At 38.7% G+C, this 129,008-nt stretch overlaps 2 protein-coding genes across 8 annotated transcripts; one reads left to right on the top strand and one right to left on the bottom strand.

Annotated features, from left to right (window-relative positions):
* Positions 1 to 1,964: 1,964 nt before the first annotated feature.
* Positions 1,965 to 14,550, top strand: SPATA4 (spermatogenesis associated 4). 5 transcript variants are annotated; one of them, XR_007151580.1, is made up of 8 exons: positions 1,965 to 2,188; positions 3,261 to 3,390; positions 3,743 to 3,861; positions 3,967 to 4,187; positions 11,329 to 11,445; positions 12,744 to 12,821; positions 13,140 to 13,653; positions 14,324 to 14,407. XR_007151580.1 is itself a non-coding variant. In XM_047856169.1 (7 exons), the coding sequence occupies exons 1-7, from the start codon at positions 1,971 to 1,973 to the stop codon at positions 14,428 to 14,430; spliced, it is 990 nt and encodes a 329-aa protein (XP_047712125.1). In that variant the 5' UTR covers positions 1,965 to 1,970; the 3' UTR covers positions 14,431 to 14,550. The 5 variants fall into 5 exon arrangements, 2 of the variants coding, with proteins under 2 accessions (XP_047712125.1, XP_047712123.1); XR_007151581.1 differs by having other exon boundaries at positions 12,732 to 12,821; positions 13,431 to 13,653; XR_007151579.1 differs by having other exon boundaries at positions 12,732 to 12,821.
* Positions 14,551 to 18,120: 3,570 nt separating this feature from the next.
* WDR17 (WD repeat domain 17) lies at positions 18,121 to 126,453 on the bottom strand. 3 transcript variants are annotated; one of them, XM_047857659.1, is made up of 30 exons: positions 126,390 to 126,453; positions 102,071 to 102,156; positions 87,511 to 87,639; positions 79,436 to 79,619; positions 75,303 to 75,533; positions 69,943 to 70,194; positions 67,832 to 67,954; positions 65,022 to 65,206; positions 62,570 to 62,738; positions 59,890 to 59,981; positions 57,389 to 57,471; positions 55,671 to 55,757; positions 50,220 to 50,384; positions 48,085 to 48,287; positions 46,974 to 47,123; positions 46,756 to 46,886; positions 46,328 to 46,453; positions 45,153 to 45,308; positions 42,262 to 42,326; positions 39,393 to 39,525; positions 38,524 to 38,615; positions 37,370 to 37,469; positions 36,412 to 36,551; positions 30,975 to 31,086; positions 27,672 to 27,813; positions 27,292 to 27,394; positions 26,121 to 26,222; positions 22,095 to 22,193; positions 21,592 to 21,775; positions 18,121 to 19,492 (listed from the first exon to the last, which is right to left on the bottom strand). In XM_047857659.1, the coding sequence occupies exons 3-30, from the start codon at positions 87,631 to 87,633 to the stop codon at positions 19,373 to 19,375; spliced, it is 3,852 nt and encodes a 1,283-aa protein (XP_047713615.1). In that variant the 5' UTR covers positions 87,634 to 87,639; positions 102,071 to 102,156; positions 126,390 to 126,453; the 3' UTR covers positions 18,121 to 19,372. The 3 variants fall into 3 exon arrangements, with proteins under 3 accessions (XP_047713615.1, XP_047713613.1, XP_047713614.1); XM_047857657.1 differs by lacking the exon at positions 102,071 to 102,156 and adding an exon at positions 99,649 to 99,771 and having other exon boundaries at positions 126,390 to 126,411; XM_047857658.1 differs by lacking the exon at positions 102,071 to 102,156 and adding an exon at positions 99,649 to 99,771 and having other exon boundaries at positions 69,943 to 70,149; positions 126,390 to 126,411.
* Positions 126,454 to 129,008: the final 2,555 nt, after the last annotated feature.

The raw sequence follows: 129,008 nt of genomic DNA, 5'->3' as shown, positions 1-129,008 counted from the left end.
TAAACAATTTAAAATATCGCCTCATAAAATCCAAATCAAATGTCACCTTCTCTGAAAAGACTCCTAGAGTCCCTCAATCCAAACTACATGCTTCCTCCCTGATATATTTTTACCATGGCGGAGCTTTTCAGTGTACATGATCTTTTCACTGGTATTTATATCTGTGCACCTTCTATAAATAATCTAGTGCCCAGCTGCCTAATAGAACCCCCTGCGGTGACAGCATTGTATCTGTGCTGTCCAACATGGGCAGCCAGCAGCCACACGTGGGTATTTAACAGATGAAATGCAGCAAGTGTCACTCATGTTATTCTATTTTATTTAAATTTATATATAAATAGCCACAGGTGGCTAGGGGCCACCATATTGGATTGTGAAGATGCAGTGAGTAACACAGTACAGAACAGTTAGTCATTCGTGAAAAACTTCACTGGGCAAAAAGAAAATACTTCCATAGCTTCGTTCTTCTCTTTCAAACCATATACAGACTCACACTGACTTTATTATTAATTTTCTTTTTTTTTTCTTTTTTTTTTTAATTTTTTTTTCAACGTTTATTTATTTTTGGGACAGAGAGAGACAGAGCATGAATGGGGGAGGGGCAGAGAGAGAGGGAGACACAGAATCGGAAACAGGTTCCAGGCTCCGAGCCATCAGCCCAGAGCCTGATGCGGGGCTCGAACTCACGGACCGCGAGATCGTGACCTGGCTGAAGTCGGACGCTTAACCGACTGCACCACCCAGGCGCCCCTTAATTTTCTAATGTTTATTTATTTATTTATTAATGCTTTTTGTGTTTGCAGGAGAGAGAGAGAGACAGAGCATTAGCGGGGGAGGCGCAGAGAGAGAGGGAGATAAAGAATCCGAACCAGGCTCCAGGCTCTGAGCTGTCAGCACAGAGCCTGATGCAGGGCTTAAACTCATGAACTGTGAGATCATGACCTGAGCTGAAGTCGGATGCTTAACCGGCTGTGCCACCCAGGTGCCCCTAATGTTTATTTATTTTTAAGAGAGAGGGAGAGAGAGACAGAGCAGGGAGAGGCAGAGAGAAGGAGACACAGAATCCAAAGAGGCTCCAGGCTGGGAGCTGTCAGCACAGAGCCCAACTTGGGACTCGTACCCACGAACCTCGAGATCATGACCTGAGCCAAAGTCCCAGGCTTAACTGAGCCACCCAGGCGTCCCATGGTTTGCTTTATTAATAAATCTCTATAGGAATAAACATGCCACAAAACATTATATAGCTTCACTATCAAACTCTATCCCATATTTTATCTTGCATATGTATCTACATGCTACACTGGTGTTTTTTTGCAAAACTTTTTGAAGGATTTTAACAAATCTGTTGCGTATTTAGTTTATAACTGTCGATGCTACACTTTTTTACCCTCTGCATTGTTCACTGATAAATCCCAAGTAACTAGGTCAGTGCCTGGCACATACTAGGGACTCAAATAATTGTTGAATGAATGAATACCAGGGCATCCTTGTGAAATGGGAAAACTTACAAATTTTTATAAACAATGTAATAATTAAGGAAAGAGGTTAAGTCTGTAGATATTAGACATTTATTCACTTTAATTTCGAAAATTTTTTCTTTGGCGTTTTGGAGCAAATACTCTACCATTTCCGATTTCTAAACAAAAACTGACCTTGTCTTCTGGAAGCTTCTCCCATCCTCAAAATGTTTGACCGACAATAGGCCTTTGGCTGGGCTGAATCCACAATATCTAAAAAGTAAATTTGGAAGGACAAAGGGTTGGGAGAAGAGAGGCTAACTACAACCAAGATTGGGGCCAGGAATCGCCCCAGACCAGAGCGTCAGCTCTGCAAACTGGGGAGCGCGCGAGGCCCAGCGCCCGCCCCCGCCCCGCCCACCCACCCACGGGCCCCGCCCAGCCGCGCTGAGACCCCGCCCCCACGAGGCCCCGCCCCGCCGCGGACGCTGCCATAGAAACCCAGAAAGCGACATGGCTGCCGCCGGCCTGGGAGGAAGGCTTTTGACACTGCCGGCGGCAGCTCTCCCCAAGTCACCGTCACTTTCGCTACAGGCAGCAGCTCCCATCCGCGGGAAGCCTAAGAAATATCTGGTCTATCCGCATCCACCGAAGAGCTCCCGCCTGTCCCCGTCGGTTCTGCGCTGGCTCCAGGGCCTGGATCTCACCTTCTTTCCTAGGAACGTCAACAGGTGCAGGAGCAAGCCGCCTAGACGGGGCCTGAGCACCCCGGGGACCCGCCGACCACTCGGCTGCCCCGCCTGCCCCGCCGCGGCACTGGGCGCAGATGGCCTACTCCCCTGGTTTAGGTTTCAGACCCCGACCCCCACCCGCTCAGCGCGCGGCGCGCGCGCACACACACCCCTTCTTTTAGGGAGCGGGCCTGGAAAATATATGATGAAGCACTCGCTTATTCATTTACCCATTCAATCATCACATTTTAGATTTAAGCTAATATAGAATGCCTTGGTGACTACAAAAAAATACTGATAGTCAAGGCTCTTTCTTTAGAGACACTGGACATTAATAATCGTGGGGATCAGTTTATCCTCTGGATGGCATCTAGTTTTTCCAATCAGGGACTGGAAAAAAGTTGCTGCTGAACTGCAGCCACCCTGAACGTAACGGGCGGTTAATATTTGCTCTGGGAATGCGAACTAATTTCCATAAATATGAAGACGATGACTTTTTTGCAGACTCTGGTTTACTAATTTCAATATTCCTTAATAGAGACATGCCTGAAATTTTCAATGTGCATCGGAATCACCTAGGGATCTTGTTAAAATGAAGATTCAAGGGGCGCCTGGGTGGCGCAGTCGGTTAAGCGTCCGACTTCAGCCAGGTCACGATCTCGCGGTCCGTGAGTTCGAGCCCCGCGTCGGGCTCTGGGCCGATGGCTCAGAACCTGGAGCCTGTTTCCGATTCTGTGTCTCCCTCTCTCTCTGCCCCTCCCCCGTTCATGCTCTGTCTCTCTCTGTCCCAAAAATAAATAAACGTTGAAAAAAAAATTAAAAAAAAAAAAATGAAGATTCAATACAAATTAATAGTTTGGGTTCATAAAAAGAACACGAAAGCCTTTAGTGTGTATCTAATCTTATTAAAATTCTATTCCATAGCAGGTCTTCCTTAGAGCAATGATCCAACAAAACTAATTTTATAAGTTATTTGCTGTCAGTGTGGAATATTAAATTGGTGTTAATTGAGTATAAAACAAACTGTAAAAGTAACCACATTTTATTTCATTTCTTTAATATTATGGATCAGGGATTTTTCAAATGGCTTCCTGATTGCAGAAATATTCACTATATATTACCCCAGGGACCTTAAATTGTCATCCTTTGAAAATGGAACTTCTTTGAAAGTCAAGTTGGATAACTGGGCACAGTTGGAGAAGGTAAATTAGCAGTCATCGACTTTAAGAAGTTTGTGTTTTAAATGGTGTACTCCTGATGTCGTGGATATCTACACACACGTGCGTGTGGCTGTGCCACGAAGCTGGCAGCTTGTTTCCGTGTATTAAAATGAATGTTATTAAAGTTTGTCAGGAGTCACTTATGAAACTCATTTCAAATTGGAGGATAGAATGGTTGCTTTTCTTGCTGAATGATATTTTTTAATAATTAACATGTTAAAATTAAAAACTATTAGTTGAGAGACAAAAAAAGGGGGGTTAAGGTGAATACAAAGTAAATGAAGATTTTTACGTAACTTCTTATAATGAAAATACCTTCTTTCTACTATTAAAGTTCCTGGCAAGAAAAAGACTTAAATTACCTAAAGAGCTAATCCATGGAACAATTCATTGCAAAGCTGGAGTACCTGAAATACTAATACAAGAGGTTTATACTTTGCTAACGCATCGAGAGTAAGTCATTTGGAATCTTCTAGCGATACAACTTAAAATGAAAATTTGATAATATAAATCTCATTACTAAAATATGGCTTGTCAACAATATTTTTTTCTTTCCAGAATTAAAAGTATCCAGGGTGACCTCGTGAATTTCACAGACTACAGTTACCAGATGCGTCTGCCCCTGGTTCCTAGCTCCACAGCTTCCAAGTCGATTAAAGATAACATTAGGTCATCAGAGATAAAAAGCAATCCCAACACGCTCAGCAATGAACTTAAAGTAGAATTCCTCTTCCTTTTACAAATGTTGCAAAGAAAATTAAGGAGAAAACTGAATCCCAGTAAGTTTTCCTTGGAAATAGTCAACTGAATTCTTCCCAACGTAGTGAGGCTATGCTTGAGTACAGATGAAAGAAAAGTTGACCACTGTCTGTCCCAACTCTGCTTTTTCTATCCCTGGTTTAAAGGGAAAGTGGTTCTCTTATGCTTAGCAGTGGAATGATTTATCATCACTGGAGTGGTTTATGGCATTTTTTTTTAAATGAAAGCATAGGTTAACTTAGTATATTAACACTTCTCTTTTTAGAAAAGAGTGACTATGTTCACATAAAATTCTGTGGGAAGTAAGTTCAAATATCAAGTTACTAACGAGGATGAGAATATTTCAGACTTCATCAGGATGTAAGTACTTTAGGAAAAGCCTGGATTACCATGATTTGCTCTAGATGACTTCCAGACCATGGTCATGGTTGTCCTGTAGTAGCCTCGGTATGTAGACTGGGTACGTAAGGTAAGGCAGATGGAGGCAACCCACGGCAATCTTCCAGAGAGATCACTGAAATAATTCTCAAAGCATCCAAAGCATTTGCCATCAGAGTCCCAACAAATGACAAACAAAATAAGTGAACTTTCTTTCTTTCATTGTTGTTGCTTTACTAACACTTAACTTAGGACACCATTGGTCTCAGAATTCTATAGTCCTTGATTCCAGACATTTAGTGACTTCATCATGACCGTGGCACTAAAACCATTCAAGAATGAGGCAGCTGTAGGTCGGTAGGATTTCTCCCTCATTTGAACCCCCACTTTCTGAAGAAAAGAGCCATTTTCTCTCTAGTCTCTGGAAGGAAAGGAGAGCAGTAACTGTAACTTCCCCTCACAATGTGAGTTGGATATTTTCATCCTGTTGCTCTGTTCATCTTCCACTGCCTATCATTTTTGGTTTCTCTTCCTTATTTGCTCTTACTCATGAATTTGTGAGTAGAAAAGAACTGAGGTCATTAATCCTGTTGTGGAATTATATAGTCAAATTCTTTTGTAGGTTTTTAAACAGTAATTCTGCTGATTCATGCATGCATATAATGTAGATGTACAACTTTAAAAAGACAATGAATAAATATTTGTGTATCACTGCATAATCTATGACGTGGAACATTACCCATAGCTTTATATTCTCCTGGTGTCCTGCTCTTACCGCCTTCTTCATACTTGCCTCTGAGAGTAACCATTGTCCTGAAGCCTTTGTCATTGCCTTGACTTAAAAAAGTTTGTTTATGCGCACGACTTACGTTCTTCTTAACTTCATTCACATGTATTTCTTAATTGAGAAGATCTTATCAAACTCTGTACTAGGTAGAATGTCTCCCATGTTGTTCATGCCCCAATCCCTGGAACCTGTGAATACGTTGTATTACATGGCAAAAGAGGCTTTGCAGAAGTCACAGACCTCAAAATAGGGAGTTTATGCTGGATTATTCAGGCGGATCCAGTCTAATCACATGAGCCCTTAAAAGCTGAGATGGTTCTCCAAGTGGACTCAGAGGAGTGCAGCAGAAGCAGGAACAATTTGAAGTGTGGGAGGGCCTCAACCTGCCACTGCCACAGAGGCCACCTGGAGAGCACAAGGTGAGGGCATGGCCTCAAACAACTCTCAGGGACGGCCAGCAACAAGACAGATTTTGGACCTAGAATTGCAAGGAGCCAAATTCTGCCAAAAACATGAATGAGCATGGGAGAGGATTCATCCCCAGAGCTTCCAGAAGGAATGTGGCCCTGCTAACATCTTGATTTCAGCCTGGTGAGCCTCTAAAAAGAAGCCCATAGACTTCTGTACTGTGAGAGTAAAGATGGCTATTGTTCATAAGCCACCAACTTTATGGTAATTTGTTATGGCAGAAATGAAAAACAAACACAAACTTCATAATTAATACTGTTGGCATCATGAGGTTATAAAAATATTCTCCTATCCTTACTTTGACTAAGATTTAGCCTTTCCATTTTTTAAAAATTTTGATTTCAGTTAACACAATGTTCTATTAGTTTCAGGTGTACGATTTAGTGATTGCTTCCATACAACGCCCAGTGCTCATCGCAAGTGCATCCTTCATCCCCATCACCTATTTCCCCATCCTCCACCCACCTCCCTTCTGGTGACCATCTGTTTGTAGTTAGGAGTCTCTTAGTTGTTTTGTCTTTTCTTCCCCTTTGCTCATTTTTTTTTGTTTTTTAAATTCCACATGAGTGAAATCATATAGTATTTATTTGCCTTTCTCTGGGTGACTTATTTTGCTTAACATTGTACTATCGAGCTCCATCCATGTTGCAAACGGTAGGATTTCGTTCTTTCTTATGGCTGAATGATAACTCATTGTATGTATGCATATATACATATATATACCTATATATATACATATATATACATATACACGCTATGTTTATATACATATAAACATACACACCATATCGTCTTTATCCATTCATCCATAGATGGATGCTTTGGCTGCTTCCATCATTTGGCTATTGTAAATAATGCTGCTATAAACATCGGGGTGATGTATCCCTTTGAATTAGTATTTTTGTAGGCCTTGGGTAAATATCTAGTAGTGCAATTACTGGATTGTAGGGCAGTTCTACTTCTCACCTTTTGAGGAACCTCCATATCATTTTCCAGAGTGACTGCACCAGTTTGCGTTTCCACCAACAGTGCAAAAGGGTTCCTTTTTCTCCACATCCTCACCACCACTTGTTGTTTCTTGTGTTTTTTATTTTAGCCATTCTGACTAAAGGTGTGAGGTGGCATCTCATTGTAGTTTTGATTTGCATTTCTCTGGTGACGAGTGCTATTGAGCATCTTTTCATGTGTCCGTTGGCCATCTGGATGTCTTCTTTGAAGAAACATCTGTTCATGTCTCTGCTCATTTTTTGATTGGATTGTTTTTTGGGTGTTGAGTTGTATCAGTTCTTTATATATTTTGAATACTAACCCTTTACTGGATATGTCATTTGCAAATATCCTCTCTCATTCAGCAGGCTGCCTTTTAGTTTTGTGGACTGTTTCCTTTGCTGTGCAGAAGCTTTTAATTTTGATGTAGTCCAAAGAGTTTTTGTTTTTATTTCCCTTGCCTCAGGAGACATACCTAGAAAAATGTTGCTATGTAAGCCTTTCATTTAAAATAATTTTTCAACTTTACTGAGGTATAAGTGACAAATAGAAATTACATATATTTAAGGTGTAAAACTTGGTGTTTTGATATACATATACATTGTTCAATGATCACTGCAATCAAACATATCCATGTTCAGAGCGCCTGGGTGGCTCAATCAGTTGAGCGTTTGACTTTGGCTCAGGCCACGATCTCACAGTTCCTGAGTTCAAGCTCTGAATTGGGCTGGCTGCTGTCAGCGCAGAGGCCGCTTTGGATCCTCTGTCTCCCCTTGCTCTGCCCGTCCCCTGCTCAGGCTCTCTCGCTCTCAAAAATAAACATTAAAATATCCATCTCCTCACAACGTTGCCATTTTCTTTCTTTCTTCCTTTTTCTTTTTTCTTTGTTTGCTTGCTCTGTGTAGTGAGTACACTTAAGGTCTACCCTCTTAGCAAATTTCAGGTACACAATACACAATTAGATGCAGTCACCATGCCACATGCCACACCATGCCACACATGAGACTTTGCACCTCTGATCTGCATCTCCTCACGTGCCCCTCCACCCCATCCTTAGAAATTACCATTTCACTCTCTGCTTCGAAGAGCCTGTTTTACATTCCACATAGAAGTGGAAACGCAGTATTTGTTTTTCCATGTCTGGCTTATTTCTCTTAGCATAACGTCCTCTAGTTTTATCTGTGTTGTTGCAAATGATACATTTTCCTTTTCATTTATTATTTATTCATTTTGAGAAAGAGACTGTGCCAGTGGGCAGGGGCAGAGAGAGGGGGAGAGAGAGAATCCCAATCAGGCTCCTCACTAACCATGAACCGTGAGATCATAACCTGAGCCCAAACCAAGAGTTGGAAGCTTAACAGACTGAGCCATCCAGGCACCCCCCAAATTTCCTTCTTTTTAAAGGCGGATTAATATTCCATTTTGAGGGTTTGCATGTGTGTATGTATATATGTACATATTCTCTATACAGTCATCCATTTTTGGACATTTAGGTTGTTTCTGTATCTTTGGCTAATGTGAATATTGCTGCAGTGAACATGGGGATGCAGATATTTCTCTGAGATACTGATTCTGTTTCCTTGGGACATATACCTAGAAGTGGGATTGCTGAATCATACGGTAGTTAATTTGGGAGAGAATCTCCATATTGCTTCCATGATGGCTGTGCCAATTTACATTCCAGCAACAGTGTAGAAGGGTTCTCTTTTCTCTCACATCCTCATGAACACTTTTTGTCTTTTGTCTTTTTTGATAGCAGCCATTTTGACAGATGTATGATGATATATTATTGTGGTTTTGGTTGCATGTCCCTGATCATTGGTCATCATTAGTGATGTTGGGCACCTTTCATACATCTGTTTGCCATTTGTGTTTATTTTGAGAAACATCTACTTAGGTCCTTTGCCCCATTTTTAATTGGGTTATTTGCTTTGTTCAGTACTGAGTTGTATGAATTCCTTATACGTTTTGGATATTACTTCCTTATAAAGTATTAAACACTGATGAAGGAAAGAAGACACAGATAAATGGAAAGACACCCCATGTTCATGGATTAGAAGAATTAATATTGTTAAAATGTCCATACTACCAAATTGATCCATGGAGTCAATGCAAGCTCGCAAAACTGAATGGCAGTCTTTACAGAAATAGAAAAAACAATCCTGACTTCCACATGGAATCACAAAAGAACCTGAAAACCCAAAGCAATTCTCTGAAAGAACAAAGCTGGAAGCATCACACTTCCTGATTTCAAACTATATTAAAACAATAAGGTACTGGCATAAAAAACAGCCATGTAAACCAATGAAACAGAACAGTGAGCCCAGAAATAAATCCATGCATTTACAGTCACCTGATCTTGAATAACGATGCCAAGAACACACAATAGGGAAAGGACAATCTATCTCCTCAATAATCATGCTGAGAAAATTGGATATCCACTTGAAGAATCTCACACCCCAAATCAAACCCAAATGGATTAAAAAACTTAAACATGAGACCTGAAACCATATAACTGCCAGAAGAAAACACAGGGAAAAAGCTTCTCGGTATTGGCAATGAATTTTTGGAAAAGACATCCAAAACACAGGCAACAGAAGCAAAAATAAATACATGGGGTTGTATCAAACTAAAGTGCTTCCTGCATAGCAAAGGAAACAAGAGTGAAAAGGGAACTATAAAATGGGGAAAAAGTGTTTGCAAAGCATGTATCTGATAAGGGGTTAGTCTAAGATCTTAATTTGAAAAAAAAAAATCTTAATTTGTCTGCAACTAAAATGGAGAACGAATGGTCTCAGAACCATTTTTTGAATAGTCTGTTCTTTCCCCACTGATTTGTAGTATCCTTATGTCTCAAACTTTCCAAGTTTCTGTGTATATCTGGGCCTGTTTCCTATATATATATATATATATATATATATATATATATATATATCCTAGCTGATTTTGTCTAAATGTGTGCAACTTCATCACCCGTACGATCTTAGTTACTATGGCTTTATAGCAAGTGTTGGCACTTGGTAAACAAGTCCTGCCATTTTTCCCCCTATGAAGTATCCTGTTGCACGGACCTATTTATTTCATTCACCGTGACTTTTACTGTTAGGAATTCAGTAGTACCGCCTACTGCTATATTTGCATTCACGTCTATCGTGGTATTTTGTGCTCTTTATTCTTTTTCCGTTTCTTGTTATCGTTTCACCTATCTTTTCTTCTTTTGCAATGATTGGATTGAATTTTTTGTAAAGACTGTCTCCCCCCACCCCCCCAAAACTGATTTGGAAAATTTTAAATTTCTACTCTTTGTAGTGCCATTCTAGAAATTTTACCATGCAGACTTATCCTCGTCTAAAATTAATGTCTTTACTCTTTCTCCAACTATAAGGACCCTAAAACACTGACGGCTCCTTGTCAGCCCCTTACCGCACTTCAGCATTTTAGTTTTGTCAAGTTACCTTATTTCTAACACCATAAATCAGATACGATTATTTTTCATACAGAATGTTTGCTTATACTTAGTCTATCTCACCATCACTGTCACTCACTGGTTCTCATTGGGATTTCTAGAGCCAAACACAAGTATTCTATTTAACCTTCTAATTAAAAGTCCATCTTTGCACAAAGTTAACCTGTATCTCTCTTGTCCTCCTGTGAGCACACTTTCTCTTTAGCCATGGATCACCTCAACCCTTCAGATTCTGCAACAGTATTCTGTTATCACCCATCTTGATCTTTGAGGCTGCTGATTTGAAGCTCAAAGTCATGAACTGTGATAATTATAGTTCTGAGGATGCTGCTGACCAGAGCTGTATTTAGCATGAACAGGGTCTGGCTGATAAGTAGAAATAACCTTAGACTCTTCTTCAAGCTGCAGAGGAGCAGTAAGTGATCTTTAGAAGCACAGGGAAGTTGATATCCAAGTGTGATAGATAGAATTATAGAATTAGTTAATGAGAAATAGGGGAAACAAAGAAATAATTTTAAGTCACTATTTTTAAAGCATAAATAGGTTTGCCAAACAGATACTGCATGTTGTTCATATGAAATATAAACAATATTTAAGAAATCATTTAACCTGTGATGACAGAAGTCAATACAGTATTTTCTTTTTAGGATACTGTGTAGGAGAGACAAGCAGGGGATTTGGGGGGTACTTACTAGTAATATATGATCTCTTGACCTGGGTGATGGCTACCCCAAGTGTATTCATTCCAAAAATTCATCAAGCTGTAAACACATAATTTGTTTACTTTTCTGTATACATATTATTACTGAATAAAAACTTATCAAAAGAACTAAGAACATAAAGATAGTCTTTAAAATAACGGGTTTTTTTGAAGTAACTTTTTTAAAGCCACTATCTTGTGCATCAAAGATGTGAAAAATGTGGGGAGAAGGTTAATAGTCTTCATATTCACACCACTCTTAAGAATATGATAAAACAGATGTCTAAAGAATTTGCCTAATTTTTAAATTACAGTGTCTTATTCTGGCCCTGGCCGTACTGATTTTCTAACAGTTTTTGTGTTCCTATTTCATAGAATGGTTTGAGGTCAAACCAACAGTGGGAGAACTTACTCTTGACCACCTTCCGACCCATGGCTCTCGGTGCAAATATAATTCCATGATTTCAAGGGAAAGAGTTACTCCTGTTTTACGTGAGTCTTTGTTACTGTGGTTTTATTCTTAACTTTTTACCTGTGAACTGAACCTTTTGCTGCTACTTGGTTCCTTAGAATTTTTTTAAACAGTGAAAATGTTGGTCTAGGCATTCAGTCTAAAACTGTGTATTAGGCTGGTGTCGGCATGCTCTGGGTAGGTGGAGGGGCCACACAGTCCGCTGAGTACCGGTCACACTGGGGAGGTTTCCAAGCCAGGTTCCCCCCACCCCACCCCAAATAAAGGACCCACTTCAGCTCTGATGTATCTTTAAAGAGGTGGGTCTGAAACAGGTGAAGGCCAGTGCAGAGCTCAAAGCTCAATTCTCTACCAGCAGGTAAGGAATCAGCCCTAAGGCAGATACGGATACTTGCATACTTGTATTACAACAAGCCCCTAGTTTAAATCCTGGGAGTTCAGAAAGTGTTCATAGCATAGCAATCTAGAGCCCATAAGCCAAAATCAGTCTCCCACCCTGTTTTTGTAGAGCCTGCAAGTTAAGAATGGCTTTCACATTTTTAAATGGTTCAAACAGTGTATCAGAAGAAAAATGGTATTTTCTGATGCACGAACATTGTAGGAAGTTCAAATTTCTATGTTCATAAATAAAGTTGTACTGGAACACAGCCAGGACCGTTCCGCATGCCATGTCTATGGGCTGCTTTTACGCGACAAAAGCAGGGCCGAGTCGCTGCCCACAAAGTAGGTTCTAGATTTAGTGAATAAAAACAGATATAACCAATAAAACCAATTACAGGGACATGTTGAGGACATACTTTCATTGAAAATTATTCATTGCTCATCTGAAATTCGAACTTAACTGAGTGTCCATGTTTTGTTTTTACTGTCAGGGCTCTGATGGAAAATATTAGGGGACCTGTCCTACAAGGCAGGATTCCTAAAATGTTAAGGGTTTCATGGGGGGTGGGGGACACAGGCCTTTGTTTATATAGGGTCTGGAAAAGCAATGTTAACAGATTCCTCCTTTTAAACTTGTGATTTCTCAGAGCCTTTAATATGCTAATACTCATTGTAAGCAGTGAAGAGGAGAGGTACCCAGGGAAGTGTTTTCCAAACTCTATTTGATCACACATCACTCTTATCTGGTTTTGTTTTGCTAATGGCCTGGTAGAACTACCATTTCTAAGAGCACACTTTGTAATATCTAGACATTAGAACAGTCCATTAAAAGGTCTAACTCATATGCTTGAGGCATGGTACTCAGCATGACTCAACAGAAGTGAATAATGACGTTTCTATGGAAAAAAAAAATAAGTATCCATAGTTTCACCTTCAGATTCTGGGAACACATCCTCTCCTTCAACCTGCCTCAACCTTCTTCCAGCACTGACGCCTGCAGGGAGAGCTCCAGCAGGTAGAAGCTGTGGCTCCAGGGCAGAGGCTGGGGGGCGGGGGGCGGGAGGGTGCTCTGCTGGTTCCCTTACTTGCCTCTTTCCCCTTATGACTACTTGGACCTGCCTGGGGGTGGGAAAGCACAGGACCACTTGCTTCGGGACCTGCAATGAGAAGGCGGGAAGAGGAATGAGATATTGCAAGGCCTCCTTCCTGCATAAGAAACAGATGCAAAGTGTCCACATATATGTGTGTGTGTGTATACACACACACACACACACACACACAATGATGGCTACTGATACTTGAATAGCTGAAGAACTTTCCTTTATCTTTCCAGAAACATTTCAAGGTCACAAATGAGTTTTTAGAAAAATAATGCTCTCATTTCGGATCACAACTCCAAGGAGAGTGGAGTCCTGCTTTTACGACTGTAATGACGTAGCAACTGCTGCACGTGACTTCTCCCCCATTTTATTCTCTCCATGCTCTTCTACGAGTCCCCCTCACTTCAGCGGGCTTTCTCCATCCTTTTCAAAGTGGGTGATGGGCTAAGCGAGACATCACCAGGACAGATCAGGATGGGAAGAAACATGCTTTTCTCTCTCTACTTCTCCCAATCCTATTCCAGAAACTTGGATCCTCTTAGTCTGGGCATAACGGAAATTAATGAATGGTGTGCGGCTGACTTTGGTGATTACATCGATGAGAGCTGTTTTGCTAGATTTTATTTTTTCCAAATTAATTCAAGGGATTCCATCTCAGTTGTTTCTACTGAAAGAGCAGAGTCTTTAGGTCAGGTCAGCTAACATAATCGGAGCGAGTGGAAGAAGGGGAGCAGAGCCAGGCCGCAGGTAAACCAGGATCCTATTTTACCATCTAAGACTGCGCGGCCAGCAACGGCACCAAATCCACAGGCTGCTCGCCTCAAAAGCTTCTAATTCTCAAATAGGGTGGCCAAAATTAATTGTAGGATAGGCTGTTGCCTTTGTTTTTTTCGTTGACACTGAAGTCCCTCCCTATGTTTACCTAAACCTAGCATCTAGTGAACTCGTGGGCCGAGGGAGAATACATTTCTTAGCTGCCACTGGTCCCTCACATGAGAACTGAGCGACCTGGAAGGTCAGCCAGTTTGGACGCTTCATTGCAATCAGAGTTCCAGAAACTAAACTGCGAATTATGTGTATTTGCCAAATCTCAGCACTGTTAGAATCGAGGCCTCAGCTGCTTTCTGAAACAACATCTAAAAATAGTTGAGTCATATTCAGTATCAGATACACCGAACTAAGCCCCGGGTATTTTAGGCACTGCTAATGGCTTTTGGAAGTGGGGGGCATTCCGATTTTTTATTTACGGCCACTACACTGCGTGCTTTAAATATTCTACTTACCAGGCATGTAGATGAACCTGTGTTCAGACTGTTGCTGATCCTTGCGCAAGTTCCGTATGTTAGAAGCACTGATCATCGCGCAAATGTTTAATAACCACAGACTGATTTTAATGTTGTTTATTTAAATATGCCAGGAAATACAGGTACTGTTGGCAATCCACTTAGAAGAATTCATGTCAAACAAGCTGGAAAATATTCTTTTGAATCTGCTATGAACCCTATCACAAACACGAAAAAGTAACCTTGAAAAGCACGTGTCCAATGGCTTTGAAGATGTAATGCAGCGTCTCCTGCCATCCTAGAGGGTCTAATCACCTGGTTGTGGGTATATAAGTAAATTAAAGCGATGTCTTATCCATAATTGGGCTCAAAACGTGTTGGTTTTTTTTTTCAATTCAACAACCACGTATTAAAACACCTGTGCCAGGTACTGTTGAAAACGCAAAATCAACAGAGAAGGAGCAAAAATCATTTTAAAAGGTACAGTTAAACATAATTCACCATGACAGGTAAAAGTTTTCTCTCATCAATTCTGTAGCAATGGTGGATCTGCTTTGTTATGTTTTCCTCATCAGAAGTGAAAAGAGCAACCACTTTGCCTGATATATATCTACACATCACATGCACTCAGAAAGAATGCATTCCAAACGGTGATTATCACACATTGGCCCGGAAAGAATACTGCCCACCCCCATAAATAGCTAGACTTAAAACATTTTTAAAAAACAGGCATCATCCTTCTTGTTGATAGGGAGTTGTGGGAGAGGAAAAATTGTGCCTCACTTGCAATTTGGTTCTGGTGTTTAGCAAACCATTTAGCTCAATTGAAAAATTTCTACTGGTTGCTGCCACTCCCCAGAATTTTAGTGGAGGGAAACCAGAGTTGGCCGATATCTTGAAAGATGGATTATCTTCCATGCATTCTTATAATTTTACATTCACATTTGGAAAATTGTCTTCAACTGTAATTAGTCATGTTGTTACGCTCTCTCATTAACAGTCTCATCTGACTTCCAAGATGAGCATTACTAATGCTGGATCCTGAGACACACACGCCAATCTCCAGCTAAACTCTGTTCGTTGTTTTGCATTGCTGAAGGCTTGGCTTTATTAGAATTTCTATCTCCAAAGACTTCTGTGTTTAATTTCACATTTGGGGCAGGTAATATTTAGTGAAAGAAATTAAAGAGGGCCCACATAAAATAGGATGGCTTCTTGGGAGTGAGTGTACAATCTAGTTTTATCTGAGGTAAAGGGTATATAGGTTAAATGCGTACCTTAAGCAGCTACACGTTACCCATCTGTTACCTTGCATTCTTTTAAAAACAATTTTTTTTTACGTTTATTTATTTTTGATAGAGACAGAGTGCGAGCAGGAGAAGGGCAGAGAGAGGGGGAGACAGAATCCGAAGCAGGCTCCAGGCTCTGAGGTGTTAATACAGAGCCTGACGCGGGGCTTGAACCCACAGACTGTGAGATCATGACCCGAGCTGAAGTCGGACACTCAACCGACTGAGCCACCCAGGCACCCCTGTTACCTTGCACTCTGCTGGCACAAATCTGAAGTAGAAAATTATGAGACTAATTTTTAACCCATAAAATATAGTTCCTTAGGAAGGGGCTATAGAAGCAAGTCTTTGGAACCTCAGCTGGGGAAAAGATCCAGAGAAAAGGATTTAAATTTGGGTAGAGAGTCATACAAAATGTTTCTTTATTCTTCTCCTGACTGTATGTTCAATCTTCTGAAAAAGCTGATCACTCACCACTGCCTATGGTAAGTTCTCATGACTCCCATGGGGCCTCTGGAGAGCAGTGGAAAATACGAAATACACTGTATGCTTCATAGTGAGCAAATAAATGGAGGTAGCAGGTATGGTCAAAGTAGGTAACTTCAAGAGCTTCAGGAAGATGAGTTGTATTAAGAGAGGCCAACACTACAGGTGTATCTTAAGAAGGCCATTTACTTCACAAAGGATCTTTGGCAGAAGGAAGCAAGGAGCTTTTCTAGGAGCAACAGCAGCTCCTCTGGGAGCACAACCTTTTCAATCAATTGGCACAACACTCATCAGGGACCGGACGCCTCTGTGATACGCTGTTTGCATTATTAGTAAGCTTTTCCCCTTTTATGCTAATTTTGGGGTTTACTACAGTCAGTATTTCTTACAAGTTGGGAGAATCATCTTCCTGAAAAGCCTAAAGAAGTGATTTTTCTAGGTTTCCAAGTAAAGTAATAACACAGATGAACAGTTCAGCCCTTCACACCTCTGATGATTCTGGCCCAGCATTTATGGAGAGACCGTGTTCTCTCAATGGCATATGTGGGGACAAGGGTGATGCTCATTTTAGCGGTTAACTCTGTCATATTTGGTTTTAACGGCAGGGTTTCCTGAAATTTAGGGGACCCGAAATACGTACATACAGACATACAAATCTCGACAACTACATGCCATATCATAGCACTGTCATATGGCTAATTAAATTTACCAGAAGAGTACTTTTTTCAATTATTTAGGAATAAATGTTTCAAAGATATAGTGCAATAAGCACTTATTAAGAGTTGACCATAAAGATATCTTCTGTATTACTGCTACACTAAATCTAAACCCAAAATTTTATAAACAATTAGGGAGGCTTTTACTATATTCAGAATGCCTTTTGACTTAAGACCAAAAAAGTGTCAATTTTCCTATTTTAAGGACAACAAAATACAAGTCATTGCTTTAATGCAACCATGTTCCTGAACACCTCTGGATGATTTCATGGAAAAATCTATGTGTGTGTGTATACATATACATATATGCATATATGTATACACAGACATATATGTATACACACATATATGTCAATTTTGATTGACATAAAAATCGTATTTCCCAAGACGGAACTCATTTTGATGTTGCAATTTTGTTAACCACCTGGTACTTTCTATAGACAAAATATTTTTCCAATGCTTTCAAAACCATTATCTAAGGAGACTTCTTTCCTAAAAGCATATGTAACCTTACAAAATAATTTGTCCATGTTATCAATAATATAGACATCTTCTTATAGTAAAATAAGCTAATATTATTTGTTTGGGTTTTCATGCATATGAAATGTAACAATGGAAAACCTTTTATAAATTTGAAAAATTGCTTTGTTTTTCATATTAAGGCACAATAGATGCAGACTGGCATGGTCAAATGACATAATTCTATGAAGACTTAATAGTTACAATTAATACTAAGGTACAGAACATTACAGAAGTCAAAGAGTAATAGAATTATATTTGAATCAATTCAATTTAGATTTTAGACACAAATTTGGTTCCTCCTCTATTATGTTCATGTGCTAAAGAGTTATATTTTTTCAGTCTGTACATATCATTTTCCCGCATTCATTTAAAATACAGAAGAAGGAAATAATTGTTTATCTGTGTAAAACTTAAACTCAATGGTATCTTTTCTTTCAAAGTAGTTAAAGCACAGAAGATAGGCTTCTTAATCTATTTTAAAACAAAAAGAATTATAGTAGGATTTCAACTGCCATTTTTAAGTCAATTTTACTACATATATGCTAATGAAAAATTCTCCCACCTAAAAAAATTTGAGTTACACATATAACCAAGGATTTAAAAAAATACTTCTATCAATGAGTCACATATATTCTTCTACAGTGTTAATTAAATCTTTTTAATAAAATAGAATTTAGGCCTTCTAATGTCTTTTTGAGGAGTTAGAAGCGGTTAATGCAATAGAGAGTACATAATATATACCTTATTTTCTGTTTTAGAAGTGGGCTTAAGAAAATTTTTAAAATACTTTCAATTCAACAGGTTTAAATATAATAAAAAACCACAATTATTTTATTTATATAAGCTCACTCTTTAGACAAAAACATCTATATTATGAATCCTATGAAACAGCTCGAGTACCAAGGTATTATTGTTCCTAGTCATACATTAATTTCATAGACCTCAAAATCAGAATTCTAATACAATTGAAATACTGGTAGTCATGCCTTAGACTTTTTTAAAAAATAGTTTTATTATTTTTTTTGTTTTTTTTTAAATATTTTGAGAGAGAAAGAGAGTGAGCAGGGGAAGGGAGAGGTAGGGGAGAGACAGGGGGAATATTATGCAGGTTCCACGTCCAGCGCTGAGTTGGACACGGAACCGAACATAGAGTCTGAAGTGGGGCCTGATCTCACAACGGTGAGATCATGACCTGAGTCAAAATCAAGAGTTGGACGCCTAACCGACGGAGCCACCCAGGTGCCCCAATAGTTTTACTCTTTTAATAAATATTTTAAAAACTTGAATTTATAATATACCCCAGATTTTAACTAATATCCTATTTACTCATAGAAATTTGAAACTAAATTTATCAAATAAATGTTATAGAAAGTTAATATAAATCAATTAGAGATTACTGTAAATATTAAATGCATAATCAAAACTAATATCCATATCAAATATCTTTTAAAATAGTCAATTATCATCAAATGTAAATTCTCAGACCAATTTAACCGCATTTGTGTTTTTCATGCGTCGATTTTTGTTATGCCTACATAACCTAGTCCTTTATACTTGCACATTTAATTTCAGTTAAAAAATTTGGTAATGCCTTCTTTTTTTAAAAAATAAAACTCGTAAGTATTTTGACTGTGTATCCATGTATTAACACGCAGTAAGCTCGTAACTGGAAAGCTTTTATTAAATATGAACTAAAACTAGTGGGTTACTATGTATTTTACAGAGGACAATATAGGTGTTTGTTAACTCAAAGATCAGTCATACATACCTTAGTTACATGTTGATATTCCAATATTCCTTAAGTACTTACTACATGTCAAGCACTATTCTATCTGTTGTGTTATTTTATATGTTTCAAAGTTTCAAAAATATATCTTTTGGTACCTTTTATGCTTTCTGAAACTTTAATATGCTCTTTTATATTTTTCGGTCTTTTATAACTTAAATATTATCTTTCTCCCAAATATGGCTACTCTATTTTATAAAGAATACACCTATTTTGCCTTGAAATTACATAACTATTTTATTTTTTGAAGTTGACGAATTAAGTCAACTGTTATTCCCACCTCCCCTTCTTCCCTCAACCTTTGGTTGTGCACAACAAAAGTTAAGGTAATATTAACCCACAAAAGGTCTTTTTTAAAAACAGTTAAACATGGAGAAAAACCTGTCAAAATGGGTTGAGTCGTATTCCAGTCCCTAAAGGTGAGAATGGGTTCACCTTTGCCCACATCAAAGCGTCATTCAATGAGATAGTAGATTTCCCGTCTTCAAGGAAAAATACAGGGCCCTGCAAACAGAATCGAGGAGACAGACGATGAGATTATAAATGTGTAACATGCTTTTCAACTTCCAGAAACAGAATCACTCTGATAAAAAACTACTGGCAATATTTAGGCATTGCTAATGGGAATTTTTAAAATATGAGAAAATCTGATTTTTTTGAACTGCTACAAATATCGCTAAACTTTAAAATATCTTAATATGCCTTTCACAAGAGAATTTAGTTTTATAACTTAAGTTCTTTGAATACAGTAGTGCTACCAATAACGACAGGTAGTGCTAATCTATTAATACAAAGTAAACATTTTATAAAGGCATACACGCCTAGCGTAGACTTAAATATACTTTATTTTAATCAGATGGCCTGCATCAATACAGCTGGGAAAATTATTCAGACCAGAAGCTCTGAACCTGCTCTCTAGAAGACAAAGAACATGTTGCTGTAGATGTGTCTACATAATTTAAAATCATGTCAATCATACGGTTTACTAGCATATTTATAATTTAGCTATGTCAGTTACTTTGCATGTCAAGGATAGTTCTGAAGCACCAAATGCAAAGAAATCTTTCAATCTGTTTCTCCTAGCTCTCAGAAGGAAAAGCATGATTTAAAAAAACACAAATTGGAATAAAAACTTATCTCCTTAATTATCTTCTAAAGTTATCAGATTTTTTATCACAATTTCAAATGGTACAGCTTGTTGTTAGTAAATTATTCGAGACACTGGAAAATCCATCACATGAAATAGAGAGCTTCCTAGTCTCAGGTACCCCTCAAGTACCTACCTACAGGCACTTGAAATTTCATAGTTCTAACCAGAATATTACTTTTCTGTTGAAACAGAAGTATCCTGGGAGAGGAGCACCCCATCTCCATTGGTCATCTGCACTTCAGTGTGTGTAAGATAATTAGTAGGTCTTTTCCTAATGCAGGTTTGGGTGCGGAGAGGTTAGGCAGCCTATGTGTTGGGCCACGTGGCTACTGCAGATGGAGAAAAAGATCTTGAAGGTACCAGGACAAATGGCACAGGGAGGGCCGCGACTAGTGCTGAAGATGAACTTTTTGCTCTTAATTATAAGTTACTGAATGTACTGCTTTGATTCTTGACCTCTGAATGGAAGTGGATAAAAACTATGCACGTCAGTGTCCTGTTTTTTTCAGAATATATTAGTTAAATATTACTTAAACTTAGCTTATAGTGTCAAGTCAAGCTATGGTTAGGGTTTACATTAGCAGCAAGCTATTTAATTTAAATGGTTATTCCAAAAAAGCAGCTGTCCCCATTGACCTGGCATATCAGTATGAGAAATGTAATTAGTCACATTCCATTAGAAATCTAAGAATCCACTGAGTAAAATGTGAACACTTTTGGGAGGTGGTGTTCTTTCAGTCCAGACTGTAGTTTCAATCCGCATTCTGTATGGATTCAGCTTTGTTGACTTCACGTGGACACCTACACCTGGCCCTGACTCTGAGATGATGAAGGCCTCTCCACTGTCTGGAGAAAACAGCACCCCTGGGTCACACTGGGAGGCTCTGGAATGGTTCACCATCATTACTTTTGACTGTATGTTAGGGACCTTCCTCAGGAATTAGTCATCCCTTGTGACGGGTCCCAGTAATTTGTAACTGTTGAAAAATTCAGGAAGTCACTCTAAGAACATATACAGTATATCGATAACACACACCTGCCAGTTTTTAATGTCTTTGTGTTTATAAAACACAAATGGAGAATATCAAGTTAATTTTAATCTATTTAGCTATAATTTATAACTATGTTGATTGTAGCTTTGTCTCCCTTATTTAATTTCCCAAAGGATATGATCTGTATGTATTTGTAAACATTTGTTACTAAGTATACCTATTACATGAATTGCTTTCATGGTAATACAAGGAGCATCTCTCTGAATTTATTTTAAGGAACAAACGACCATTCATACTAACTATACAGCATTAAGGGCAGTGTTTTCTCAGGGGTCACCAGTCTTATTTATAGGTACCGACTTTTATTCAGATTGTGCTTATTCTAAGACCATATTGTTTTGAGTAACTGAACAAATGAAAATAATGGAAATGAACAATTTATGCCTTACATTAGGCTGTACCTGGATTTTTAATCCCGTAAGACAAGAGATGTGAATATCTGAATGACTGGGCAGATTTGATCCAGTCACATAATCTGGCCCAACAATTCCTTTGAGTGGTTCTTCTTGTAGTCTCTTTAGTAAAGTTGCATAAACCATTCTTTGTGAATCAGAAGGGGGTGTATATGGAGATTCTTCTGGTGATCTATATTTTCAACAGATATTACATTTTCATTTTCATACAACCACAGAATTATTAAGGTTTAAGTTAGAAACAGTCCCTGATGATTATTTAGTCCCCATTAGAGATGATGGCAAATTAACTTTAGGCTTAATTTATAGTAAAACGAAGTACTTTAAAAAGGCAGAAAACAATAGGATTGTAAATGATGACGGAATATATGCTGACCAAACCAAGATTCATTTTTCGGCAAAGACTAATAGTGAGCCAATCCACATTTTCAATAAATTTGTGTATAATATTAACACCTCCGTATCCCAATTTTTACACTGTCCTCACTCACCGGCTCGTGGACCGTGTGCAAGCTCTCCACGCATCCAATTCCTCAGAGAGGTGCTCAATTTTTAAAGGCACTGATACCACCCGACGTTTTAACAGCTGACTGAAACGTGGAACAGAAATTAACAACTGACATCCAAGACTAAGATAAGAAAGAAAGCAAATGAACTTTAAATAATTGCTATTTTGGATTTAACAACTACTGTTCAAAAACACGTGTATACATGAATGCGTGTGTGTGTGTGTGTGTGTGTGTGTGTGTGCGCGCATGCGCTTACTTGTATATCTGGCCTTCAAGTTCCCTGGAAAGTTAAAGACGTTCAATACTGTTGGTTGGATGACAGTCTGAGCGAGCAGATGAAAAAGGGACTAGCGAGGGAGGGGGTCGGGGGGTGAGGGAAACAGGTGACAGTGATTCAGGATGTACTTGCTGTGATGAGCACCGGGTGATGTATGGAAGTGCTGAATCACTATATTGTACACCTGAAAACTAATATTACATTGTATGTTAACCAACTGGAATTTAAATAGAACTTTAAAAAAACTTAAAAAAATAAAATGTAAAACTAATAAATAAGGAAATAAACAAATGAAGGACCAAACTATGGAGACTGGATAGTCCAGCCAAGAATGCTGAATAACAGCCACACACAGCAGGGGTGGGAGGTGGCGCATGTCTGAATTACAAATGAGTATCAAGAGTAAGAAAACAAGTGGGAGAATGGCTAGAACAGAATGTCGACCAGCAGAAAGGAATGGAAATGCTCAATTCTTGAGAGACAGAGACTGGTGAGAAAAAGCAGGAAAACAGCCACAGTAGTGATCCATCACATCCGCATAAGGAAAACTGGAAACAGGTCTAAGTGGTATTAATTAGGAGGCTTTAGATAAAGAATTATTAGTCCTCGTTTCTATACTAAGTCACAGACTCCGTGTGCTTTTCAAGGAACTAGTTACGGGACATTTAAAAGCAAAAGCTGTTTGGGAGATAGAAAGAAACAGAACGTAAGACCTTACAGATGAACTTAAGGGTACAGGTAAGCCATTCTGTAATGTACATTTTACGGTTACTCCCTCTAATTGTCCTCATTCTGCTGGGACCTAATAAGATCTGGTAAGGAAAAAGGCACACACCTCCCCCTACACACGCCTAACACTGTAGTAATACTATCTCAAATCAGCAAGTTACCATTTTCTTCAACCCCAAATTACTGAACTTAAGATCATTTTTTGAGAGAGCGCAAGAAGGGGAGAGCAGAGGAAGAGGGAGAGACAGAATCTCGAGCAGGCTTCACACCCAGTGTTGAGCCCCACGGTGGTGCTCAGTCTCACGATGGTGAAACCATGACCTGAGCCAAAATCAAGAGTCGGATGCTTAACCGAGTCACCCAGGCGCCCCCCACAAAATTACAGAACTTAAAATTTGTATTGACAACGTGGCTAGCTCCAAAATGAATTCCCTCAACACTGTGCCTGCCGTGTCTACAATTTGGCACTTGACATGTCTTTCCCGCTGGTAGTGTTTGATGATCTACTATATGCAAAGCAGTGTTAAAGAGTGAGGAGAAAACAAGACACTGAGAAACTACCAGCGGGAAAGCTTCCATACATATGGGGTCACAAGTAATTCCGTTTGACCAAAGTGGAGAACGCAGAGAAGGCTAAGGTGGACGGCTTGGTCAGAACCCTGTTTCTGTAGACCTTTAACGTCAGACCAAGAATCTGGTAGTTCTGTGATGGACACTGGGGAGCCCCGGAGGGCGCTGAGGAAGGGCAGTGCTTCAGGAAGGCAGAAGCCACAGTGGGGTCAGGCAGGCAGCAGGAGGAGGACAGTGATCCACACAGCAGGTGACCAGATGCAGGGCTACAGTGGGAGGGAGTTACTGCAGACCCTTACTGCGGTCAGAGAAAACACCCGTGACCGTCACCATTAAATTCTGGGAGACAGAAATAGAACGCCATAGTCAAAAGAAGGGACACAGGAGAAGCAGCCGTTTGAGAAGGAAGAGGATGTTCATTTTGAGCACACAGAGTTGAAGCCAGGGTTCAGTGAGCCACAGAGCGATGTCACAATAACTGGCAAGGCAGAGCTACAGAAAGGGCCAGGTTTCTGAAGGACAGAGTACAGAGAGGGGAGGGGAGGGGAGGGGAGGGGAGGGGAGGAAGAAGACCGAGAGGGAGCTGGGAAGCAGAGGAAGGAACAAGCCTGGGGACTCAGCCTGAGGGCAAGGCAGCAGTGTGAGCACAGGAAATAGACACCATAATCAGGGAAGTTCTTTCCAATTAGGGCCTTAAGTTTCTCCTTCTCAACTGTTTCTCTCAGACACATTCTCCCAGGTCTCTTCTGCCTTACAAAAGCCTCCTTTCATTTCTGATATTATTTCAAGGGACCATTTCCTCTCTCTTTACTTTCATTAGCCAAGTCATATTTATTAAATGAATATATTTCATTAAATAGATTTTAATTCCATGTGGTACATACACCCTATTGCTCCCAGATTTTCAAATTATTGAAAGCTGCTTTCACATCTGGGCCTGCTGCCTGCACAGAAGTAGGTTTTTCCCTGAGTGCCTAGCAGTGTCCCCTCTGCCCCCCTGCCCGGTCTGCTCTAGGTGGGGGCCCTACATCTAAGCAGGACCTTCTCTGCGACCAGAAGGAAGAGGAGGGAAGAGAAAGCTTTGTTTCTCACCGAATCTCTGCCCGCATGAAGGCACTCAGAACAACTGCTTAGTCTCACACTCAGCACTGTTGGGGGTTAGCTACTCTACCGCTTAGCAAACTGGTCAACTTGGAAATGCTGTGTGGGGAAGGCACTGTGGGGCTTTCTTTTTGATTATAACAAGTTTTAAGCACAACGGCCAACATTCAGCAAGCTGTTAGAAGATACAGGAGTCTGGCAGGAAGGGTACACCCAACTACAAAATAGTGACTTACCCACTATTCACAAATCCCCTTTACTCTGCTTTTTCCTACTATAGAGAGTGGAAAGGTAAAATACCCAGTTTTTGCTCTGTTTTTTTTTTTAATTTTTAAATGTATTTTTTAAAGTTTATTTTATTTTTATTTTTTTTAATGTTTATTATTTTTGAGAGAGAGAGAGAGAGACAGAGGCAGAGAGCAAGAACAGGAGGGGCAGGGAGAGAGGAAGACACAGAATCGGAAGCAGGCTCCAGGCTCTGAGCGACCAGCACAGAGCCTGATGCAAGACTCGAACTCACAGACTGAGAGATCATGACCTGAGATGAAGTCAGCCGCTTAACTGACTAAGCCACCCAGGCGCCCCTTATTTTTATTTATTTTGAGAGAGAGAGAGAGAGAGAGAGAGAGAGAGAGAGAGAGAGAGAGAAAGCAGGGGAGGGACAGAGACAGAGGGAGAATCCCAAGCAGGCTCCACACTGTCAGCGTCACAGCCTGACACAGGGCTCGAACCCACAAACTGTGAGATCATGACCTGAGCTGAGATCAAGAATCTGCTTAACTGACTGAGCCATCCAGGGGCACCTTCCTCTTCTTTCAAAATTCGGGTTCCATAGATCCGGCCGGTAGGACACCAGCCTAAGGGGGCCTCTCCTTCCTGAGTCACATGGCCTCATCCTTTGGGGTCCCCATCCTGTCACCTTTCTCTCCTTCCCACTTAGACTGCAGACATAATACACATGACCCTGTCACCAGGTAGTTCAAGCAAGTGGAAGGAAACCAGGGAGGTCAGTGTCAAAAGAAGGGAAGAATTCAGGTCCTCAATGGACTCTGGCTGCAGCTCTAATGGCCCTGGAATGTGGAGACCCCAAGTGTCTCGACAGAAGACCAATAAACCCCACACATTTAAGCTACAATTAGGATTTTGATTATTTATAGCCTAATTTACTTCTAATTCATATAGTTTGATTGCTGCTTTATTATAAAGTACATACTGGATGAATAAACGGATACATCCAGTATATATCTGGTGCCTTCTGGACACACTCAGAGACTAAAACCTTAGGGAAAGGAATGTCTCTCATTTCATACCAGAAGAGAAATCATTTTTACCTTGTGTACTCATAAAGTGCTGGAACAATGCTTTGGTACTGTCTTCTGATGGCCAATAATGCACCAATATAACCACATAAGATGAGCAATTCATTTCGAGCTCTAAAAGAGAATATAGTTTTTAAAATTCTTTTAACTTGAGGTATAGAACATTACTCACATATATAGTTACCGTACTTATATCTCTGTATTTTGATGGGTGACATTTATAGCAAAATATGTTTAGAAAATTTTCTCAACTTGAAGATGTTTTATTCATGAGTTGAGTCCCTTTCAGACATTTATGCTACAGCACAAGTAATGTGTTAACTTTTGGCTCCTTGTTTTCCTCTATCCCTTGGCCGTTTCTTCATGCAAATTTCTAAGGAACTCATTAGGCCTGATTTAGGAGTTCGTGGCACATTATAGACTCTAAGCAAGGACAGGGCACACCCCCTCGATTTCCCGCTGGGGAAACGTCTAAGTTTCCCAGGCTGTGGCAACGTCTTTCCCGCACTGCCATTAAAACAGTAATAGCCCAAAGCCTCCATTGCAAACTATACACAATCTCCGGGGACTTTCGTTCTGTGGACGAGTGTCCTTCCATACCTGAATGCAGGGCTGGTAACTAGATGTCACTTCCTAGCACCTTCACTTTTCCCCCAGTAGTATGCTCTGTGCACAGTGGCTGTTTAATAGACATGACCACCAGCTTCTTGAGGACCTCGGATCTAAGACCACCCCAACGCTCTGAATTAGCCCTGTTTGAACCAGGTGTGCGTGTGTGTGTGTGTGTATCCATGTGTGTCTGTGTGTCTTGTCTTTGTGTCCATGTGTGTCTCTGTGTGTGTGTGTGTCCATGTGCATGTATGTTCATGAGTCCATGTGTGTCCGTGTGTGTGTCCGTGTGTGTGTCCATGTGTGTGTCCATGTGTGTCTATGTGTCTGTGTACACATAAATAAATATACACACTGTAGGTATTAGTAAAAAGGACCATGAGAATTTATTTTTTCCGTTTCCAATTGACCTCTGTATTTTTTCTTAAGAATGGCAAATATAAATGTAATTTTTCTCCAAGGGCACTTCCCTATCCAAGATGATCTTATTTCTTGATATGAACACCAAAAACAATATAACCATTTTCAAGCATTACATAGATTCCCTTATGTATTTTGGAGTAAAAGCACTTACTTAGTACATGTATGCAAGACTAATTTTTCAGTACGGATATAACTCAATAGGTCAAGAACGGGGTAAACGGTATCCAATGTCCATTCTGAGCTACTGATGCATTCTGGCAAAACAAAACCAAATAAGAGATGATCTAAATAATCATACTAATCATGTTCATCCAATTTTTAACTTACATAATTAATTCTCTCCTGGCCATCTCATCTGGACAAGTATTGCACATCTACCCTCTCTCACGTCCCCATAGCACACAATCAGCAATCTCTTCCTTTTTTAAATTTAGGATGGCTGGTGTCTGACTTTAAGGCTGCTTGTCAATACTAATGAAAGGCTACAATCAGTGAGTAGATTTGAGTTGATACCACCAACGGAAAACTTACCTTTGATGAAGTCAATACCAATAGGAAGGGCTTTTTCAGGCTCTTGACTTAACAAGAAATACTTCACAGTCTCAAATATATTACCATCCGCAAGGGCAGCCTCTGCTAACTGCATACATTCTTCTACTGTGGGTAGCTTGCACTGAAAAGTAATCGGTTTAATGACGTCACTAAAACTTAAGAGGGATACACGCAGCAGTATAGCAGTATAAGTACTAAACATCTCCAATATGCCTACTATGCTCTTCCTAGTAAAGTTGCTCAAAACAGATGCCAGTGAAATAATTTTTATTAAAAGCACACATTTATGAAAATATCTTTAGGATCTAATAACAGTAAATGAGGTATTAATTACCTACGTGCATCAGTAGTTTTTCATCACACAAATACTTAATGAAAAAGGTAGAAGTAAATTATCCTGTGATATTGGAATTAGTATCCACACATGTAACTTAGAAAAACACATGCTGAGATTTATCACTTCAGAATATACTGACCACTGTCAGAAACTACATTAAATACAGAAAACATAAAAAATACACTCTGACATCTCACACACACTGTGGAGTTTAATTTTGCTTGGCCTTTGAGACAGAGCAACTTAATTTCAAGTAGAAAGGCAAAACACGTTACAAGCTCTCAAAGTTTTTAGCTCTGACATTCTGAAATGCCACAAAATGCAGATTTTGAGCCCAGGAAATTTCATTACTGGAAAATGAAAAGCACTACTCCCCAGTTTTTCAAATGATTTTTTTTTTCCTGTTGAAACTCAGTCTGCTCCTCCCTTAGGTACGTTCTCCTGCTTCCAGGGTGCAGGCGGGGGTTTCCTGCATTGTCCCCCTTCCAGCACCTATAAATAGTTAATGCTTCTTCTCACTGGGGTTGGCAACCACTGATGTGGTGCTTCCACAAAGGTATTTTGTGTTACGACTCCAGAGGGCGCGGTTCGCGCACAGCAAGTTTGCCCATCTCCTCACCTCTGAGGTTTATCACTTTCTTCCCTCTCACTTTTATGTCCCCTTAAGTTACTAGGTTGGTTTATTCAATAGTTTCGTATTTTCTGTTTAAAGGGGGTTCGGAGATGGGGGACAGATGATGGGGATCAAGGAGTGCACCTGCTGTAATGAGTACCGAAGTGCTGAGTCACTATATTGCACACCTGAAACTGATATTACATTGTATGCTAACTACCTGGAATTTAAATTAAACTTAAAAATCAAATAAAAATTATGTAAATTGAACATTTTGGATTCCACAATCTCTCTTAAAAATTACAATGAACTAAATTAAATGAGCTCTCGTATATATAAAATTTCATATTGTTTCCCCAACTTCATTAACTAAATGCCAGTTATTTACTGAGCAACTATGTGCACTAGGCATTACAACTGGCTAAAGTTCTTCACTTTGACATATGCTCCAAGAGTAAAGGGAATAAAAAAAAATGGTTTCTATTGAAATTTTATCCTCAAATAAAATATAATAAGAGTAAGATGATCATTGCTGTAATTCCCATCCTATCTTAAAATTCTAAGTTATATAAATTAAGAGAATATTTAAAAATATAATTTGTAGCATTACTTGTGAAACTGTCCACAGGTAGTAGTAACACCTTTACACCTAACTGACTAGTCTTTGTAAACAGTTATCAGTGAAGTCTGAGCAGAAAGTCTAATTATATCCTTTCAGATTGTGTGACAAAAAGGCGATGCGAATGCCATCCTGCCTGTGTCATTACGAGCGTGTAAACACAGACAAGTATTTCTCCTCTCTAAGCCCCAACATTAGTGCTTGCTGCTATCGCCTCATACAGGGCATAGGGTGTATATTTAAAGCACCATGCAGCAAATGTAAGGTTCATACTTCCTTCCCTCTGCATTTTCATTTCAACACAGGAACAGCTTTTACTTGTCATGTTTGTAAAAGTGAAGCACAACTCACTTAGAAAATATTTCACAGAACACAAAGTGTGTAAAGAAGTCAGGCCACCCATAATCTCACAACCCAGTGGTCACTGTGCATGATTACCATCTCGTAAGTCTTGTCCCTCATCTCACACACACAGTTACTCACACACATACACACTTGCTCAAACACTCACATATACACTCACTCATGCACACACATGCTCACTCTATCTGTGTTATCATAATACTTAGTAAGTATCCACTGTTGGATGAAAAGGGCCACTAAACACTGCATCGGGCGCCTGAGTGGCTCAGTCAGTTAAGCGTCCGACTTCGGCTCAGGTCATGATCTCACGGTTCGTGAGTTCGAGCCCCGAGTCGGGCTCTGTGCTGACAGCTCAGAGCCTGGAGCCTGTTTCAGATTCTGTATCTCTCTCTGTCTGCCCCTCCACTGCTTGCACTCTCTCGCATTGTCTCAAAAATAAACATTAAAAAGTAATTTTTAAACACTGCAGACAAATCAAGGGTCATGAAGCAGGGTCATTTAAGTGAAACAAAACACTGCTATTTTCATATTAAAGACAAAAAAATGTTTTACTGTAAGTTATATTTTTCTTAAAAGACCTGTATATATATCCTTAAATATATAATAATTAACATAAATATGTGCAGTTATTTTCAAAATGAAAATCATATGGCATGTATTTCATATTCTGCTTTTTTACAGAACTGTTTTATAGCCTTGTACCAATATCAATAAAAAGAGAACTTCATGATCTTTTTAATGGGTGAAAAGCATTGAGATACATAAATGTACTGCAATTTATATACACAATCTCCCTATTGTTGAACATTTTGGTTATTTTTATGCATAATCTTGGTTCATAAATTCCTATATTCTACAAAGGAGTATTTTTTTAAAAGCACTTTAAAGCAATGCATGTGAATTTCATCATAATTAACTCTTTTAAAGATCCTAAACTGCCTATTTGTAAAAGTTGGCAAAAATGCACCTTAAGGTGCAGAGGGGCAGAGTGGGACGGATGTGGAGTCAGACGTGCTAAAGCTCAAGTCTACACTCTGCCTTTAGCTAACTAGAGGCAGTTGCTTAAGCTCCCCGAGCTCACTTTCGCTGTAAAATAGGAACAATGAGCCTTGCTTTTCGGGGTTTCCATGTGAATTCAGTAAAATACAAACATATGTGAAAATTCAGAACTGTCTCAAGCACACAGAAGCTCAACCAATGTCACTTACCGTTATCACTTCTGTTATATCTATAAAAGGGTTCGCGAGGGATCATATGTTTCTCTGCCTGAATCTTTATTTGCCCTAACCTAAAATTAGTTAAATCCTAGCACTGCATTCCAAATTAGAATATGTAATACCCTTAGAATACCTTCTCATGAAGATCATTTATCTCTTCGGTACACCCTGGGTAGAAAGCACAGAGTTTAACTAACTGTAGTTCATTGTCAGGAGTCATCAGGAGAAGATCAGCTGCCAAATTCCTATGCACATAACAAAGGGGGAAACTGATTCAACAAGGAAAACATCTATAAATAACATTTAGAACTATTTCAAAGGAAGAAAACTCTGATACTGCCTTTGGTTTTCTACTAACATAAAAAATACTAATTTTCTACTTAATTATGAAAGACCTCCAAACGTGGATGACAGATAAACCAAAGGGCATGAAGGAAAAATGTATTAGGAAATTTCTATAATTTTGTAAAAATCTTAAATCTGTATATCTTTGCAATTAATTTTGCTATTACAGAATTATTCTCTAAGCAAACTAAGCACTATTAGATATGTTCTGTGGAGTGAATTATGAAGCAAGCTTTGTGAAGGCTACTTTTCATCAGCTTTTGTTATGGCCGCAACCACAGCTAGATTAAGCCACTCTTTAAAACCAGTAGAATACTGACTGGGGCGCCTGGTGGCTCAGTTGGATGCATCCGACTTTGGCTCAGGTCATAAATCTCATGGTTTGTGAGGTTGAGCCCCATTTCAGGCTCAGAGCCTGGAGCCTGCTTCAGATTCTGTGTCTCCCTCTCTCTCTGCTCCTCCCCCACTCGTGCTCTGTCTCTGTCTCTCAAAAATGAATGAACATAAAAAAACAAAAAAACAAAAGAATACTTAGATATTTTAAGTTTCGAATTTCAGGTGTTTTGCATCTCTCTTAAACTTTACGTGGAAATCAAAGATAGAAATGCAGTTTCCTGATTTACTTTTTTAAAGATTCAATGAAAGGAATAAATCACTTAAAAATAAGGTATTTTAGGGACGGTTGGGTGGCTCAGTTGGTTGAGCAACTGACTCTTGATTTCGGCTCAAGTCACGATTCCAGGGTCATGGGATAGAGCTGCATGTCAAGCCCCAAGGTGGGGTCCCATGGTTGGCTTGGAGCCTGCTTAAGATTCTCTCTCTCTCCCTCTGCCCCTCCCGAGCTCATGCCCACTCTCGCTCATGGTCTCTCTCTAAAATAAAAATAATTTCGGGGCACCTGGGTGGCGCAGTCGGTTAAGCGTCCGACTTCAGCCAGGTCGCAATCTCGCGGTCCGTGAGTTCGAGCCCCGCGTCAGGCTCTGGGCTGATGGCTCGGAGCCTGGAGCCTGTTTCCGATGCTGTGTCTCCCTCTCTCTCTGCCCCTCCCCCGTTCATGCTCTGTCTCTCTCTGTCCCAAAAATAAATAAAAAACGTTGAAAAAAAAATTTTTTTTAAATAAATAAAAATAATTTTAAAAAGAAAAAATAAAAAAAGAAGGTATATTAAAGCATCATGTGTCATATTTAACAGCTTTATGTTAAAAATGTTCTGTATAGGCGCGCCTGGGTGGCGCAGTCGGTTAAGCGTCCGACTTCAGCCAGGTCACGATCTCGCGGTCCGTGAGTTCGAGCCCCGCGTCGGGCTCTGGGCTTGATGGCTCAGAGCCTGGAGCCTGTTTCCGATTCTGTGTCTCCCTCTCTCTCTGCCCCTCCCCCGTTCATGCTCTGTCTCTCTCTGTCCCAAAAATAAATAAACGTTGAAAAAAAAAAATTAAAAAAAAAAAAATGTTCTGTATAATATCCTCTTTAAAAATCATTAGGTGGAGAGTTTTTCGTTGCATACTGTTGCACAACTGAGAAAACACTAATTTTTAATGATTCAAGATGTTATTATCCACTTTTCAAGAAACTGATATAAAACACATTCAGCATAACTTGAGAATAGGCAATATTTCAAATGTGAGTTTCTGAAAGGGTGGACTTCAGAGAGTAAAATCTTCCTTCACCTTCTTTGTGAAGCCTTCAGTAAAATGTACATTGATCATTTACGTGAATAAATTATTTTTAAAACATTAAGAGGTGTGTAATCAAGAATATAGTGAGCATGGAACAGGAAGAGAGACAATTTATGTGTATCAAATACTCTATCATCATTGAACAGGTAAGTCTTTGAGTGTTTTTCCAAGTCTCAAATTAGGGTAATTCATCTGCTCTTTCTAAGAAGTTTCAATGCTTATGTTTCCTGATACCGACATTCAATAGCAGTATTTGATAATGTCCATGAGAATACAGAAATTAACATTTGTTTTTACAGTACATACACTAGATGTGTAAATTCCTTTTTTTTTTTTTAACGTTTGTTTATTTTTGAGACAGAGAGAGACAGAGCATGAATGGGGGAGGGTCACAGAGAGAGGGAGACACAGAATCAGAAACAGGCTCCAGGCTCTGAGCCGTCAGCACAGAGCCTGACGCGGGGCTCGAACTCACGGACCGCGAGATCATGACCTGAGCTGAAGTCGGCCGCTTAACCGACTGAGCCACCCAGGCGCCCCTAGATGTGTAAATTCTATTCAAACTTCCATGAACTACAGACAAAAGTCTGACCTTCTTGCTGTAGAATTATATCCTGATACACTGAAGTTTGCAGCAATGCTAATTTTCTTCTCCTTTTAGTGTAACTTACCATTTACTGAAACTTCCACTTACCAATCGGGGAAAATGTATATACATGTAACGATACAGACCTACTAAATAATCTAAACTCTCACATTTCATTGTCAGAACAGGCATTTTCACTTGTTTAGCTGAGTTATTGACTACTATTTTGTATTGCAGAAAGTCACAATTCATTTATGACACAAATTTTAATATAAAACAGTGAGAGATTTTGTACCTACACTACAAGAAGTGTTGTCACTTTGTAGTTAGGTTTTATATGTTATAAATTCTATAAATGAATTGTTATTCTGCAAAACAATGAAGCAAGAACAGGTAATGATCATTTACTATAGAGTTAATATTCTAAAACTGAAATAAAATATGAATATTTTTATTAAATGTTTTTATAAAACTAGACAGTACCTGTATCCAACAGATGGAAAGCTAGAAAGAAAATTATTTTAAATATGAATACCATGTATATGCAGTGAGAACCAAGAAAAAGGAGACTTTTACCAGCAAATGTAAAAAGGGAGGGGCACTTGTCTTACACAATTGTGAACATTCCTTCCAAATTATCAACTATGTTTTTATTTAAACTTTTGGAGGCTTATTCATAGGGCTTACAGATTTCCCCTGGAAATAAACCTGATGAGCATTACATATTTCAAAATTTGAACTTTATCCAAGTTTCTGGTGCATGTATCTATGGATATATAAAGGAAACTTCTTAGGGGCATTACGAGGAAATAGAAGTTTGTCTTATATTAAAAGCAACTAAGACATGTAGTCAGTTGAAAGATTTTTTAAACCTCACCTAAATTTAATTTCTATTTGTTTTGCTACTTTTTACCTTTACCAAAAAAACCCAAAAAACAAAAACAACTTCATCACATTTTATTTAGATTACACGATGACCTCTAGCAGCAAGTCCGTCACCTTTGTGAATAAATAATCTACGTTAAACTCATGCTTTGGGATAAGGTCTAAGGCAAGTCACAGTATGCAACTGACCGTTACTGTTCCTGAACAGACATAGACCTGGGTACTAAGGATGGGGGGCATTACATACACAAAAGTCCTAAGTCTAAGGTCAATGGTGGGGTGCTGCCACATTTGGGTTGGGGGAAGGACCTCTTGTGGCTGTAAGATACGGGAATAAATGATAAAAACTCTGAGATTCCCGATTCCCTATGAAGCCCCCAGATCCAGAAAGAAAGGGAAAACGGGAAGTGTTGCTGTCTTTCTGAGCTAGCCACAGACGAAGGGGGCCACGTGGCTTGATAGCTGAAAAGACCGGAGACCTGTGTTGCTCCCCACGTTCACATATTGAAACTTAATCCCCAATGCAATGGTATTTGGAAGTGGGGCCACTGGGAGGTGATTAGGCCCTGAGGGCTGAGCCCTGAACGGTATTGGTGCCTTGTAAAAGAGGCCACAGAGAGCTAGCTCGACCCTTCCGCACACGAACAAAGGGAGAGGATGGCTGATGAGGACCCAGGAAGCCGGCTCTCATCAGACACCAAATCTGCCAGCGCCTTGATCTTCGACTTCTCAGCCTCCAGAACTGTGAGAAATACATTTCTGTCATTTGTAAGCCACCCAGTCTGTGACACTTTGTCACAGCAGCCTGAACCGACAAAGACAGTAGCTAAGTATAAACTTCGGAGCCAGTTCATAGAACGCTGAATCTGGGCTCCACCACTTATTGAGGCCAGAGGCAAAGCAGCATCTATCATGAGTGAATCATTACATGTAAAGTGCTTACCACAGAGCTTGGCACACAGTGCAGAAGGGTTAGTTAGCTGTCATTATTCTTAATGTTATTACTGTCTGTGGGATTCGACAGTAGAGTCTGTACAGCTCCATTTTACGAGTGGTGTGTGTGTGTGTGTGTGTGTGTGTGTGTGTGTGTGCACGCACACACGTGAACTGGGCGTGCGGTGGGAAGAGGTGAAAGGCCTGATTAACACGTTTATTTAGAAACTCCTTAAGGTTTTAAGTGCTTTAGGGAAGGAGAAGATGAATGTCTGAAATCATCTTTATTCAACAAACATCTCTTGAGTGTCAGCCTCTTATCTTTGCTAAAGATGCTCCATAATGAAGGACTATCTGCCCGAAGATCAGGGCTCTGCAGACGGGGGTGAGAACTGCTTGGACCTGGACTTCCAGGTCACCCCAGGGACTTTCCAGGGTCTATTTCTTAGAGGACTGTCCACGTCTGGGGAAAGGGCCTGTTCCAAGTCTCCAGCTAAACTATGTTATTATGCTCCATTAGAAAAGTGACCTTATTTTGCAAACCTTAAACTAAGACACAAGGTCTGACAAGAATGAGTGTAGGTATGCAGAATCTGAAATGTGGAAATGTGTGGTCCTGATTATCTCAAGCAGTGCACATTTATTCATGATGTTCTGTGTACTCGAAATAATATCGAGTTACGAGGGGACTGCTTCAGAATGGGCCACGGTAGATTTCACTCCAAACCAGGGCAGTTCCCACGATTACTTCATTATCATAGCCCTGTTTCCTCCCACAATCTTTCTCTTTCAATCAAAAAGGAGATGCTAGGCACTTGGGTAGCTCAGTCAGTTGAGTCTGACTCTTGGTTTCGGCTCAGGTCATGATCTCATGGTTCATGAGTCTGAGCCCCACTTTGGGCTCTGTGTTGACAGCTTATAACCTGCTTGGGATTCTCTCTCCTTCTCTCTCTCTCTCTCTCTGCCTTTCCCTGATCACATGCCCTCTCTCTCTCAAAAATAAATAAATATTAAGAAATTAAATTAAGTTAAAAAATTTGAAAAGGAGATGCTGTATTCTCTCAAAACACATCAAATGCAACTTAAAATATTTTAAAAATGTATTCCATTCCTATAAAATTATTCTTCAAATTTAGAAATTCTTACCATGGTGGAATCATCATGCATTTTCTCGCCAGCAATTCCAGGGCATAGTGGGTTGTGGGTGCAGCAGGCTCTCCGAGCACTGTGCCCACACTGACGGCCAACTCCAGTTCATTTCCACGAATCAGGTATGCCATAGCAAGCTTACCCAATAAGAAAATAATTCCTTCAGTTTCATAGATGCTGGATTGGATCATCTTTCCCCGCCAAGCTCATAAAGTAGATAAAGCAGTATTAACCTAAAATCAATTATTCTTAAAAATACTGAATGTAACATTCCTATAAAGTACTTATGTAAGTATAAATGCAATTTCCAGATGGAAAAGCTTATCTGATAAAGGGACATACAGGGAATTTTTACAAGGTCAGAATTTAAGTTTAGAACCCTTGATAATAGTTTTTTAATGAATTAATAACAGTTTGTCTGCTATATCCTCATGTCCTTCCATGTCTCTATCACAAAACAATGCCAATTCTTAGAAGATTCATCAACAGTGTGCAATGATGATCAATGATCCCTTAAATATACTGTATCTAAGGATACATGCAAAACAGAATCCATCTTTACTATACATTTTTCTTACTAGATTAGAGGGTCAAATAGAAAATACCTTAAAAACATGACTTTTGAAGATTATACTAACGTATACTTAAAAATAAGCGCTTCCAGAAGTCAAGTATTCTGAATCCCTGAGATTTTTCCCTTCACCACACTATTTCTTCTCATATCAGATGAAATACTTAAAGTCAGGTTGTTATAAATATGTACTTTGTGATAAAAATGAATTGGAAATAAGATTTCATAGTCTGTAGAGTTTATGTGTGCTTCTGAGGCACGGTAGCTCAGGCTTGGTAAGCACGCAAAATCAGATCTTGCACAGGAGTTGCCATATTTTTTCCACTCAAACACCATGACGCACCTTAAGAGCTTTCCATTTACATAAACCAATGTGAAATGTACCTCAGTATTATCTACGGCTAGCTGGCAACATGCGGCTAACACTGCGCGGCCATCCTGAAAATACCATTCCGCTAGTTCTTCACTGACTTTGTGCAGGAGTCTAGAAAAGAGAAAGAGTATGTAGTCTATATAAACAGAAGGATTCCGTCATAAAATGAACTAACGCCCTTTTAGAACAAGCTTATTAAGGGATCACATAGGATTTAATTTGGTATCTTTGATTCAGGTATAAAGTCTGATCTTTGGGAAAGAAAAATCAGAAAAGCTGTTTTTCTTAGCAAACAAATTAGTATGTATGGCATGCCCCCACACCAAATGTCAGAATAAAAGTCTCATTTTCAAAATTTGCCATCCTGCATTGAATAATTCACAACTCAGCTATAGGGACAGTTAACTGCAGAAGAATTACAGGCTGAACTGAAACTTTTCAAAATTTAGATGGTGACCACAATATGGGTAGGGTATGTTAGATCTTTAAAATGTCGAGTTTAGATATGGCAGAGAATAGCAGCAAAGAATCAGGAAGGAGTACGCTGGTCCTAACACATTATTTGCTTAACATTTTACGACCCTTTTTTATTTGAAAAGCATCCTAAAAGTTTAGATATCCGATTTTTTAAAGCAATAATAGGAGCCAATAATGAGGCATGGGAAAGTAGATTATTAGATTTTAAAAAGGGCAAAAGGCTGAAGAAGTCTAACTTCCATTTCTTTTAAAAAATGTGTATTTGGATTTCTTCTTTAAAAGGAGTCTAAATTTTATTCCCAACACTAATTCTGGTGTCTGGGGATGATGTCCTCTACAATGACTTTACACTGAAACATTAATAAACAGTCCTCCTTATTTTTACTGCCTCTCCTCCCTAAAGAAGGCTGATGTTTTGAACTATTTCGGTGCTTTATCTGCAATCTCTCTACTGAAATACATGCTGCCTCTCTGAAAGCCACACAGAAGGCATGCAGGCTGCACGTGCATGCCTGACACTGCCCCGTTCACCCAGAGGCCCTGGGACGGAGCAGGACTGAGGCGAGAATCAAAGTGAGACAGCCCCGCCCCTGTGCATGGAGAAGGGTGAAGCGCATGGGTCTTAAAACCCCCTAAGGGGAAGCCAACCCTGAAAATACTGATCCCACACAAAGGATAAAGCGCTCACTCATGACAGTCTTCCTTGTAGATATCATCAGGATATGAAGATCCTTTAGGTGTGGAAACATGTACGGTCTGCATGTTTCCCTCACAAGCAGCCTGGAATTTAATAAAATCTTTAATTAATTTTTAGCTAATTGTTGACAGCTGCCCAATTTCTAAATATTATTTTGATCAAAGTGCAGTTGACCCTCTAACAATATGGGTTTGAACTGCACAGGTCCACTTATATGCAGATCTTTTCCAATAAATACAGGACTGTAAATGTACTTCCTCTTCCTCATGATTTCCTTAATAACACTTTCTTTTCGCTAGCTCACTTTAATGTCCGAACATGATATATAATACATGTAATGTGCAAAATATGTGTTAATCAACTGCTCATGTTATTGGTAAAGTTTCTGGTCAACAGTAGACTATTAGTACTTAAGTTTTGGGGAGTCAAAAGTTATAGGAGGATCTCTGGGTGGGGGTTCAGTGTCCCTAACCCTGTGCTGTTCAAGGATCAACTGCTTATTTAAATCATGTTTAAAATTTATACAATCTGGAGGTACCCTCAGAATTCGAAAAAGAATGTGGACTCCATCTGTATCAACACGAAGCTTCAAGTGCATGGTTACTAGAAATAGTCGTTCACCCACATAGGACATTCAGCAGCATACAAAGTCCAGGGATGCCTGAATGTCTAAAATACGTGCAGTGTGACCAGGGCATAGAAAGTGTGACCGTACTGCGGACAGAGAAGGTTGGGAGGTGGGCAGGAGCCAGGCCATCTGACTGTCGATCACGGGGAGGCAGGTGTGATCAGTCAGCACAGTCTTCCTTCCACAGGCCCTCCCGCCAGGGTAGGTGGCCTGTGTGATCATGTACTGGTACCTGTGCAACAAGCAGAGCTTCTGTAAGCTGACCTCTTGACATAAAAAAATTCACTAATTTTTTCACATCTCCAATGGCGATGCAGTATGGAATGACATCATCCTTATCTTCCTGGATTAACTGATCAGCTCTCCTAATAAAATAAGAACAGCTTTCTTTATAATATACCAATGTCAAGGTTCTCAGTTGGACTCAGATTTTCTGAAATACCTAAAGCAGCCAAATATCCAAAATATGTGGTAGATTTCCTAAAACCCTTCTGCACATCACTTTTCTATAAGCTTCAGATTTTATAATCAAATCAGATATGGAAGACAAAAGTTTTCTGCAATAAATAAAATAGATAACCTATTTTCTCTTAAAACACTACATATTTTCATATTTTAAAAGCACTGAACATATTAGGTCTTAAAAATGAATACAGCTTATCTATTAAAGTGAGCAATATATTTTCTGAAAATAAGCTTTAAACTAGATGTGTGATGGGATATCTACTTTCAATTGGATTAATAAATACGTGCGTGTCTACTGCATTAAAGACAGAATTTTAAACGTTTTAGGGAGCACAACCATGAATGCAAACCCTTTAAATGCAAGTAACTTAAAATCATTAAAAAAGAGAAGAGTATAAATACTGACAATAAAATATAGAATACTATGAGCACCCCAAGCAAGGCAGTTTACAAAAACAAAAAGTTCCTGACATGTGAGGGGAAAACAGGATCCTGATCTTGGAGATTACCAAGAATCTACTTGTGTCTGCCTCTGTCTCTCTGTATCCTGTCTGTGTTTCTCTTCTCCTAAATAAGTCCCAAGTAGTTTCCCAGTGACCAACCAAATTAACTTAACTCTTATTATTTAGCCTCAGGTTTGTTGAAAACTAATCTGTGGGCACCTGGATGGCGCAGTTGGTTAAGTGTCTGACCTGATTTTGGCTCAGGTCATGATCTTGCAGTTTCGTGAGTTCCAGCCCTGCATCGGGCGCTAGGCTGACAGTGCAGAGCCTGCCTGGGATTCCCTCCCTCCCTCCCTCCCTCCCTCTCTCTCTCTCTCTCTCTCTCTCTCTCTGCCTCTCCCTGACTCATGCTCTCTGTCTCAAAATAAATGAATTAAAAAAAAAAAAGAACACTAATCTGGCATATTTAATATATGCTGGCATTTGCATTAAACTACATTTCAATCGCCAATCTCTGGGTTGGTGTAGCACAGTTTTTGTTTGCCCAGCTCACTGTTAACGATCTCCAATCTACAGGGTCGCTGGAATTCTCCACAACACCTGTGTTTTCAACCATTGTGACACTGATTTCTTTGTTATAGGAGTAATAATATCCCCTTCTAAGGAACTAGGACCGAGAAATGGACAATCTCTCTGAATGGCTGCATCTATACAACATAAATTTAGGAGCCGTGAGGAGACCATTTTCTGGCCACCATGTGAATTAAGGAGTAGAGAAAAGCAGGTGTTGGTTTCCAAAGATATCTGAAACAGTTTTCACTGAGGTTGAAACACAATTGTTTCGTGAAAGAAACATTGTCTGCTAACATGGCTTTATTAAAGATTTCGGTGGGGGCGGGGGGAGATAACATTCACAAGTGTGCAGTGAGGGTACAGGAACTTGGAATTATTTGGGATTTTTAGAACTTAAGACAGGGAGCCCACAGCCAGCCCGCTGATGCACTTATTGCTGGGAAAACAGGTGCCAGGGAACGGTCTACTTTCCAACGGCAAATGTGTTCATTAGTCCTTCTGCATTTCATGCGTAGCCTCAGGCAGATTTTTATTTATACATGTGAGTTGCAGTTGAATTTGCTTCTAAATCATGTCTCGTGGAAGAAAAATCAACCTTTTTCATTTTTAAGGCCAGAATCAAGGGAATTAGTCATGAAATAGTAGTCTACAGGCCTAGCACAGTGCTAGACACAAAGTGAGCACTAAAAAAATAAATATTCCCTGAATGACTAGAATAGGAAACAGTCTTACGCTGTGAGTTGAAATGTGTTTGCCCAAAACATGTTTACTGAAGGACCAACCACGGTCTCTACAAATGTAACCTTATTTGGAAAGAGGGTCTTTGCTAATGTAATCAGTACAGAGGGAGTTCAACTGGTTGAGGGTAGACCCTCAATCTGCTATGACTGGTGTCCTCCAAGAAAGAAGGGAATGTGCACACAGACACACAGGGACTAAGGCACCGTGAGAAGAAAGCAGGGGTTCGAGTGGTGCACCCATGACTCAGTGAAGGCCGACGACTGCCAGTAACCACCAGAAGCTGGGGAAAACACGTGGAACAGATTCTTTCTCAAAGACCTCAGTAGGAACCAGTCCTCCCCACTACTGGATATTGGCCTTCTAGCCTCCGGGCTGTGAGAATAAATTTCTGTGGGTCTAAAGCCAACCAGTTGATAATACTTTGTTACAGGGGCCATAGGAAACCAACACATCTCAGAAAGAGGCTTCACCAGTGCCTCCCTCGTATTCACGGACGGGAGACGGCAGGGATTGGTGGCCAAAGAGAACTGAGATTATTTACAGAAGAAGTACTCTGTGAACTTTAGGAAACCTTCAGAAAATCTTACCACCTATATTTCAGTAGCAATATATTATCCAGTAAGTATGTTTACTCATCCGTCAATCCCTCCATTGACATGGAGAATCTGCCTTCCACTGTCTTTCTCAGATGCCAGGTCAAACAGAAGAACACCAAGTGACTTGTAACCAATTCATTTAATTTACGGCACTAGCAGACATAAAACTCAGCTGTTTTTAAAGACAACCTAAGACTAGAAAATTTCAAAAGCTACTATTGATATATTGCTTCCATGTTAACATATTTTAAAACATCTATTTGGACACAGACTCTGTGCTTACCTCTGCATTAACTTCTTCCAGTATTTCACAGACACCCCCGGTGCGACTGACAAGGCCTTGTCCCACTAGAACAGAAAACAAGAAAGGCAAAGTGTATTTTGACTGTACTAACTCTTAACTTTTTTTTTTTTGTTGTTTAAACGAACTCACATTTTTAATAGGAGTTTTTCGTGTGTTTTTAGGGTGTTTAGATTTCCAGGAATATTTCTGAATTCTATCCCATTCCACAGAGTATAAATATTACATTTTAAAATAAAGTAAAATACGTAAATTGTATTATTCAGCAACGAAAATCCCAAGCCTAGACAGGGGGCAGTGGGAGGGGAGAGGAATAGTACTACCTAAGTGTGTAGTTTAAAAAACATAGTACCTCCCCTTCTGACACAACACCAGAGTAATCTGTTCTACGGTAATCTATGTCCTATGTTCAAAATAATACACACTGAAATTCTTCTGTTTAAAAAATATGACATTTATTTCTATTTTTATTCTTTGTTTTTTTATAAATTTTATTTATTGTCATATCTTTCTTTATAGTTGATAAACTGATCTTCGTATTTTATTTTAATTTTTTTAACGTTTATTTAACATTTATTCATTTTTGAGAGACGGAGACAGAGCACGAGTGGGTGAGAGGCAGAGAGAGAGGGAGACACAGACTCTGAAGTAGGCTCCAGGCTCTGAGCTGGCAGCACAGAGCCCATCACGGGGCTCTAGGTCACGAAGCTTGAGATTGTGACCTGAGCTGAAGTTGGACACTTAACCAACTGAGCCACCCAGGCATCCCTGATCTTCATATTTTAAAAATTAGACTGTTATTAAAGATCATAGTTCAATCAAGGCAAGTGAGACAATTATATGGAAAACATAGACTTCACTGAACTCATGTCTAGAAGGGAAGTGAGGGTGAAGAATTCTGAATATCACAACATGGATCTAAACTTCATTTTAATTAAGGCTCTCCCAAACAGTAGAATTCTACTACAATTATGGCTAGAAGATTGGTAATTAGCCTGAAAATAATAGGTTAAATTTTAAATAGGTAAATGTTTTTTGTTTTTATTTAAATTCCAGTTAGTTAACATAGAGTATAAAATTAGTTTTGGGTGTACAAAATAGCAACTTTTTAATACTACATTATTTGTAGTCATGTGTCCTTTTTATTTAAGTTTATTTTTATTTGAGAGAGAGAGAGCAAGCGGGGATGGACAGAGAGAGGAAGAGAGAGACAAAATACCAAGCAGGCTCCACACTATCAGTGCAGAGCCAGAATGGGGGCTCAAAACTCATGAACCATGAGATCACGACCTGAGCTAAGTCAAGAGTCAGACGCTTAACTGACTGAGTCACCCAGGAACCCCTGTCGTCATGTTACCTTTTTAGAAAAATGTAACCTAAATTATGCTTTTAGGGAAAATTTGTCTTTATTATAGTAGAGGCAAATGCAAGAAACAAGTTAAAATGTAGATTAAATGAACTTTGAAATCATCAAGCCTTTTCTATAAAAACATGTCCTGTAAGTGGAGAGATTAACTGTTTTCCTAATCTCACAGAATTAATCTCAAAGAATCAGAAACTACAGAAGGAGGATATCGTGAAGCGCTCCAAAGACGTCTGTATTTCTTAAGGATTGGAAGGACAGTGTTTTGGATCGTTAAGAACCCTGATGACCTTGCACAACAAAATTCTCAAGCTCCACAAGCGGACACTGTGAAAGTATCTGTAAATGTGAATTAAATATAGCTTTAAAAAATACATACCCAAATATAAAACTCAGGAAGATGAAGAATTTGTATTCTACCAAAATTTATTTATTCTTTTTCTTCTTGAATTTGATCAATACTCTAACAGTGTCTTGCTAGAAAGGTAACCTTTAAGCCAAACCTCTATTTCTTTAGAAGTAAAATTTTTATACTGCTCCTGAACACTTTATAGTTTGCAATGTGTTTTCAGTAACATTTTAAAATGACATTTTGTTTTAGGTCAAGCAGTAATTCATTATTTGTTTCTAGTGTATAGGGGAATAAAAAGGCGAGTTAAATTTAATTTTGATATATTTTAATGTAACTTTATTGTTCAGTTTTACTTTATATTATTTAATAGTACACGTAATAGTATTTTGTAATTATAAAATAACTAACTTAGAGCTTTTCATCAACTATGAAATGAATCCCTGCCGTTTTTTTGGTGGGAGGGGAGGGTTGGGAGAATTTTTGTTGAACAATGTAGACATTCAGAAAAACAAAAAGCTCCATAAATTTTCACAAACTGAAAACAATCAAGTAACCACATCCAGATCAAGAAACAGAAACCCCTTCTCCTCCTTGTCTTAGTTTGTTTGCCACCCACTTTCCAAAAATAACCACTACCCTAACTTTAATAGGATAGATTTATCTTAACCTTTTTCTTGAAAACTCTGTTTTGCTGAATCAGTCCTCTAACTCAGGATGTGCCCTAGGACCATAATTCACCAGAAAATCCTCAGCGACAACCCTTCTTGTGGCCAGTGTGGGGTTTAGTCACAACAAATCGTATTAGTGAGGGGAGCCCAATGTGAGCAAATTAGCCAACATGGGTATTTTTTTAGATATCAAAGGGAATCAAAGATCCTACCCCAGGGCAGTGGTTCTCAGGCTTCAGGCATGTGAAGAACCTGAAGGGCTTATAAAAGCACAGGTCGTGGGGCTACATCCCTGGAGTTTCTGATTCTGTAGGTGTGGGCTGGGAAATACACGTCTAACCCGTTCCCGAGTAATGCTGATGCTGCTGGCCTGGGAAATCTCACTCTGGTAAGTACTGTTCTCAGGCACACTACCTGAGATAAGCTTAATATTTAGTCTTCCACCAATACTTAGACTACTTTGTTAAACTCACTGATTTTAGCACATTACCTCTCCAAGTTCAACCATAAGTTCACAGTATCTCTGAATTTGTCCTAATCTCAAATGTATTTCTGCAGCCTCCTTCAGTCTTTCCTCTTTAGTAGGCACACCAATACCACCACCAAATTTAGACATCTTGACTGTTGTTAATTCTTGGGCTTCAGACTGGTTAAAAAGAAAACAAAATGTTCTAAATTTTGTTACACAAGAGCTGGTGATAAAAGATGATTATAAAAGCATTACATGGGCACATATTTTAAAAGCAGATAGCAATGGAAATTAGGTATTTTTAAAAATCAATACTTTTTCTCTATAAAACATGATACCTCTTTCACCTTAATATTTTGATGTGTGTGGGGAGTAAAGAGTAGATGTGTCTGGTATGGGGTAGAGAAAGGCTAAATCCCACTGTCCTTAAAACTTAGCAGCTGTTATGGTTAGATACAAGTCCAGGGGCCAAAAAGTAGTGAATGATAGAGTGATATGTAACTGGTGAAAACATATATGAAAAACCTCAAAAATTAAAAGTGACAGGCTCACTGTCTAGGCTCTCCTACTGTCAGGTGGTAAGAGTTGTAGTGGGTAGGTGTCGTTTGTGATCAAGGCGCTCCTTTAGGAAAATAACTGTTCCGTATGACCTTTCGATCCACATCTCTGGAATGGTTCTCCTCACCGACAGTTGAGTTAACCGCAGATATTTCATTGCAAATATAAAAGCTATTTCCTCTTTCAGGTCCCAGGAGTGGTCTGTCTGTATGGTATATCACTCCAGGGATAAGGTCACTGATAATTTCGAAATGAAATTCATTAAGAGCTATAATATGGCCAGTTTTGATAAAACATATCCGAGAATACAGCGTATTCAGCCTCTGAGACTAAAATCAGAGGGGTCCACACATCATGGTCACCTGGTAATAGGGTAAGGGTAACACCACTTCAGGTGGTGCCAAGTGACTTTGAAGAATTACACGAGATTCAACCTATAGAAACCGTGGCTGCCTTAATCCGGTCTCAAATAATTCATAGTCTCATGATCGGTTTTTACTATTTATGTTCTCAGTGGTTACTCATTTTACTTTACTAACTCTAATTATGTAAATTTTGAAAAACAATGTTTATATTTCAACAGTGAAAAGGCAAAAATAATTTGGGCTTGAGTACATGATCCTGACATACATACTTACCGTTCTAAATTTAACCAGATGTTTCAAATGCATTATTCCTTTACAGTAGTTCTGAGGGAGCAAGCTATCGTCCTGTCCTTTTACCACAGCAACTAAGTTCCATAAGTTGTCACTGCCACCTGGAGGCTAAAAGGTTGATACAGAAAAACCAAGGATACACGGATGAATTAAAAACCACACGGAACTTTGCATCTTCACAAACACAACGAAGGCATATTTAAATTGAAAGATTAACAAAATTATAACTATGCTTTATCTCATTTATTGTTTCTGGTTTCCATTTGTTTTCTTATTCTGTACGAGGTATGTTCAGAGGGACCCACTGAGTTGGGATGATATGAGCAAATACGTTGTAACTTGAGGACAACAGTTGTCATGACTCGTTTAGACTACAGGGAAAATGTTCACCTAATTCCTAAAATACTCACTGATAAACACTCTGAAAACCATCTTAGCTTCTTTGCTCGAGGATTACCAGTTAGCTTCTCTATTTCGTGCTTAATATCTCTTGTTACTTTACCACACAATAGAGGGGGAGTGCCTTGTTCCACAGCATGATCTAAAGAACAGACATAATTCAGTGAGAAAGGACTGCTTAGAAGATAGTATTGAAAAATAAAATCTAATGCATGCATATTGGCAATACCAATGTTCCCGATAATTTCTTCCCAAGATCTGTCTGCCAGAATATTTATTGGTAAAGGAGCGATTAAAGGTGTTAATGACCAGAGTCTCACTGTAGAGTCACGGGAACAAGATGCCATGGTGAAGGGGCGGCTGGGATGGCATGTTAACCCTGATGGAAAAAAAGAAACCTACTTTAACTAAAGTAAACATTGAAAAATACTTTTCATCTGTATGTATCTCATAAAACTTCTACAGAATTGAAGTTATAAAGGAGTGTTTTAAGACAGCATTTCTATTTTGGCTGAAAATGATACAAGAATATAAGAAATTATTTAGCATAGTCTATTAATATGGATACAAAACTGAATAATGATTAGCAAACGGTCCTGGATGAAAATGTTGAAATTACATTTCGGGTGGTTCAGCAGTAAGCATACTATCACGCCAATGGCCAATGGAATACATGGTAATGGTAATGGTAGATGGACAGAAGTTCCAACTGCAAGAAGGAACAGTTGGGACCTTCCAGTTAATAACATCCAGAAACAGTATCTCTCCCACACACTCAGCCCCACTGCTTCAACTAAAAGTCCACTGATATGACATATATGGACACAAGTGGCTAGAATTCGGTACCTTTCTCTAAGGAACCATTTTCTCATCAAAGTTTGGGTTTACAAATGAAAGTGACATGCAAAAGACAAGAAATCTGGTTTCCATACCCAGCTCAATTATATTTATTGACTTAGTATCACATTAAAAAAATAAAATATTGTCCTAAATATCCAAGAGTAAAGGCAGAAGAATGGTTTGGTAAGTTCTATCTACTTTATCAATGATTCCCTGTTTCACAACTTCTTTATGAAGAGATGGTAAAGGAAGGGAGAAAAATCCAAGCCATATGTGTGTGCGTGGGTCTGTGTGCACAGAAACACAAATAATTCCTCATAATGTTTTGGATTATCTTGTGTATTCTGACATTTCAGTAACAAACAAGTACAGTTTCTAATAAGAAAAACGTTCTTTTAAAATGAAGCACTGTAAGCCTTATTCAAAAAATATTGCTTTTCTCAGAAATTATAACCATCAGTAATACAACAAAATTTGAAAGTACATGAAAAACACATTACCATATACATCTGCACCGTGATCATAAACAGTATCCAAACAAGTTCCTTCTCGAGTGTCCCATACTTTTATAGTGTAGTCCCAGCTGCCAGACAGGAGAAGGTAAGGGATCTCAGTATTCCACATTAATCCCCTCACAGGTGCAGTGTGGCCACTAAGAACGTTTATGCAAGCATCCTGAGTATAATCCCAGATTCGAACAGAACTGAAAACAGAATATTATGTATATGATACCATTCAAGTTACAACTTATCTAAAGTACTGACACACTCTTAGTGGAGTACAATTATTTCTCCGTAAACTGGAAAAGCTTTTTAGTTTCAAGTTCTACTACAATTCTTTTCATCATGGAAATGAACAAATAGTTAGGCTAGAGCTAGCCTACTTCAACATATTTTTCCGTACTTTAACTGTTCCTTTACTACTGATACTAAATATACTACTCCAGTTTATATACTTAAAACATTTCTTTCTTCAAGAGAAATATCCGGCACAGATAAAGCTAAAAGAAAAATATGACTAATAATACATATAAAATAATCTAACAACCCTCACGTTATTTGTACATCATGAAAATATAGCATGCTTGATGATGGGTATTATTTGAACAATCAATTCATCTTTATGCTCTTATCAAAGAGTAAATCATTCCTTCATGTTTTGGTCAATAAAATAAGTGGCTTAGTCAGTGTGCAATCAGTCTAAAATCAAGTACAAAATTAAATATAACTGAATTCATGACATTACTTGAATCTACCCATTGTACAAAGTAAAGAAGACACATTATATAATTTTATTTAAGGCATATTTATTTTTGCTTTCTATAAAACCTTCCTTTTTCTTCCCCTTACCCTAGTACAGGACAATGTGTCCACGCATATCATAACCTAACTTTGTGCTAATCTCTTATGCTACCATTTAAGTTATTTTTGGTTGATATCACTCTTTCATAAATAAGATTATGCTAAAGTGAGTTGTATCAAAATAATTTATTCTAAGAGGCATTCCCTAGAACAGGTATTGCTTTATGACATAATTTAGATTAGGCAAACACTAGGCTAACATAATTATATTTGGTAGCCAAACACAAAAAGAGTCTGATATACCCCACTGCACACAAGCATTATTTACAGGTGCCAACAGCATGCTATCACCTATATGACTACTAACGGGATCAATAACCTGAATTTACAAGACTTTCAAGTTTCATTATCATAAATAAGTAAAATTCTTACTACTACCTTTCTGACAAATATTTCTTAGACAATGGTTGAAGATTATACTTTTTTCCATGTACCCATAGAATTTAGACACTGAAGTCTATGTTAACAGACTTACCATAAAGTCAACTCCTTCACTTTGACATTATAACCTTACTTTAAGTAACATTTCCAGTGAAAACCCACAGAAACTTCACATTGTTTTTCTTATGAAATTTGGATGGATGCCATAATTTCAAGATGAAAATAGCTAATTATTCAATATTAAACCTGTGGTGACTGTATACAGATTTCTATCTGCCTAAAGTAAGATTTTTTTTTTTACCCTAATTTATCTCGTATTAAAATAGGGACCAAGCTGTACTATGCAAATCTATCCTGTTTGAATATAAAACATAGAAAAGATTTCAGGAACTTTTTCACAAACCCCGAAAAAAAATGTTAAATCACTCTCATTTCTAAATACATTCTGTTCACGCTAAAATACAAGATCATCTTTTTTTTTTATTTTCCTAATGAAAACAGAGTACATCTGTTTTCCATATTAAATATTGAGTCATTATTTTTTAAAATTCTTGTGTTTTACAGAGATTTATTTGTTTTGGATCTTTTTTCTCTTTCCAAACTGATCCTTTAAAAATTTTGTTTCTGTTAACTTTGTCTCTAGTAAGATAGAAATAAGCATCCATAGTAAACAAAACAAGTTAAAGAAATAGAAATCATGAATATGATGACAACTTAAGTGTGGCAAAATTTAATTTACTTTTGGCTAAATGCAATTAGGTAAGTGTTAACTGCCCGTGTGTACTTGTTACATATTTTCACCCAAAAGTTGGATCACACGAATGTGTACATTTCTGGAAAATTATAAGCTTATGATTTTAAGGACAAAAAAATTAAAATCCAAAACTACATACCCGTCATCAGAGCCACTGCAAAGAATTCCCTCCCGCAGAGGAGACCATCTAACATGGAACACTTTGGCAGTGTGCCCACTGAAGACTTTCAGCGGTTGATCAGAGCTGGTGGCTACGTAATAGACACGAACATTTTTATCTTCACAGCCAGTGGCTATCATGTCTCTGGAATATCATCAGTGGCACATTAAAATATGAAAAAAGTTGATATTATTTGTTACTGATAATTTTAAAATGTATTACAGTTCTAATTTCTGAAACTAGAATTTTTTGCTTCCTTAACGTAGTTAGAAAACTCACAGAAGTAAAACCATGATTTCCAGAAACTGCCAGAGTGTGAAGGGTTTCCTTATATTCCCTTTTAATTGGATGAATTGCTATTGCTATTTTTAATCTTAGATCAGAGATCATGGAATCTGTATTTCTATAAGGTCTTTTTTTAAATGTCCAGGTTCATAACTTGGTGCATATTTCTCATACCTTTATATTTCATAGCTATTGGGTCTTAACGAGGGTCCGCAATGGTGAGTAACTGAGATTTGCCTCCTTGCTGGTAAGCAAATTATTAATCATAGAAACTTTTCTGTGGCATGAGTACAAATAGCAATGCTTCCCCTGAAGGATGCTGGGAAAGCTCCCTGCAGACAAGGCTGTCCCAGCCAATGAAAGTTACAGTCCTGGGTTCCCAATACTCTTTCGTGGCTACTCCAGTAGGAGATGCTTTAACTGTTCCCACTAAGGATCCTCTGGAAACATGATATGTGGATCTGATCTTTTCATGATAGTCATTTGTTATTCTCAAGAGACTGAGAGTAAACTAAGCAACCATTTATACCCTAGTGTCATACTTGGAATACTGTTCCAAATGGAGTTAGGGCACTAACTCCAGCACTAACAGGGTGGAACTGTGGAAATCACTAATGACCATTAATGATCATACAAACAGCCCCCACACTCTAAACGTAAAGAGAGGAAGTTACACATTTGGACCCAACTGTCATCACAAACTTCCTTCAAATTGTTGATTTTTGTCCTACGGGTCATAATACTTATATTTACTTAAGCCCACATGCAGAAATACACCAGTTTGCAACTGGCACGCCCATCTCTAAAAGTGCATTATCACATCTGCCTAAGTCCCACTGATAAATGGGCCAGGTTCTACACATGGGGAAATACACTTTGTGTAATACAAATATTTACATGTATACGTGAGTACGTCTTCGTGGCTATATGTATGTGGATACATAAATATAAAATCTTAAAAATTAAATAATAAACATTCAAGGAATGTACAGACATCCAAATTGTAAATTCAGAGATATCTTATGAATAAACTTTGTAAGTTCAAGGTATTTTTCACTTATCTCCTAAGGTGCTACCTAAAATATGGATACTCTATTAGAACATTTTTTAAAAAGTTTTTAAAAATAAAAATGAAATTTATTAGGTACACTTGGTAGTAAGCATGCAAGTATAAAGGACTTTTTTTTTTTAACCAAGAAAACATATTGCGTTAATATCTAATTTTTATTTCAACTACTCAAACGCTTACCAACCATATAAAGCAGAGAAATACGAATGTAGAACTAGTCTATCGGTCGGATACAAGGTAATCCTATCCATTTGTATACTGAAGAAATACTTTTTAAATAGTCACTTTGTTCAACGCACAGTGAGGGTCAGCAGCGCAGTGTTTTGCTGAGAATACGCTCCTAAAAATAGAGGACAGTTGCTGATCTCATGGAGCTTACATTTTTGAGGGTGAGACAGCCAATTTCCAACTAAAATTTAATTTTATTATGTTTTTTAAAAATTATATATGTATATATTTGTTACTCACATGGCTAATATTTGTGTGTCAAGTAGTTCCTGGTTGATTTTTTTTCATCACGAGTGTACTCTTTAACCTCCATCTCCTATTTCCCCCATCCCTTCATCCACCTTCCCTCTGATAACCATCAGTTTGCTTTCTATAGTTAAGAGTCTGTTTCTCGGTTTGCCTCTTTTCTTTCCCTTTGCTCATTTGTTTTCTTAGATTCCACATGAGTGAGATCCTATGGTATTTGTCTTTCCCTGACTGACTTCACTTAGCATAATACCCTGTAGATTCATCCGTGTCATTGCAAATGGCAAGATTTAATTCTTTTTTATGGCTGAACAATATTCCATTGTGTACATGCCACATCTTCTTTATCGTTCATTTTAACAGGACTTGTTCTTACAACCCATGAGCACAGAATGTCTTTCCATTCCTCCGTGTCATCTTCAATTTCTGTTAAAGTGTTTTACAGTTTTCAGAGTAGAGGTCTTTTCCCTTTGGTTAAATTTATTTCTAGAAATTTTTTTGGTTTTGGTGCAATTATAAGTTGAATTGTTTTCTTAATGTTACTTTTTTTTTCATTTGAGAGAGAGAGAGACAGAGAGAGAGAGAGAGAATATGAGCATGGGAGAGTGGGGGAGGGAGAGGGAGAGAGGGAGAGAATCCCAAGCAGGTTTCACACTAAGCATGGAGCCCACCATGGGTCTCAATCCCATGAACTGTGAGATCATGACCTGAGCCAAAATCAAGAGTCAGATGCTCAACTGACTGAGCCACCCAGGCGGCCCCTTAATTTCACTTTCTGCTGCTTCATTATTAGTGTACAGGAATGCAACAGATTTCGGTGTATTGATTTTTGTATCCTGCAATTTTACTGAATTCTTTTTTCAGTTCTAATAGTTTTTTGGTGGAGCCTTAAGTGTTTTCTTCATACAGTATCATGTCATCCGGAACTAGAGTTTTACTTCTTCCTTACCAATTAGGATGCCTTGTATTTCTTCATGTTGTCTAACTGCTGTGGCTAGGACTTCCAGTACTATGTTGAATGACAGTTGTGAGAGTGGACATTCTTGTCTTCTTCCTGACCTTAGCGGAGAAGCTCTCAGTTTTGACCACCGAGTATGATGTTAGCTGTGGGTTTTTCATATATGGCCTTTATTATGTGGAGATATGTTCCCTCTAGGCCTACTTTGCACAGGGTTATCATGAATGGATGTTGTGCTTTGTCAAATGGTTTTTCTGTATCTATTGAAATGATCGTATGGTTTTTATCCTTTCTCTTATTGATATAACAGATCGATAAATTTGCAAACACTGAAACACCCTTGCATTCCAGGAATAAATCCCACTTGATTGTGGTGTATGATTTTTCTTTTTTCTTTTTTTAGAGAGAGTGAGTACATGAGTGGGGGTGAGGGGTAGGGAGAGAGAGAGAAACTTAAGCAGGCTCCATGCCTAGCACAGAGCCTGACACAGGGCTCAATCATGCAACCCTGAGATCATGACCTAAGCCAAAATCAAGAGTTGCATGCTTAACAGACTGAGTCAGCCAGTTTCCCCTGATTTTCAAAAAATTTTTGGAAGTTTATTTATTCGGAGGGGGAAGAGAGAAAGAGAAAGAGAAAGAGAAAGAGAAAGAGAAAGAGAGAGAGAGCGAGAGCGAGAGCGCGCGCGCAGGGGATGGACAGAGAGAGAGGGAGAATCCCAAGCAGGCTCTGCACTGACAGCATGTAGCCCGATGCAGCATTTGAACTCACGAACCGTGAGATCATGACCTGAGCTGAGACTGAGTCGGATGCTTAACCAACTGAACCACCCAGGTGCCCCTGAATTTTTTTTAATGTTTATTTTTGAGAGATAGAGAGAGATAATATGTGAGTAGGGGAGGGGCAGAGAGGGGTGGGGGAGGACAAAGGATCCAAAGCAGGCTCTGCACTGACAGCAGAGAGCCCAATGTAGGGCTCAATTCACTAGCCATGAGATCATGACCTGAGCACTTAACCAACTGAGCCACCCATGTGCTCCCAATTTTTAAAAAAAATATTGTTGGATTTGGTTTGCTAATAATATTTTGTTAGATTTTTGCATCTATATTCATGAGAGATATTGACCTGCAGTTCTCTCTCCTGTGGTGTCTTTACCTGATTTTGGTATCAGGGTGATACTGACCTCATAGAATGGATGTGAAAGTTTTCCTTTCTCTTGTATTTTTTTTGGAATAGTTTGAAGAAACAGGTACTAACTCTTTAAATGTTTGATAGAATTTGCCTGTGAAGCCGTCTGGTCCTGGACTTCTGTTTTGGGGTTTTTTGATTATTGATTCAACTTCATTGCTGGTAATTGGTCTGTTCAAATTTCATTTCTTCCTGCTTTAGTTTTGGTAGGTTATATGTTTCTAGGAATTTATCCATTCCTTCTAAGTTGTCCAATTTGTTGGCACATAGGTTTTCATTATATTCTGTTGTAATTGTTGGTATTTCTGCGATGTTGGGTGTTATTTCTCCACTTTCGTTAATAATTTTATTTGGCATCTCTCTCTTTTTTTAATGAGTCTTGAATGAGGTTTACCAATTTTGTTCATCTTTTCAAAGAACCGGTTCCTGTTTTCACTGATCTGTTCTATGGGGTTGTTTTTTTAGTTTCTATATCATTCTTTTCTTTTTTAAAGATTTTATTTTTAAGTAATCCCTACACCCAGTGTGGGATTCGAACTCACAACCCCGAGATCAAGAGTCACATGCTCCACTGACTCAACCAGCTAGGCAACCCTGTATCACTGATTTCTGCTCTAATATTTACTTAACTTTATTTGTTATAATTAATTTCATTACGTTAAGTGTTCCCAGGATATCACAGGAGAAATTTACCTAATACGGGGGTCAAAGAACACTTTTCTGTAGAAGTGGTTTGGACCTGAGACCCAGAGCAGAGGTGGACATCACCCACATACAGTACAGATGAGCTGTATTGTATGGGTGTGGGGCTGGGAGCAAATCCTAGATAAAGGGAGACAGCCTGAGGGAAAGCTGTGGTATGAAAATGAGCTGACTCATTTTTACATTATTTCACAATATCTAAAGAAAGTCTGAATTTCTATGTATAATTTATATAGCCTAAGGAGAGGTTTGAAATGCAAGATTCTTGGAAGTGCGGTGACTTGAAGGATCGGTTTTACCAGGGGTTTGACTTAAAAATTGGATCAATTTTTAAATCTGAGCCGACGTTCATATGGTGAATACACTAGGGTCTTAAGCAAGGATGACCGTTCAGAACTCTGCATGCGGGTTCTACGTTTGAGGAAGTCCTCCAATGCCACAGCATGGGCATGAAGTGGGCAGCGATGGAAAGTCCTGGTGGGAGAAAACCACTGGAGAGATTGCTAAGTGGGTTTAGGGAAAGGGCTGCCTACACCTCTGTGGAGAAGCTACATGCAGATTAGACTTGCTCTGCACTTCTTATTAGTTAGCCCTCTGCTTCTTCCTAGAGCATCAGCTCGAACAATCACAAGACCAGGCAAAACGACCATTACCTAAAAAGAGTGAGGAGTACCACCTATGGGAGTAACATTAAATTTCATGGTTATTTAAAAGCTACGAGGCTTTTACTTATCTCGAGAGCAGAATTCTTACTTGTTGTTCTGGCTCCAGTCACAACCGAACACCGCAGCGGGGTGCTTGTATCTGTGCAACACTTTACCGTCAACCGTTCGGATAATACTGAAAGTAAGTGTGACATATTAATAGAAGAAAAAACACCCTAAATACGTTATTCACAAAAACAAAGCCAGAATGGTTTAGTTCAAAAGGATAGAGACCTTGTCTGCAAAGCACAGGGAACATTTAAAAGCACGGTGTAATTACCAATTATAAGTATGTTTACATCGGACACTATTAATTATGGCGATCCACTTAATTTGGAGGTGATAAATTTTGATTTAGAAACTATTAGTTGAGGAAACACCTAGTTTAATACATGTATTTGAAAACGAGGATCTAACTGACATAAGCATTTGACTTTTAGCTTCAAAATTCAGCAGTTCAAAATCCGTATTTATGGCAACCCATTTATAATGCTGGCTGCATGTACTATTACACCAAACCCGAGACACAGAACTTATAACATTTTTCTGGCAAATTCTAATGCCAGAAAGAAGTTCTAACACCCGACTGTATCACTGCCAAAATACAATGGCTATTGATTCCATTAAAAAAAAAAAAAAAAAAAAAGCTGTGTATAAATTAACGTATTACAGGTTTTTCTAAGTCTCTAGAAAAAACCGTCTCAAACATCATTAGGCCGATGAAAACTTCTGGAACTACCTGGGAGTGGTGGTGACCTATGCTTACAAACGTTTAGTCACTGCCTGTGGTATTGATCAAATAAGCGGGGTCCTGACAGTGCATGGGAAAGCTAAATGTGTATCAGCTAACCAAAAACCTCAGAGGCACATCTCTTGTATTTGGCTATTTACCGATTAGCAAATAGTTCTTTTCAGGGGGAAAAAGTCACTAATATTGTTATTTCTGAAAATTTTAACTTCCTGGTGAAAAGATCTTCGGTTTCCATAACAACTATCTTTTTCACTGAAATTTAAAAATGAGGAAGAGAAAATTGGGCTGGGATTGCAAAACCTAACAGGAGGCAATGCTCACTATATTCTCAACAGCCAGGTGTGTCTACACCACCTGTCAAAGATGACAATGCTTAGAGCTCCACGGTAGCATCATTTGCTAACAGACATTTGTTTAACTCAAAGGCAATTCTTCCCTTCCATACATTTCTTGGAAACCTACTTTTTCCTGGGACTTAACAGAATGAAGAAAGCACATACTTCTGAAACACAGGGTCAAAGATAGTAGTCACCTAAAAAAAAGGCATCTCCCACATGTATTACTTTATTCCTCCTTGCAAAGGCTTTTCATCCTTTTATAAATAACAGCAGCTACAAAAGGTGAACAAGTTTCTAGAGCACTTGTTATCTCTTGAACCACTTGTAAAACTAGAATAGCACTCCCTTAAAAATGTGGTGAGGATTATTTAGGCTCTTAGTGAGAAGTCCTTAAAGTTTCTTTGAGGCAATTCACAGTATTTTAGTTACATCTCAGGTGGTAGTTCCATTTAGAAAGGAATTATTGGTTTATGTGTTTTAAACATCACCACACTCCTATTACTAATACAGTAAAGCAACACAGCATGTGCCTAGATGGGTTTATATATATTTAGGATAGTTGCTAGCGCTGTACAAATGGGATCTCACCGACTGTTTTGATGTATGCGCTAACACGATACAATCGGTATCATCAAATGTATTTTTTATAAACAGGATAACTTCATACATAGTACTTACCAGAAACCATCACCACTGCAGGTGGCTATTCTTTTGGAATCTTTATGACTCCAGGCAACGCAGAATATTCCGTTTTTTCCATGCTTCAAAAAATGCAAAATACCTATCAATAAAAAATAATTCACCCCTTTTTTCTCATATTTATTTACTTCTTGTATTGCTTTTCTATTAGGAAGTTACTCTAGATGACGCTAACAGAGGCATTATTGTCAACAGCAGAAAGCTGGGTATATGCTTTTAAAATGAACAAAGCCATCACACTTAAGAAACAAAACCTCTGTCTTGATGTATAAATTGAGTGGCTCTACTCGTTTTTTGCAGACACTGGCATAGAGCCAGAATCTGCTTCCTCGCCGTCTGTAGAATAAAGCTCTGCTTAATGCCTTTCCCTGAAGTGCCACTCGAGACGAAGACAGTTATCTATCTGCTTCCTAACCCAGGGCTACAACTACAGTGTACGAAATACTGCAAGAAATTGTTATTAGTGACTGTTCTTCTAAATTTCGAAGTTTTATTTTTATAGAAACAGAGGAGAATGGATTTAAGGTTATTCCTATAACAAATCACTCTATGTTGACCTGTTCCTCTACATTCTTGGACTGGGGAAGGGGAAGGGACAGAGTCACAGGGAGTATGATAAAGATTTTTAAAACCACAAGGAATATATTATTCATGGGAACGTCATTCATCAACAGGGATATGGGTGGATAAAAGTTGCAATCAATCCATTTCCAACTTTTATTTAACTTTAAGTTCAATTGTGACTGCTGCTAGGGAGAGACTAAAGTAACTTCTTACCCTGAGTTTTAAGACTCCTTTCCTAAAATGGTCTCTAGCTGGCTCTTTTTTCCTCTTTGGGGGTTGAGGTAGGCAGCTGTGTAACAACGGGTACAAAAATGGAGGTGGTCTCTATACTCATGTAGTTGAAGGAGTGGAGGCCTTCCGTCAGCCTCGTTTGTCCCAAGGAAAGTGCACTTACGGCTTGAAGACCGTACCTAACTCGGTTAATTAAAGCTGGCGTTGTCCCATATTTATCATCCTAGAGGCAGGCGCTTTTTAGATCAGTCTCGACTATGCTACTGAATGCCGGGAGTCTTCCCGTATGGACATGAGAGACGGCCCCGATGCCAGGATGCAGGGCTGCTGGAGGCCGGACGGGCCGCGGTGGCACTGATGGACACATATTTGAGGTCACAGATGCCAAGATGCTCTAAGAAGAGATCAACAGGACTGACACCTAAGGATAACATTTTTCAATTAAGGCCAAAAGTTTCTTTCTCGAGTTCTTCTTTTCTTTTTACATGACCACTATGGGATAGGTAGTGTTCTTGGTGGGAGGGAAGAGGGCAGGTTGGGGGCACAGCTGAAAGGGAAGTATTGTTATGCAGAGAAAGGGAGGGATGTAACTACATGGTCCTTCCTCAAGGCTTCGTCTTTGCTTACAGGTCGTGGGTAACCTTTCCCTAATATGCTGCATTTGCCGCATTACTTTAGTGTCCCCTAGAACATCGAAGCTGCTTAACCCTTGTGGGAATATCAGATTTTGTATAAGTGGTTTGAAAGCCTGAAATATAAACCATTTTCAAATAAATTATATATTCAATAAACTTCAATAGCAATCATTTGAAATGACTGAAATTTTGAAATGGTGAGAGATGCTGTTCCTATTTCCCTTGATTCATACCTAACACATTCTAACAAGATCGTGTGGTTTCCAAATATCAGCGGTACTCTGTAGAATACGGGCTGGCAATTTAACTCCAGGCAGAAGTCAAGTACGATCTGAGACACTGCAAGCAGGAAGAGGGGAGGTTTTCGTGCTTGCCGTGGAACAACAGAATTTGAGAAGTGGAAGGAAATCCAAGAAACTGTATAATCCCAACTTCACCATCTCACAGTCGAAGAACCCAGTTCAAGACATTAAATGACTCTGTCGGTGTCAGAAGCTGGTTAGTAACAGAATTCAGGCCATAATTTTGGACTTGTTCTGAGTTGGGTCTTTTGACAACCAATTGAGTATCTGCCTAGACAATTCTGTGGAGGAGGATTCAGAATTCCTTTGAATCTCTAGGGGCGCCTGGTGGCTCAGTCGGTTGAGCAACCGACTTTGGCTCAGGTCATGATCTCACGGTTTTTGAGTTCGAGCCCCGCATCAGGCTCTGTGCCGACAGCTCAGAGGATGGAGCCTGCTTCTGACTCTGTGCCTCCCTGTCTCTCTGCCCCTCCCCCACTCATGCTCTGTCCCTCTCTCAGAAATAAACATTAAAAAAAAAAAAGAATTCCTTTGAATCTCTAATGCAATTTTAGGAGAATTTTTATATCTTAGACCCATCTACATTTTTCAGAGTTCATTTCAACATGTGTATGTTCTCTTGGATTATTTTCTAAGGGACAGAACATAATGTCACCTGGTGATTATTAAATTAAGAGAGAAAAGCATTTACAAAACATGAGGCAGTATAAGCCATCATACTAGTCAGCTAGCAAAAAATAAACCTTACCTCATTAAATCGCTGTACCATTTTGCCCCTTTTCACATCCCAAATAAAAGCACCATTTCGGGACGTTGCACCAGCAATGCAGTTTAAGTCACCTTAGGAAACAATTGGTTAGACATGATAGGAAATGTTTGACACACACGTAATTCTTTTCAAAATGTAATTTTTGAAAAAGTAAGACTTGTACTTTGTATTAACAGTTCTTTTTAAATGTTTTATAATGGAAATTACGAAGTATATGCCAACAGAGAAGAGTATAATGAATGTAACCATCCCAGAGTTTCAACAATTACCAAACCACAGTCAATCTTGTTTTGTCCATAGTCCCTCCTGGGTTGCATGGGAAGAAATCTCTGACATTGTATCATTTCATCAGTAAATACCTCAGTAGAGTCTAAGAGACTCTTTCGTTGCCATGAACAAACTATCACAATCACAAATACAAAAACTATCAGTAATTGCTGAATATTATCACATTTCCCATCAGTGCTTACAATTTTCTTTATCTTACACCTAGTTAATTTTGGGGGAGGGGTTACGAAAGCACTTCTGTAGGCAGAATCATAGAAAAAATAAAAAAACAAATTATGTTTTTAAGAAATAAAAAATCTGTGAAAATCAAACTGCTGCTAAGTTAGTAAATGGTCTAGGACTTAAGTATTTTTTGCAAGGCAGACAAAGAGAGACTTTGTCCATTAAAAGAAAGGAAGAGTTGCCATGTGCTACCTAGGAGTAAAACATGGAGTAAAAACATGGAGGAAATGATAAATTATTAGAAACTTAAAAAAATATGTAAGTCCTTACCATGTTTCTAGTATTTTCATTCTGCTCCCCCTTTGGGTTCTCAAATTACTGGGGAGAAGTTTCTACATAAATCTGCACTTTTTTTTTCTTTTCCTGCGGTAGCTACTCTAAAATTATGGCAAGTTACGCAATCCTCTCTACTCTACTTCCTATCGACCTGCATTAGTCTTTTAAATTTTCTCCATACTTAACTAAAGTAGCGATTCATCGGTAATCACATTTCAAAATATCAAAGAAAAAAAACTTAAGAATTTCCATTTTCCAACATGTTTACTTTCTTGAGGCAAATTCTCAATGTAGAGTGAAATAATGCTTTTCATTAAGATTAGGTTCTGGGTTACGATTTCAAACAATGGTTTTTATACTTAGAACTTCTATTTAAGTTTTAGGGTTGAGACTTCTATAACATTCTGTAGGAGGAAGACTATCCAGCTACTAGCTGCCATAGTGCTATGTCACTGCATCGGCTGGCCCAGTTCCTGCCTCCCTAGCCAGGGGCCCTGCTAAGCAGAAGCATATGGCACTGACCGAGAACACAGGCCTCAAAGTCAAACTGACAGCTGTTCACACCTTGATTCCACCACCACCCACTACGCACATAACCTTGGGTAAGTTACTCAACCTCGCTGACCTCAGACCCTCTTTAATAAATGTTGGTCATCACAAAAGATAAAATTGAAATGAATGTGAATAAGGCAGCAGGTAAGAGACCTAGTTAGCTCTTTTAATTAGTGAAGTAACTTTTTGTTTTCAATTAGCCTTGTACGCATAATGGCACTAAGTATGTTCTTAAAGGAACAACTACTGTCATTAAGAGTTTGAAGTAAAACCGGCTTCTGGATCTTCTCCTGATTGTTAGAGATAAGGGCTAAATAAAACAGCAGTAGGTTCCTAGCCTTTTTTGTATCACAGACCTCTATGAAAAATCTGATTCCTAAAATAATCTTTGACAGACATTGGCACATACACACATACGCTAAAACTTTTATGCATGAAATCCAAGAGACTCCCAGAATCTCTGAAGATGTCTAAAACCCTCGATAGCCCATAAATTCAAGGCTAATCATCCCTGTGCATGAAAAGATAATCTCAAAAAAAGCTATATCCTGGTTATATGTGGATTTTAAATTAATACATCACCGTTAGCACAAGTAAGGAAAATATCCTATATACTTTATAAAGTGAAAAATTCATTTAGGTGTGTAAAGTGATTTATTATAGGGCAATAATGTTTTGAAAAAAAAATGTCAGAAGTTTCAAGGACATCTTTTCTCTCCTTTATGTACGGGAAGGTATAAAGATAGCATCTTTCTGAGATCAAAACAAAAGACCCTATTCTGGCAATAACAGTTCTTCAATATTACAAAGGTGAACTTTACATAGAATTACATAGTCACAATGGAACTGTGATGATTATATAATGATTCATATTTGCAAACAGCTGTATCAGGGAAAGATATGGATTATAATTTATTATTATTATTATTATTTTTACTTTCATGTGTTTGGCTCATATGAAAATTTTAAGGAAAACTTTTATCATATAAAATGTGTTGTACCTTTCAAGGCACAGCTATACAAATGCAACTAAAACCAGAAGGGTCAAGATGACCCTTACTGACTGTAGTTTTCGTAAATGATTATGTCACATAGAAGGGCTCCGAAATCAACGGACCTGCAGGGGAAGTCTATTCCTAAACCCCACAAAAACAGAACCAACATACATACTAGAACTAATTTGCCTCTACAATCATCTGGAGCAAGATGGCATTGAGAGAAGAATATAACCCAAACGAAAACAGAAGTTAAGAAAGTCATTTAGCTGTATTTTTTTTTTTTCATTTAATTGTATTCTCTATTTTAATGAGCTGAGTCTTACCTGGAGCCCACGAGAGGGAGTAAACAACGCCTTCGTTCCCCGGGGATGTGTGCACGGCTGTCAACGTGTTTATGTCCCAGACTTTTATGGTGCCATCAAATGAAGCTGTCGCCAAAAGATTGGGGTCGTCGGGTTTGAATTTGCAGTCAAAGATTGTTTCCACATGCCCCTGAGAATGCAGCACAAAGAAGTCAGAACTACTGGGGACAATTCATGTGATTCATGAACAAATGACAATGTCTAATCAGGTGACACATGGACCACGGTTTCAAACATTCATGTTAAAATAGATAATATATACTAACATAGTAATACAAAAGGAGAATCGCTGCTGTGGTTGAATGTTCTCTGTGCTGTTATTACTATACTCTTTTATACAGATCTAGATTTTATTCAACCACAATACCTCAAATCAGCAACAAAATACAAAAAAAATTCCCAAGTGTCATTTGTCAACTTCAATTCAAAAACACAAAACATGTCTTTTCTAATTATTATATTCCAGAAATTTATAAAGTGGGCGCCTGGGAGGCTCAGTCAGTTAAGTGTCCGACTTTAGCTCAGGTCATGAGCTCACAGTCATGAGTTCAAGTGCTGTATCAGGCTCTCTGCTGTCAGCACAGACACTGGAGACTGCTTCAGATCCTCCGTACACCCTTTCTCTGTCCCTCCCCAGCTTGTGCGCTATGTGTCTCAAAAAAAAAAAAATAAAAATACTAAAAGAAAAGAAATGTATAAAGTAATTAACTATTAACAGTTACTGTGTCTTTCCGGTAGCATAATAAAAGACGAAGATAAAACTGAAACTACAGGTCCTTAAATGCAACTCTTCTCTTTTATACCATGACGTAAGCCAAAAGAACATCATGATTTTGGGAGAATTGAAAAGTATCCAGCATAGCTTTGGTTTTTAATTAGTCTTGTTCCAAATTTTCTAACAACTTTATTCTTTAAAAACTGTAAGGAGGGGCGCCTGGGTGGCGCAGTCGGTTAAGCGTCCGACTTCAGCCAGGTCACGATCTCGCGGTCCGTGAGTTCGAGCCCCGCGTCAGGCTCTGGGCTGATGGCTCAGAGCCTGGAGCCTGTTTCCGATTCTGTGTCTCCCTCTCTCTCTGCCCCTCCCCCGTTCATGCTCTGTCTCTCTCTGTCCCAAAAATAAATAAACGTTGAAAAAAAAAATAAAAAAATAAAAAAATAAAAACTGTAAGGAAAAAAAAAATCACTGTCTCTTCAGACTGGCAGGCATTATCAAAATGAAAGGAGCCACTGCAATAATTTATAATCGAGGACTATTTGTTTTTTTAGAACTATAAAACGTTTTCTAAATAAAACATTTCGAAATGAAGACACTTATTCAATAGAAACTCTACTGAACTTCGATGGCATGACTACTCCTTTGCTAACAGAAGTTGTTACAAATTTAAATGTAGTTTTATATTTTTCTCTCTTCCCTTTCATAAATTTTTTTTGTAAGCAAATGGTAATCTGAAGTATAAGAAGAGTCCACCACACTGGGAAATAATTTACATGGAAAGAAAATTAAATAGTCTAGAAAAAATCTACAAATGGAATATTTAAAAATAACTAAGCTACACATTGTTACAACATTTTTTTTGGTTACCTTTCCATTTTTTTGGAAGATGAAATTAACCATGTCCTAAAATGATACAGGATTAGCGATTGTTTCCCTCAATTTTTTTTTTTTTTTTAACCAGGGCAATTATAGCTCTAGATCCCTTTTCTAAGTTTTTCTACAGAAAAACAACCAACACTTCAAGGTTTCTTAAGTATCTGGATCAGTCTAATGCAACACGATATACATTATTATATGCCTTCATTCAACTAAACTTAATAAAGTCTGGCTGTGTGGCAGGCACGATTTCATGTCATGGGGATAAAAAATCAGACAAAAACATGAGTCCACAGCGAGTTTGTATTCTGTTTTACACGGGGGCTTAATGATCACAAGAACAGAAGTTCACAGAATCAACAGATTTATTGTACTGATTCGAAAACAACAATAAAACTTAGGAGAACACTGAACTCAACCTTATTCATTTCACAGATATGAACAATAAAGCTTGGACTTGTCCTTCCTTCTGAAAGAATACTGGTTTCTTATTTTGCTTCCAACATACAGCACAGAAATGTAATTTCCCAATACTACATGAAGGATCCACAGGGTGTACACAAAAATGGGAGCACTAACAACCATGTGCAGTAATCATGATAAAACTTAATACTAACGAAGTTTAATGTTTAGAATTTTAAGAAACATAATAGTTTTCTTATCATCCTATATAAAATTCTAAAATGTTGCAGCCAACCAAGATAAGGTCCTAACATACGATTCTTTGCAAAAATAATTTTAACAATATTAATATGCAAGTAAAAGTAATTATCATATGCTACCACAAAATAAGTGTTGTGTATAAAGGAAGGAATGACTTACCAAGTCCCTAAGAAAATCCCACTTCTTGGCTCCTAGGTCGTAAAGCCCAACCCCACCATCCAAGAAACAGCACACGACGTGACCGGGAGGAAGAGAAAATGCTTGATTCTGTGTCAAAGTTGGGGGAGGAACTGCTTCACTCGTTGAGGACGTATAATGATTTTTAGTTGGAGACTGGGTTGAAACTAAAAAAGAAAAGAATAAACAAGTAAGTATTTATACCAACGGCTTCCCATAGTTTATAAAGATGTCCCTTTGTTTCCTTTTATCCAGAATTTATATCAATAAACCCTTAGACGATAACCATATTTTCTGCCACAGGAGTAATTCAGCAGCACTGTCAAAAACCATACGTACATCTATGTAGAGGTGGAGATGATTTTGCAAGGATATGTATAAACGTGTAGGTGGAAAAAAACGGATGAAAATTAGTTGAGTGAGGAACCACAATATGTGGTGAATACTTGGTTTCTTATCTCCCCATAAATTAAAGCACAGCATGATTATTTTTTAATTAGAATCTTCTCTCCAAATGCTGACTAACAGCTTACTTCCCCTCTACAGACACAAACACGCATGAATGTTTTTATTTTAAGGCTAATAACGCTCTTCCACTAATTTCCAATCCAATGAAAATATTTTTGACATTATTTATAATTCAAATTTAGCACCCAAATTAAGAATCACAACTGTCTGACGTACATTTACATCGCAATTTTTCTTTCTTCTTCCTTAGGTTTATTTTTACTGTTCATATATTTCCATTTCTCAACTTTCGATTATATTCTTTGTCTCATATTTTGTCTTCTTTCAAGAAGTTTTGCCTTAGAATGTGAATATTTTCTTGCAAACACAAATCAAAGTAACGACACTGCTGTAAATGATCAGACCAATCTATATTAGTTAAATAGTGGAATATAAATAAATATTTTCCAGTAAGTTCTTTTTGATCCAAATAAAGCCTTCCTTACTACACTCAATTTGATAATATTCATTTCTCAGAATCTGAGAATTACAGGAAGCCCAAACTAGCATAAACCATGAATAACAAAAAAGGCATTTGGTTCAACAAAATTCTGCTGACAGTTTGGTTAAAATTAGTATGTTCCATGGCTGGTTATTCTAATATTTTAATTTGTTGACATTATGGGTGATTGTGACATTTAAAAAAATTGTTTTTAATGTTCATTTTTGAGGGAGAGAGAGACAAAGTGTGGGGGGGGTGGGCAGAGAGACAGGGAGACGCAGAATCTGAAGCAGGCTCCAGGCTCTGAGCAGTCAGCACAGAGCCGGATGCGGGGCTCGAACCCACAAAACGCGAGATCATGACCTGAGCCGAAGTCGGATGCTTAAACGACTGAGCCACCCAGGTGCCCACTGTGACATCTTTTATGTACCTATGTATCTATAACTTACCTTTTTGAAGAATTTGGTGACTATGTCTATCTTTGAAAGTTTTCATTTTCACATATTTTTTTTTATTCCACGTTTTGTTACATTAAAAAATTGAGGAGGGGAGAGGAATGAGATAGATATCTAACAACAGGTAGCCTGAAGTGATCTACTAAAAAATCACAAGATGGCTATGTGCTTCTTTTTATTTTTGGTATTATCTCTAATGGGCAGGGGCAACCCTTGTAATAATAAAAAAATATTAAAGAAGAGAAACTGTAATAGTTCAGTCATCCCATGGTAGCAACTAAACAAATAACCAAAAAAAATACAGGATCCATGGATATGCTGGCCTCGAGCACAGGACTTGTCTGGCCCTAATGTTTCTGTCCCCTCCAGTTTCCAGGATCCAGGAGTGTTAGGCCTGCACAGCAAAGCTTAAATGTATGGAAAGCCTGGAAATGTATGAAAGCTCTGCCAACACAGAGACCTCCCCCTACTTGCGTCACCCGCTAAATTCGATACCAAATTTGCAACCAAAACCGTACGACTTTGATTAGGTCTTGCTAATTTTTTACTGTATTCTAAAGAGGGACAGCAGTAAGGAGGCGTCAGGAACTCTTGAACGCTCGATCATTAAATTCCCTTCCCCATGTTTTTCTCCGATCCACACAAAAATGAAAGCACTACGAACCACATGGAGCAATCATGATGGACTTAACAGGAAGTCAATCTCTTTTCCCTCCCTTAATTTGAATTAAGAAAAATTCTAAACCTCCCCCACATGCCAGACGGTTTCCTTTAGAACTTAAGTGTATTTCATTATTTCTCTTCATTAAAAAAGCAACAAAAGATAATCAAGAAAAAAAGTGGACAAAAATAAATAATATCCTAAATAGCAGCTATGAGTCCAGTGACAACTGGTATTCACACATGTAATATATGTTCCAGAGCCTAGGTTTCAAGCATTTGGGTTCTTTCAACTTTCTTATAAACCCTACAGATTGTAAAAGAGCCACAGGTAAGACATAAAATGTCCTAGTTCAGACCAATTTTATTTGATCCCATTACTCTTGATATTTGCTATTTTTACAATGATCATTGCTTCATTTTCCCCATGTAGATAATTTGAGATTATCTTAACATTCTCATTTATTAGCATATTTTCCTCTTTTTAAATTCATTAGCATTTAAAAAAAGTAACTTGGCTCTAAATATTTTCAACTTAGTAATATTAGATATTATGTGGCCTTAACGGGTCCTTTAGTACATACATTGTCAAAGGCTATTTTTAAAAATCTGCTTTTCAGGAGCATATAGTATTTGGTATGTCTATATATCATTATATCAGTCACTTCATTTGATAGCAACAAATCTGACATTTTAAAATAGTACATTTTGATGATATTTTTACTTACATTTTTTTCTTGGAGGAGAATTAAGTACATGTAAGCAGTGAAACCCTGTTTTCTTTAGTTTAAAATTATCTATAGGTGTTGTTCGTGAAACATTCCAAATACGCAAAACACCCACTTGAGAATCTAGTCGGATGAAGAAAACAGCATTGTATTAACGAATATTATTTGAAATATAAAATGCCCAGACATAAAAGAAATAACAAAAACCTCAACTTGTAGATTCTTAGCACCACTTATCAACATTCTTCAAACAATACTGCACAATAACACAGAGAAACAGGTGAAACAGTATTCATCCTTTACATTTTTGGCTCGTTTTGCTTTCACTTTTCTGTTCCAAATCCTCTCCTAGGGTGAAAGACTGCCTACCTTGGCAGTATCCCCTGAAAAGGTTATTATCAGAGTCTGATCACAAAAAAGGCAGCCCACTGCCACAGCTGCTTCAGGAAAGCCATCTAAAGAAACTGTCCACCGCTAACACTAAGTAATATTTTGTCTTTTCAAATGCTGGTAAAATGCTCCCTCGCCCACTTGTCAGCAAACAAGGACTACCTAAGGACCAATTAGAAAGCTCCCTCCCTTCCAAAAAATCCCACCTATTATATACAAGCTACTTTGGAAAATATTCTGGCAGTGCCTCACATGATTAATGAAAGCCAGCATATGACTCGCCAGCTGCACTCCCACACATACACCCAACAGAACGATAAACACGTCCACACAAAAATCTGTAGGCAAACGTTCATCACAGCATTATTTACGATAGCAAAAAAAAAAAAAAAAGTGGAAAGAAGGTAAATGTCTATCAACTGATACATGGCTAAACCAAGTGTGGCATGGCCACACAATGGAGTAGTATCCTTGCACAAAAAGCAATGAAGTACAGACACGCACTGCAACAACACGGATGAACCTTGAGAACTTTACGGTTAAGTCAAAGAAGCCAGACACATGCACTGAATCATTCCAGTTCTCGGAAATGTCTGGAGTAGGTAAATCCAGAGAGAGAGAGAGAGAGAGAGAGAGAGAGAGAGAGAGCAGTTTAGCAGTTGACATGCACTCCTGTGTGCACTGGGGGCTGTGGACAGCGGCTGACGGAGAGTGCCTGCTAATGGTTACAGAGTCTACCGGGGCAACGACAAAATGTTGCGGCGGGAGGTGGTGGGAACGGATGTACAACTTTGCGCCTACAGAAGTCGCTGAAGTCTACACTTCAAAATGCTGTTTTATTGTATGTGAATTTTAACTCCGTAATAACGAAAGCATACTGAAAATGTTCATGTCTGTCATCAATTATATCCTAGGAAGTGAAAGGCCATTTCGATATTTAAGTAAGACTCCATGCACTTCCATGTGTGACATAAGTGCTTAGGATGTAAAGAATTTCTTTAAGACAGTGGGCAGCATGAAAACTCTCTTATCCCACATGAAGCAAATGTGGGAGGTAGTCACACAGTAGCTCAAAGTACTCAGCCTTTCAGAGACTTCTCTCTTGGACCCTAAGTAAACAACAGAAGTAGTTATTTAATCCTTAATTACCATTTTGAAAGCCCTCATTTTCCCTTCCCATCACTTCTTAGCTTTACTAATTCTCTCACAATTAGGCAACCACGAAGGGGCTTCTGTTCTAGCCATGGTAATAAATTCCACTTTCATTTCCAACCTACGTTGAAAATGCCTTGGTCTCTCTCGGTACCCGCGGTCCCTGACGACCAAAATCATCGGTGAGGAAACAAGCTCCCAGCCAGGTCAACCGTTTTTCTTGTCAGTACTTTTCCTGTCATCCTTCCATGCCTGAAACTGTATTGTCTGTGTCTTCTGTATGCATGTGAACACAAAAACATGAGCGCACGTGTGTGTACATGTGTGCTCATACAGACTATATTCCAGTTTATTATCAAAAACCTGGAAAACTGGGCCTTAATTTCATTTTTATCATTATGTTAATGACACACAATATAAAGGAAAGTAAACTAGGCATTTACTATAATAAATAATACTGGGATATTAATTCATTTTACACAAAATTAACCAATAAAAGGGTACCATTTCCCTGACTCCATTAAAGAATAAACATATATTTAAAACTCTGGGGACCAGGGTAAACTTACCTCCAGTGACAAACATCCCGGGAGCACTGGGAACCCAGGCCAAGCACTGGACAGAAGCCGCTGCACTGGGAAAATTAAATGTTGTGATGCAATAAAGGGATTCCGAATCTAGCAGGCGAATTCCAAAGTGCAAATTAGCCACAAGGAGATAATCGGTAGACAGCGGGTCCCATTCCAGGGCTGTCACTGGATCTTCTTCATCTGTCCCTTCAAGAGAGTCAGGTCTCAGAACATGTTTCTGACTTTTACTACCTATTAAAATATAAAGAAGAAAGATTTTAAACACAATGCTCAAAAGAAAATTATTGAGGGGCGCCTGGGTGGCTAAGGCTTAAGCACCCGACTTCAGCTCAGGTCGTGATCTTGTGGTCCGTGGGTTCGAGCCCCGCGTCAGGCTCTGTGCTGACAGCTCAGAGCCCAGAGCCTGCTCCGGCTTCTCTGTGTCCCTCTCTCTGCCCCTCCCCGGCGCGTGCATGCTGTCTTTCTCCCTCAAAAATAAATAAAAACATTTAAAAAGAAAAGAAAACCAGTAACTGCGATCCTATTAATTTTCTCTCTGCATAGTGCTGAAGTCTGGCATCTGTGTGCAGAAGTCACCATGGACACTTGAGCGCAGGAGGACGCGGAAGCCTCAGCTGCAATCCCTAGAGCCCAAATGCTTCTGTTTGTTCCCAAAACGCCGAAGGAAAAAGACGCAGATAAAGAATACCAATGCTCTTGTCATCAACTACAGTTTGCACGGAGTGACAACAGTGTAGGGGCGGGGACGTGCTTACCCAGAGGAGCACCCTGGAGTGATTAAAAGCACAGACTTGGCAGTGGAATGCCTGGGGGCAAAGCCTGGCTCCACCACGGACTAGCTGCGTTCTCGGACAGGACACCGAGTCTCTGTGTGCTGGGGTTCCTCATTTGTATGATGGAGAACAGAACAATCCTTAGCTTGCAGAGTTTTGTTAAAGATTAAGGAAGTTAGCTGCTTACAGGGCTAAGAACGGGAGGGCCTCTTAGAAGCGGCATATCGGTATTTACTGTCCCTCCTCGTGCATCAGAGCATCTGTCGTAACCATAACTCACTCCCAACATCAGGTACAAATAAGGCAGCCAGAAAAACAGGGACATAAAACGTGTGGAACTGAATGAAGCAAAGAATGATCCAACAATCCTCTTGTGCCTTCCCAACTGAGATACAACCGGCGACAGGGAAAAACATGCTTCCGCTGATGCACCACACAGGGCTCCAATTAGCCGGCCTCGGTTCCCAGAAGAATGGCAGTGAGACAACAGAATTCAGAGGCCATGATGTTAACACAAAGAACCCACTCCTCCTGAGTATTATAAACCCTGCAAAGCATGTTTGCTAAACCATAACCCACTGACAGACACCAGAGCCCTTTCTGTAATCTCGTCATTACACATTGTTTTTCAACGTACCAGATTATAAAAGCAGAAAAAATAAATTTCCTTGGGTATATCTGTAAAGTGAACTGAACACCTTACAGTTTCTGGCCTGGGAGTAAATTTGTCAGAATACACTGATCTTCATAATGCTCACCTTACAAGGGCAGAATTTTATTTAGAATTTTTACACATAAAATCATAGAAGGCACATGTGATGTTTCATCAAAATTTATCAAATTTTTGCAATCATCATCAAGAAAAGTTTGGTTCTTCTTGCCCCAAATAAGCACCTTGCTAAAGTGCTATTTGATATGACAAACAGTAATGAATATTAAAATAGCTATTCACTGTAAGCCAGAGAGAGGAAGAAAAATGATTCACCTAAGTTGTACTAGTTATTTCTTAAGTAATTTTTAGGTATTTGCACATGCCAGTTAATATCAATGGCTTATTAAAAATATTCCAGCATGCAAAAAAAAAAGTAAATGCTAAATATTGAAATTGGGTTGCTTCAAAGCCCCATACAGTCAAAATGATTATGAGTTATAGCCATTGTTTCCTATTCTGTCTAGTACCAACATTTTTATTATTAAGAAATAGAAAGCTAAAGCTGTAAAATTTTACAGCCAGGCATTAGAACAAGAGCTGATAATACTTTCATTATTTTATATGTATTTACGTTACTATTATTTATGTTCCATTTTATTACACAAATATCAGACAACTTGTGTTGCCAGATGAGGACAGGGGTGTATGACAAGACTCAGTAAGAAGATGCGGTTGACAATTTCTGTATGAAAAACAAAAACTGGGGCAAAGGAAAACTAGGGCCGAAAAATAAAATAATGAGGATAATGGATAATACACATATCTGTTCAAATTTTCATTTTGAGACCAGCAGCCCAAGCAAAGTGGAAAGAAATCAAGAAAGGTTACATAATTCAGGGTCCACAGGATAAAAATAAAACAAAAAGACACAAAAAAAAAATGTGCTCAGGAGAAGCACAACTTTTCCCAGAAATGAGACCAGAAATACATGTCTCCCGTGTGTTTTCAAAAAGGGAACACAGCATTACATAGGGACAATGTCATCAACGTTCCTAAAATAAAACCATGCAAATGTGATTAATGCACATCCTTGGAATAATACCAAAGTCAATTCAATGAAAACATTCCTATTATGAGGATAAAAAAAAAAATTCCAATGACCTGGCTTTGTCCAAAACTATTTAAAATAGCTAAGGCAGTTTTCTAATGTTTTTGGCCCTAGATTCCTCTGCTCATATGTGGATCTGTACATGATCCAATACATTATCAAACAGAATAAAGTGGTGCTTTTCAGACTGAAAGGGAGAAGGTGTAAAGGACAGATAAAGACAGGAAAGCAGAGAGCCTGAGGTCTTAGCCTCCTGTAAGAACCGGGGAGGACATTAATTTCATATTGTTGCACAGAGATAGAACCACCTGTTGTGCCAATAAGTCATTAAGAAAGTGACCCCTCCTTAGGAAAGGACAATACCAGTATGAATACTAACAGCCTCAAAGCTTCAAACTCACAGTGCAGAATGTAGTATTAGAACAAAAAGTAGTATTTCCTTCACAACCATCAGCCCATATATGTGCAAGAGGAAAATACATAGCAGGATTATACCTTTTCTGATGTTGTGTACATATTCATTGCTATACATCCTATGGAATAAATGAGTTCAACAAGTCTGTTCGGGGTGGTTACCCATACAGGGAATTGTGTTCCCCTAAAAGATGTTGAAGTCCCAGCCTCCAAGAATCTGTGAATGTGATTTTACTTGGAAATGGGGTATTTGCAGATGATAAATTAAAACGAGGCCATTAGGGCAAACAATAATCCAACATGACTGTGTCCTTATAAAAAAGAGAAATTTGGACACAGAGACCTGCATGCACACAGGGAGAACACCATGTGAACAGCGATGTTATGTTGTCACAAGCTAAGGAACCAGAAACGAAGAGACAGGCTAGAACAAAAAGCTTTCCCTGGTGCCTTCAGAGGGCCTGCCGACACCTTGATTTTGTGTCTCTGGTGTCTAGAATTAGGTCACAATAAATGTGTTGTTCTAAGCCATCCCGTGTGTAGAACTTGGTTAGGGCAGCCCTTGCAAGTAAACACATGGGTGGACCCAGAAAAATCATTTGATGACACGGGTAAAATGCACAATTTACTTTAATAACTTGAAGATGAGTCATGGGAAAATCTGGGCCCTTCTAGAAGTGACATGGGTTGGACTGCTGAAATATTATACATCCTAGCCTGACTGAAATCCACAAAAGGGAAATAAGGGAAAGGAAGTCTCGATCCATCCCTATCCTTTCTATGCCAGGATGAGCATACAACGTCTCAGTGTTGTAGGTCTTAGACACATAATACAATGTTTCAATGTCTTAGGAGTTAAAACCTCCAAAAATGCCTACTAGCAACAACAACAGACTAGTAACAACAATAAAGCAAGAAAAGAAAGCCACGGTCAAGGAAAAAGGAGATGGCCACAATGACAAATTATAAAACATGAATAATATCTAGAATGAAATTTGGACCAAAGTAAGCACACCCTCCTCAGGATCCTCTTTAGAGCTCAAAAAGATTCTCAAAAAGCAAGTATAACAATCCAGGGTGCCTGGGTGGCTCAGTTGGTTAAGCGTCTGACTTCAGCTCAGGTCATGATCTCACAGTTCGTGGGTTCAAGCCCCACGTCGAGCTGTGTGCTGACAGCTCAGAACCTGGAGCCTGCTTCGGATTTTGTGTCTTCCTCCCTCTCTGCTTCTCCCCTGCTCGTGGTCTGTCTCTCTCTCTCTCAAAAATAAACACTTAAAAAAATTTTTTAAGTGAATATCAGATCCTGTTTGAAATATATTTGAGATAAGATGACCCCAATATACCAATGTTTAATGTAACATTTTTTAACTTTAGAAAGATTGTTCCTTCAAGAAATATTTATTTGAATTTTCATGAGTTCTTTGGTTCAATTTCAATTTTTTTCTTCCATTAATTTCAGGTAAGTTGAATGTAATCTGTTTTGTGAAAGTAGCGATCCTAACCCTAAAAAGCGCTTTTACCCATCTATCTAATGAATCAGGAGTCACATTTATTAACAGAGGTACCAGATGGCTAAAAGGATGTTTCTCAAATGGTAGCCATCCTTATTTATGAGTGGAGAGCTATTTAGGCAATTTTTAAAATTTTTCATTGCACAACTTCTCATTGTTTAAATTAAAAAAATAAACATAATTACTCAGACCCTTTCATTGAGCCAGATTGGTTAACTAGTGGGGGGCTCCACAGAATTATTATTCCTTTTTATCTCAGGTTCAAAGTCTTTGCTAAGGGGTTGCAGCATCACAATGGTATTGTACAGGCAGGTAGGAAAGTGTTTTTGAGTCGTATTAGTAAGTCATCATATATATATTTTTTAAATTTTTTTTATTTTTTAAAACTTTTTTTTTTTTTTAATTTATTTTGAGAGAGAGCAGAGGAGGGGCAGAGAAAGAGGGAGTGAGAACCCAAGCAGGCTCCACCCTGTCAGTGCAGAGCCTGATGCGGGGCTTGAACTCACACACCATGAGATCATGACCTGAGCTGAAACCAGGAGTCAGACACCCAATCAACTGAGCCACCCAGGCGCCCAAGTCATCATATAGTTCTTCTGTGTGTCCTTATTCATTCAGGCCACTTTCTAGGTAAATGTGCAAAAATGAACAGACTTAGAACAATAAAATTATGGGGCAAGTGACAAGATTTAGGCTAATGCCAAGTCCAAACTGCACAGAGGAGTTACATCTATTACAACACTTCATGGTGCTGGATTATATTTGCACAACTATTATTTTACAATTAAAATATTGTTGACTTTGGCTGTATGTTGTGGAGAAAAGAAATTGTAAGTTAAGAAAAATAAACTTCAAGAGATCTTGACTAATTAAATTCTTACCTGGTTGAAAAATTGATAGACTTCCATCAATATGACCAAATACAACTTTCCCCCTTTTTTGGCTATGCCATCTGAATATACAGATATCAGACAAGAAGCTGTGAGCTTCCCTGTGAACAGTCACCCCACTCTCTGGTCCTGAGATGGTCCAAATGAACAGCGGGCCTCTGTGGGAAACAAATGCCACCGTATCACCTGCATTCCAGCACCAGCTGAGAGAGGCAGGCACCCCTAGAATAAACAAAATATAGACACGTAATAGACACATGTGGAGGAAGACCAGACCATGAAATACTATTTACGTTGCACACTGCTGAAACAACTTAAAATATAACATTAGTCTTGTTATTAAAATAATATTACCTTCTAAGTTGGGAATTGGACTTATAAAGTAACCCCAAAGACTATAGGCCACCTGTGTAGGGTGCTTCCAAAACGGAAAAATACCTAGTTAGGGTTAAAACTACTAATATGATAATACGCTTCATATATTCAGGCATTTATAGAGGTTTTTTTTTTTCTTTCAGAAACTATGTAATCAAGCATTAAATTCTTACTGAGTTTTTGTATAGAAGACCTGCTATAGGCATTCTAGGTATAAACGTATGGGATACGATTCCTGCTTTATAGGACCTTAAACACAAGACAAAAATATAGAGTCCTGGGAAGATAAGGATCCATTGTATGAAAAGTTGAATGCTGCTATAAGAGTTTAAAAACAATAAAATTAATGCTATAGGACTGCCTGGGTGGCTCAATAAGTTGAGACTCCAACTCTTGATTTTAGCTCAGGTCATGATCACAGGATCATGGGACTGAGCCCTGCATGGGCCTCCACGCTGAACATGGAGCCTACTTAAGATTCTCACACTCTCTCCCTCTGTCCCTCTCCCATGCTTGCACTCTCTCTCTCTAAAATAAAAAATAAATAAACAAAATTTAAAATTAATGCCACAGTCTATGTTTTATCAGGGCTTAGATTCAAATCTTAGCACTGCTTCAGATGAACAAATAACCACCTCTTAAACCTCTGCCTTCTCAACTATAAAACGGATGTAAGTAAAAACAGCTGAACACCTATTCCACATGAATGTTAAGAAAGGATATATAATAATGTATGTGAAAGTCCCTTTTAAACTATAAAAGACATACTAAAGTTCATTGTATTCTCTTCACCATTACAGTGATCAAATAAATCATACATAAAGTAAGTGTTATGGTAAATTTCTAACTCAAGACAGAAATTATAAACGTGCCAACACAGATACTTTAAGCAACTGCGTCAGAATCAGCAAACTGAATATGCGTATCAGATCATTTGGAATTAGGGCCCAGGAATCTATCTGTAACAAGGTTCTCCAAATGATTTTGATGTGTAGAAAGGTGTGTAAACCACTGGGCTACTGTCCTGAAAAGAAACTGCATTTGAATTATACCTTGAGAGACAGCAGCAGAGTTTAATATGTGGGATGAGTGGTATTTCCGAGGAAAAGGAAATGGTATGAATAAAGACACAGTCGGAAGCTGTTCATGGACAGTAAACTCAGTTTGTGTCACAGTCCTTACCACCCCACGGGCAGCAACTGCACGCCTACTGCCTACCTTGGGGCTTGCCATCAAATGGGAACTCCATAAATGCGTATAGAAGGAATGAAAGAGCACATGAATAAGGCCAATAAAACGCTGATGTGGTTTAGCATCCATTAACAGAAGGAGAACTTCCCAGTAAGGAGTAAGAGAATGGGTCAAACCACCACAGCACACGTGGAGAAAGCCAGAAAGCTGGTTCTCCGAATTGGGTTTCAGGAAATGCAGCGAGGAAGAGAAGGGACCAGCAACAGTGTCACATAGTTAAGACGGAAAACACTTCTGTAGTGGCTTACTATGTGTAAGCACTTCGAAGAGCTCTACAGAATATCAACTCATTTAATTCTCTCCCAAATACTCTGAGATGGGCAGGTAGTACTATTATCCACTGTTAATGTGTTTTAGGTTGTTTTTTTTTTTTCCTGGATGGATATTACCAAGTATGATTTTTTCCAAGTTGATAATTTTAACATTTTACATTTAAACAAACTAATACTTGTTTCCCTTTAAGTGTATTTTTTTATTATTGTGGAATACAGAATGATGAAATGAAAATACAGAGGCAACATCAAGTTCAACTGCTGTACGTGCAAGTTCTAATAGAATTTTTTTTTAAGTCAATTTAATGGAAACTTCTACTTTGCGTAAGCTGAATTCTGAAAAGAAGAAACAGAGTCTAATGAATTTCAAAGTGAAATATTTACAATGAAAATGACCAAAAATATTCATAATATTTTTTTGTAAATAAATCACAAACTTCCAACCTTCAAATTAAGAAGATATTTAGAAATAGCAAGAGGAATTTATTGTTAAGGCTCTGAAAATTTTCAAAAGAAGGAAAATGTGTAAGGAAAGGAAAAATATGTAGAAGTGATCAAAACTCTTACCACAACCATTTAATAACTGTACAATGTTAATGAAAAAGTCTTATTTAATTGTATGCTCACTGGCAAAAGAAGCCTGGTGCACACAGTAATGAATAAAAAAACTCTTCCATCGTGAATGGAGGTGATGCATATGGTGTTTCATGACAAATCGGCAGATAAACTAGGTGATAATACATCAACTAATATGTACCTATGCATAACATTTAGAAATGTTATTATGCAGGTATCGCCTGGTATAGATTTTGTGCGACAACCTCAGAAGAACAATGACATCATATAGCATTTTAGGAGTATTTATTGTGTTATTTAAAATTAATCTCATCTAAAGCTGAATTTAAAGTATTGAGAAAATGCACTACTGATCAATATAAACAATACTGGAAAAAACCGTAGGAGGTATGATGGGGAGACAAACAGGTATGAACAGGTATAACCAGAAAAATATAAAAAATCTTATTTGGAGGCTATCAATCGCTGTTTATACATCACAAAGCCTGTACCAAAAGTATTTTGGTTTTTCCTCATTGATGTATTGAAAACCTTATGGTAAACTGTTACAATAATGGAAGCTCACTGAATAGCTGACTTAAAAAAAAAAAAAAACTGCTCAGAGATTGGAGCAAAGTACACACTATCTAGTACCGAAGCTCAAGTGAAAATAATAAGCAGGTTATGTAAACTTGGGAATGAGATTTGCATTTTTCTAGTTGAAAAATTAACCGTTGGGCAAATATTTTCTTAAGATGAAAGTTATATAACAAAACTCGTTTATTTTACTGGTATTTTCAGTATTCCTAATGACCTAAATTTGAAAAGACAAGGAAAAAGCCACATACTAAATACGCTGAGCATAACTTTGGCATTATTATTACTCTTGGAAGCAAGATTTAAATATAACAGCCTATGAATTCTCTAATATTGATGCTACACACTGAAGACTGTTCTAAAGAAATCGAACTGTCATGTCCAGGCTTTCTACTTCAAAGTGATAACCGGTCATTGTTAGAGAAACAACTGAATATAAAGAACATACCCAGCAGTTCTCAAAACCATAATTAATAAGTGAACTTCCTTCAGTGTTCAAAAAGAGACTGAATTATTTTAACATCTAACAGAAAAATGGTTACTTCGCGCCATCATTATTATGGGGTAAGATGCTAGACAGAAAGAGTGTAATAATATTCAATTCACTAATACCTACTTGTGAACTAGGACTTTCCACCATGACCCAATTAAAAATAAGGGAAAGAAACCAGCTCATCAGGGCAGTGACTACATGGGTGACATGGTGTTTGTATGTTTCAGATTGGGATAGAATAATGACCCGGCTAGGATAACTGTCTCATTAAGAAAATCTTACCAATTACTACTTTTATATTTATCGGGGGAATTTTTGTCATATTTAAATATTAATGAAATCATTTGGTATTGACTATGGTTTAACTGGTGTACTAAGCAAAAATATTTCATGAGATTTTGCTTCAGTTTTATACACATGTACACACACGAGTCATGATGTGAAATGTAATTCTTACATAGACGAGCAGTAGAAAGTTCGAAAAACAGTACTTTAAAACCTAAGCTAATTTAAATAAAATATTTTTCTTACTGAAGTAAAAATAATTCACTCAATAAAATAAATCCCAGTTATAAATATACCTTTTGTATTGTCGAGCTTAGCAATGACTTTTTGTTCTGCAACATTCCAAATGATCACTAAGTTATCGGTACCGCCACTTGCAAACAGATCAGGGTTATGTGGACACCAAGAGAGAGCTGTGATTGTTTTTTTATGTTCAGACATAATTGCGTGAAGTTTGAATTCATTATAACGGTGATCCAACTAAAAAAAATATATAAATAAAACATTTCAGTGCTTCTTTTTAAGTTATACACTTTTCATTAATAATCACATTGTTTTTAAAAAGCTACATACGTGAAAATTAGTACACCTACTACCATGATATGAACACATTTCAAGCCTTGGTCTACTTTCAAATGTGAACAGTATTCAATCAGAAGTAAATCATTTTTTTAAAGTTTTTAATTCCAGTTAGCTGACATAGTTATATTAGTTTCAGGTGTACGATATAGTGATTCGACACTTCCATACACCCCCTGGTGCTCATCATGAAAGTGCACCCTGAATCCCCGTCACCTATTTATCCCATCCCCTCACCCTCCTCTCCTCCATTAGTTTATTCTCTATAATTAAGATTGTTTCTTGATTTGTCTCCCTCTCTCTTATGTTTTCCCTTTGCTTGTTTTGTTTCTTAAATTCCACATAAGAGTGGAATCCTATGTCATTTGTCTTTCTCTGAGTTATTTCACCTAGCATTATACTCTGTAGCTCCATCCATGTTGTTGCAAATGGCAAGATTTCATTTTTTTTTTTTTATGGCTGAGTAACATTCCATTGTATATATATATTCTACTTCTTTATCCATTCCTCAATCAATGGACACTCGGTCGGCTTCCATATCTTGCCTAATGTAAATAATGCTACTATAAACAAAGGGGTGCATGTATCCCTTGGAATTAGTGTTCTTATGATCTTTGGGTAAATACCCAACAGTGCAATTGCTGGCTGGATCACAGGATAGTCCTATTTTTAACTTTTTGAGGAACCTCCATACTGTTTTCCACAGTGGCTGCACCAGTTTGCATTCCCACAAACAAGGCACGACTGTTCCTTTTTCTCCATATCCTCACCAACGCTTATTGTTTCTTGAGTTTTTTTATTTTAGCCATCCTGACAGGTGTAACGTAATATCTCACTGTGGTTTTAATTTGCATCTTCCTGATAAGTTACGATGTCTAGAAAAAAATCAGTTTTTAAAAAATAAGAGCATTGACATTAAACATAATTTATAAAAGGTAAAAATAACTGTACACTTAAATATGCATAATAATTCAGAGCTTTATATTTTCTATAGCTATATGTATTTATGAGGGAAAAACACTTGGTTTAGAATATTTTTTCTGTAATTTTTCAATTAGATGTGAATGAAAAAATTTAGGTTAGAAAAATTAACTATTGGGACTACACCAAAACAAGCTTTTGCAGAGTGAAGAAAACCACCACAGCATGAAAAGGCAACCTACTGAATGGAAGAAGGTACTTGCAAATGATATATCCAATAAGGAGTTAATACACAAAACATATAAAGGCCTTCTACAACTCAACACCAAAAAACCAAATAATCTGATTTAAAATGGGCAGTGGACCTGAATAAACATCTTCCAACATACAGATGTCCAATAGACACAGGAAGAAAAAAATGCTGAACGTCACTCATCATCAGGGAAATGCAAATCAAAACCAGAATGAGTTATCGCCTCATACCTGTCAGAATGGCTAAAATCAAAGACACAAGAAATAGCAAGAGTTGAGAATGTAGAAAAAAAGGACCGCGGGTGGGAATGTAAATTGATACAGCCACCATGAAAACAGTATGGAAGTACCTCAAAAAATTAAAAAAGAAATACCACATGATGTAGTAATTCCACTACTGGGTATTTACTCAAAGAAAATGAAAACGGCCCTATTTTTATTGTAGCATTATTTACAATAGCCAAGATATGGAAGCAACACAAGCATCTGTCTATAGATGAATGAATGGACAGGGGGCGCCTGGATGTTCAGTCAGTTAAGCGTTGGGACTCCTGATCTGGGCTCAGGTCATGATCTCAGTTTGTGAGATGCACTGACAGTGTGCAGCCTGCTTGGGATTCTCTCTCTCCCACTCTCTCCGCGACCCTCTCCTACACACACACGCTCTCTCTCAAAAAAATAAGCAAACTTTGAAAAAACAGATGAATGGATAAAGGAGATGTGGAATATTACCCAGTCATAAAAAAGAATGAAATCTTGCCATTTGTAATGACACGGCTGCAGACAGAGGGTATGATGCCAAGTGAAATAAGTCAGAGAAAGACAAGTATCATGTGATTTCACTTATATGAGGAATCTAAAATCAAAACAAACAACAAACAGAAAAACAGGCTCCTAAATACAGAGAGCAAACTGGTGGCTGCCAGAGGGGAGGTGGGTGGGGTCATGGGTGAAATAGATAAAGGGGATTAAGAGGTACAAACTTCCCGTTACAAAATAACTCATGGAGATGAAAAGTACAGCAGAATAAATACAGTAATACTGTAATAACATTGTATGATGACAGATGTTGACTACACTTACAATCATGATCAGTGAGTAACGTGAAAAATTGTTGCATCAATATGTTGTACACCTGAAACTAATATAACATTGAATGTTAATTATACTTCAACAAAAAATCAGGTGAAACAAACCACCTGCTCATTATTACGTTAAAATGTCTGAAGTCTGCAGAACAATGGTATCACTGGACCTGTTTTATGTTATTGCTTTTTGGATGGGGCATTTTGTTGTGTTCTTATATGGAAGTGGACAAAAGAAATAGCCTAATTTTCCTATTTCCTTTGTAAATGCGCCATCAGCCAGTGCCTTTTCCTTTGTTACCTTTTGCAACGTGTTTGGGATTACACCATATAGCCATTTGGTTGTACCTGGCTTATTGTACACAATAATGAACCTTTCACACTGCTACTGGAAAGTGTTTCAAATCATTATTATATTAATTACTGATTACATCAATCTTTCTTCAACCTTATACTTGCAGTAAAATCCTGACGGCAATATGGCCTTCAATGCCCTACAACATCATGAACCTTGGCTATTTTGCAAGGCTTATTTGGTATCACATTCTTGCTTGTTCACTCTGACCTTCCTGTTTCTCTATTACAGCAAAATCACATCTGCTTTAACGCGTTTGCTGTTCCCTTGGCCTTCAATGCTCTCCCCGTCTGTCTGCTCCTGGTTATTCATTCTTCCCTGTTCAGGTCTCAGTTCAAAACTGCCTCTTCACAGAGGTATTTTCTGACCACACTATCTAAATAAATTTATACACCCCTTCCCATGCCAAAACCTGTCCCCTAGCTGTATCCTTTTTTTAGTTGAGATACAGTTGACATGTAATATTAGTTTCAGGTCTACAACATAGTGATTCAACATCTGTATATACTGCTAAATGATCACTTAAGTCTAGCTGACTATCACCACACATAGTTATAATTTCTTTTTGTGCGACGATAAATGTTAAGATCCACTCGCGGAGCAACTTTCAAATATACAACAGAGTGCCATCAACTACACTCAACATGCTGTACAATGGATCCTCATGCCTTATTTAGTTTCTAAAGTTTTGCCTTTTGACCACCCTCACCCATTTCTCCCTCACCGCACCCCCACCTCTGGCAACCACCAATCGATTCCCTGTATCTATGAGTTCAGTTTCATTTTGTTTTTTGTTTCAGACTCCACGTAGAAGTTAGATCACACAGTATTTGTCTTTCTCTGACATATTTCACTGAGCATAACGCCCTCAAGTTTCATCCATACAGTAGCAAAGAGGGTTTCCTTCTTTTTATGGCTAACTACACACACATTTTCTTTATTATCCGTCCATTCATCAATGGACACTTTGGTGCCTTCCAAGTCTCAGCTATTGTAAATAATGCTGCAGTGAAAATGGGAGTGCATACATCTTTTCATTTCCTTCACATAAATGCTCAGAAGCAGAATTGCTAGGTCACATGGTAGTTCAGTTTTCAATTTTTTGAGAAACCCCCATAGAGTTTTCCACAGTGGCTGCACCAATTTACATTCCCATCAACAGGGCATGAGGGTTCCCTTTTCTCCACAGCCTCACCAACACTTGTTACTTCTTGTCTTTTTGAAAACAGCCATCCTAACAGGTGTGAGGTCATATCTCAGTGTGGTTTTGATTTGCATTTCCCTGGTGGTGAGGGATACTGAGATTTCTTTTCATGTGTCGGCTGGCAATCTGGAATCCCTCTTTGGAAAAATGTCTATTCAGATCCTCTGCCCATTTTTTAATCAGATCGCTTGCTTAATTTGCTATGGAGTCATACAAGTTCTTTATATGTTTTGGATGTTAACCCCTTATCAGATATATGATCTGCAAATATTTTCTCCCACTCAGTGGGCTGCCTTTGTACGTTGTTGGTTTCCTTTGCTTTGCAGAAGGATTTTAGTTTGGTGTCGTTCCACTGGTTAACTTCTGGTTTTTTTGCCTTTGATTTTGGTGTCAATGACCCTAGCATATTACCTATTTTTACATCTTTTGTAGGACGCATTTCGTCCTGAAACATTTACTTATTTATTCATAAAATGACATACTTCACAGATTTCTCTCTGTCCCCTGTCCTTACTAAAAACATGAATTCAATGAGAAGAATGTGACTGGTTTGTTCAGAGCTGCATTTCTAGTGCCTAGTAATACTTGGCCAAAAGAAGTTCAGTTAATATTATTGAAAAAAGGATGCATTATGCTTTTGTTTATCATTTAAGCAACTTTTGCTATCACAAATAATGCTATAGTGAACACCTCTGTATCTAAAATTTTGACTAATGACCTAATTATCTCCAAAGGTTTTGTCTTCTATAATTTCTGTATCTCTTACTACCTGAACTTCAGCTTTTCCTGAACAACTTTGGATGAAAATATTATTAGAGATAACCAAGTACCAGTAGAGTTTTCATCTGATTAGTATTGCAGTTACAATAATCTTCAATTGTCCTGTTTAAATATTTAAGAATATTTCCTGTACATTAAAGAATGAACAGTTTTGTAAGTTTGATGTTATTCAGTGACTTATATTACCTGTGGTAAATACTGTGAAAGTTGTCTAATGTATCTAATAGAAAGACTGCTCTATAAGCTAGAAATCCTGTGGAGGAGTCTACAAATACAAACACATATGAAGAAGCTACAATGCACATCAATGATCTTTCCTGGATTTAGTACACAATTATCCAAGTAGTATCTTAAGCATGATATAGAATACTTACAGGGATTAATTTATTAATACATTCCTATTCTATTTACAATTGAGAGCCTCTACCATTACAATGAGCTAGGCCATAAATTATTTTTAGAGTAGTTAATACAATGTATTATTGCATCATAATCCAATGGTTAAAGAAAAAATTCTTATGGCATTTACAAGTATCATTTAATAGTTCTAAAAATCTGATAAAACCTCAGCATCATTATAGAGAGTGTAACAGACAATCAGACTTTGACTGTACATTGACCCTGGGTGTGATTTAGTAAATATTCATGTAGCATAATTTTCAAAGCATTTTGATTTAGATAATGACATTTAAAACAATACTGATTAATGGAAGTTGAATGTTAATGCCACCATTTAATATAAATGTAATTTTCTATTATACTTTGCAACAAGGTTTTACACCGAACTCTGTAATCAACTGTCACCTGAGTTTGTTTTAACTTCTAAATCAGAGTGATTTTTAGTTTGTTTCAGTCTTTAATGATACATAAACTTTCTTCATAGGGTTTTTATATTAATAATTTTAGCTTAATCTTCCTAAATATTCAAGTCATAAAATGTCATCACAAAACTTAAGACACTTGCAAACATGAAAAAAATTGAGTTCTGCCTTCATCCACTTTCTGACCTTCTTTATTCCTTAGAGGAATAGTTTGCCTTGTCTAATACATTCTTCTTCTCTAAAAGGAAGCAAGACGAGAAGATAGGGACTTAAGACTAAGGGAGACATTTTGTAGATCTTTGGTAAGGAGAAGCTTGGGAGAACATGGAAAGTGTGAAGGAGGCAGACGGGAGGAAAAGGGGGGGGGTCAGTCAGCAGGCTTCTGCTGTCTTCTGTATGGAAAGCGAAAAATTGTGAGTTATATGGAAATTGCAGTTTGGTGTGTATTTCTACAACCTTGAGTAATGGACTACATAAAATTGATATTGTGGAAAATGGGTTTATAGATTAATGCTGTTGTTTATTCAATTTTCAATAAACCTACAACACTGTTAGTAGTTAAAAGGATTTTTACTCCAGAATAATGCGATCATTTTTTTCACTCTTAACTGAAAATATGTTGGTGTTTCAAAATAACAAAAAAATGTATCACAAGGAAAACATTTAATGAGTCTTTATTAAATACCAGAGAGTGGGGCTCCTGGGTGGTTCGATCGGTTAAGCGTCCAACTTTGGCTCAGGTCATGATCTCACAGTTAGTGAGTTCATGCCCCGCATCGGGCTCTGTGCTGACAGCTCAGAGCCTGGAGCCTGCTTTGGATTCTGTGTCTCCCTCTCTCTCTGCCCCTCCCCTGCTCATGCTCTCTATCAAAAATAAATAAACAATAAAAAATACTTTTAAAAAATACCAGAGAGTATGCATAACTTGAGAGTTCAAAGGTAGGAAGTCTCATTCTGGTAAAGGGAAGCACTGAGATGGGCAGTCTGTTTTATAAGATCCTTTGCTAATAAGAAGAGGAAAAAGCAGAATATGGAGAAGAGTTTATAGTTCAACTGAGATCTGAAAGACGAGAAAATATTTTCTAAACAGGCAACACAGGCAAATGGAAAGAGATTAGTGTAAGCAAAGGCAAGATATACAAGAGTCTGAGATGTTTTAGAAAATACAATTACCATGGTATGCCTGGAACACAGGGTGAGAGGAGAGAGACAGAATGCTGGTAACACGATATCATACTATGAAGTTAGGATTTCATAAAAGGGAATGAGAAAGAGCTGAAGATTGAAAATTTCAGATTTGCATTAAAGATGATTAATTACAATGAAGAATAAACTAGAGAGAGTCAAAGTAGAGGCAAAGAGGATATTGAGAGACTATTCGAAAAGTGTAGGTGACACAGTATAAAGAAGACAGTAACGGGTACAAAACACTAGGATGGCCCCTGCTCACCTTCAGCGAAAGAGGTGAGCAGAAGAGGGAGCCAAAGACAGCTGGCTCTCCTGGCTGTGGTTCAGATGAAGGGCGCGGTGCTAACACCAAAATGTGGGCTCCGAGTCTGAGGAGGGAGACTGACTTGGACTGAAGAGGCATAAGGCACCTCTGCCTGGGGAAACTCAGAAGGCCACTAGCTCTGTAGATTGGGAACTGATAAGAGATGTCTGGATGGAGCTAGTTAACGGAAAAAAGGAGTTATAAAGGCTTGTATCCCAAGGATATCTCAAAATATATCTGCACTGTTTTTAATATAATGATCTCTAATGGATGATGCCTATTCTTCACCTGGTAAGATTTTATCATATGAAAGTTACTAAGCAAGGTCTGAAACTAATGAATAAATGAATTCCAATTATTTATATGGGAATATATTTTAAAAGAATTAAATTCTACTTGCTCACCATTCATAAATGGGGAGCTCTTGAGGCACCTGGATGGCTCAGTCAATTAACCATCCGACTTTGACTCAGGTCATGATCTCACAGTTCGTGAATTCAAGCCCCACGTCAGGCTCTGTGCTGTCAGCTGGGAGCCTGGAGCCTGGTTCGGATTCTGTGCCTCCCTCTCTCTCTGGCCCTCCCCCGCTTGCACTGTGTGTCCTTCTCTCAAAAATAAATAAACCGTAAAAAAATTAAAAAATGAATGGGGAGCTTTTAATTCTTGAAGAAATTCTTGCTGATGAAACCGCATGAATGATTGTGAAATCAATTAAGATTCTTATAATTTAAAACTAGGAGATGAGCATTTTCTAAAAGCTTGACTTGTAAAACCAAAAAGCACTCAGCTTTTCATACCACAGGGATTTAAAAATACGTACTACTTAAATATTAACTTTACCTAATACAATTCAGAAATCAGAAAGAATCCACAGAATCTGACCTGATAAATATAGATGGCCAGGGTAGCACAGTACGCAAACCTGTCTCCATGGGCAGCGCAAACATCTTTGTTCCAAGGCTGACATCCAGCAGCTAGGAGTCCCACTTGCCTTACCTGGGACATGTTTGCCTTGAAAAACAAATTTGGAGAAATATCAGTCATTTCCATTATGCAACCAACTTAATTATTTTCCATCCATCTTCCTCAATCTTCATCTTTTTAAAAGAAATTTCTACGAGAACGGTTCATCTCAGTGCATACTCTCAGAGAACAAGAGTTGAAATCCCCCGATGTCTAGAGACACTAAGGCAGGTCATTTCAGTTTGAAAAGCAAGAGATTATAAATGATAAATGACAAATGGCACCTGGCCAAGGAATGGGAACCCTACAGGACCCACGGGAACTACAGTGGAATACAGGTGCATGTTATATCTAAAGGGCTTGAGGGCCCCTGGAGAAAGTTCCTCCTCCCATGTGGCCAGATTTATGAAACTCTCCAGGGAAATGGAAGAACCTAGATTTTTGTGTAAAACCTAACGATTTCTAAACACTGGCAATACATTCAAGGCAGCAAATTTCAAACGTAAAACACCGTGAACCACTATTGGGGGGACTATGTGACCTCTGCCACAGAGCATCACTATTGTTACAGTGACTCAGCACCTTCACAAAAGCCACTTGAGGCACACAGGGCAGGTAGACAAGCTGCATTACCAGTACCGCTCATTGCGAACAGGGGACAGAAGGAAGCTGGAAACTACCGGTTACAAGTTGCTGATGTGGCAGGACAGAGGCTGGTGGAGTCAACAGCCTGGAGATGCAGAATCAGCCTGGCTGGGACACAGGGACGGAGACCCGACTCCAAGCCAGCGGACGGCATGAGCTGGACTCAAGCATCTAAGCTCAGGTCTCTGCTTCTTCTAACAGAAACCCTGTGAACTAGGTTTTCCCTACCATCCCTCTCAGCCCAAAGGATTCTGTGAATCTATGTGTAAACTCTCTGGGATTCCAGAGAAGAGCAAACCAAGAGGGAGGCTGCTTCTAAGTCTACAATCGTTATGAAAATCCAAATACAGTAAAAACACAAAGACAAAAACAAAACCAAAAAACCCATTCTGAGTATTGCACTATATAGTTACCTAACGAATGGCATTCAAGAATAGATTAATTGGCCAAAAACAACTTTTTAAAGACAGAACCCAGACTATTAGATGTCTTTTCTAATATGGTAAAAAAATATTGGTCTAAAAATGAGGTTTCTTAGTATAAGACAACTTTCCCTAATACCACAAAGTTATACCATGCAAATATCAATTTTTCACTATTGTCAATTTCATATCTGATTAAAGTAAGGAAAAAATACAGCTAGCAATTGTAATCTTAAAATATTTTTGAAAAAATAGTATCTGGGAAATATGATAAATTTGGTCCGTGTTGACGAGTCTATCCCAGAGTCAGCATTTCATCACTATTTTGTTTATGTTCTTTAAAAGCTTTACATCGGGGCGCCTGGGTGGCGCAGTCGGTTAAGCGTCCGACTTCAGCCAGGTCACGATCTCGCGGTCTGTGAGTTCGAGCCCCGCATCGGGCTCTGGGCTGATGGCTCAGAGCCTGGAGCCTGTTTCTGATTCTGTGTCTCCCTCTCTCTCTGCCCTTCCCCCGTTCATGCTTTGTCTCTCTGTCCCAAAAATAAATAAACGTTGAAAAAAAAAAAATTAAAAAAAAAAAAAAAAAAAAAGCTTTACATCATTTCAGCAGCGAAATGTTATTGCCTTAACACCACACCTGAACTATCACATATATGAAAGATAAACACAGAAAGACATATACGTCTGACCTATGACACAATTCTTACAGGTACATGTTCAGTCTAGCCCCAGGAACCCTCCACCCCAACCTGCCTCTTCTCTTTCTATCCTGCCACCTAGTGGGTTAAAGCCAGCTACTCTGAACCAGTGACGCCTGGTACCATCACGGAAAAATAAAACACTGTCTCTTTACTACCTGCTTCCTTTTCAGTACAGGTGGAATGATGTCCTGACCATAACCCTATAATTCTCCTTTATTTTAGTGCTCAGCAATTAATAAGTTCTAGTCAGTTCTATTATCTCCATTTTTATAAAGTTACTTTCTTCTTTAGATCTTTTCTATTTCACATTCCCACTTTCTAGAAAAGATCTCTTAATTTCCTCTTTCTTCCTCAAACCTACCTTCATCCCATCAAATCCCCTCATCAGGGTGGAACTAGTGGCTTAAAAAAAAAAAAAACATTATCTGAAGTGAAAAATGGCATGATAAACAAACTGGGCCTTCAGTCTTTTGAGTGCTTAACTATAAAAATCTTCGTTCCTCCTCCCCTGGCACCTATATTTCCTCGGGCACTAACAGTCAGGACAAATGTTTTAAAATATACTTTACCTAACTAGTAATGTTACCACATTACTTTTCACTGAAAATATATATTATTTCGACCGGAGGGTGAATTAAGTAGGCTTTTGTTTTTTATCTTTGGGATCCAAGATTAATATTAATAATGTTTGTGTGCAAATAAAAATGGTTTCTGATTTATGTTTAAACAAATCTTGAATTTATATCTGGAAAAGAAACATAAGACTTAAACTAGCGGGTAAAATGGAATCATTTAAACATTTTTCACTTTCTGCTCTTTTTTACTTTTTTTTAAATTAATAAACTGTTTTTAGAGCAGTTTTAGTTTCACAACAAAACAGAAGATTATAGAGCGTTCCCACTCACTCCCTGACCCCCAATATGTACAAGGTCCCCCACCCATCTATCCCCCATCAGATCGGTGCATTTGTTACAATGGTGAACCTGCACTGACACAACGTCATCACCCAAAGTCCACGGTTTACATTAGGGCTCACTCCTGGTGTTATACACTCTATGCAGTTTGACAAATGCAGAAGGACATGTACCCGCCCTTTTAGTATATTGCAGAGAAGAGACTCACTGTCCTAGAACTCCTCTATGTTCTGCCTATTCAGCTCTCCCTCCCTCAGTAACTCCTGGCAAGCACGGATATCTCCGCTCTCTCCGTAGTTTCGCCTTTTCCAGAGTGTCATATTGTTGTAATCATACAGTATGTAATCTTTTCAAATTGGCTTCTTTAATTTAGTAATATGCATTTAAGTTTCTACCATGTCTTTTCATGGCCTGAAAGCTCATCTCTTTTTAGCAACGAAAAATATTCCCTGTTCTGGATGAACCACTTATTTATCCATCACCTCCTGAAAGACATCTCGGTTGCTTTCAAGTTTTAACAGTTACGAATAAAGCTACTATGGAGGTGCCTGGGTGGCTCAGTCGGTTAAGCGTCTGACTTCGACTCAGGTCATGATCTCACCGTTCGTGAGTTCGAGCCCCGCGTCAGGCTCTGCACTGACAGCTCAGAGCCTGGAGCTTGCTTCGGATTCTGTGTCTCCCTCTCTCTCTGCCCCTCCCCTGCTCACGCTTTCTCTCCCTCTCCCTCCCTCCCTCCCTCTCTCTCTCTCTCTCTCTCTGTGAAATAAACATTTAAAAAAACTTTAAGCTGCTATAAAGCTGCACATATCCATGTGCAGGTTTCTGTGTAAACCTAAGTTTTCATTTAGGCAAATAACAAGGGGTGCAAAAGGAGGTGACTGCTACATCCTGGTAAGAGCATGTTTACTTTATGGGGCACCTGGATGACTTTTGATTTTGGCTCAGGTCGTAATCTCACAGTTCCTGAGTTCTAGCCTTGTGTCATGCTCTGTGCTACCAGAAGCCTGCTTGGGCTTCTCTCTCCCCGCCTCTCTCTCTGCCCCTTCCTCTCCCTCTCAAAATAAACAAACATCTTTCAAAGAGAGTATGTACATCTTGTAAGAAACCATCAACCATGTGCACTCCCGCCAGAAGTAAGTGAAAGCAGCTACTGCTCTCCATCCTCAGTGGCCTGAATGTTGTCAGCGGTCCAGACATGCCATCCTAGTAGGTATGTAGCAGTAATTCACTGTGGTTTTAATTTGCAATTCCCTGTGCTGGTCATCTTTCCATACACTTACATGTCATCTGCCTTCTGAAGTCAAGTATCTGTGCAAGTCTTTGAATTTGCTAGAATGGCTCAGAGAACTCAGAGAAACATGTTACTTACTAGACTACTGGTTTATTATAAAAGGATGTAACTCAGGGAGAGCCAGATGGAAGAGATGTATACGGCAAGGCACGGCATGAGGGGAAGGGCAAGGAGGTCCCATGGTCTCAGAGTGGGCCACATGTTTATCAAGTTGGGAAGGAAAACCCTTCCTTTGGAGTTTTCATGGAGGCTTCATTACAGAGGCAAGACCGATTAAATCATTGCCCAGGGGCAATCACTCAACCTCCAGGCCCTCTCCCCTCCTGGAGGTCAAGGGGGTAGGACTAAAAGTTCCAAGCCTCTAACCATACCGTTGGCTCCACCAGCGATCAGCCTCCACAGGCTTTTAAAGTCACCTAATTAACATAACAAGACACATTAATGGAAACGCTTGGGAAATCAGGTCCTGTGAATGACCCAAAGTATTTTCTTACAAATCATGATACCGCAAAACATTATTATTGATTCAATTTCTTTAAAATGTAGGCCTACTCAGATTGCATAGTTTTCCTCTGTGAGTTTTGGCAAATTGTGTCTTCAAAGAATTGGTCCATTTCATCCAGGTTATCAAATTTGTGGGTATAGAATCCTTTGTAGTATTCCTTTACCATCCTTTTAATGTCCATAGGCTATGCAGTGAGGTCCACTCTTTCATTACTGGTATTAGTAATATGTTCCTCCTTCTCTCTTTTCTTCTTAGTCTAGCTAAAGGCCTATAGATTTTGCTGATCTTTTCAAAGAAGCAGATGTTACTTTTCCTGATTTTCTCTACTAATTTTCTACTTTTAATTTCACTGATTTCTGTTCCAATTTTTATTATTTCTTTTCCTCAGCTTACTTGAATTTAATTTGTTCTTTTTCGAGTTTTCTAAAGTAGAAGTTTAGGTGATTAATTTTAGATCTTCCTTCTTTTCTAATTATGCATTAAGTGCTATAAATTTCCCTCTAGGCATGGCTTTGGCTGTTTCCCACAAATTACGTTAAGTCATATTTTCAATTTCATTCAGTTTAAAATACTTTTTAATTTACAAATTCTTCTCTGGGGTGCCTGGGTGGCTCAATCAGTTAAATGTCTGACTCTTGGTTTCGGCTCAGGTCGTGACCTCAAGGTTCGTGAGTTCCAGCCCCACATCGGGCTCTGTGCTGACAGCACACAGTCTGCTTGGGATTCTCTCTCTCCTCCTGCCCCTTACCTGCTTGTGCTCCCTCTCTCAAGATAAATGAACTTTAAAAAAATATTTGATTATGTGTTATTTAGTTATTTAAAAGACCATGGCTTAGTGTCTAAGCATTTGGGGATTTTCAAGTTATGTTTCTGTTACCGATTTCTAGTCTGATTCCACTCATGTCTGAGAGTAGACCTCATATTATCTCCATACTTTTAAGCTGTTGAGATGTGTTTTATGGCCCAAAATACAGTCTATCTAGGTGAATGCTCCATGGGAGCTTGGGAAGAATGTACAATCTGGTTTGGGGTGAAGTGCCTTATAGACGGAAATTATATCCAGTTTACTGAAGATGCTAGAGTCCAACTACATTCTTACTGATTTTCCATTGCTAGATCTGTTCAGTCTGACAAAGCATTAAAGTCTCCAGCCAAAATAGTGCACTCATCGATTTTTCTTTGCATTTCTATCGATTTTTTGCCTCATGTATTACAGTACTGTTATTAGGCGCATACACATTAAGGATTATTATGTCTTCTTGGAGGAGTGACCCCTTCTTGGAGAGTGACTATGTACTGTCCCTCTTTATCCCTGCTGTGAATTCTGCTCTGTCTGAAATTAACACAGACACACCCACTTCTTTTAATTAGTGCTAACATGGTGTATCTTTCTTCATTCCTTTACTCTTTATAGATGTCTTTATATTTTATGCAAGTTACTTATAGATAACATATAGTTGGGTCTCTGTCTTTTAATTAGTGGATTAGAGCATTAATGTCCAAAATAATTCTTCATGTACTTGGATCAGTATCTTCCATATTTTTACTGCTTCAATTTGCTCTTCTTGTTCTTTGTTCCTGTTTTTGTCTTCCACACTTTTTCTTCCTTTTGTGGTTTCAACTGAACACTTTAAATGATTCATTTTTTTTTCTTAGCATATCAATTGTGCCTCATTTAAACATTTTTTGTGTGTGACTGTCCTAGAGTTTCTAATATACAACTAATCCAAGTCTACTTCCAAGGTAGTACTTCTCAGGTAGTATGGGTACCTTCTAATAACAAAATATCCCTAATTCCTCTCTCCATCCCTGTATGATCATTGTCATTCATTTCATTTATACATAAGCAACAGAGCATATATATGTGTGTTTGTATAAAAGTATAATCAAATACACTGTTGCTATTTTATTTTGAACACACTGATATTTGTTAACAAGATCAATTAAGAGTAAGAAAGATAAACGTTTTTATTTTACCTTTAATTATACACTCTCCAATATTCTCCCTTTGTTTATACAGATCTGAGCTTCAAACCTTTATCACTAATTTTCTCCAAAGAACTTCTTTTGGGGCACCTGGGTGGCTCAGTCGGTTGAGGATCTGACTCTTGGTTTCGGCTCAGGTCACGATCTCATGGTTCATGGGTTCAAGCCCCACATCGGGCTCCGCGCTGACGGCACGGAGCCTGCCTGGGATTCTCTCTTTCCCTCTCTCTTTGCCCCTCCTCTGTTTGCTCTGTCTCTCAAAATAAAGAAACTTCAAAAAAATTAAAAAAAAAAAAAAGAACTTCTTTTAACATTTGTTGCAACTAATTCCCTAATGGCAACAAATTCCCAAATTTTTTCCTGAGAGTCTTTATTTCTCCTTCATTCATGAAAGAGAACTGCAGTGTTATCAGTACAGATTTCTAGGCTGCTATTTTATTTCTTGAACACTCTAAATATTTCATTCCATTCTCTTCTTGCTGTCATGGTTTCTGAAAAGTTCAATTTAATTCTTATCCTTGCTTCTTTGGCTTTTTTCAAGATTTTCTTTTTTTTCTTTTCTTTTTTTTCTTTTTTTTGCAGTTTGAATAGGATATATGATTTGTAGGTGTAGTTTTTTGTTTGTTTGTTTTTGCACTTACCAGGTTTTGTATCTTCTGTGCTTCCTGGATATGGAGTTTGCCGTCTGACATTAATTTGGGGAAATTCTAAGTCACTATTGCTTCGATTGTTGCTTCTGCTCCTTTCTCTTCTTGTTCTGGTATTTCTAGTATGTACATGGTATGCCTTTTGTAGTGGCCCCACAGTTCTTGGTACTCTGTTCTGTTTTTCCCCATTCTTTTTTCTCTTTTCAGATTTGGAAGTCCCTACAGTCATATCCTCAAGCTTAGAAATTCTTTCTTCAGCCATATCCAGTCTGCTAATGAATTCACTATAGGACTTCTTCATTTGTTACAGTGTTCTGACTCTAGCATTTCTTTTTGATTCTTTTAGAATTTCCGTCTCTCTGCTTAAATTATTCATCTGTTCTTGTATGTTGTCTATTTTTTTTTAATTAAAGCCCTTGGCATATAACCACAGTTTCTTTAAATTCTTGGTCCGATAATTCCAACATTCCTGCCATATCTGACTCTTGTTCTGATTTTTTTTTACTCCCTTCCAATAAATTGCTTCTGGTTTTTTGCTTGTTTGTTGGGTTTTGTTTTTGTTTTGGGGGGTTTTGGGGGTTCTTTTGTTTTGTTTTTGCCTTTTAGTATGCCCTGTAATCTTTGAGAGGAGAATATGAATGCAGGGGTAAAAGGAACTGTGGTACGCAGACCTTTATAATGCAATGGTACATTGAGGGTGGAGAGGAAACATGAGGAAGCATTTGAAAGTGCTAAGATTAGGCCTCTGTCTTTTGGTGAGTCTATGCCTGTGGAATGTGAATTTTGCCTGTGATTCTTGGGGGTTTTTATTCCCCAGGTGGGACATGAGGGGTACAGTGGGCTTGAGATAGCTATTTCCCTTCCGCCACATAGGGTAGGTTCTGAAATAACCAGCAAGTTAGGCTCTGGTAAAAGAGTTTCCCCTGAGAACACCCTTGCTAAGAACAAAATGCCTGGACATATTTCATAATACTTCCTTTTCGCCTCCCCCAGCCAGGAGCATTCAGGGATTTTCCCTGATCTTCATGGTGAAGGCCTAGTAGAGATCCTGGAGGTAAAAGCACATAAGCACGGCAGCCTCCCTGGAACTTTTAACTCTCAGACTTGTCACAGGAGCCTCACAGCAATTTGTCAATTAGTTCAGTTTTTCCTACCCTGGTTCTGCTTCCTGCAGAGGCTTTAGCTCGTAGGTCTCTGCTCCAGTAGGTTGTGAATTTCTGTAACTGCCTGTCAGAGTCTCCAGTGGTGTGAGAAGCAATCTGCCTTGTGATCTCACTTCTCTTAGAGATCTAAGAAGAGTTCTTGATTTTTCAGTTCGTTCAGCTTTGTATCATTTTAAGGATGAAATGAAGACTTCTAAGCTCCTTACCTGGCAGACTAGAAACCTAAAGTCCCTCTGCTAACTATTTATTAAAAATAAGTTACTTCAAGATCCATTTCGTCAATACGCTCTTACTTTAACTATCAGTATATCTTGAATTTACTACTTTTGAATTTCCAAACTTAGATAATCTAAAAATATCATTGTTGTCATCCAATATGGTATGACCTTGTTCATAAGCAGCTTTTATAAGTCTTACAGTCCAACAACTTAAATCCTTTTTAAATTCACAGTTGAATAACATGTCCAAACCCAGCCATTAATAATAAACAGGACAAAACAGTGACTTATTTTAAAAATCTAGGATTTTGGATGAAATTTGAAAAAAGTTATACATCATTAAATATATAAATACTACTGCATTTATACATCTTAATTATAGGCAGTATTTGAAACTTTGACTTTATTTTTCAAAAGTATTATTAAAAATATATGTAATACTATGTAGCTCCTATAAAGTGGTATCTGCAATCACTAAAGACATAAAAAGAAATGTCCAGAAGCTTGTGTTATCTTTGTAGTCCGCATGAATATTACACAATTAATGACTCTGCATTACTGAAAATGGAAAATGTTCAACTGAAGGTCTATTCTAACATATGTGTCTGTACCTTAAATATAAATCCTATAAAATGTCATATATTTAGGAAAATAAATATATGTTAACTGAATGTAAGCTCATTACATATTTCAGATAAATATGATGTACCCTTTTGCATCCTTACTTTAGAATGTTTCGTGTGTGTGTGTGAGAGAGACAGAGAGAGAGAGAGAGAGAGAGAGAGAGAGAGAGAGAGAGAGAGAATGACTTAATCTCCGTGTTTATTCCAAAGATTTGTTGCTTTAGAAAATACCATCTTTCTGGCCCAGAAACAACATGCACACTTTAAAGATGAAGTACTAACCCTTTCGGTACACTGAATAATGGAGATTTATAAAGGATTCAGGAAGACAGTCGGAGCACTGGGACACCCCACATGCAACTGACATTGTCAGTAGCCTGGCAACAGCCTACTTGCAAAGATATTACTTTATTTTCTTAACCTAAATTCAATGTTTTGTTTCAATCTCCTATGAAATGCACCTACATACCTTATAATTACAGTAGAGATGCTCTACACATTAAGTGCATGAAATGCAAAAAAATTAAAGTGGTAAGAGTATATTTACATTAGATTTGTATAATATTAAAGCTCATTTTTGAATATGCGAGAGTATGCAGATATGAAATAATCACAATGAAATTTAAAATATAGGGGCACCTGGGTGGTTCAGTCGGTTAAGCGGCCAACTTCAGCTCAGGTCATGATCTTGCAGTCTGTGGGTTCAAGCCCCATGTCGGGCTCTTTGCTGGCAGTTCAGAGCCTGGAGCCTGTTTCCAATTCTGTGTCTCCCTCTCTCTCTGCCCCTCCCCTGCTTGCTCTCTCTCTCTCTCTCTCTTTCTCTGTGTCTCTCTCTCTCATGTAATAAACATTAAAAAAAAATTTTTAATTAGAGTTACAACTGCCAAAAATCAAACTATAAAACTAAGTGAAAATTAAGTTCATATATATGTCTGTGTATCTGTAGAAATATGTACATATGCCATCAATATTAATCCTATCAAAATTAATTCTATCATAATTTTGTACTAAAGATCAAACTCACTTGTATGTAATTTTTCAAAGACTCCATTTTTAAACCACAATTTTAACTAAAAAAAAATCCAACTTATCTTTTCCTGTGAACAGTTAAAAAATATTATATTGAAAAATGTACTAGGCTGAATGCTGATTATATAGGATATATATGCACAGACACATCATCTGAAAAATAGTAAGCTGGATTTTTAAAGAAATTAGTCAATATTCATGTGCCAATTCTCATTATTTAGAACAGGATCTTTCATTCCCATTTAAGTCTATGTAAGAACTGATCAAAACCTGAGCCAGAAGAACCTCAAGCCCATGAAGACGATGTGGTCATTTCAGGGTCAAACTTTATCCATATGTAATAACGGCAACTCTCGTAATACGTCTCAGAGCCAGGAATTCATTTATAAAGGCCAATGGTAGTTTTAAAGGGTGTCAGGATGGTGTCAGGACAGAGGAAAAGAATTTGAATTCTCATAATCTCTAAACTACCCTAAAGTCACTATATAAAGGAACACCCAATTTTAGTAAAAAGCATTTTAGCAAGCTAGACTACCATCCCTATGCTTTCCCACTGAGAAATACACGGACTACACTGGGAAAAAAAGCCTCTGGATCCACATCAGAAATGCGCGTATTATTCCATTAAAAATGCGCACGCACAATACAGAGATGCTGTGGGGTGTCTGTGTCCTGTGGCACGTAGCAAACCCACAAGCTGGAACAGTTGCATCATTTATGGATAAGACTGGAGTCCAGAATGAAAAGCTACCCGTGGATCCTCCACCTGTGTCCTGAAGAATGCTTTAGGGTCCACCATATGAGGATTATTCCCCAGGGTTTGCTATTAACTGGCTCCAGAGATGTTCACCGGCTTGTTTCACAGTTGAAAAAACAAATCTCAAGAAAAGCCCAAAGGGCAGGAGGCTTTAAACTGCTGAGCAATTACAACAAAAGAGATAATTAAAAGGAAGTAAAATACTGGGAAAATGTCTTTCGTTGATGTGCTGAGAAAGGGAGCCAAGGAAGTGAGGGGGAGAAGGCAGTGCTGTCTATCTCCAGGCTTGTCTGCCCTCGAACAACGACGAGGACCAGCTGGTGAGACTGCGTGAAGATACTCTGGCTCTTTTGTTCCAGTCACTAATAAAAGGAAAAATCCAGGCTGTGTAAGAAGAAGAAAGAGAGAGAGAGAGAGAGAGAGAGAGAGAGAGAGAGAGAAAGGAGAGAGAAAGGAAAAAAAGAAAGAAAAATCCACAAAGTGCCTTCATCTAAATGATTAAGAAAACTTCCATTAAAAAAGTGAAAATAATCAGAGACATCATACAATTTTACACAAAATCCATCTTGATTAGATGCATTTTTAACAGCAGTTTTCTACTATTGCAATAACCGATCAGAATAGCTGTTTTCAAAATACTATGCAAAAGTTGCCATAGTAACAATGCCAAGTCCTTTTGAAACATAATTAATTGCCTAAAAATTCATCAAATAGAATATGGCACTCTTCTTCAGAAAATTTCTGCATTTTCTTTTACAGTATTATATATGTAGTATTATCATGCACATCTTCTATTTCATCAAGTTCTTCTCTATGTAAAATGATTTTGTTAAAAGTATTACTACTTTCATCCATTGGTCTCATTAAAAAGAATTCTGTTTTATCTTTAAAGCTTAAAGATAATCTGAAAAAATTAAGAATTCATCTGAAACCAGGACAGACAAAAAAATGCCTTTTCCTCAATATACAACTATATTTACATATTCTCTTCTTACCTCTGCTTTTGAATCGATCAAGTGATTATCTTATTTACCCTCAGAGTATTTCAATGAAAAAATGTCCTCAACATAAATGACAAAGAAACACAGCTGCATGAGTAGTAAAGCAGAAAACAAAACCCACAGAATATCATAATTACAACATAAATGTATCTTACTCTTTGTAGTCCTTCATACCAATCATCTTGATCAAACCAATTTGAAATGTAAGTCATCCAAGCCATTGAATGTTTCTACTTTAATCAAGGCAATTGGAAAGTCGGCATCAGAACAGTCAGCACCTAAAGTAACAATAACGTGTTTCAACCAAAAAGCTTTACCAAATTCTGCCTTGTGAAATGTTGTTCAGTACAAGAAGCTAGAAGCACAGCAACATTTCGGCTGAAACAGCTTTAATAATTTACAAAGAACAGCATCCGTAAAAAATAATGCTAACCCAGAAAATGTAAGCCTATAGTCAAACAGGAAAGAAAAACCAAATAATCATTACGCTGTTGTAAAGTACCAACAAATTCTTCATCAAATATTAGGCTTTCAATTTTCATTCTAAAAAGCATGTGATTCAACTTTTTCAAGAAGGCAAATTAGTTCCAAAAGTGACCCAGTTATAAATAAGGAATGCGAAGAAAGCACAAAGCAACAGGAAGGAGAACATTAGTTCCATTCTCAACCTTAGGAGTTGGAGATAAAGCCAGAAGAAAGCCTCTGCGTTAAAAGGTCTATGACAAGACCAATTCTGTATTTATATTTGCTTCCGTCTCCATACTTGAGAGTTAAGTCATTTTAGAGTCAGCTGACTGCTCATTACCTAAGTGCCTCGAAAAGTCAAAGGCCACACCTCACTTAATAGAGTGCTCATATGCTTGACAGAGAATCACAATCACGTGAATTTGATTTCTTTTTAGTTTTACTCACTTCTGGAAGAAATTTATTAGCCATACTCAATAAGAGATTCCCTGGGACACTGGAGAGCATGTGGACTTCAAGACACCCTCCATAATGGTGACGTGCTTCTCCCAACGTAACAAGTCCTGACTGATCTTTTCCTCACCAAAGAATTACACCTCAGTGGAGAAAAAAGGAAGGGGGGGGGGGGTGGCGCAGAAAGAAAAAGAAAACATTTGGGTGACTTGAGTGTTTCATTATTCGTATCCCAAAAGTAGCATGGCATCTGTGCTGGCATAAAAAGGTACGCATGTAGGACACATGAATATCACCATGGCCGACTGAGAAGAGCCTTCAAAATTTATCAGATGGAACATGGGACTCTTCTTCGGGGTACCTCTTCCTCCTTTTCCTCTAAGGCCTATTTTCAAATACCTGCTTGAAGCCTCAGGTCACAAGGCTTGGGAATAGGCTTTTCCTTGCGCAGGAAGTTGTAGGACTGATTTAATCTCTTAACTTGTTTACCTCTTGCTGGGCTCCTTTCAACCACCTCTAAGCATTCCTTACTTTCTCCTGCATTCCCCATTTCAATGACTGTCATTATGCTCTCCGTAAACTGAGACAAACACCTCAAGTCACCTGTGATTCTTCACCGCCCTCCTCCGCCCGTTCCACTACATGTGATCACCAAGTCCTATCAAACTATCTTCAAAATCTCTCTTCAAAAGGCCCTTCTCTCCAGCCATAATGCCACTGTTCTAGTGAAACCCCTCATCATGTCTTGTAAAAACTAATAAAATAATTTACCTATTCATTTTCTGCTTGCACTGCAATTGCTAAACATGTTCTATACCATCATGATTTGACGCCTGCAAGTTTTTAAATGCTTTTGCCTGAGCTGTCCTTCCCCTGCCCCTGTGAATAATAAGCTCTTTCATATTTAAGGTCTTCTAAGACCCAACTTAAAAACTCTTCCTCCTTGAAGACTTTCTCAAATGCACCACATCCCTCATCTGTGCGCCTTTATTTGTGTATTTGCATGCATTGGATAGTCATTACTTGTGTAGACAAAAATTGTGAGTTCTCCAAGGCAAAGGAACTTGCCTTATTCGTATTTGTATAGAATATACAGAATGTTTGTTGAGTGAACTGACACTCCCAGTGCTACAACAGTTTGTCAGCTAATGGCAGATCACATGAACTGAAGGTACTTACTTACTACTGAAACTTGGAAAGGGTCTGAAGAAATGCATCCAAGTGACAGGTGATGTACTTACCAACAAATGAAATAGGATTACAATTCAGATCCTTATAGGGAGATGGCTAGCCAAACCATTTAAGAAGTGTTTTTTAAGTGTAAAATTAAAGGCCAACTTGAATCGGTAAATTATTTTAAAGCCATATCAGCACAAGTATATTTATTACACCATTGTAAAGACAATGCAGTTAAAATGAATACCTTGTTTATAGGCACACAATAGTTTGGATGTTTTATTTTGCGATATTTTTCCACAAGCACTATTTACCATATTTACAAGAATTAAGAAAAGTAAAATATTTCACATCATATAATCCCTGATGAAATATTATCTTGCGTAAGATACGTAGTTCCCAATTGTAGTTCAGGTATTTTGATGATCTGAGAGTGACTAGAATCTCACTAATTTAGTGTAAGAACGAGTTTTCAACTCTCACCTCTCCTCGGTGGGTTAGGACTGTGTGGAGTGCAGAGCTGAAATCTGGCCTCACAGGGGAACCATGTCACCATCACTCAGCTGTAACTGAGACACAAAGGACAGAGTCAATATGGCACTTCTCCCCCATATTTATTTATGTCTGTGGATTGGTCTGTGGGTCTGACTGATTATTGTTAAAATCACAAATTTAACGGGGCGCCTGGGTGGCTCAGTCGGTTAAGCGGCTGATTTTGGCTCAGGTCACGATCTCGTGGTCCGTGAGTTCGAGCCCCACGTCGGGCTCTGTGCTGACGGCTCAGAGCCTGGAGCCTGTTTCAGATTCTGTGTCTCCCTCTCTCTGACCCTCCCCCGTTCATGCTCTGTCTCTCTCTGTCTCAAAAATAAACGTTAAAAATAAAAATTACAAAAAAAATCACAAATTTAACTTAATTCATAGTCAGAAAATTCTTAGTACCTCCTATGACTAGTGCTGGAAGGAAATGATAATAATCAAAGACTAAATATCATGCTAAAGAAAATGAGATGAAGTAAAATTTCTTCTAATGTGAGGAAACGTACTGTAAGCACTCATGTCCAAACATAAAAGTAACCTGAGGTTTGAGTACTGCTTCTGTTTCATATCCCTCTCTGTATCTTTGCCATGACCCCCACCATGGGCAGACTGTATGCCACTGCCCGTTGGCTTTGGACTTGCCATATGACCAGTTTTTCTCAGCGATACATGCACAGAAATCAGAGTGCTCCGGTTCCAAGCTTTGGAGATAGGGCCTGCTTCATGCCTTTGTGGCTCTGCCCTAAACGCAAGAACATTCCATGGCTACCCTACTGGTCCAGGAAGGAGGAGAGACAGAAGGGCAGGGCTGCCACAGACAAATCACACACACCCGCTCGGCCAAGCCAAACCTGTCGTAAACCCCAGGATCATACTTGTGAGTGTTATAAATGTTTAACGTCGTATTCTGCTGAGTTTTGGAGTGGCGTGTAGGAAGTATTTTTGTGGCATCACTAACTGACACATTACCTCCTGTGGGAGACACACGCCCACGAGATTAATCAAATCAATACTCTCATCTGATTTACACTAGGAAACCGGGGTCTACTGCCTGTAGGAAATAAGCAAGATTCATAGTTACGACTATCTATGTCCTTGGCAAAGTTTTAAACGCGAGGACTTTTTTAAATTAACTGCATATAGCAAGAAATAATTACTTGTATAAGGAATCTGAATTACCTCATTTTTTTTCAACCTTTAGGAACCATGAGAACATGGCATCTTGTGTGATCCATCCATACACATGCAACGTCTCCACTTTGCTATGCCTCTCATGTGTGTAGAAGTGCTTTGTAATTCTAGGAGCAACTAAGGGATATAGCAATTTGAACTAAATAAAGTAGGGCCCTGTTCTCATTCTGAGAAGCTGATCCTATGCGGCAGGCATCAACATCCTACTGTAAATATGGGGATTAAAATCAAGATACACGTCAGCAGTCCCTAGCCTAGAAATCAAAGGACTTACAGTTCTCTGGTTGTGATTTCACACGAACCTCTGGTAGCACGTCCTGTAATGTTCATTTCTGCCCTCCTCTGTCTAAACTTGACAGTGTTTTCATTTCCTTGTGCCTGTTTAAAATCCTAAAGGGAGTAAAGTGACCTGTTTTGCCTGCCTACAGTTTGGTCTCCATCATGGCTGTTCTGATCGAACGTTTCAATTCTGTCATCCAGTTTTACCTCAGACCAACATACTGGCTTCACCCTCTGAAATTCTGTTTGAGGTGATTCCTTCTGTACTAAATCCATCCCTCCAAGTGATGTCCTCTTACCTACCTGCACCACAGTTCCTGTACTCTCTTAGTGAGCCCCCGTCCGCCATCTTACACGACAGAAACGGTAATCAAATTTGAACTTCCTAACAAACCAAGTAAGCACGTGCCATTGCTTGTTCACCAAAACAGAGCAGAGTCAAGTGTAAAGTAAACGGCACTATTCACAACTATTCTCTTGCTTGCCTGTATCTGTCTAGAATCACGGCAGGGGGGTTAGGGGAGAGGACAGTGGCTGGCAAGTGCACACGAGCCTCATGCTGAAGGTGCTGCACCAAATGACAGAGACCTGGGATCACCTGTCCGCTTCCCCTTCCTATGCACAGACACTCCCCGTGAGGAATCAGCAGAAGGCAGATGACAAAAGCATTGTATCGTACAATTTGTGGGGAGTTGTCGACCCCAACTCGATCAACACTCTACCTGAGAATCTCAAGAGGGGGGCTCCTGGGTGGCTCAGTCGATTAAGCATTCAACTCTTAGTTTTGGCTCAGGTCACGATCTCATGGTTCCTGAGTTCGAGCCCCAGGCTGGACTTGGTGTTGACAGTGCAGAGCCTGCTTGGGATTCTCTTTCTCTCCGTCTCTCTCTGCCCTTCCCCTATTCTCACTCTCTCCCTCAAAAGTAAATACACATTTTTTAAAATGTGAAGAGGAAGTCTGAGTTAGAGATCAGATACACAGTTTATTTAGTAAGCTCCAAACAGAATGATTCTATATATTTATTTTTTTAGAATGATTCTATATGATTAAAAGATGGTTACTTATAAGACCTTGAATCCCAGCCATGGCAGACAAGTATGTATATACATACGTACGTACACACACAGACACACACACACACGCGTGTGTGTGTGTGTGTGTGTGTGTAGACACATATCTCTAATGCTCCTACCAAAGACAACTAGAAAAGCTGGATGAAAATAGGTAAAATCCAAACTAAAAAGGGGAACCCCAAGAGAAGTCCACAGGGTCTAGCCAGGCACTTTTTCTTTGGTGGGGAAGGGGCAGGGAACGCTACTGTTTCCCCAGTAAGATTTGCCTATAAAAGTAATGGCTAAACTACTAAGAAGTTATGGGGAACTTCTGGTATTCTCACACGGCCTGAAGAGCAAACCTGGAGTTCAGATGCTGCCAAGGGAAAAAGTGATCTAACAATGGTGTTCCTTCAGTAACAACTGCCTGGGTCTACCTCTGAAGACTAAGAACGAAGTGGAACTAGCCCATCCCCTACGAAGACTGAGGCTCAGCTTCAAATAAACTCATTCCATAATCACACGAAGTTGATCATCCCTACCCTACTTCTCTCCAAAAGCAAAAGTGTGTATTCTCTGGAGGAAGAGGACATTAAATTGTCAGGCTAGAGAGCAGGCAAGAAAAGTGCAAAGAATAACAAGCCCCTCTCCAAAGAGAAAGGACAGGGGCGCCTGGGTGGCGCAGTCGGTTAAGCGTCCGACTTCAGCCAGGTCACGATCTCGCGGTCTGTGAGTTCGAGCCCCGCGTCGGGCTCTGGGCTGACGGCTCAGAGCCTGGAGCCTGTTTCGGATTCTGTGTCTCCCTCTCTCTCTGCCCCTCCCCCGTTCATGCTCTGTCTCTCTCTGTCCCAAAAATAAGTAAACGTTGAAAAAAAAAAACAAAGAGAAAGTACATACTAATGGTTCCACTTTTGACAAGGCATGGGAGAAAGAGATGACTGCCACAAAAGCAGGTAAGAAAAAAAAATCTGATAAAATGGTAATTAATTCCTAAAGGTCAATGTGAACTACAGCATCAGTTTAAATTTTTTTAATGTTTATTTATTTTTGAGAGAGAGAGAGAGACAGAGCACCAGAGGGGGAGAGGCAAGGAGAGAAGGAGACACAGAATCCAAGGCAGGCTCCAGGCTCTGGGCCATGAGCACAGAGCCCGATGTGGGGCTTGAACTCACGGACTGCAGTATCATGACCTGAGCCAAAGTAGGACGCTTAACCGACTGAGTCACCCAGGCACCCTTTTTTAAAAAAAATTTTTAATGTTTATTTTTGAGAGAGTGCATCAGTTTTTAAAAAAAAATAGAGGTTTCACGGGGTGTCTGGGTGGCTCAGTCAGTTAAGTATCTGACTCTTGATTTCGGCTCAGGTCATGATCTCACAGTTCATGAGTTCAAGCCCTGCATCAGGCTTGGCGCTGGGAGCCAGGGGCCTGCTTGGGATCCTCTCTTTCTGCGCCTCCCCTGCTCTCTCTCTCAAAATAAACAAACATTAAACAAACAAACAGAGGTCCCAGATGCAAGCTGAGTTTGTACTCATTTCTAAGAACTTCTCCACTAGCCTCAGCTGGGTGCTTAGGAGAAAGATGGGGCAAATCAGGACTGTCCCCCTGGTGGCTCAGACTTGCAGGAAGCTTGGGGCTGTAGACAGGTGACAGGCATGAAACATGGTGTATCCCTGAATCCTGCTCTCGCATGAAACAAATTCTTCGGCTACTAGAAACGAGGGAACAAACACCCTCACTCCGGGGACACTGCAGGGAGAGAACACGCAAACCTTATCTGCCTCCAGGAAGGCACAGAGAATCCCCCTTCCCAACCCCAGGAAGGAGGTGTTTCCCCCAGAAGGGGGAAGGGAGGCAGCAAAAGCTGTGTGTGCTGGGGTGCCCCAAAACAAAGCACGGATCTGCCACTGTTTGAGGGGGCGCGAAGCAGTTCGCTCCTGCTCAACACCCACCATGGATGCACAGCGGTTTGGCCGCCAGGGTGCGGTCCGGGAGGGGGAGACACAGAAGTGTCCCCAGGAACCAGATTCCCCCCGTCTGAGAGGTAAAACCGTAAGACAGTGACACACTGGGGTACTAGACAATAAGTAAAATGCATTATACATGACACAACGGATACACCCTACAATGTAAGGACAACTGAAGGTCCAACGTACTGCCTGAGTCCCTTTAGAAAAAGCTGGAACACAAGCAAAGCCAATCGATGCTACCAGGAGTTATGAGAGAGTTTTCTTCGGGGAGACAGTAGTAGTGACAGGAAGGAGCCAGGAGGGGGATTTCCTGAAAGCTTACGATGTTTCTTTTATGCTAATTATGCTAATAAGCACATTTTGCCGGTACAAAACACTAAACTGCACATTTCTGCTGTCAGACATATAATCTAAATTTTAAAAATTATACACTAAGAACTCACAGCAGTGCTTTCCAATACTAACAAAATTAAAAGGGGGGAAAAACTCCGAAATGAACTTGTCCACATAAAGATATTGTAGAGTTGGATTATATTTTCTAATTTCACTTGGACTCTTCATCTCCTAGAGCTTCCTGCCTCACTTACCACTTCCAGCCACGGTATCTCGGAACACATTAACTTCAGTCTGTGTCCCTGGGATCCAGCACTAAGACTTCTTTAATCCCCAAGTCTTTTTAGAAGCAGTGCCAGGGACAAGCAGATGAGGAAGGAGACAAAGAAGGATCCCACAAGAAGTGAGGGAACACCGAAGTCTCCCTTCACAGGCTGAAAGGGACTGGGCTGGGCTGGATCAGGACCTGTGCTTGGGGGTCCAGAGGAACACCAACGGGTTATCTGACGACTGCCATCAAAGTCACATCCCTGAGGGACCCCTACCTCTTTAATCCCTGCTATCCCGGGAATGTGGCCGTGCGCAGGTCTCCACGAGCACACCCCCACGCGCCTGAAGAGTCTGCCGAAGTTCCCACCTGAGCATTTCAGGCTTTGACCAGACCTTCAAAGTATTAAACAGCCACACCCAAAGAGCCATCCGAAAGCTCAAATTTCAAAACAATTTCAAAGCTCAGCCTTGAACCACAACAAATTGGTACTGCTGACAACACTCCAGTGTTTGGTGATGCTAGTTACTAACAGGGATAACGTCTACAGTATTCTCCTTAGTTTCAGTCACGTGATATGTTTAATGTGTGGTCACAAACAAAACAGACGAAAGGTGATGTATTTTACCAGAGGATAGAATATATACAAAGTAAATATAAGATGGCTACTCAAACTGAAAGACACAATATCTGAAATTCAGATCTCAATAGATGAGTTCATTGGCAGACTAGATACAGCAGAAGTCCGGATTAGCGCCACAGAGTAAAACTGACTCGCATACACCAAAACTAATGCAGAGGGAAAAGAGAGAGAGAAATAGAATCTAAGAAGTAGAAACGGTATGGTGAAAAGCTAAATACAGATGTAATGGGAGTCTTTAAGGGGGAGGAAACATAACAACAAATATTTAGGGGCGCCTGGGTGGCTCAGTCAGTTAAGCATCCGACTTTCACTCAGGTCATGATCTTGAGGTTTGTGGGTTCGAGTCCCGTGTCGGGCTCTGTGCTGACAGCTCAGAGCCTGGAGCCTGCTTCAGAGTCTGTGTCTCCCTCTTTCTCTGCCCCTTCCTAGCTCTCTAATATAAACATTAAAAAAAAAAAAAGCTATTTAAAGAGAAAAAGAGTGAGAAATTTCCAAAACTGATTTTAAAAAATCAAGTTCCTAGAGCTCACCAAATCCCAAGCAGGACAAGCGAAAGTACAACTTTATCTAGGCATGCCAGCAGGACGCTGAAAATCACAGCCAAAGAAAAAAATCTTTAATATGGTCAGAATGTTGTCAAAGATCAATTGAAATAATAGAGTCAAAAAGTAATGGAATAACATTTTTAAAGTTAGGAGAAAAAAATAACCACACACCTAGAATGCTACACCTAGTGAAAATATACATGAAGGCAAAAATTATGATATTTTCATAATGCAAAAACTATGAAATTTATTGTCAGCCAGCCCTACCTAGGAAACATTAAAGGGAGTTCTTCAGGCAGGACGAAAATGAACCCAGGCAGAAAGATGAAAATGTTAGAGATAACAAAGATCATCAGAAAGAGGAAATATACAGTTGAACAGAAACAGATACTAACTACACAAGACAATAACTGTAATGTCTTCTGAAACTTAAAACATTTACAGCACTAAATTCTATGAAAACAGTAACACAAAAGGTGAGAGCAAGTTAAATGGAGTTAGGATCAATGAAGAGGTAAAATTAATCACTTCTATTAAACTGTAACGAGTCAAAGTTACATCTTAGAATCTCTGGTCTAACCACAAAAAGAATAATAAACATACTATTAAGTGAATCAAAGGAAAATATAATAAAAAATTTGTGGACCAGAGAAAAAAAGGTTTGATTGTACATGTAAATCAAATTGTAACAGTTACACATTAGTTTGTTTTTTTTTTTTAATGTTTATTTTTGAGAAAGAAGATCAGCTTAACTGACTGAGCCACCTGGGCGCCCTTCACACATTAAATGAGAGTGGATTAAATTTACGAGTAAAATTGGCACACTATGTAAAAAAAAACTCAACCATATACTCTTCTCAAGAGTCATACTTTATTAAAAGGGAATATAGAATGGTTGAAAGTCAAAAACAGAAAATTATATGCTAGAATATTATTAACCAAAAGACAGCTATTATAGTTACATAAATAAAAGATAAAATAAATTTTAAGGCAAGATACATTAGTAGAGAGACAGAGGGACATTACTTAAGAATAAAGGGGTAGATTCGACCAAATGACAGAACGGTCCTAAAACTGTCTGCACTCAAACTACAGGACTCTCAAACATAAAAAGCAAGAATAATGGAATTAAAGGATACAGATACAGATCCATCATCATAATGGCAAGCTTTGAGTAATAAATCTCAGTATCTGATGAAATAGAGAAAATTCTGTAGAAGTGTAAAAGATCTGACCATAATTAATAAAACTGGCCAAATGACATATATAGATAAAATACTGTATCTAACAGTGATAGAGTTCACATTCTTTTCTAGTGAACATGGAGTAATAACAAAAATAAACAATGTGCTGAGCTATGAGGAAAACCTGACCAATTTCCAAAATATTGGAATTCTTTGAGTGTATTTTCCAGTTTGAATGAAGTCTGAGATCAATAAAAGAAAGATAACTAGAAAATCCACAACTGTCTGGTAATTAAACAGTGTGCTTCTAAATAATCCTTGATTCAAAGAAGAAGTAAAAATGGAAGTTAGAAAAAACTTAGTACTAGATGGCAAAGCCACAACAAATAGAAATTGGGGGTTACAGCTCAAGCAATGCTTGGAGGTAGAGGGTTTTCGACTTATGTTTTTCTAACAGAAAATAAAAAAGAAGGATTTAATTTTCTATCTCAGAAAGTCAGAAGAAAGCAAAATAAATCTTTAAAAATGTAGAAAAAGGAAATAATTCTGAAAAGAGAAAGCACATTTATATTTACAAACATATAACAGAAAAAAAGCAACTAAACCAAATGCTGGTTCCTTTAGGTCAACTTTTAGAAGACTTAAAAAAAAACAGAAAAAGTACAAATATAAATAACAGGAATAAAAAAAGACATCACTATTGGAACTACTGACAATCAAAAAAGAATAAGAGAATGTATTAACACATTTGCAGGAATTTTTTTTTAAACAATTTTTTTTAACGTTTATTTATTTTTGAGACAGGGAGAGACAGCATGAACAGGGGAGGGTCAGAGAGAGAGGGAGACACATAATCTGAAGCAGGCTCCAGGCTCTGAGCGGTCAGCACAGAGCCCGACGCGGGGCTCGAACTCACAGACCGTGAGATCATGACTGAGCCAAAGTCGGCCACTTAACCGACTGAGCCACCCAGGCGCCCCCACATTTGCAGGAATTTAACAGATAACTTGGATGAATGGACAAATTCCTCAAAAAAAAAAACACAAGTTACCAAAGTTGAAGAAAGAATGAGAAAATCTAAGTGGCATTAATATAAGGCTACAATTAAAACTCTCCCACAGACAATCTCCCAGGCCCAAATGGTTTCACTGGTCCATTTTTGCAAATGTTTAAAGAAAAACTTTTACACAAATTTTGACAGTTACAGTGAAAGGAATCACATCAATTCTTTACGCCCTGCCAAAACCTGGAGAAGACTTTGAGAGGGAATTATAGAGCAATCTCTCTCCTAAACCAAGTGTAAAAATCCTAAACAAAAGAGTAGAGACACGTGTTAATGGATATTAAGATTTAATATTGTGAAGATGTAAAGTGCCTCAAAATTAATCTACAGATTTAATACAGTGTAATTAACAAGTTAACCTAAAATTTAGATGGATATGTCAATGGCCAAGAATAGTCAAGGCAGTCTTGAAGGTGACAAAGCTGAAAGTTCACACTATCAGCTATCATTACTTCTTATAAAGCTACAATAATTAAGACAGTGTAGTACTGATATAAAGATACAAAAACCCACTAATGGAACACAATGAATCTAGAATAAACCCCTTCATGGGCTGTTAACTGATTTATGATGAAGGTGATAATGCTGTATGGTGAGCAAAGAACAGACCTTTAAATAACTACTTGTGGGTCAACTGAATACCCTTAGAGAAAAATCCAAAGAAATCTTCACCCCAATCTTATAGAATACCAGGAAAAAAGCACCAATACCAGAGAGACTGGAAATCTAAATATGTAAAGCAGAACAATAAAGCTTTCCAAGAAAACTAATAAGAATATATAGTCTTTGGAGTAGAAAAAGATTTACTAAACAAGACACACCCAAAAAGCACAAAACCACAAAGGAAAACAATTGACATATTTGATTATATTAAAATCACAAACTTATGGGGGCACTTGGGTAGCTCAGTCAGTTAAGCGTCCGACTTCAGCTCAGGTCATTATCTCACTAATGGTGAGTTTGAGCCCCGCGTCAGGCTCTGCGCTGACAGCTCAGAGCCTGGAACCTGCTTCAGATTCTGAGTCTCCCTTTCTCTCTCTGCCCTCCCTCTGCTCACACGCTGTCTCTCTCTCTCAAAAATAAACATTAGGGGCGCCTGGGTGGTGCAGTCGGTTAAGCGTCCGACTTCAGCCAGGTCACGATCTCGCGGTCCGGGAGTTCGAGCCCCGCGTCGGGCTCTGGGCTGATGGCTCGGAGCCTGGAGCCTGTTTCCGATTCTGTGTCTCCCTCTCTCTCTGCCCCTCCCCCATTCAAGCTCTGTCTCTCTCTGTTCCAAAAATAAATAAACGTTGAAAAAAAATTAAAACAAAAAAAATAAACATTAAAAAAATTTTTAAATAAAATAAAATTACAAACATATTCACCAGACATCAATACAAGAGTGAAAATCAAGACACAGAGTGGGAGAAAATATGAATAATACATATATTCAACAAAAAAACCAATCTACAAAAAAAGAAAAAAGACTGCTAAGCCAACAGAAAAATGGACATAAGACTTGGACAAAAGACAAAAGAACTCCATCATCACAAAAACAAGACTATGAACATATGAAAAGCTGTCCATTATTATTGCAAATTAAAACCACAATGAGATACTGCTACATTTCCAACACAAGGGCTACAATGCACGATACCACAGGTTGGCAAGAATGCAGAGTAATTGAAACTCATATACTACTCATGGGAATGTAAATTGAAACAAACAATTTGGACAACTCATTGGCAGGATCCTCTAAAGCTGAACACAAACACACCGTATGACCCAGCATTTCACTCCTGCTTATTAGCCAACAGCAATGGGTATTATGGGTATTTATGCTCACCAAAGACATGTATTGTAATGTTCAGAGCACTTCTATAGCAGCACCAGAGTGGAAACTTCTCAGATCTATAGTAACAGCAGAATGGGTAAATAACTGGGATATATTCATACAATGGAATGGTTTACAGTAATGAGAATGAATGGATAACAATTCCATGTAACCTTTATAGATGAATCTCACAATGTTGATTGAAAGAAGCTAGACACAAAGATAATACATTATCCTATTATTTCATTTACATAAAGCACAAAAACAGACAATATTAACCTATTCTGCAAGAGGTCAGGATAGTGGTTATCCTTGGTGGGGGTGATGAATGCTGATAACATTCTGTGTATCCTTAAAAAAAAAAAAAAAACCTAAGAGAAGAACTGTCTCTGGATGATATGCTCCTTTGTATCACAGTTATCATACCCAGTAAGTTCTTTTTAATGAATCCACACCTCTTGAAAGTTTGACCAAAGTTCCTAACTGGAATCTCCACAATGACCCAGTCTAAAAATTAAAAATGATGTGCACTAAGGTAATTTAATAAGTTGAAAATTTCCAGCACATTTTATGCTGTATCATAAATCAAATATTTTGCGTTTTTAGACTATAAAATGGAGTTCCAAGTTAACCACTACTTAATAATTTGATTTTCTAAGGAAGTCCATTTTTGAGTAGTTTCTTAAATATATTGTATTTTTAAGGTACATAAATGTAGTTTCAATCAAAATTCAAAGAAAAATATCTTCCTGTTTAAGAAAGCAATTCTTTTTATGGAAGTGGACACAGCAAAGAGTATAATCAACTGTTCAAGATATCTGTATTTTTAGATAAGCATATATTTCTCCATATAAACATCTGTCTTTGCTATTTCATAAAACCTAGAAGAATAAATTAATTCAAAATGTCCTCTGAAAAGCATTTTTATAAAATGTCGATGAATCAACATTAGACAAAATAATTTTAGAAACAGAGGAAAGTGTATTGCTAGACTATGTACTGCCCAAATTGTTGACAATAAATAGCATTAGGATGTATGGGCTACATTAAGAGCAGGACGTGTCATTTTCAGCCCACCCTTTCTCTCTCACCTGTACCTGGACGAGGAAGACCCAGGTCCCAGTAGATAGCCTAGGTCATAAGATGAGAGTTATACCCAAGAATTGGTACAACAGAGAACTGGAAGAAGCTAGATCTCTGAAAACTTCTTGGACTTCGAACCTCCAGACCTTTTTCTTTTTAATGAGAGAGAAATGAACTTCGATTCCGTTTAAGCCGCTATTATTTTGCGTTTCTTTATTGTATTTAATCAAATCTGAGGTATTGTATAATTTCAGCAGTCATATATTAGAAAGTAGAATTAATTAGTCAATAATGTCAATTAGCTAAACCCTTAATTCTTTGTCTTTAAATATATTTAACTATCATGCCTTCATCACCACAGGTAAACACCATTACTAAAATCCAATCATTATTTCCTACGATAATACAATAAGCAGGGCTGGGTTACCCTACTGTGCCTTACCAAATATACTCACCTTGCGACTACCTCACCTTCAGTGAAAAACACCTTTATCCATGTACATATCTCTGCCATTATCATTTTATTTCATTCGTTTCGGTAAATTTTTAGCAAGTGTGTATCATAGCTAAGCACTGATTCTAGTTACTAAAGATACACAGATGAACAAGAAACAAACAGGAAAAAAAAGCCCTCCTTCAAGAAGCTTACGGCATCGGCAGAGGTAGACGTGGCACAACCGCTGTCTGGTGTCTAACCAACAGCATTCTCACCCGTATCCGCCCCTGCCAACAGAAACTCAACGTATTCGGGTACAGGCAGAATTACAGTGATCTCAGGGAGAATGGACTTTTCCTATCACCTAGGAGGTGATGCTCGGCCAAAACCATAAACCAGTTGTAGTAATACCGTCCTCCTTGGACAATTATTAGGCTAAGTGTGGGCACGTGACTCAGTTTCAGCTGATGGAGTGTCGGCAGAAATCTCAGACGCCCTTCTCTCGCTGCTTCTTCTGTCTTGGGTGCTGACGTGAAAGTGTTGCTGCAGGAGCTATCTGGAATCCATGAAACCAAGGCCAAGAAAACACCAGAAAGGTTGCAATTCTAAGATTTTGATGCACTATCTTCAGTTACTTGTTATGTATTTTTTTTTGATGTCTCTTTAAGTTACTGGTCTGGTGTTATTTACATTTCATTTCTTATCTGATCGACACCAATTTATGAAACAATTTTCAATAGCAGCTTTACTAGCAAATGAGCAGAAGGGTAGGAGGAGCAGAAAGACAAATGAACCCAAATCCGCGTTAAGTGTTCAAGAGGCTGTAACAAAAGAAAGGGGGAGGTGTGAACTTCTAGGCAGAAATTATTTCTCTATGCCCAAAATATGATGATACATGAGGAGAAAGAGTGAGTTGTCTGACGGACAAATAGGTACAAGAGAAGATGACGGAAAGTCACGCAGCTCGAGATAAGGATTGTGGATTTTATCTTACATGTGACGGGGAGTCATGGAAGCAGTTTAAGCATGGTAATTATGCTATCAGATTTTCTGATTTACAAATACTATCCTGGCACTCCCAGGACAAGGCTGGCGGGCGACAGGGCAACAAAACATGAAGAAGGAGGTGAGAAACGATCAGGGTGAACTAATAACCTGATGGCAAGTGAAGATACAGGAGGACTCCCAGGAACACTAGGTTTCTCAGCTGCCTTACTCATTGATCCGGCAGCATTTACTCAAAGGGGAAGTCAGGAACAGGACAGGTCCAGGGTAGAGTTCTACTGAGATACATTGTGCAGTGTGCATAGGACATGTGGGTACTCATGCCTGAAAGTCACTGAGAAATTAAGATCAGGACCCCAAAAATAAAAACCAGCCACAGATAAGCAAAGGGCATAATTACATTACTAATAATTCATTACTGGGTTCTATTTTTCCTATATGGAGGCACTTCTTAATTACTTTGCATTCTGTTACTTACATGGCACTAAGTCCACAACGATTAATATGTGAGCCAAACTAGAGACATAGCTAAATATAATTTAACTGAAAATGTGTTATACTTTCAGATTCCAACTGAGAAGTTCTGCATACCCCCACGTTTCCAGGTTCAAAGCCCTGTTTTGTTCACAGGCTCAACCTGCGGGCAGGAGTGCCAGGAGTGCGTGAGGCAGGTGTTAACAGGTGCTCTGGCTTCTACAGCAGCCCCTCAGGGCCTCTCACAACTTCCCACTGAAACACAGCAGTGAACTTTTGCTGTCTGCCTCCCCATCATGTTCCTTCTGTTCTTTCAGAAACAGTTCTACAGGTTGGTTTGCGGGGCCCTGCTCTGCTTGCGTCAAGGCTTAAGTGGAAGACCAGTTTGAACTAGAGCAGGTGATTCAGATTGATGCTAATCACTTCTCTAGCCATAGAGATGTGATGGGAACACAACGATGGGAACACAGGTTCAAGGTGTCTCGGTGGGAAACTCAGGGCTTTGATAAGAATTGCTGGAAAAAGAGGTTCTATTTTACATCCACTTAAGCCATAGTCACTGAAATCTGAGCTCGTGCAACCATCTTGCTATCCTGAGAAGATACCAGGAATTGCCGGGGGTTCCTACCTAGTTTGAGAAAGCGCCAGCACGGTAGAGAGGGGCTGAGTCACAATGATAGTAATTGAGCATTGAAGTTAGCTACGATACTTGCACTCTAACTAACTTTAGACTTTTTAGTTATATGAAGAGTAATACACATTGTATTTTCTGTTGCTGGAACCAGAACTGGCTCCCATAAGATCATGGAAAACACACAAGCACACACATGCGCACACACAAACTTTCCTAGTAGCACTCAAAACACGGTCTCAGCATCATTCTTGTGAGGAATCCCCACTAAATACATAGGTTCTTTCATTGCTGTCTTGGGTCTTAGTGTTCTAGTGGATCATCCACAACATTGCTAGAAATTTTAAAAGGCTTTCTCCCAAGAAGTATGTATAAATTTACATTATCACTGCCTCACTAGCTGTCCCTGTTTAAAACAACAACATCTATGTCAATCAGAAAAATTCCACTATGTCGTGGGAGATAGAGTGCTGCCGTGGTCATTCCCTTCGGCACCTCTTCTCTGTCCTGTCCACTCAATTCATGATTTTTACACATACGTCCTCAGTGACTACACAAAAACTCAGTGAGGGGCTCCTGGGTGGCTCAGTCGGTTGAGCATCTCACTATTGATTTCAGTTCAGTCATGATCCCAGGGTTGTGAGATCGAGCCCCGCACTGGGCTCCATGCTGGGCGTGCAGCTTGCTTAAGATTCTCTCTCCCTCCCCACCTGTGCCCCTCCCCCACTCGTGCTCTCAAAAATTAAAGTAAAAATAAATGAAAACTCAGCAACTAGAAAAAAATGGGACAAATGAGAGATAAGACAGAATACTGTACTCAAAGAAGTATAACTCTTTAGTGATATAATACAAAGGAAGGAAAAAGCAACAAGGTACTTGTATTTTTTATGTATTTTCTCCAACCATTTGGCCAAGGTAGAGGGGAGAAAATTCTATCTCAGCACAACAGAACCATACTCGGTAATGAAAAGCATGACAGATGATGGCAATTAGGCCAGGATATTGGCAAACATTTTTATCGATCTTGAGATTTTTATACTGATCAGATAGTGATGTAACTGATCCATTGTCCCAGAACACAGCGTTTGAGCCCTGCAGGCAGCAATCTGCATATTGTCTTTGGATGTCCTTTATGAGTCTCCTCCCATTCCAGAATGAGAATGAAGATATTAGATACCACCAGCTATGATCAAAAGGCTGTGGGATGAGATAGTCAAAACAATAATCCTGAAGAAAATAAAAAGCAACAGAAGATCCATACCAAAGAGCAATAAAAGGCACAATTCAAACTGGAAAAACAAAACAAACAAACAAACAAAACCCCAAAATCTATTAGTGATTTCAGAAAACAAGTAAAAAAAAAAATTCAAAACCATTGTGGGAAAACAAAAAGATTTTTTTTTAATTAGAGACGAAATGAAATATACAGTGTACAGGGGATGAAACCCCAACCTACATATTATAAACATGTTTAGAGAAAACAGAAGCACAAGTAACAGAAATAAAAGCAACAACCCAAGAGGTAGCCAAAATAACATTATCTGGGCTGAAAAAGACCCTGATTAGGACCCTGAAAGTAGTCCTCTTATCTCAAGCAAAATATATATATTACGGCAAAGTCAGGACACTCCATTTAATTTTTTGTACAACCCTATGAGCATGTAAGTAGAATTTTTTTAAATGTTATGTACAAGTGTGGAAAATGCAGATTAACATATCTCACCACTGCACCAAATTCCAAAAATCAGCAGTACAATAACTATGTTAAATTCAGCCACTGTGATCTCACTATTCTATAAATGGACAAAACATAATTCATATGAAGGGAAAATGAACCAACAGAAACGCACTGTCATACACACAAGGATTTAGAAGGCAATTTATCCATGAAAAATTCCTTTGAAAATTACTTGAATAAAAATTAGAGGCTTTTGGAGAGAGGCAAACCATAAAATGGATCCAACTGCAAAGAACAAACTGAGGGGTGCTGGAGAGGAGGTGAGTGGGTGGGGGATGGTGTAAATGGGTGATGGGCCGTAAGGAGGGCACTCGTTGGGATGAGCACTGTTGTATTTAAGTGATGCATCACGACATTCTACACCTGAAACCAGTATTACATAGTATGTTAACTAACTGAAATTTAAATAAAAACATCAAACTAAAAAAATAAAGTCTAGCTTGTCCGACATTTAAAAAAAAATTTACAGGCTTTTAAAAAATTAAAACAACTCAAATATGGATGTTCATGCAATTTTAAAAATATATTAAGCAAATAAATCTGAATATTTAAGTTTAATGGTTAAAAAAATTCATATATCAAAAGTAATTACTGAAAGAGAAGACCAGAGAAGAGTTAGTTATAAAAATCTGAACATCTTGGTTTTCCCAAGTACTGAAGTTTTGGAAAAGAAGGAAACAGAGCATACTAAATTTCTCATTTCACAAAGGTAATCAATAGACACAATTTGTGTCTTGATATTTAGGGAGAAATTAACTCAAAGTATTTTTATAACTTAAAAATCATCATGAAATATTGAATTTTGTTATTTTTATGTTAAAATAGACTATAAATTAAGTTCAAAGAAAATAATCAGACAAAAACATATAAACATATATATAACATCTTAATATGCAAACATTGGTACCCAGCAGGTTTGAGAAACAGTAAGAAAAATTAATAAAAGGGATTGAAGTGTATTCAAAGGTCAGAGATATATCAGGATGCAGATATTCAAGGTAGTTTTGTTTAACTCACCTTTATACTCCCTAGAATTTTGCAAATTTTCTTAACTGCATTGATTGTATTAATAAAAAAACAACAACATAAAAACACCTTCGTGAAAATCAGTGTTTAAAATTTTAATACAGGGGCATCCAGGTGGTTCAGTCTGTTGAGCATAGGACTCTTGATTTTGGCCCAGGTCACAAAACTCATGGTTCACGGGTTTGAGCCCTGCACCGGGCTCTGTACAGACAGTGCAGAAACCTGCTTGGGATTCATTCTCTCTCTCTCTCTCTCTGTCTCTCTCTCTCTCTCTCTGCCTCTCCCCAGCTCGAGTGCTCGCTGTCTCTCTCTCTCAACATAAATAAATAAACTTTAAGAATAATAAAATTTTAATACATTATACAGAGTTATGCAAAAATATTTTTATAATCATTTATCAATATGTGCTTATTCGAAAACATTTAGAAACTGCCCAAAAATGGGAAGGATTTTTTTTTTTAATTGGCCACTGGCCCACTCATTTGAGATCTTTCTCCTCTGTCTAGTAGCCATAATTCTAAATGACCGCTATTCTCACTGATAGGTAGAGCCACGGATTATCAAGGACGAATGAAATTTTAAAAGACCTCTAAATCATCTCAAAGTGTATGTCTCAGATATCCTGCATCAGAATTAACTGAGAAACTTGCAAAAACATGCAGATTCCTGGATCACACCCCAAAGCTAGTGAATCAAAATCTTCTGGTAAAGCCTGGAAACTTGCTTTTTAACATTACTACCAGATGACTCATATGCACAGTAAAGGTGGAGAACTACTTACTTAGTTTAATGGTGCAAAGATAATTTAGCCGAGAAGCTGCCTCTGGTGTCTTGTACTGATCAAGATTCATCTCTCAAATTTCTATCATTCCTAGGTTTACCTTTCATGTGCTTGGCGGGGCAGTCTATCCAAGCACGCCCGACATATGTCAAATCATGATGTTCTTAAAAGCTTACACGGTAAAATAGGTCACAACAAGCACAGTATTAACCTGCATTAAAATCCTGGATTAGGTAGCAGATAGAAAAGACCAAGGTCATTATGGTAGTTCTGGTTTGCACGCAAAATGACCACTACGCCAGTATGAATTCCAATCTGATCAGTAACACACAGGAGTTACAAGTAAGATCAAGACACGGATTCAAAGACGCAGCCTAAGTGAATGGACTTATTCTATCATCCGCCCACATACTTATTTTATCACCCATCTGCATATTTATTTTTATACTTTCCTACATTTTATGCAGCAAAAGGAAAATTCCATGAATTATGGAATTAGATCTCTCTAGGTGCTTGGAGGATTACAGAATCTCCCTTGCGGCAATGTGGGGTAATTTTTAATTTGACTAAAGTAATCCGCTTTTCTTAAACAATATGATCATTTATATACCTTCAGTGTGACCATTCTGAGTCAGCTGAAGAAGAGCAGAGGAGTGAAATCATATGTTTTCATCCATAAACTAGTAAGTTTGAGGTCAATATTCCACTGAGAGAGACATTTGATATAAACATGTATTTATCATAAAAAAATAGGATTATTTCCATATAGGGTATGGCAAGAATGTGTAACCTTTGTTCTATAAACAGGATCATTCCTGCTGAAGAAAGACTTGAGAAGCTATAGCATGAATCATTCTGTAAACCTGAGGATTCCCACCCCCTTCTAATTCGTCTGTTCTGTGGGTTGGATTATTCATATGAGTTTTTAATGTAGGGTGCTTTATCTGTCTGTGAAAATCATGATTCCCGTTTGGCTTAGAAGCTGTTACTCGGACTGGCATTTTCTTGTTCTAGACAAGGTGTGTTAAAAAAATTATTTTGATGGAGCACCTGGGTGGCTCAGTCAGTTAAGCTTCCGACTACTGACTTCAGCTCAGATCATGATCTCACAATTCCTGAGATCAAGCCCCACATTGGGCTCCAAGCTGACAGGGCAGAATCTGCTTGGGATTCTCTATCTTTCCTTCTCTCTGTCCCACCCCCACTCATGCGCTCACATGTGCATGCTCTCTCTCAAAATAAATAAATAAATATATTTTGGCAAGTCAATTTAGAAAAACTAGCAAAGGAAATCCAATAGTTTTAAAGCTTAAAAGCTTTAAAATGAAAAGAAATAGTCCGTATAATGTCACTAAATCCAAAAATGTCTTTAACATATGCATGCATACGTTGATAGAAGGCCTGAGATAAATCCTAAAGTTTGAGAAGTGAAGGGTTGTATAGGCTAAGGCAGGGCCAATGCAGATCAGGTAAATTGTTAATCTACTTAGTAGCCCATCTGTCAAAAATTATGCCCCTGGCCAACATAAAATTCCCCTTAAAGATGGATAGTGAAGGTGATACATTATGTCCAAAAAGATACTATCCCATGTTTATGAAATGTAGCCACTATTACATTTTCAGATGGATTCATTTACTTAGCAGTTCCTGGTGCTCCCAAGCAAAGTTTCAAAAGGGGAAGCATACATGGCCATGAGGGGACTGGGTCCAAAGGCATAACGCACCTTGTATCAATCAGTACTTCCCAAACTCTACTTGGTTAAGAATCACTTGAGGCTTATTAAAACACAGATTCTGGTTTGCTAGGGGTGTGGCCTGAGGATGTGCATTTCCATCCAGCTCCAAGGAGATGCAGTTGCTGCTGGTGCAAGGCACACCTGGACTAACACTGCTCTAGACGGCTCTGGTATCAAAGTGGCACGAGGTCTAGAAAATAAACATCTAACTTCAAACTGTTGCCCAATGGTAACCACCATCCAGGCTGCACATGTGACTTCTGAAAGCTTATTTCCAGTCTTAACACCCAATTGTAGGTGTGATGGCTCTGTACACTTATGTACCACTGAGATTCATTAGGATAAAGAATTTCTAAGGTAACTGGATGCCAAAAAATCACAAAGGACTTTACAGCAAAACTCAACTTGTATTAACGAGAAAATTAAAAAATGGCACAAATTGTGGGAAAACACTTTTTAACCAGTATTTTAAGTAAACTTTCTAGGAGACCAAACCCATGTACGATGTTCATTTTGTACAGTTATTTTAACAATATAGAATAAATGTAAGCCATCTAAATCCTTGACTACTCAAACTTTTGAATTAGTCATTTGAAAAAATACAATGACAGAGAAAATGATGCTGGTGATCACCTCTTCCACAGATTCACTCTGAGCAACACATCATTGTGTGTGTTGTGATCTCATCCAAAATAAGTGTTAGATTAACTGGTCTCTAAGGACCCTTCTGGCCAAAATTCTGAAATGAACCCTTCAAAACCATTACCATGTTTACCTTAAAAATAAAATGTTGCTTAACTCTTCATTAAAACTCATTCATAATGTTTTATTTCAAAGGACCAAGCTTAAATATTACCTATTTCATATTACCAACCATCAATTCTCAAGGCTCCACGTGGGGCTGTTATATATTGGAACATGAAGGTTTTCCTACAGCACATCAACATGAGTGCTCGGTGTGATGAGAATTATCTTCCACTTTCCAATTTGAGAGTAAATTGTGTGTGTGTGTGTGTGTGTGTGTGTGTGTGTGTGGTAAGAAACTGAACTTATTACACATAATTGCAAATGAGGATGCCGGGGATACTGGTTGATGCTCACAACCTAACGTGTCAACACCGTGGAAGATAATGACGAACCTAAGAATAAGGAAAACTACTGAACTCCTCTCCTGTGAGTTCTCAATGTCTGAGCATTCCGATCTACGAACCAAGTGTTGAATGTTGTGACATCCCCACCAAAGCATGAAAAATCATTTCCTACATCTTTTGATAGTTTTCCTGAACATGACAACTATCAGTCATCCCTATGATAGCAAATAACAGTGACAAATTATCTCCCATATGATCTTAGTGTAGATTTATATGACTTACTGTTGTTACTATAGATAGATAATTAAAATGCAGAATTCCAGAGTTTTAGGAGGTCACCAGGCTAGAAAATCACACTTTGGAAGTACATGTAAAGTAATAAAAAGTAAGACTTCTGTCATTGTTTTTTTAAATTATCTCACTCAAGTAGCCAATAATGTCACATCTGGATCACAAGTGCCACCAACGGCTTCAATTGCAGGTTCCTCCCCCCCCCCTTTTTTTTTTTTTTACAAAGTCTAGCCTATTTCAAATGTTTGAATTTCTCTCCAGTTATATACAGATATCTATATAAAATATAGATAGTTTTTCTAGGCATTGAAATCAAGTAACAACAATCTGAACCCTCTATCCTAATGTTTTACCACCAGAACTTTTGAAATCCTTCTAATCAATCATGACGGGATTATTTTCTTTAGCTATACAAAGGCATAGGTCAAAGCTGGTCATTTTACATTTCCCTACCAATATTTGTAACCAAAGTCACAAATCCTTCTTGAACATTTTAAGTAACCTCAGGTAAGACAAAAGATTTTCCTTTGGGTTTTGTTTCTGTATAGAGTAAATTCTTCGGGGAATTTCTCAAATTCTCTTTAGGCATCCACATCTCATTTCTTGCTCACAAATCTCCAGGAATAGTGTCATCAACAGTGAGAGAATAAATACCATGTAATTATCACAGAACACAGCAGGTCTTGGATGTTAAAAAGTGCCAAGCAATTCTTAATGTATCTTTCTGATACAAAAGAAGTCAGAGTTAATAAGAAACTCCTCCCAAATTCCTAACATGATTTTTATGGATTAAAATACTCTCAGTAAAATACTCTGTTCCTGAAAACACACTAAAAGCTGTATGCCTTCACTCTAATATTTCAATCTGCTAAATGGAATAGACATACAAAAGATAAAATGACAGAACTCATCAATTGCACAAAGTTGTAGTGATGCTTGTATATACCTCGTTATACCATGAAGAGCTGAGTAAACTGCTTATTCAGTCATCTGATAAACTTACCTTTCTGGCATGTATTAGATTTCAAATACATTCTAGAATATAGGAAGGAAATGTAAATCCTTCGCCATTGTTTGAATTTCACCTTAGTCTTCATTACAGAGTTCAGGCAAACAAAATTAGGTAATCTGGAGAATTTGAACAAATTTTATTGATCATGATAATCTAATCACTTATGTTGGACTTCTATTTACCTATCAGGGTGAAAAAACCAAAACTATAGCTGTTCCTAATCTTCTCTGAGTGATTTCAAAACCGCCACTGGCTTCTCCAAGCCCAGGCTGAGGGTATACCTATAGGCAAGAGAGAACAACAAAAACATTCTAGCCCTCACAGTCCCTCTACTGGGAGCAGAAGATTTAAAAACATTTTTTTTTCCAGGGGTGCCTGGGTGGCTCAGTCGGTTAAGCGTCCAACTTTGGCTCAGGTCATGATCTCACAGTTCATGTGCTTGAGCCCCATGTCGGAGCTGTGCTGAGCCCCACGTCTGTGCTGACAGCTCAGAGCCTGGAGCCTGCCTCAGATTCTGTCTCCCTCTCTCTCTACCCCTTCCCCGCTCATGTTCTGCCTCTCTCTCTCAAAAATAAACAGACGTTTAAAAAAATTTTCAACATTTTTTTCCAAAGCTAAATTTGTGGCTTTCTAATAATATAGAATTACTATGTAATGAATAAGAGTCAAAAAATTTTAGGACACCAATATTAGGAATAACAAAGAATGAAGAATTTTTAAACTTTCCAGTAAATATATTTGCTTTTCCCCCTCAGAGATACCCACAGTTCTTTGTGTATTTCTATAAATATTAACGCAGGAGAAATTCAGATCAATATAAATAATAATATTCAACTAGCCATTTTAATATAAAGTTTAAAGACCTCACTTAAGAAAATATGATTTTTTATATTGCACATAAAAAATAAATACAGTGCCCATTATATTTTGGGCTGTTAAGGAAGGAAGGGAGGAAAGAAGGAGGTTTTTCTTTCCACGCATGCCCTTTGAAATAGGCCGCTGGTTTATTCCAATTGAGAAGCCTTCCCAAAAACTCAATGTAATGACCTAAAACTAGCATTTGTAACATTAATCTCTAATCCACTAAAGAATGTTTCCCCAGATTTTGAGTTAACGGACCATTTTTCATAGTCAATTACTGTTTCAATGTTAGATCACAGAACAGTGAAAGACTGTCAGATTTCCTCCTTCACACAGGTAAGACACAACTATGCCCATCTCCTTGCCCACCTAGGCCAGTGACGCAGAATCCCAAAAGGATGGAACAGGGTGCTTTTTCCCCAGGGGCTGTATCACCAGAGGCCCCGCACGGGCTCCTCTATAGCAGAGCAGTGCAAATACCCAACACCTGCGGCGTTCTAGCATAATCACCTGGAGATTATTCTCTCACTGGGGAGGAGATTATTCCCGGAGATCTGTGAGCAAGAGATACAGACACCTAAAGAGAATTTTATAAATTCCCCCGAAAGAATTTACTCTATAAAGAAAACGTAGAGGAAAACCTTTTTCTTACCTGAGGTTCCTTAAAATGTTCAAGAAGGACTTGCAACTTTGGTTATAAAAATCGGTAGGGAGGGGAACCTGGGTGGCTCAACCGGTTAAGCACGAGACTGTCCATTTCAGCTCCGATCATGATCTCAGGGTTCGTGGGTTCGGCCCTGCCCTGGGTCTGGCTCTGTGCTGACAGCGCGGAGCCTGCTTGGGATTCTCTCTCCCTCTCTCTGCCCCTCCCCTGCTCGCTCTCTGTCTCTCTCTCAAAATAAATAAACTTAAAAAAAAATTGGTAGGGAAAATAAGTTTCTCTGGGGGATATTTCCAAAACACTCAAGTGAAACATTCAGAAATGTAATCTCTCCGTTCAAACCCTTGTGAAAGGCTCCATCAATCCATCAAAAGAAGTTACAAAAACAAGTGGGTTAGATTTGGTACATAATCAAACTTCACTAAATTTCATTTAAATCAATGGCTTTTAATGTAGTAAAAATTAAAAAGTCAGCTTAAATTTGCTCCTTTTAATATGTGTATGCAAAATACAAATATGTGTATTTAATATGTGTATGCAAAATACAAATATGTGTATTTAATATGTGTATGCAAAACTCTGGGGACCTGTGGGTGGAAAAGCAGGAAAACATTGTATTTTTATGATTTAGCACAGGCTATGCCTCTCACACTTAATACCGTCTTTTTTTTTTCCTTTTCACTCAGTAAAACCTGAATATTAAGACCCTCTTCGAAAGGGCTGGTAGTCAGTACAGAAGCGCCTGGCGGGCACAGAGATGTGAATAACAACCTGGCTCCGGTAGTACAAATACTTAACAACCTTAAGAATTAGAATGGTGTCCCTCGTCGCGGCCGCTTCACACCCCAGGCGCAGCTCAGATAAACCCACGCTGGCTGCGCGTTGTGCCTCGTGATAATCAGGTGCGCGACCCGAAAACTCCGAAGCTTCGCCCGCCAGCAACGTCGTGTGCAAATCCCAGGAGGGCGCGCTCAGCCCCGGTGTGCGGTCCCCACGGGCGCGCTCGCACGCCGGATCCTGCGACGCCACCGCGGTTCGAAGACCACCGTTCACGCCCGCGCCCGCCCCGCTCTCACCCTGCGCCCCGCGGGCTCCTTACCTGGAGGAGGCGGCGACCGCAGCGGCGGACAGCGGAAGGTGCTGAAGCGGGCGCGGCGGCGGCAGCGGCGGCGGCAGCAGCGGCGGCGGCGGCGCAAGATCAGCCCGCGTGCGCCCCGCCCTCCCCGCCTGCGCGCCGCGGGCTCGCGGGGCGGGGCGGCCGGGCCGCGGGTTGTGGGGGGGGGGGGGGGATGGGGCGCGGGGAGGGCGGGGCTCGTCGCGCCGGACCGCGCGCCCCGCTCTCCTGGGCCCTCCAGGAAGGCCACGTGACGGCCACGCTGGTCCCTGATTGGAGCGCCAGGCGGAGAGGCGGCAGCGGCGCCTGACCCGGGAGAGGGTGGGTGGGGGAGGCTGGTTACCTGGCAACGGGGAGTCTGCGCGGAGGACGCCGTTCCAGGCATTGGCGGAGCTGCCGCAGAGTTTACAGCGAGGCTGGAAGTGGAGGAAAGCAGTGAGCCGCCGGCTTTCTCACAACCTGACATATTCCACATACCGCGTCCGCACTTTCTAGGGAAATGAGTCAAATATGCAATAAATGACTCACCCCGTCTTCTTGAGGGGCGTGGAGGACGGCGTTGAGCCTCCTTCAGCGGCGAGGCTGTACTGGTCATGAACTGTCATCACCTGGAATGGGAATGCGTGCAAAATGCTGTCTTTCCTGCGCTTCATTACTGTCTCATTGGTCTCAGGTAGCTCAGTAGGAGACCACTTTGGAGGCGATTGTCTTTGTTAGTGGAGTGCTAGGTAGATAATACACCTGCCATCAATGTGTGCAAAGCTGACATTTTCCTTGTGGAAATCTGGTTCAGTGGAAATGCTTGGTACTGTCATTCGTAATTTCTTCATATCTCTGAAACATCTTCACTATTTACAGCCCTTATCAAACACACTGAAGAAAATAAGGCTCGGGATAAAGGATATTTAACAACAATTACTGAACTCGAATTATATGTCAGACTCTAGATAGTTAATAAACTAATTAATAAATTAATCCCCCAACCAGAGAAATTGCCTGGACATAATTCCTATCCATCTGTGCCATAGATTTTTCTCCTCTTCTAAAATATTCTCCGCAGACCGTACCCCATTACAGCACTTAACATTCTGTTTTGCAAATTAAAATTCACTTGAAAGTTGCCTTTCCACATAGACAATACAGTGTTTAAAAACTGGAATCAGTGCTTACAATAATTTTTTTAAATTTTTATTTATTCTGAGAGACAGCACGTGTGGGCAGGGAAGGAGCAGAGAGAGGGGGAGAGAAAGAATCCCAAGCAGGCTTTGCGCACTGTTGCAAGACTCGATCCCAGGACCTCCAGATCACAAACCTGAGCCCATATTGAGCCTGATGCTTACCTGACTGAGCCACCCAAACATCCCAGTTCTTAGAACTCTTGCCTACATTCTAAAAAGGTGCTTGATGAATAGCAGGTCTTTGATAGCGGATGGATGGATGGATGGATGGATGGATGGATAAATTAGCATATGATCTACCAGAGAAAGTAGAGAGGGCAACAACTTAGTATAATTCCCATGTAAGCTCTGAAACACGGTTGTATAACAGTCTTATGAGATGATTCCAGGTGCGAGAGGGAGAAATTTTTCTTCCAGTGTGTTCAGAGAAAATAAGAATGATGTTCGAAGAGTGCCTGGTGGTTCAGTCTGTTAAGTGTCCCACTCTTGGTTTCAGCTCGGGTCATGATCTCACGGTCATGAGATCAAGCTGTCCCCTGCCCCAGGTCAGGCTCTGCACTAACAGCGTGGAGACTGCTTGGGATTCTTCCCCTCTCTTTCTGCCCCTACCCTGCTCTTGCTCTCTCCCTCAAAATAAATAAATAAACTTTTTAAAAAGGTGATGTTTGAACAGGAACATAATAATAAATAGATTTCACCTGATGGAGAAGGAGAGCAGACATTATGGAACAGGAACAGCATGGCCAAAAGTGGGGGAAATGCATGATTGGTTTAACTGATTTGGACTTAATTGCCTTGTCTAGAGGAGGTAAGAGCTACCTAAAGAAATGTGGGAAGACAGAAATTGGCAAAAAGTTAAACTGGAAAAATAAGAAAACCAGATTGAGAAAGATATTGGACTTTCTTTTTTTAAATTTTTTTTAATGTTTATTTTTTATTTTTGAGACAGAGAGAGACAGAGCATGAACGGGGGAGGGGCAGAGAGAGAGGAAGACACAGAATCAGAAGCAGGCCATCAGCCCAGAGCCCAACGTGGGGCTAGAACTCACGGACCGTGAGATCATGGCCTGAGCTGAAGTCTGACGCTTAACCGACTGAGCCACCCAGGCGCCCCGATATTGGACTTTCTATGTAGGTTAGACCTTAACCCCTAAAACCTTGGGCTTGAGGAAGGATACCTTCCAAATGTTGGAGATAAAAAGGATGCAAAGAAATGAAAAACATGATAAATTAGGAGAAAAAGGCAGTGGTTCATGGAAAAGATGCTAATGGCCTAAATTAAGACAATAAAAATAAGAGCAATGAAGAGGGAAGATTATAATGAACATTTCTGGGAGAATAACTATCATTTTCATTTATGACTATTTTCTAGGTACCATGCTGAATAGTCAGTAAGAGACATCAAGAGAAAGAGTTGTCAAAGACA

This window comes from Prionailurus viverrinus, chromosome B1 (assembly GCF_022837055.1).
Source record: "Prionailurus viverrinus isolate Anna chromosome B1, UM_Priviv_1.0, whole genome shotgun sequence".
NCBI lineage: Eukaryota > Metazoa > Chordata > Mammalia > Carnivora > Felidae > Prionailurus > Prionailurus viverrinus.
This window is presented reverse-complemented; position numbering and strand designations above follow the sequence as displayed.

Bases quoted from the DNA above. Each gene is read 5' to 3' on its own strand.
- SPATA4 (XM_047856167.1), top strand. From the start codon at position 1,971: ATGGCTGCCGCCGGCCTGGGAGGAAGGCTTTTGACACTGCCGGCGGCA. The intron at 2,189-3,260 runs GTGCAGGAGCAA...ATTATGGATCAG, and splicing joins TTTCCTAGGAACGTCAACAG to GGATTTTTCAAATGGCTTCC. The intron at 11,446-12,731 runs GTGAGTCTTTGT...AAGTATCCATAG, and splicing joins AAGAGTTACTCCTGTTTTAC to TTTCACCTTCAGATTCTGGG.
- WDR17 (XM_047857657.1), bottom strand. From the start codon at position 99,714: ATGGCTTGGATGACTTACATTTCAAATTGGTTTGATCAAGATGATTGG. The intron at 65,207-67,831 runs GTAAGTAAAAAT...TTTCTTTTTTAG, and splicing joins TTCTCCTCCAAGAAAAAAAT to TTTCAACCCAGTCTCCAACT. The intron at 59,982-62,569 runs GTAAGACTCAGC...TTGTTTCCTAAG, and splicing joins CTCCCTCTCGTGGGCTCCAG to GTGACTTAAACTGCATTGCT.